The sequence below is a fragment of the Brachyistius frenatus genome, unplaced genomic scaffold (assembly GCF_029030835.1).
Source record: "Brachyistius frenatus isolate BFR_SWC_R1_liver_20210118 unplaced genomic scaffold, ASM2903083v1 Contig_8, whole genome shotgun sequence".
In the NCBI taxonomy this organism is placed as follows: Eukaryota; Metazoa; Chordata; class Actinopteri; family Embiotocidae; genus Brachyistius; species Brachyistius frenatus.
In genome coordinates, this window is record NW_027210607.1 from 4583486 (window position 1) to 4716569 (window position 133084).

General features: G+C 40.5%; 2 protein-coding genes across 4 annotated transcripts in view; one reads left to right on the top strand and one right to left on the bottom strand.

Moving 5' to 3' along the window:
- The window catches only part of cdh23 (cadherin-related 23), a 175983-nt gene extending 130757 nt beyond the window's left edge, over window positions 1–45226 (bottom strand). Inside the window, exons 1-6 of the mRNA XM_069690023.1 lie at window positions 45154–45226; window positions 33904–33997; window positions 30866–30940; window positions 1415–1557; window positions 1096–1143; window positions 628–720 (exon numbers count right to left, since the gene is read on the bottom strand). Of these exons, the coding sequence (XP_069546124.1) occupies window positions 628–720; window positions 1096–1143; window positions 1415–1557; window positions 30866–30940; window positions 33904–33988 (444 nt within the window). The 5' untranslated portion in view covers window positions 33989–33997; window positions 45154–45226. The remainder of the gene's footprint in view (window positions 1–627; window positions 721–1095; window positions 1144–1414; window positions 1558–30865; window positions 30941–33903; window positions 33998–45153) is intronic.
- An 18260-nt stretch (window positions 45227–63486) lies between these two features.
- On the top strand, window positions 63487–121105 carry plpp4 (phospholipid phosphatase 4). 3 transcript variants are annotated; one of them, XM_069690050.1, is made up of 8 exons: window positions 63487–63777; window positions 63853–63945; window positions 87347–87455; window positions 91992–92082; window positions 98630–98693; window positions 98863–98987; window positions 116051–116221; window positions 117767–121105. In XM_069690050.1, the coding sequence occupies exons 2-8, from the start codon at window positions 63857–63859 to the stop codon at window positions 117973–117975; spliced, it is 858 nt and encodes a 285-aa protein (XP_069546151.1). In that variant the 5' UTR covers window positions 63487–63777; window positions 63853–63856; the 3' UTR covers window positions 117976–121105. The 3 variants fall into 3 exon arrangements, with proteins under 3 accessions (XP_069546151.1, XP_069546152.1, XP_069546150.1); XM_069690051.1 differs by having other exon boundaries at window positions 63487–63764; XM_069690049.1 differs by having other exon boundaries at window positions 63487–63945.
- Window positions 121106–133084: the final 11979 nt, after the last annotated feature.

Consider the following 133084-nt stretch of genomic DNA (forward strand, 5'->3'; position numbering starts at 1 on the left):
CCAGTATTTTGCACCTTCAGGTAGAAATGCCCAATATTACATATGCATGCAAGGCAAACACGCAAAATGGACGTGTTAATTTGCACATTTGAAAGACGCAATCCTCACTGCACGTCGTTAGTAGATCTACTTGGACATTTTTTTTGCGGGTGGTGTTTGCACGTGATTTTAGGCATGCAAACCTTTAGTAAATCAGGCCCATAGTTGTAGTTGTTGCTGCTCAAAGGAGGGTCACACCAGACACTAAATGCAAAGTTTCACATACTTCTGCCACTCACTGATATGCAATATAAATCAGCAATATAAATCTTTTCCATCAATAAATAAACATACTATTTTTGTCTCCTTTGTTTAGTTGGGTTGTCTTTATCTACTTTAATGGATTGTGTGAAAATCTGATGATGCTTTAGGTCATATTTATGCAGAAAATTCTACCACTGTATTTCTGAAGAAAGTGTTATTTTTACAGGTCATAAGTTTTTCTGTTAGCATCATTAATATGATGCCCATAGAACAACAAATGATATTGAACTTTTCCTATATCTAATGATTTTTCATTTTATAAGAGTCTGATTCATATTGATTTGACTATGGATGCACTCAGTGAAGAAGTTCTGTCGTCCTTACCTCTGGAATGTGGACGGTGTACGGCTGCCCGTGGAAGTTTGGCGCATTATCATTCACGTCTCCAAACTGGATGTTTACTGTGTCTTGGACCATCTGAGGGAGGAAACACCTTGGTAAAACAGTTCCAAAGCCACCTCCTCACATTTCCTAGCAGAGAGCTGTAGTCACTGAAAATGTGCATTAGGCACAAGCCAAGATTCAGAGTGAAAGAAAACAGGACAAGTGTGTGATAGATTACCCGCGGGGGAGAGTAGGTTGAACGTCAGTATGTTTCAGCAACTAAATTGCATTGAGTGAGACAGGTGTCATGTGAGGATGAGAGGAATGAGGGTGAGGATGAAAGTGAGAGACTGAAAAAGAGATGGATTGTGAGGGCCTGTGTGTGCCATGTGGTCAGGCTAGATCCAGGATGTCAGCATGCGAAGAGATGTGTCATAACTATGATCACAGTATAAACCTGTCTCTTACCCCGTGAGGGTCTTTCACGTAGAATTCGACATTCATGTCTGACTTTGTCTGGTGGAGACAGAGACAAGCATCAACACAAACTTTGCATGGACATGTAACACAAAGAAGCAATAGCAGAAAATCACACAGAGCAATCTTTCCTTTGTGCTTCATCTTTCCTCATGTTGCACTTTTCACTGCGCTTTCATCATTTGATAATTTACACCCCTTCTCATATTTTCAAAATTGTCCTGTGTGTCTTTTCTTGTATCTTGTGCATATGCTTTGTTAATGTGTGAGCAGCAGTTCCTCAGTATGTGTGTTTATTTGGTGTTCGTACCTCGCGGTCGAGTTGCTGTCGAAGCCAGACCACACCAGTGTCTATGTCCACAGAGAAATACCTCATGGCCTCTTCTCCTAAAATCCCGTATTTCAGGGGTTCGAATTCGTGATCAGTGGCCCTCAGCTGGGCCACAGATGAACCTGTCAGAGAGAGTCAAAGGTCAGAGGGCCCACAGGGGCAAAGACCAGGGCGAGAGCTGGGATTGATGTGACCAATTTGAAGAGCAATGGATTGTGGGATCACAATTAGTGCATATTTAACTAAAAAAATTAAGGAACTTGAATCGTCTCAATCGTCAAGAGGAAAAGAACTCACAAACATATTCAAAGCCATTGTAACACTCGTATTATGAAAGGTATTATTAAATTAAAGTATAAATATATTTGTATGTTTGACCTCACAATGCATGCTGGGTCACACATTCAGCTGCCCTTTAATAAAAAGGGGCTACTGAGGTGAGTGCATGGACAGGAGAGTAAATACACAGATCATACACACATGCAGTGATTGCATGTATCGACATACATACCACTCACTCACCACTCACCACCACCCCACACCTTCCTCCTTGCAGGTACTTGGTCAGACAATAGAAGTGAAGCCAAACTAAATCACGCCTGTCACCCGTGCACCAAGCTCCCTAACACAGCGACCAATTAGGCTTCACAATCACACGCCCCTCTCGTTTTATTAATACACCCCATTTTCCTATGAAAGGGTGGCAAAAATGACTAATTAATATAACGATTTATGAACCCGTCTCATTGCAGTATAATGAGATTTATGCTAATTCAGCTGCTTTCAATATGAGTTATAATTTGGTTGAAGACTGTGCAAATTAAGCATTTTACCTCATAGTCATCAATAATAGCCGGGTTTTTTTCTCCCTCCTTTGGGCCCTCTCGGCTGTGAAGAAATTGTCTTCTCCATGTGGGTAGACATACACTTGAGTGAAGGATAACAAATAGTCATGTGAGACTAAGACTATGTATAAGAGCCACAGTCATGTGAAAGATTAACTCCTACTCTGGAAAATAACTAAGACCAACATTTATAAGCATATGGGTTGAACTTTTTATTCAGATTAAGAGCAATTATGCAAAATGGAGAGTTTATTTCAGAGCAGTCTGCACTAAAATATGTTGTTTTACAGAATCAGTGTGCAGTTGTATATTATGGTTTGTTCGTACATTAAATGGCTTCAAATTCTCTATTTTCTCAGGCTCCTTTGAGTCAGATTTATTTTAGTCATTGTTTTGTTTGTTTTTTATCTTTGCCCACAGTTACAAACATTAACAGAGCAAAATGGCTGTACTTAGGTGAAGACATATTTTGTACTCAAAAATGGAAATGTTTGAGGATTAGGGCAAGGAATGGAACTTATTGTTAATAAAGATAATATAGTTGTGTGTTTTGGTAAATGAAAGTGATGACTTTGTCAACTAAGGAACTAAGGGAGGAATAGATTTAGATTTTTCAATAAAATTATGATGTTTGAATGTCAGTGAAACTATGGCTCTCGCTCAGACTCTGCAGCAGTTTAGATTCTGGTTGAGTAGTAAAACAGAATCCATAATAGTTTACGGAGGATCACACTTGATTTTTGACTTGGATGCATTTTACATTATAACACCTTACTTCACGCTTCCTGGACTGGAGGCTCCTCTGCGTGCAACCGGTTGGCTCGCCTCTACCAATACTTTGCACGTGAGGCGTGTAGGAACATGTCAATTGTAGTGACTTCTGATGTGCGACATGTGACATGTTTAGGGAACATGGGTAAATTGTCTATCGACCGATAGACTGCACGTGAGGCATTTCAAGGACATCTAAATTGTTCCTGGGTTACAATTCCACCCTCTAAACTGCATGAAATCTTTATTAAGGCCTCGTTAACAGAAACAAATATTTTTGACTGGTACCATTAAATGTAAAATTAGGACCTACTTTTGGGATTAGAATTTGGGTTGAGTTCATGGTGGACTGAAGATCAGAATAAAGATAAGGACCAAAGTATTCGGGTTCGAGGTTTGGGTTCAAACACTGCTGTAATCACGAATGTGTGTGTGTGTGTGTGTGTGTGTGTGTGTGTGTGTGTGTGTGTGTGTGTGTGTGTGTGTGTGTGTGTGTGTGTGTGTGTGTGTGTGCATGTATGTGCGTGTGTGTGTGGTGTAGGTATATCCTTCTAATGCGTATCTGTAACACTGTGGCACCAAGCCCTTTCCCCTGACAAATGACGCTATTTAGCAGCAAGTGATGCCAGTATTACTGTTATGAATGATACAGTGCACATTAACATTGCCCCTCCCCTTCCCCTCTACTCTGCAACACTGCACTCATGAAAAGAGCAATGGGCTGGAGGAATCATCCCTCTACTTCACCTTTCTCCTATTGCCCTCTGAACCTCCTACTTTCTCAGCAAATCGTCTCTTATTCTTCTTTATTTTAGGCTTTTACAGTCTTAGTTTCTTTACTTTAGTCTTTCACACTGTTTCTTGTGTTTCCTGTTTTTTAAAATTACTCACGTCTTGTGGTTTCAGACACTTTACCCCCTTCCCTGTGTGTTTCCCGCCTCTGTGATTGTCTACTCCATCCCGATTAGTTTCCCCTGTTGCTCGACATGCTTCCCTCCCTGGTGTATTTAGTCTTTGTGTTCCCTGTTCCTGTTGTCGAGTAAGTTTCCGTGTTCCTTCCCAGTGAATCATTTCTGTTTGGATGTCAGCTTCTGGGTCTGTTAGTTACCATTTCTGTTTTTGGACCTTGTCTTTTGGATGCAGCACCTGCCGGCTCCCTGTGGTTTTGTTTGCCTGTTTGCTTTAATCAACTGCTTCCTGTGTGGTGTGTTGGGGTCCTATCCCTGAACGTTCCTGACACAGACAGTAAAGTGAAATCAGGAGAACTAAATCAGAGCCACTGTAAAAAAAAACAGGGTAAGCACAGAGACTGAAGCTAAACAGTCACCACACTGTCCTCCTGCTACATCTGGAGATAGATTCTGGATTTATTGAGCCTTAAGACCCCTAACCCATTTCATATTACTCTCTCAAACTGTGGAGGCTCCAAACACTACTGAAAGAATGCAGCAATAAATGCCCAACTGTGCACATTAGCAGCCCTAGTACATTTGAACTGAATGATGCAAATATATAATACATAAATGTCGAATCTTCTTCAGGGGAAACTTAAGGAAAGCGTTTAAATGGTAGAAAGTGGACAGCAGAGAATGGGTAAAACCTGCACAATAAAGAAGCAGAGTGTGAATAAATCTTAAAAGGAAAAGAGGAAAGTCTAGAGGAGGTGATATTTGTTAAAGGGTGTAACAAATACACTCCATTACGGTAAGCACTTCTCCAAAAGTGGGACCTCTGCATTAAGACAAAGTGTTGTTGCTTCACTGTGTCAGGGCTGAAAAACACACTGCCATAGAACACACACAATGACAAAACCCAGAGGGGCAACAGACTGGAAGTGAGGAAGAGGAGAAGAAAAGAAGGAAGACTTGCAATCTATACACAGCAACACCTGCATGTTTTACTCAGTTCAACCTTTTAGGGAAGGCGAGGGGGCCCGTGGGGGAGCTAAATCAGCCGCTGGAGGACATCAATCCCTGCTGGATCAATAGGAGTAGCGCATGGTAGACGGGAACTAGCCTCGGCCCTGTCCCGGGGCCTCAGGCTCAAGAAAGAAAAGGGGCTGTAGGCCAAAGCCCTGTTTATTATGTTGGTGACATCTCCAGACCTCTCGTTCATCTGAGTTCTGATTCACTGGGACAGGCACTGTCAGCACTGCAATTTCAGCCATGCTGTGAATTACGGCTTTGAATTTTATGGAGCACCCGGGCTTAATGGGTATATGGGCAGCGCTTAGCTGTCCACCACAGCAGGGCCAAAGAAGAAAAGATGAAGCCACCTCAGGACGGTGTTGAGACTGGCTGACTGTGGACCGCAGGGTCGATCGTCACCTGCTCTGTATAAATACTTGATGAATTGTTTTGAGGCAGGGCCAGCGAGACTCAGGGCTGAAGTCATGCAATCAGTAGGCTGATGAGTCAGTACGATGCCACTCATGTTACTATACTGCGTATCCGCTGACAAAGAAAGCCTTCAAACACATCAGCAAAGCCAAGCTGAAGCCACGCTGCTTCGCATCAATCATTCCCATCAAAGATTCACACATGTGAACATGTTTTTTAGCGAACTGGCAGCTTGAGCTCATTAACTTGTGTATTTTTTACTTTAAAGAGGAGCATTTGTCATTTTATGGATTGCCACATAAAGAAAACTAGAACACTGTGCACTCTGTGGAGGGAAGCTCTAATGGACAGCCTTCACATCTGTCACATAGATGAGCTGTGATTATTAGTGTGACTCTATGTTACAACGTTGTGTACGTTTCAGCATCTGATCCATCAGGTCTGGGCTGATGGGCACCAAGCTAAAGAGAAAACACACAAAATCAGGTCCTGCTGATTGACTGGATGCCATTATAACAAAAAGGGTCTGCTGCTTGCACGCCAGTATTAGAGTGAGTGTATGTTGCCGTCTGTTTCAATCACTGCATTAAAATTTCCATAAAGTCATAAACGGAGAGTGAGGCACACTCGTGCATGAATCCTCTTTACTTTTGTTAAAAATTAGAAACAGGAATGCACACAGCAGACGTCACTACAATGTGATCACCGCATTTAACTTGAGCTGAAACACCCAAGGTCGGTGTGAACTTTACTCGGTTATTCATGACTGAATAGTGAAAATATGTGCTGCATATTAGTATTGATCAGGCAGAATGTACTTCAGAGCCCAGAACCTCTGCAGTCATACTTGTGTACGACCCCAACTCTCTCAGTCAATCGGGCTCGTAGTGTATGAAGCTCTTTGGGAGTAATTTATGAGTCAGATTCCATCAGGGGATTTAAGTCATTGTTTCAGGCTCATCCTTTTAAGAGACCTCTTGGGGACACATGCATTAACGTACACCACCGCCTCCAGTCAAGCACAGTAAATTAATCTTTCTTCCCTTCCTTTAGAAATAAGGTGGAAATGAGCTGAAATCAACTCATCACTGCTTCCTGTGCCCACGGTGCTGTGTGCTGGTTTAATGTCCACAGATTCAGGTGGCTTCTGGGAAGCCAGTTGAATGTGGAAATAAACTAAGCAGATCTACCTGGAATGACAATAATGCAGCGGTCAGAAACGGAGTGTTTGGATGTCCATTTCCATACAAAGAGAGGTGTTTGTGTTCAGGGGGCATCTTTAATAGCTGAGGAGAGGATGCATGCAGATAGCTTATATTCCTGTAGGATGAAGACAGCCAGGGAGACTGACAGTAAAGCATTTCCCCCAGGGTGGTCAATTAGACAGCTAACAATAAAGAAGATGGAAAAAGAGAAGGGTCCCTGATTATGTTTGCAAGCCTTTATGTCTCAAGTAAACAAATGCAACACGTTAGCAAATTGACACAACTGCTATAGAGGAGTAGAATTTCCTTATTAAATATGAGACATTAAGTATAATTGGAGTTCTTTAAAATGTAATTTGGCTTTTGAAAATTAAAATTTATCACAGAAATCCTTATATTTTAATAGTTCCTTTGAAACAAGGCATTAACCATATTCTATCTAATTACCCATTTATTTTACCTGCTCTCTATTTTTCACTGGCCTTCCCTCTTTTTGTGTGTGTATTTATGCGTGCATGTGTGCGTGCACACATGTTTGTGACATCAATAACCGTGATGGGGAAGACAGCCGGAGACAAATAGTGCCCGGGGTCTGGCTGTAAGTGACTCCTGTGTTTCAACAACACACACCACGAGAGTCCTTGGGAGGCTGTGTATTAATCCAACAGATTTATGACTAAATCTGTCATGGATGAGAGGAGAACACCCTTTGCCGTTCCTTCAGCCATTCCTGAGAGAAATACACACCACCGAAACCACACACTCAAAATGTGTGTGTATAAGGCTTTTCAGTTAACAGACTGTACATACTCAGAAACATAACACACATGCTTTTATGGTATGAAAACAACTGATACATTAGGGAAAACAGATACAACACTTTGAAGTAATAACACAAATATACAGACATTTTCTGAAGGTTATCTGGTATAAAAGATAAGTAAAATGTGTCATTGACAATAACAAAGAAACAATGTTATTTTGCTGGTGAGTATGGGGTATTATATGTACTGTTCATTTATGTGGCTGTCAGAAACTCACTCAGAAAGACCAAACAGGAGGAGAAAAGTCTTGAAAACAAATGGTTTATGCACCTGTAGCTTAAAAGCAAAACGCTCTCTGTGCTTTAACCTTGTGAAAAAAGAACAAAGCGAAGACTGTGGTCTGTTTTTATTTTGGTTCTGGCAAATTTGCAAAAGGGGAGACATCAAGGGTTTTTTATGACACTGTTCAATGATGTATGTCATCAAAATCTACATTATGAATACTTCAAGTAAAAATAAAAGCAAAGTAAAACAATGCACATGAAGTGAGACCATTAGGAACTTCTATAAATACACTGCTCAATAAAATAAAGGGAACACTTAAACAACACATCCTAGATCTCAATGAATGAAATATTCCAGTTGAAAATCTTTATTCATTACATAGTGAAATGTGTTGAGAACAAAATAACATAAGAATGATCAATGGAAATCAAAATCATTATCCCATGGAGGTCTGGATTCAGAATCATACTCAATAAAAGTGGAAAAATCAGATCACAGGTTGATCCAATTTCTGTGGAAATTCCTCAAGACAGTCAAAATGAGGCTCAGTAGTGTGTGTGGCCTCCACGTGCCTGTATGCGCTCCCTACAACGCCTGGGCATGCTCCTGATGAGACCACGGATGTTCTCCTGAGGGATCTCCTCCCACACCTGGATCAAAGCATCAGTCCACTCCTGGACAGTCTGTGGTGGACGTGGCGTCGGTGGATGGAACGAGACACGATGTCCCAGATGTGCTGGATTGGATTCAGGTCTGGGGAACGGGCAGGCCGGTCCGTCATCATGCAGGAACTGCTGACACACTCCAGACACATGAGGCCGAGCATTGTCATGCATCAGAAGGAACCCAGGGCCCACTGCACCAGCATATGGTCTTCCAATGGGTCTGAGGATCTCATCCCAGTACCTAATGGCAGTCAGGGTACCTCTGGCTAGCACATGGAGGGCTGTGCGGCCCTCCAAAGAAATGCCTCCCCAGACCGTCGCTGACCCACCGCCAAACCGGTCACGCTGGAGGATGTTGCAGGCAGCAGAACGTTCTCCACGGCGTCTCCAGACTCTGTCACGTCTGTCACATGTGCTCAGTGTGAACCTGCTCTCATCCGTGAAGATCACAGGGCGCCGACGGAGAAGCTGCCAATCTTGGTGTTCTCTGGCAAATGCCGATCGCCCTGCACGGTGTCGGGCTGTAAGCACAGACCCCACTTGTGGACGTCGGGCCCTCGTACCACCCTCATGGAGTCTGTTTCTGACAGTTTGAGCAGAAACATGCACATTAGTGGCCTGCTGGAGGTCATTTTGTAGGGCTCTGGCAGCGCTCCTCCTGTTCCTCCTTGCACAAAGGAGCAGATAGCGGTCCTGCTGCTGGGTTGTTGTCCTCCTACGGCCCCCCCACGTCTCCTGGTGGACCGGCCTGTCTCCTGGTATCTCCTCCGTGCTCTTGACACTGTGCTGACAGACACAGCAAACCTTCTTGCCACAGCGTGCATTGATGTGCCATCCTGGATGAGCTGCACTACCTCAGCAACTTCTGTGGGTTGTAGACACCTCATGCTACCTCTAGTAGTGGTGAGGTGGTGAGGGCACTGGCAAAATGCAAAAGTGACCAAAAATCAGCCAGAAAGGATGAGGACAGAGAAATGGTCTGTGGTCACCACCTGCAGAACCATTCCTTTATAGGGTTGTCTTGATAATTGACTCATTTCCACCTGTTGTTTGTTCCATTTGCACAACAGCAGGTGAAATTGATTCACAATCAGTGTTGCTTCCTAACTGGACAGGTTGATTTCCCAGAAGTGTGATTGACTTGGAGTTACATTGTGTTGTTGTTAAGTGTTCCTTTTATTTTTTTGAGCAGTGTATATATGAAGCTGACGTTGCTGTGCAGATATGAATCATTCATCGCCTCGCATATGATGAGAGCGATTCAGCACCGTCTAAAGAGAACAGAGGAGAACGAGACGTATGATTGGATGTCCGGCCCTGGATTGGCTTTCTAATACAGCCAAATGGTGAAATGATGAAAACACTGAGTGACAAGGCTGTGACTAACCAATCACACTGCGAACGTCGGAGGACAGTGAAGGACATTAGTGGACAGTCATCCCACGCATTGGTGAGGAGAGGCAGACCTGTCACTGCAAATTCACACGCAGCTCCGTTCCCCCTCCGATCACATAGGAAAGCTCTTTGCTCTTGCTATTTTCTATTTCATCCGTAGTTCCCCCTCATACTCTCTCCCTCTCTCTCTTTGTTTTTTGTCATCCTCCCGTCACGCTTCCTCCTGCTTGTGGAGGCCAGACAGAGGGACGCAGGCAGCGCTGATAGGAGTGGACAGGTGGCTGTATGCTGCTGAGGCTTCTGGAGTGATGGCTGAGCCAGTCTGGCCTGTCGTTGCCACAAAAGCAAACGCCCGCCCCAAACGCACACACATCCACTGCGAACCGCACCACTCCTGCCAACATGTCCATCAACTTTGTGACACCTGCCCAGTTCGTTTCTTTCTGTCGTCACGTCTTGCTCTTTTCACCCAGTTCTGCTGCTCACCTCAGTTTTAAATCCCGTCCTTATTCTGTTATTTGGCTCTCTCTTCTCCCCTTGCACTCCCTCTCTCCCACACTGGCCCTCTGCTGACCTCACCACGGCTGACTATTACCTGAGAGCGAGCTAAATCATGGTCGGGTAATGGAACATGCCACCTTCATTGCAAAGCCACACACACACACACATGCACACTAAAACAAAAGCTTCTCCCTTTTGACCTTTTCCCTCCCGTTTACATGTTTATCATTTGGCCCCTGTGTTACTGAAATATAGGGTTGATGTTGTTTCTGTCAGTTCTACGGATGTGGATGGGGATGTTGGGGAAAAGTCAGGTGCCTTTGAGTTGACCTACAGCTACTGTTGTCTCAGGTATGGAGAGTATGGGAAGTATTGCCTCAGAAAAAAGGGCTCTTTTTTGGACAAATATAGCTGCAATAAAAACCTGCAACATCAGAGAAGCAGCAGAGGTTTCCCTGTTTCTAATGAGGGAATCGTAAAGAAGAAAAGGGCAGGGATGTATCCGAGAGCCAAAGGTGACTATGCCTTTATAAGTTTATTGGATAGGATTCATTTATTTTTTTCACCACATCTTCCTCAGAGCAAGGAACTGCATGAATTCTTAAAGGTACGTCTGTGATTTCAGACCTTCTCTTAGGCTACCGTCAGTTACATCAAAATAAATTCTTCTGCCTGCAAAGCTCAGAAAATACTTGCAGTGTGCTTTAAAATTTAGAAAAATGTTTGCGACATTACTACCTTAAGTAGATTATAAGTACAGTACAATTTTATGTTTAGTGCTAATACTACAGCTGCCAATCAAATCATAACCACCCCCTTTGAAATCCAGACAGAAAACGCAAGGTTTTAGTTTATTAGTTAAGGATCATAGCTGGAGGGGCCTTCATTTGTGTCTGCACTTTAAAATAGTTATTAACTGTGTGCTGAGATGTCTTTGAGGCACTAAGAGGAGAAAGAAATTAATATATTGTATTCTGTCCAACTGCCAAGTAAAATCTGTCATATTCCAAGGCCACTCTGATCTAACTACCGTGATACCAAATGGCAGCCTGTATTTAATGCTAAAGTTACTGTTGAAGTGCCTTAAAGGTGATGTAAATGTAACGAAGTGTGTCTCATGGTAGTTGGTGGACAGTTTGCGTGTGACAGGATAAAAAGCACAGGTGTGGCTACCTTATTATTAGTAATAACTGTTTATGTATGTTGTTAAATCAGTAGTGAGGGGTCTGTTACTGGCACATGTACATTAATTATTACTTCCAGCTGTGTTTAACAAGGCAAAATGTTAACTGTGAGGAAGATCTACATTTGATGTAACCTTTTCCACGCCCAACACTTTTACTGAAATCATATCACATTGTGAGAATAATTTACCGCCAGAGACTAAGCACTTTATGCCTAATGGTAGCAGTAATAGTTGTGGTGCTTGACACCCTATGAGGAGCTGAAAAACGCATACTAAAAAGTTTTGTGCAGTCCAACAATCAGCTTCACAATCATAGAAGTCTTTCAGAACAGTTACACCACTCAATGATTACCGAGTTGCTAAATGCTCAGGTCTCATTGGGTTATATTTTTCATAAAGCTTTTTTTCCTCCAGTCTGATAAAAAAAAAAAATACATATTGTATATATACAGAGGTGTGTGTGTGTGTGTGTGTGTGTGTGTGTGTGTGTGTGTGTGTGTGTGTGTGTGTGTGTGTGTGTGTGTGTAAGGATATGGTTAGAAGAAAAAGCCAAGCCAATCTGCTTGATAGAGACTTAAACATGTATGATAAGAAATGGTTGATTTCTCCAGTAATGCTGAAAGCAGTGCAAATATGATAAAGAATCCACTTCAGTCTCTATCAACTGGTGGAAGGATGGACTGAATTTAACAGTGCACCACTTTGTCTCGGCACTACTTGCAGAAAAACAGCTCTAACGGCAACAGCAAAGATCAGGCTACATTAATTACTGTTAACAGCAGCTACCGGCTGTGTTGAATTCACAATAAAAACACTTGTCAGATTAATTTTTTTTGAATTGGAAGGGTTGTTGTTCTCAGTAGGCAGATGTTCCAGCTTCATACCAGGACAAGAACACCACATATGATACCGAATAGCTGGTACAACATCATGTCTTTAGTAAAACAAAATTCCTAATGCTATTCAGAATTAGCATTTAAACTGACTTACCATGTTGCTGAGTGAGAGGCAACGTTCAGTCAGCCAATGGCAAAATTGTACTTGCAACTGAGAAGTAGATGTAGACTATAGCATCAAAACAATAGTACAGTTTAATTGGAGATTTGAGATTTAAAGGAGCAGTGTGGAGGATTTAGGTGTATCGACTGGTGAGAATGCAGATAGCAACCAACTGAATACCACTCGCCTCACCTTCACCTCTGAGGACACCAGTGAAGCTATAGTGGATGCAAAACTTGCAATGTATTCAGTTTATATCTTTCTGGAAGTTTTCCTTGACTCTTTGTTTACCATTCGCATGATTCTTCTACTCTATCTTGCAGCTGAATCCAGGCAGTTTGACAACAGTCCTATAGACTGTTCAGATATTCATTTAACTATACACAGGACCATCAAGCTGCTTGGAGACAGACTTATAGCCTTTACCTTTAACATACTTGTGTATAATTTTCTTGCTGATCTACTTACTCGGCTCTCTGCTTTGCTTTCTCTGGTCCATGTTCAGCATGGTGCACACAATGATACCAAACAACAAAGTGACCACTTTTCTCCATTTAAATGTGCTGAATGACTGATTACAAGATGAAAAACATGCGTGATAGTAATGAAAGAAAAACTGTAAATTTTAAAAATCATTATAATCCAATAATTCAATATATATTTCTGGGGGTACCAACAAATCTGTTGAGGCCATTTTAGAATATCTTTGTAGGGGAAACAAGTATTGATCTTTTTTCACACTATGACATACCAAAGGTATGGCAATGGCTTTAAATTTCATTAACTTTTCAGGAGTAACGATGCATTTTTGTCAATGAGCTGTTAAAGGTACCAACACATTCATACATGACTGTAGATATGAAGAAGACATTAAAGAGAAATACAACAATTCTACATTTCAGGTGACTTTACATTGATCAAAATATAATCCTGAATATTATATTTCATTGCTGGCAAACAATCTCCCTAAATCTTACACACTGGCCCTTTAAGAAGAAGACTTGTGGCATGCAAGCTTTGTTATCGCCACTGGATCTCCACTGTAATAGTGTTTCCTCACCAGTCCATATGGTGTAACAGTTGTAAAATTGCACTGTGCTCCAGATGCCACACTAGCTTGTCTGATTCAGGTCAGGTCCAGCTCAGCATAGCTGAGTGACTGGCCAAGCCAGGCCAAGGCCAGCTGGACTTGGTGCATCTCTATCTTCCTCATCTCTCTCATTCACTCTCTTATGTCCATCTGCTGTGAAGCCCCTCTCACCCTCTTCTCCCCCTCTGCCAGTATCTATTCCCATCTCTCCGTGTGTTTCACTTCCCCTTTCACATCCAGAATTTTTGCCAGCTCCCCATTCCTTCAGACTGCCTCTTTCCTTCCATCCATCCTTCTCCCCATGTCTCTTTTCCCTTCTCCCCCTCTATATTCCCTGGGCTCTACTCATTTTCTAATTTCTTTTCTTTTAATTTATCCCATGCTTTTTCCTCCTCTTCCTTATCTCATCTCTCACTGCTAATATTTAATATAAACCCAGAGGCTGGTAGTAACAAGTTACATTCACTTAGTTTTGTGTGCTGCAGTAATGTTTTAAGTAAGTGGTACTTGTTACTTTAATCATTCTTCTTTGTGCCGAGTATACTTTTTACTCTGACATGAACAAGAAACATTGTTACCTCCATTCCGTTACATTCATTGGGCTCCTTGTACTATTTATTATTCTGTGCATTGATGCACCTTCCAGTAAGAGGAGGGTCTGCCGATGTTTTGTTATCATAGCCACACACCCTCATGATAATAGCTGAAGTTACAGTGGAAGATTCAGATGGACCTTTTTTGGCCATTGTCAGAGATTAGCATTAAAACAGCGCTGGTAACTTGTATTAAAGCGCAAAACACAGAGATAACATGTGCTGGCGGGTCTGAGGTCAGTAGATCAGAGAACCATACAGACACTGAACTAGTCTGACTCACCAGGTGTGGTGATGGTATATGAACCTGTCAATGGCCGACCATTTCAGCTGATTTTCTCCTTAGTCTTTTCTAAATCCCCGTTGCAATGGAAAAGAACAACAACAATAACAACAACTTCCAAGGTAACAACCTACATGCTGACATTAACAGATTTTGATGATGTAATAAAGCAGACCTGCTTGGTTTTGTTCACTCTTGCATGAATTTAACCATTTTAATGCCAGGGTTCCCCTTCCCACGTGCACATGTTCCACCAAAACATTTTCCCCACAATGTTATTTTGCAAGGGCACCAGTTAGCAGCACCCAAGAAGGCTTAAAGAAGGTTTAAAGAAATACAAACAAGCCAGAGCATTGTTTTTCCTTATAAAAGAATGGGTGTAGCCAAACAATTCTCCAGTGCTAGCACAACATGGTAGGAATCCGTTGTGGTCATGCAAATTAGTTGATGACTATATACACACACTATATAATGCTTCAAAAACCCCACTTCTCCTGGAAAAAGCAAAAATGTGAAGATGTGAAAACATCTGTATTTAAAAGACAACATATGATGAAACATCCCCTCCTGACCTGATGGACCTAAATGAGTTAGCTGACATAAGACAATAGTGTCCATTATTATTGACCTAAGACTCTTTTATTTTGCTGAAGAAATAATAGAATATTCTATGAATTGTTAAAGTATATTTGGGTAAAGGGTGACCTGTAAACACACAAACGTCTTTACCTTCAACTGAGGAGGACCTCTGTGAGAGGGTGACAGACGGTTCAAATAAAAGATGTTGGTAGTTTTTCATTGAGGTATTTACTCGCTACTCAAGTCGTTTTTTCACTAGTTACTCTTGTACTCCAATTTCAGACGTTCTGTGATGACTACTTTTACCAGAGTACTTGTTTTTACAAGGTCACTGTACTTTTAATTAATACATTTGTTTTGGCTACTCTACCCGCCTCTGACTGAAAGGCGACAGCAGGAAGAGCAAGAGAGAGGCACAGAGGTAGAGAGAGAGAATAAGAGAGGAGAACTGGCATTGTAGAAAAGGCAGGACAGGATGGTCACCGTCTAAAAAGTTCAACTGAAAATGTGCTAAAGCTGACCAGCAGAGGACTGCAATGCAGACATGCCAGAGCCTAAAGTGTGTGTGTGTGTGTGTGTGTGTGTGTGTGTGTGTGTGTGTGTGTGTGTGTGTGTGTGTGTGTGTGTGTGTGTGTGTGTGTGTGTGTGTGTGTGTGTGTGTGTGTGTGTCTAAATGCGTGTGTCCAGACTGCTTGCTACTCTGCAGCCTAAATCTGATGTCCGGCTGCCACCATTACAGCTTTTTTCCCCATCCTATAACACGCCACACTTGTTTTATGGATTATAAATGAACTCATTATCTGTAGCGCTCATTAGCTTCAGGTCCTAATTAGCCAAAATTAATATTGTTTCCTGACAAAGACATTGGCGCTGGCAAATTGGCAATTGACCTCTGGTCAATCTGGAGAAAGGGACAGAGTGACGGCGGGATCCATAAAAAACAGGGGAAAGGTGGGTAATGACAGCTGCTCTGGTTGATCAGTTTTGGACTCATTTCTCCCTCCCTCTGTTGTCCTCTCTCACTCTGTCCTGCACAAACTCTCTCTCCTCTCACCATAAAGAGCTGGACTCTTCAAGGTACAGAACAAGCATTTTGTAGGTTAAAGATGCTGTAAAGCAAATTCCAAGATTTGCTTCTCAGTACATTATATACGTGTGAAATGAGTTGCTGAAAGCATGTGCAAAGCTAGAAAACTTTGTCGCACTGAAATGTGGAGTTAGACCGTTGAACAGTTTCTCATCCGTCTTCAGCTCAGGTTTTATAAGGCGGCGCGAAAACCCAACCTATCTACGTCACAACAACCTATCTACGTCAGATCACAGACGGTTTATATAACCTTCTGCATGGCTCCTCCTCTCACACAGTGAAAGGCTAGAAAAGCCTGGAGCTCATTTGCATAAGAAGTCATCCCACTCAACTTCAGTTCTACTCCTGCTGTAGTCAGATTGTTATTGTACATCAGCTAGCTGCTGCAGGACGTCTCCCTCCACCCGCAAGTGCATCTTTCCTGGAAGCAAGATCCTCCAAAGCAGCGCTGCATTGTTATTTAAATGTCCTACTGATGAAGGAAAAAGACGTGGGTTGATTTCGTGACGAGCCTCGCTAAAAGACACTTTAGGATTAACACCAACAGCTGCGTCTGCAAGGACCATTTCATGGCAGATTGTTTCACCAACTTCCACCGGAGATGGACTGAGTTCACGGACGCACCGCTTCTCCTGCAGTGCGCAGCCGAACCGAGCTTCACCCTCCCGGCCGTTCATCTCCCGGTCGCACGGATAAACGAGCCCAACTACATGTGCAGGAGGCTGCAGAGAGCAGGTGGAGGTGGAGGAGGAGGAGGTGGAGGTGGAGGAGATGGGACATCAGTGGAAGAGAAAGACTTTCGGCTCGATCTGAGCAGGTTCAAAGTTTGAATTGACATGTGATATAATGAATTGACATGTGATGTAATGAGTTGACATGTGATGTAATGAGTTGACATGTGATATACTGCAGCGTTGTTCATGTTGCAGTCGTTACAGAACTAAATCAACTCCTCCGCTCTTATTATCTCCACTATTGTAATGCAGGTGGTTAGAAGTAGTTGGAGACTGACTGTCTGCTGTCTCTGGTGTCCAGTTTTACTCCTGTGTTACAGCTCAGGGGGACAAGCTATACATCTGTATGTTTCACTCATTGGACAGATAAATTCTAATTCTATTGTGTTTTCATAAAGCAGGCTGCTCCGTCCACCAGAGAGACAGAGGGCCAGTGGGACATCATGCATAAAGTCACAGAGAGGTTGGATGTCAGACGGACCGCTTAGTGGGGAAAAGAACTGCAGCCACAAGACTGTCATACTGAACACTGAACACCTTCCAGCGAGTGCTGATTTTCTCACCATTTCAAACCCTAATTTAACAAACTTGTCTGTGTTTTTTTTCATTCAAATTTGGATGGGTAGTTAACAACCCATATGTCTGTGGTGTGATGAACTTAAAACTCATTTTAATTTCTACTTTACAGCATCTTTAAGTGTGTGTGAGTTTGCGTGCACGTGAATGAAGGAAAAGGAACAGCAAGAGTGTCTCCCATGCACACTGACTGACAGCCGAGAAACTCAGGATTTGTTTGCAACCTGGAGTTCTCATTGGAGACAAACCACCGCACAGGGAAACAAAGAGGGCAGAGAGAGACGAAGAACAAGAATGCATGCAAGAGAGAAAGGCACAGACAACCAGCTTGCCTTAAGCCTTAAAAAAAATGATCCGTACTTCTGAGGAGGCCCATTACATGTCAGACACCTTCTCGGCTGTGAGATGAAGGAGGAGCTTCATTATACCGCAGACTCTCCAGCTCAACATTACACATTATATATATACACACACACACACACACACACGCGCGCACACACGCACACACCTTCTTTGCTGATACCTGAGCTTCCAGCTAAGATGTACATATTTAACATTTAACTGACACAGACTTGAGTATCAAAAGATAGTCAGCACTACCTCCAAATTGACAGCAGATGTATCTGTGCCAAGAAAAGGCTGTAATTACATCACCATGCAGTGAATGACAATAAAAACAACAAACAAACATAAACACCAGTAAACAAAGGAGAGCAGATCTGAGGCAGAGATTGGTCTCTAAATGGAGGACAGAGTGCAGGCACCCCAATTGTCAATTAATCCTATCTGGCACCAGCACACTGGCCTTTATGAGAACAAATGTCAGCTTTCAAGACAAGGACGAGATAACCTTTCTTCATAGAATGCGCACCAGCTACTGACGACCAGTGCTGATATTACACTGCGGCCGTCTGATATGAGCTGATCCAGCACATCATCCAAACAATAATTCCAAGGGTTTGGCAATTTTTTTAAGTATGATGAACATACTGAACAAGTCTGGCCATCCATTTGACTAAATGAATAAATAAATAAATCGGAAAATTAATGAGACATTAAGCAGCAGTGGCTTGCAACAACGAGGCTGTGTGAAATATGTTGATTAAAGTGACCTAAACATATGTTCTTTAGCTGGGATCGGCTTGGTTTGGTTTGGCTCCAATCTACTTTGTTTTCTATTTTCCATGGGAAAAAGTTGTGGATAGTACCTGATACTAGTTTTGGTATCACCTCCTTCAAGGTTTCAAGTGACCTGAACTGAAACAAAGAGGTGACATGATGTTCTTCCATCCATCCATCATCTATACCTGCTTTATCCTCAACAGGGTCACGGGGGGCTGGAGCCTATCCCAGCTCACTTGGGGCAAAGTCAGGGTACACCCCGAACAGATCGTCAGTCTGTCACAGAGACAGATGGAAACAAAGACCATTCACGCTCCCATTCACACTTACGGGCAATTTATAGACTCACTGATTAACCTGACATGTACAGTATGTCTTTGGATGGTGGAAGGAAGCCGGAGTACCCGGAGAGAACTCATGCAGGCACAGAGAGAACATGCAAACTCCACACAGAAAGGTTCGAAGCCAGAACCTTCTTGCTGTGAGGCGACAGCGCTGACCACTACACCACTGCGCCGCCCGACACAATGTTCTTGTGTTTCAAAATACAGTGGTCAGACATGGCCATTAAACAGGCCATCGGGGGTCAGGCTCTGAGTTTTGTTTGTTTTTTCCATTCTTCATATGGGCTGGAAATAAAGTAATGCTGGCTTCACAATAAGGATGTGCATGTCCTTCTCCTTGTTATGGTAAGACTTTGGGACGACCTCAGTATGCAGGGTGTTATTAACACTGTGAGACCTCTCAAACTTCACCAGGTTAGAAGAGGCAAGAATTCCTGTGCAAAATATGGAGATTCAAGTGGCCTAATCACAGTTTTTTTTTGCTAAACCTCGACTCTACCTGTTTTGTGTTTTTTCCATTGGCAAATGTCCTGAATAGTACCTGCACTATCTTTAGTATCACTTCTGTCAAGGTTCCAAGTGAGCTCAGCCGATACTACCAGGTGACATGAAAACATTGCAGATCACTAATTGGTCAGAGAGAATAGTCACAATTACTGCGTCGCTGTGTACACAAAAGAGGACATCCTGCACAAAGAGGCTATTGTCAAACATCAAAGTAGCCTCAGTGGCAAAAAATTTTTTTTTATTAATTTTAAATTCTCTGGACTACTCGATTAAAGGCAACCCGCAAAATTATGTCGAGGTAAATTGAGGGGGTGCAGATTTCCTCTGTGTGTGTGTGTGTGTGTGTGTGTGTGTGTGTGTGTGTGTGTGTGTGTGTGTGTGTGTGTGTGTGTGTGTGTGTGTGTGTGTGTGTGTGTGTGTGTGTGTGCCAGCAATTAAATGTCTTTTATCTCAAGTAAAAATTCAGAATGATATATAAACTATTAAGAGATTGTTTTAAATTTAAAATCATCTCTAGTGTTCTTTGGAAACTGTAACATTCTAAATGTTCAGAAAGACCATTAGGAGTTTTCCATGACTTTTAATTTCTCTTCATTATTTCTATCTTCTCTATTTGGAAAAAAAAGGCCTTTTTCGTCTGCATAAAAAAGCAGCAGTATATTTGTACTTGAGTTACGACATAATTGCCACATGCATGCCCATCTTCAGAAGGGCAAAGAGAAACAGAAAAAAAATAAAAATAAAACAACAGATACATTCACACAATTACACACACAGGCAACACACACACACACACACACACACACACACACACACACACACACACACACACACACACACACACACACACACCCTCTCCTCATTCCAACAGCTTCCCTGCAATGGAGCAGAGAGAGGTGATCGCTGATGTGAAACATCAATTTCCAGGTTAGCTGCTCTGCGTGGCTCAGGCAGGTATCAGCCGTGACCCACCTGGGCCAGATAAGCAGCTGCAAGAAGCTGATCTGCCACCCAGCAATTCACCTCTCAGTACAGGAGAATGGAGGAACGTGTGCGTTACACACACACACACACACACACACACACACACACACACACACACACACACACACACACACACACACACACACACACACACACACACACACACACACACACACACACACACACACACACACACACACACACACACACACACACAGAGACAGACAAATAGTAAAACGTTAAACAATTAATTCAATTTGAGGGGAAAAATTTGGAAAAAGCAATTCAAAACAGTCATATTACTTTTTTAGTAAATGAATGAGGTGTTTCAAAAGCACTAATTTCTCTAAGTGAGGGAGAAACATGTACATCCTCACTAATACATGTACAATAAGAGAGCACTGCTCATCCTCTTCGTGGTTTGATCATTTCACCTCCTGGGGTTTAAACCGAAGACATTTCTGATTGGAGTCCTACACAACCTGTGCACGCACGCACGCACGCACACTCACGTGTAAACAAACTCAACCCTGGGACAACACTGATAATTTGGGGTTAAAAATCACATCAGTATGTGAGAGTTGGTCAGGTAATCTAGACACTGCTGCCATCACAGTGACGCCTGTCAGCCCAGTGCAGGGCTTTCTTGGCAGCGCTGCTCAACCTGGCGTCGCGCCACATACCCACAGACAATTTCAATTAACTTTTACAACCCAGAGAAATATCACACACACACCGGGCAATTTTTCACATTTCCCCCATCTTTTATCTTTGTTTCAACGGATTCTCACTCTCTGTCTGGTCAGAAGACAAAAAACCCCGAATAGAACAATATGATGAACAGAGACACTACAGTGTGAAGTGTCTCTGAGGAATGACAACAAGCCATTCATAAGATTCTGGCCTGTCCAGCTGAACCTGAAGACCATGATGAGCACTTACATATCCTCTTCCTCAGGATGCTGTTTTCAAGGTGGACCTGAAATGACTGCGAGTTGCTAAAATGACTGCTGTAAAAACTGAATCAGTCAGTCAGATAAGATAGAAGAGCCAGGTTGGGTGTGCACTGCGAGGTGTTGAAAGGACAGAAGCCAGCCAAACTGCCTTCAGTAGTGTATGACAAAAAACAAAACTATTGATCTGTTTAAGTACTAGAATAGTTTTCAGGGAGGCGACATGAAACGTATACAGAAGTAGAACATTTTCCTGAATGTTGGAAATTTTGTTTAAAGGGTTGAAAAGAGTTAAAACACTAAAAAAAAAGGATGAGGTCCCACAAAAAGGGAGCCTGGAGTGTCTTGCTAGATGGAAGCATTTACATTTGTGTACAACATTGGAATGATTTGATGGATGTATAAAAGATTCAAAAAACACTTCCAAGAATAATTTTTTTGATTCAAAAACAAAAACCTTTTCTTTAACAGCAGAAAGAGGGAGATGTGTAACAAAAGGATGAAAGCTTTCTTGTAAACACTAAGCTGACTGAAGTTATTGATTTTTCTGTGACATACTTGCAAAAATTATTTAAAAGTAAAATTTACTTTTCAGAAGGCAATGCTATAATTTCATCTACACAACATTTCTTTTTTGCAAGTGTAGTAACAAGTCACATTTCAAATTAAAATGTAATCCAACCATAAATTAATCTTTAGATATGATGCTACTGTATTTTTCCATTACAAAAGTCAGAAATTTGATCATGAGATTTGTCCAATAACTCTACTTCAAATGTTATTCAGGTTGTTTAATATTCAAATAGCTTGTCATCCTTGTTGAGCTGATGCGTTTTGCCTATTTTCTGAGAAAATTCTTGAAACATGTGAAATTGCTTTATAATATGGTTAAAACGCCACCGGTACCGACATTAATTTAAATGAGATAAAATGCAGTGCAGGCAGAAAACAAGGACAAAAGTCAGATAGCAGGAAAGATAACAAGATGAGAGATTAAAATGAATGTATGATTATGTAGAGGATGTTTTGCATTTGTGGAAACTCAGAGGCAATGTTGCAATGACAGGCCCGAGTGTTGAGTGTTTCCATATGCCAAAATAGCACTAACACATCACGTGCTGGCTAAGTGCAGACAATATAGCGCAGCACAGTGTCATGATGGATGGTGTGTGTTTGTAGACACTGCTGAACCGTGGACCCCATTATTTCCTGGGGGAGGAAGGCAGGGGATGTTGGGGGGGCAAGAAACCACCGAGGAAAGATAAGGGATGATTGACTAAACCAAAACAGAGGTCCCTCGTGGATGGCAGTCAGCTGGCATTATTGAGAAGCCACTGTGGGAGTCAATGCAACAGCTCTATGACACCATAGAGCTGTGACAGGAAGTAAAAAGATCAAATATGTACCCATTGTACAGTGGGGTAGGCGAGGACTCTTCATGTGGGGAGGAAAAACTTGCAGTCATGAAGAATTGCTCCCGGACATGTTGGGACTCATCTCCTGCTGAGATCAGGTGGTTCAAACCCCGACACCAACGAATACTTCACATCTGCAGCTGGTAGATAGGATTTAGAATACTAAAACACACACGCACAGCCAGAGATACCGTCACTCTCATACACACAGCGCATCCACCAACTCAAACTCACAAACAGTGACAGATACAACGGCACTTGCCAGAGATGCAGAAAGGACACACATTGAATTTCAATTTGGCTAAATGAGGACTGAAAGTGGGAGGAAAAGGAGCCCAATGTGCTGCCCCGCCAGCAGCCAGACAGCAACAAATACCAAAGCATGTACCCTGTGAGAAGAGACCATCCTGGATACAAGCCAACATCCCAGAACCTCTGAATCCACTCTCAGAGGAACTGTCCCCTTCTTTTTTTCTCCTGACAGTAGCCTAATTACCCTTTCATTTTATCACTGCTCATCTTTCTTCATTTCTCTTTTTATGCTCTGTTTCTGCTCGAGATGATTTGGTCTGTTGAGGCACAGGAAAGGCAAAATATTCTTGGACGTTTTCCAGTCCTCTACCAGTGTGGTGTGGTTGAATATTTAAAATGTCAAAAAAGAAACTAAGGGTTGACACTCATCCTGAATGTTTTAGGCGATGCTCCCTGATGAATAAAAAACCATTAACCATTTAGGGGAAGGATAGAGACATTTCAGTGTCAAGCCCTTAAGTTTAAACCTGAAATCAGAGCTCTGCTTCTTCTTATTCTTCTTCTTCTTAAAGTGGTGTACACCCCTTGGTTGATCAACGACTATCAAGCACGACCTCACCACCATCGTGAAGATTTTTGTCAAGATAAATTAAAGAAAAGTGATTAAAGAATTTTCACTAATTGTAAAACAGTTGTCACCAAATTTTGTATTCAGTATTAATTTACAATATTTTTTCACTTCTTGCGAAGAAACGCCAAACCGTATAACATGTTTTGGTTTTCTATTCGATTAAAATGAATGCTGATATAACTGGGGGTTTTTTGGACAGTCAGAATGTCAAGTTTTCTCATGATTATTCCAGATGAAATGTACAGTATGTGACAATATCTAAGAGGTGAAAGGAGCAGGCGTACATGTGCTTAAAATAATCTAGTTGCGACTGCAAATGCCTGAATGACTAAACTTCCTGTATCGGTTTCAAATTAAAAGCCTTCTAGCACCTAATGCATAGTCCAGCCATATACTGGGTTTTGGCCTGGTCTTGTTTTCTGTTACGGCAGCGTATGTTTTTAAGTGCCTCCCATCATTCGTGGTGTGTGGTCATGCACTCAAGACAGTGAGTGTGGATGTTGGGATAAATGCTTGCAGCACTGAGCAGTAACCTCAGTACACATTTGCACATCAAATGTTTTTAATTTGACAGCTTTTTTTCCCATAAGGGAGCTCCACATGGATAAAAAAGAATGAGCATTTTTTTACAATGGGGTAGAAATATGATTGATGTTACTTTAGAGAGAGAAAGGAAATTATATATATCTGAAATGTATTGTGGGGCCAATTGATGAAGAGGCTTAGAGTCAAAGACAGAGAGAGAGAAAGAGTACCTGCCTGGGTCTGTCAGTGGTTTACACCAGGAGTGGCAACCAGGTACAGAGGCTTTCCTCTCTAAGCAGGTAATAGTCTGGCCAATTATTTGATCAGCAGCAGAAAGAAAACAGAGCAGAGGGTCCTCGTCTCCAGCAGGGTGCCACAAAGAGGGGAAGTCAAATATGGATTTTGCAGTGCCCAAAACAAAATCCTCAAAGCTAAGGAGATCTCAACAAAGAGTATGTTTGTGTGGGACACATTACCGTTGCTCAGAGGTAGTCTCAAATTTTGATAGAATGTCAATCCAACTTACAAAATAACACAAACAATAGACGGTACAGGTTATAGGTTATAGGTCAGGCCTTTAGCATGTGAAGGACTAAACATATTTATATCTAAATTAAACTTTCCAATGCTAAGTAACAGTAAGCAGAAAATGCAGCTAAACAGTAAATGGTCTTATGCGGTGCTAGCTTACTACCACAGTCTGCTGACCTGTATGATTGAAAGTGCTGCAGTGTGGTAAACACTAGTTATTTCAGCTACTGTCTCCTTATCTGTCAGGTGAACTTCTTTGGGTTTTAGTGGGAATGAATCCACAGATCAGCACATCTGTTTTTAAGCCACACTGTGTTATATACTGTGTTGCTTCACGATGTTTTCTCCCCTGTGTAAATTTGAGACAAAACTCGGACAAACACGACGAAAAACTCAGAATCACCTTCCACTGGCTTTACTCAGTCAGAAGTAGCTCCCAGTCTTTTGTTTTAGCTGGTTGTTGTTGTTTTTTTATTATTTCTTGGCAGAAGTTTCCATCATATTTTGCTGAATTCTGTATTGCTTGTGACTTTGTTGACTCGCAATTTTCCCGGTTGGGTGTAGTGTTGGCAGCAAATGGTGACAGACTAACCTGTACTTGACCTACGCATGCACAGTTTGACACAGCCGCATGATAACAGCCTTTCTTGCTTTTTCCACAGCATTCAGATAAAAGCCAGACTTTAGAAAAGCATCTTTGCTGCAGTGTGGACTTTTTGAACACTCAAAGCAATCAAAATATGGGACGTCGTCTCAATGTGTGGGATGTGGGACAAGGCATACAAATGTCATGCAGTCCCACATTAAGTAGGACACCACATCACCTGACTCATGGCAGCTGTCACGTTCTTGCTGTCGTCATTTACACAACACAAAAATAATAGTGTCTGCTTCCAAAGTATTTGTCACCGGTGTCAAAACCGTTCCCGGCAAAATACACACATGTTCTTGCTTGGAAAGCAGTGAACCATGACATTTTTAAGTTCAGTCAAAACATCTAAAACCTGAGGACAAAGGCAACTCCAACAGACCTTGGACGTAGATATCCCCAAAAAACTTCAACAAAAGACAGCAATTTATCAACTTAAACATTGATATTTTACCCATAATGCAGCCACATCTTTAGTCAAAGGATGACTTCAGAATATGTTGGTTAATAGGATTGCATAAGAATGATAATAACAAAGATATCCATGCTGTATTAAAGGCTATTCTGCTTTCAGATGTTAGATAAAGGCTTCTAAATCAGTAAGCATTGGTTCAATCAAATTAAAGCAGCATTCCCAGCAGACCACCATCAATCTACAGCAGCCAGCAGTAGTTATGAATACTGCTTTGTTTGTGGGTGCAGGCAAGCCAAGACAGTCAATACAGTGAATCAGGAAGCTGAAAAAGAGACAGTGTCCAGGGAAGAGAGTGTCAACCAGCCATCATTAATGCAGACTGTGCTAGGCAGCTGACAGGGGGGAATTGGCTGGGGAGAGAGTACACAGACATTATCAACATGTTTAGGGGAAGACTTTAATAAGTTGTTCCTTGGGGCTATTTCTTGCTCTTTAATTATTATTGAATTGGGAATGCCACAGAGCTAATTAAAAGTGCAAGGTATTTACTGTGGCAGTAGAAGAATGTGAGGGAGCAGAGGAGAGCGAGAGGAAAAGGGAGAGGCGAGAAGTTCGGCAGAAGATTGGTACTTTAATGGTTTTGTGTCTTAGTAGGAGCACATGCAGCTCAGGATCTACTTTTTTATGCAGGAATAAAACCTAAGAAAAATGGCTCTAAAACCTTGGCTCTGGAGTCATTTTCCTTGTTACTATAGAGAAAACAAACTATATAGAAAATGTATTGTATAGAGGGAGGGCTCATACAAAAGTCTAATTTATCCTTTGTGTGATATATGGGAAATAAAGTGAGTTTTAGTGTTTAGCTGCATAGCGTGATGATCAATGATTCAAATGCAATACCTTCATTTATGTTCTAAGAAGCTTCTCTCCTGTTGTACACATTTCATTAGTAAAAATAATTAAAATTGGATAAATGTATACAGTAACTTAAATGAACACGATCGGTGATCATGTTAGCTGAAGCAAATCTAATCAGACAACAAAGTCTTAATGTTAAATTGGCATAAACTAAAATACATGCACAAACCTTCCCAGCAGAGTGTGGAAGTTTCTTATTTTCAACAAATGCTGTGTTTCCACCAGTTAATTACTCAGTAGAGAGCTTAATCTGCCGAATCAGTGCAAAGTGGATTAGAAGATGAGAGCGTTTAATCAAAGTGTTCTCTCAGTCTAATTACACATCCCATTTTCTGACACAACACACACTGTTATCTGCCACTGCATTTAAACATCAGCTCCTCTGTTTAGCTGCCCTCCCCCTTCAACAGTGAATGATCCCACTGCTTGAATGTTACAAAAATGTATGTATTTTATGTGTGTGTGTGTGTGTGTGTGTGTGTGTGTGTGTGTGTGTGTGTGTGTGTGTGTGTGTGTGTGTGTGTGTGTGTGTGTGTGTGTGTGTGTGTGTGTGTTGAATCCTGATCACAGTGTTTGTCTGAGACCTCTGTTACCACAGCACCTAACCCCTCCTTGCGCTGGTATTTAATACCCCCCCCTCCTCCCACACACACACACACACACACACACACACACACACACACACACACACACACACACACACACACACACACACACACACACACACACACACACACACACACACACACACACACACACACACACACACACACGCATGCATGTAGAGAACATACAGATATGCAGAGACTGAACATGGATAGAGGGAGGATTTTGGTCCAAACAAAATATTGAAATAAATCCTCTGAGGCATCGTTGTATCACTGCAGTGTACAGCAAGCCGCTAATGCAGCCTAATCACACATCAGAGGCATTATTCCCAACAGTGGGGGCTACAAATTCCTATCTTGGGTTCTATCTCACCCATTTATCAAACTGAGGGTGTTGTACTTTCCAACATGAAAAACAATGGCAACTGAATTAGATTCAGTGCAGTTTACATGCTGTAAGTCTGTGGTGTGAGTTCACACCGAGTCAGATGCTGTGTTCCAAATGGTGCACTAACATACAAACACTCACTATTTTGAGTGCATTAAGTGCGTTCACAATGACAACTATGGAAACTAGGGATGGGTCACGAATTTTGAGTATTCGAATAGTCGATTCCATAAGTGATTAGTACATGTGACTTTCATTCTTCCTAATTTCCCCTGTTTTTACCAGCGCCTGGTTGTAATGCGTTACTCCCATCAGAAGGTGGCGTTAATGCACCTAAAAGCTACCTGCCAGCCGCATTAAATAACTTGGGGAGAAGATCAGGCTGTTTTCAGGGGTCCAGAGGTTTACAGGTAAAACTCTCCCTGTACTAGATGTCCCGGTGCGAACATGAGGAAACATGCAAAGACAACTACAGGTGTCAGAAAGTTCTGTGTGGAACTCCTTCAAAACATAAATAAAGAGGATGTGTTGCGCAAACCATGCAGGTAAAGCTAGCAGAAAAGCCTTCCACCACTACGCACACTCAACACCGAGCAAACTGCAATCTCTTTATATTAATGTGTGTGCGTGCGGTCGGGTGGTGGAGGCGGGCGCAAATATTCGATGAAAAATCAAATAGCTCAGTGAATTTTCGAATAGTAGTTTTGCTTGAAATACCAATCCCTAATGGAAAGATGCACTGCGATGCATGTCCAGATGATGTACTCGAAACTCAAAATGCAGACTTTCCAATTTTTCCAAACTCAATGGTCGCCATTTTGGCTACGTAGAGGAAAAAGAGAAACACAATTCAAGGTGATGATTAAAGGCAGCAGATATGTTGGTGGGTGATGCATTCAAACACTACGGTCATTTCTGGTTTCAGACAACACAACGATGTCAAAGTTCAAACACTACACAAGTAAGAGCACTATCGGTTCGTGTACTAAGGGAAGTACGTCATTTGGAATATAGCCAGAGCCTTCCCTCATTGTGCTACACATGGCTCCACAGCACACATCTGTGCAGCATCGATCAAACACCTTGTGCCGGTTACTAGACCAAGCCTCTTGCTGCTGAGACCGTTATGTGCAGAATGTGCTGTACGGAGCGTAGGCTACCGGCCTCAGAGGCCTTGTGCTGAATTTCTGCTGCATAGACAAGGCCAAATAGTGTTGTGAGTGTGCACATGAATGAAGAGCAATTTTACTAGAGCACAGTCTGCTTCGCTCATCTCTATTATACAGTATCAATGGTCCTATTGTGCATATGTCAATCAGCTAGTTATTACACGAACTCGCTCATGGTGTCACTTCACACAACCTGCTCGCGTCAACCATATGCTGTTACATCATCACTGAGGCTTAGTCCAACAACCACCATGGTAACTGAAAGTGACCAATCAGAACGGCTGTGGAAACCTGATCATGTTGCTCGAGTCGTGCAGTGTGGCTACCAGTCAGCCAGACAGGTACTTATTTATGTCCATAAATTTGTGGTAAAATAAAGATCTAATGAAGTATAAAGAAATGTATGAAGTTTTGAATATGATTAAACTGCATTCATTGTGCCCTGAGAGCCAAATTTAACTTGTCTTTATTCTTTGCACAAATTTGCACTGAACCTTGAGATGAGAAAATATGTATTTTTTTATTCTGCCCTTTAATTCAAATTAAGAGTAAGAGCGATATCAGCATTGAAATTGCTGCTGGGCTGCTCTATTAAACCAGCGTGCTGGATGATAAGTAATCTTGAGTTTGTGGCTAAGGAAACATGTGGGTGTTTAGGGTAAAAAAAAATATGCTTGTGCTATTCTTCACTATGTCACATCCTCTACTGATATAACGCACAAATATTTGACTCAGTGGCTTGTGTTCATGTGATTATGAATTGGAGGCCTCCGAGGTGAGCACATCTGCTGAGCTAATAAACAATAATCTTGACAAATTGTCACTGTCTGATTACTCGGTCCGCCCTCACAATCACAATCACATCACTGAAGAAGCCATTACCGAGTGGGCCAAGGACATGACTGACAGCTCTCTGGACCAGTGGAAGGCATTGCTGGACCGCAGCCCAACTGCCTGAGGAGAGGACACCGATTCATGGTCAGAGGGCAACCTGAACAGACTGGTTAGGGAAATCAGTGATGCCACCCACCAACACATCCATGCCCTTCAATGATTAGACCACGAGCTGAGTTTAAGAAGAGATGGCCTTCTGCCAGAATTGGCTCAGTCCTGCTGGACAAAGATGCCAAACCAGCCAACTATGAGGGCAATAGTGTTTGTAATCAAAATGATGATGATTTACTGTAGGTTCAGTGGGATACTGTAACCTTTCATGGCAGCAGTATAAAACATTAATCTGAGATGATGATGATAAAAATGATGTTGGAGGATAATAGATGAAAGATAACTGGTATATGCAAGTTTGGTGGTGGTGTATTTGAACCTTCATGACCCTAAGAAAAAAAGCGAAAAAGGAAAACAAAAATGATAGGTTGTCGAAGCCTGTGACATGTAACCACTCACAGAAAACAACTTTTGAGGGTGTAGACATAAGCGAACACTCCAGGACTCAGACTAGGAGTGTTGACAGCCTGGCAGAGTGTAAAGGTCATGTGATAAAAAAAAAATAAAAAAAACTTCTAGACAATCTATCCAATATAAAGGATTTTAATTCCAAGGCAGTGACAACCTCAGAGATGATGAAAAGCCAGGTATCTTCAAATTGCCCTGTCAATCACGGCAACCAACATAAATGACAACAAATAAATACGAGAGAGAATAATCGGACTCAACCTGGCATCTGGTGTCCATACCACAACCACAACCTTCCCCCAAAAACATACAGGCTAATAACAACAACATGGAAATGCCAAATCTGGACAAACTCTTTTATCCACACATCTATACCAGAGTGTGAAATGTCCAAAACATCCCAGTTCTGCTTTGTGGCAGCTGTATATTAGAGAGAACCACTCAGACGACCATCACAAAGACAAATGCACCATACATGGAAGCACATTCAAACATCCTGATGGAGGAGATCCATTGCAATCACCGTCAGTGTTTGTTATGACATCTCTCTTTACTTGTTTTCCTCTTTTACAGTTTATATTCAGGGGATACAGAGGACTGAACATTTCTGTGCAGTAAATGAGTTGACAAAGCAAAGACACATTTGCTGTATTTTCTTTAGGCCATGTAGATAAACCAAACACACCACGTGGACACTTTAGAGACTCACCGATGGCCGTGTCTTCGTAGATGAGAAGGTAGCTCGTGAAGAAGTTGTTCTGGAACTGTGGCAGCTGGTTGGAGCCTGTGGATAAAAGGAAGCAATAAACACTTTATCCTGACATTACCTCATTCTTCTTTAGTTTTTATGTTGTAAAAGCCAAATATTCAGTGTTTGATATGTTCACATAAATGATGTGCCATTAAGTTTTTTTATTTAACACAATTTTAACGTCCACAACAAGGAGTCTGTAACCGGCTAAAACAAAAAGAAAAAAAAAAAGTAGAGTAATTTTCTTCACTGTGTGAGTGGATAGGCATCACATGACATCTGGGGACTTATACTGACATTTTGAGATGACCAACAACATGTCTGAAAGCCTTAAAATTGTAAAAAAATGTAAGTTATAACAGAGGCTCATTAATTCACACTATTGTGTATCTTTTTTTTTTTATCAGGCTTTCAAATCCATCAAAAAATGCAGAGCATAGATTCCTCTTCCTCTCAAATATATAATGGATGCAGATGTATACGTGGCCTCTAATCCAAACTGCTGTTAACTTAGGTCTGATCAGGTCACAACATTAGAAGACTTTTTCTTACAGTAGTTTAACTTTGATTTGATTGCAATACCTACCTTTCTACATCCTCCACATCAGTACCATCGGCCTTGGCCGTTTGGAAACACAGCCAACTCTTTAATTCCAGAACTGTTTGCTGTTGAAGCTGCTGCATACCTAGTGCAGCCTGTGTACCCTTGGATTTAATGCAGGTATTGTCATGTAAAATGGGTCAAAAGCTGCATCTTTGGAAACAGACTAAATCTTTGGTTAAGAAGCATGTCATTGCTCCGTTCTGTAAGTCCTTTAAAAAAAAAAAAATCCTCTAACTTTCTCTTTAATCTCTTCTCTTTAGTCTGTTAGGAAGCCTTAAAAGGAGCAGATGGAAAAACCATCTACAGAAAGCGGAGCAGTAAAAAATATGAAATGAATCAGAGCATCTTGTCCAATATACATCTACTCACAACAGGGAGAAGTTAAATTCCTGCCCTCTGTTAGGAGTGTCTGAAGTTGTCCACCATTCACTAAAAACATTTAAAAATTCACCAAGGATTATTTTCCCTGGACAGCTGCCATTTATATGTCTACCACTTTGTCGACTAGTGTCTTTTACTGTTCTTCCATTCTGTAAGTGCTTCTTTAATTCCTACTCTTTTACTCAGATTCAATTTGTATCTCTTAGCATCAGTTTACTGCTGTATGTGTGTATCAGACGTATCTATGTTGCAAATCAGACACTCAGCAGACAGACAAATATATAAACTTAACATGATGGGCTGAATTTTCAAGACAAAATTGCAAGCACGTCTGTATGGGACGTACCCTTCCATTACAGCACCAAACTGTTTAAAACGGCCTGTTAAAGGGTTAATAGTCTTCTGTGTTTGGGCAGGGTTCTGTGGTGTCAGAAGGGAGCGCGATACAAGCTGTTTTTGGGAGGAAGATCAGGGAACAAAGCTGATGTTCTTTGATCAGCTGAGCTGGGCAGTAAACCACAGAGATGCTGAAGTGTGTGTGTGTGTGTGTGTGTGTGTGTGTGTGTGTGTGTGTGTGTGTGTGTGTGTGTGTGTGTGTGTGTGTGTGTGTGTGTGTGTGTGTGTGTGTGTGTAGAGGGGTTGGGGGGGAAACATGTTTGAAGTGAGAGTGCTTGATGGAGTGAATTGGTGCTTTGAAAGTAGGAGCTTTTCGTTCAGTCATGGGTCCGTCTGTGTGGAAGATGCTAATCTCTGGCTTGCCATTGTGGCTCTTCAGTCCCAAGGACATGGAGCATGCATCACTGGGTGGATGGTGGTGAGAAGGAGGGTTAGAAAACTCCTGTCCAGACCTGTGGCTTTATTACAGCGAGGCACTACGTCGAGGTCGGGTGCTGGAATGCAGATAGATTACAGCTACAAAATAATCACGGCAATGATCATCAATCCAATTTGCTGGATCAGGGGGGTAATGCTCAGGAGGAGCACAGGGTTAGTGTGCTAATGGTTTGGTTAGAGAAAGCGAGGGAGAGAAAGGAAAGAGGAAGAAAGAGGCAGTAACACAGAAAGGAAACGCAGGGTGTGAGGTGACACAGAGAGGGTCTCCATAGAGAAAAAGCCTTGATAAACTCATTGTGCTTGATGAAAAGAGGTTGTGGCACTCACTTAATAACTTCCCCCGCTGCTTCAGCGCTGTGTGTGATTGGAGGTGTCTCCTGCCTGTCACAGAGACAGTTACCCTGACTTTCCACAATGTCTACGCTCTCTCTCTCTCTCACTATAGCTGTCTCTCTCAAGCCCTCACAGAGACATACTCAGCAAGTAGGCAAATCATTTTAAGTGTTTTTTAGGGCTGAACTACAACGCAAGACTTAATGCAATACAGACAAGGAGAGCGGGAGTGAAGGAATGATAACAAGATTTAATGTGAGAAAATAAACAGACCCAATACAGGACTGACAGAAAAGGTGTACAAGTCAGGACAAGGTAAATGTAAGCATTTTATGTGAGCAGAGACCTTCAAGCAGTTTATGAAGAACTGAGAAAGAAAGTGGGAGAAATATTGTAAAATTCTGAATTCAAATCTTAGCTTCTATAAAGGTAGCCTGGAGCATATGCATGTTTCAACGCGTCTTGGATAAAGACATGGGGGAACCGTATTTATTCATAATCCTTTATTTGACTAACAAAGGTAAATTTACGGTTAAAAAGTTTAAAGCTTTTTTTCCTTTGTTCGGGAGGTTTGACGGACTGAACATATTCCTTTTTAATTATTCAGCTTCAAATTCACACTGTTGTACAGATTCACAAAAATAGATGAAAAATCAAACCACTATTCTCCACTTTCTGCCACTGAGACGATACACTGGCGTAAATTAGATTAAAATGCATGCACTATAGCAGCAATATGGGTCACGGTATAAATTCCGCCGCATAAATATCTTTCACACACAAAATGAGAGTCTGGTTGTTGTGGATTTATACATATTCATTCTTTATAGTCAGGCGGACTTACCTGCACAGACAAACTGGAGAATGAAGACGGTAAGGAGGAGCTTGGTAACCGTCATCCTGTCGCCTAAACCCACACTCCACGCCATCGCCTGCACCTGATACAACACACACAAACACACAATACAGCAAACAATTATTTGGTGTGTTGAATACTCGCATTGCTGTTTCTGTCTGGCCACACGAACACATTACAGCTCCTTTGTGTTAGTAGATTTCCATGGAAGTGAGTAGGAGAGGTGACCAGTATAATTAAGGGACAGGAAAAAAAAGATTTGCTACCCACAACGCTTTAAGCAGGTGTTTCCTTGTGTGTGTGTGCTCAAAGGGCAGGGTGTTGATGATGGCAAATTCACAGCAACAGCTCATTTATACACGCTGTTTAATAGCCATCATCAAGACTGGTAATGATGAAAAATAAATAAATAAACAAAGCACGGTCTTGTGCAAAAATGAAAATTAAAGTGTAAATGAAATTTTTAATATGAGGAAGGTGCAGCTTCTCTGGATCAACTGTAAGACACTCCACATGTGGAGCATAATTAAGACTTTGATAGTGTGTTCCTGGTCAGGATGTTTGCTCAGCGGTGTTTACTGCTAATTTGCTTGTAGCAAAGCAGTAAAGACACACTAATGAAGTGTAAATTGCTGCGTAGCTTTATCTGCAACTGTCTGTCTTAAACTTACAAACATTGCGATGAAGATAAACACCTGGTATTTACTCGTGTTTGCTTTAATAAGCCTCTTCCATGCTGACATTATCAGTTTCATGAGGCTTCATGAAGGTGGTAGCTCAGTGAGGACAATGTAGACCCTACCCCTCCACTAGCTGCTTCTCTTTACAGTCATCACTTGTCCCAGCAAGGCCTCAGTGGTCAGCAAACACATTCAGTGACAATTTAATTTTGAAGGGTTATCTTTCTAAATGCTCCTTCTTCCCCCGAAGCCCAGTGTGCTGAAAGTCATGGTAACAAAAAAAACAAAAAAGAAAACCTGCAGCAACAGGGCAGCTAAAAAAAAAAGCAATGTAAACTACAGAAACCCGTGTGAGAGGCAATAAAATACAACACAAATGCTGCTTTGTGTTGCTGCGGTGCTGTTCAAGATATGCAGCGTGCTGTGGATTCAATTCAGACAAAGTAGCTCAAATTTATAGGTGAGTGGGGAAGAAATGCAAAGGTAAAGAATAGGCTGTCATTGCTTATTGTGTGTGTATATATATATATATGTATCCGTGTGTGTGTGTGTATGTGTGTTTATATCAGCTGCGCATGTGTGTCAGTTTGAATAGGCCCATTTGTTTTCATTTGGATTCTTGTTTCCTCAGCATTATTGCATTTCACTTTCTGTAACAATGCAACCAGCATGGCTATATCTACTACATTTATTTCCACTCAATTCCTTCCTCATTTTCTTTCCCCTTCCTTCTTTGCTTACCAACATTCATCTCTCTTGCTTAGACCTGGAGAGTTGGTTTCCACCTCCTCATTACCTGTCCTACCTCCTTGTCCTTTCTGATTAGGATGTGGTCCTCTAATAGAGACTGTTTTGTTAAAAGTTTAGAATAACAGCATAAACAGAATACACATTTCCACAACTTGTCTTTCACTTCCTTTGTAATATAATTTCCTACTGTCGGTACTATAATCATACCTCAGGTAGCATTAACTTGCACAACCTGGAGCACTTCACGTAGCTCAATGTACAGACATACACAGTCTGTCAAACCCAGTAGCTACAGCCCAGCTAGCAACAAGACCTGAGGGCAAAAACCACAGTGTTTTCTATGTTCCTCTTTGACGCTTGGTTAGGGTTGATTAGTCTGGATGAGGACAATCAATAAAGACCATTCCCAATTCTCCACACTGAAAAAATAAAATAATTGTACACAGAGCAGTGAACAAGCTCTTTAAGTGTCTTTTTTTTGTGTCGTTTTTTTTTAATTTTTCTAAACCCCATTGAAAATGTTGTTTTGAACCACTTCTACATGTTATCAACTTTTCTAAATAGAAACTGACCCAGCTCTATTGATTCTGTTAGTAGAAACAGAAATGCACACAAACAAAACAAAGCGAGACGTCATTATTTATGTCATCACTGTTCAAGATGTGTTGAAATCTCATGCCTTTAAAATTGTACTGGTACCAAAAATCTGTTGTACACAACACTATCATTTTTCAACTCCTCCTTCTGGTGTATAATGGAGGAAGGTTGTTGATTTTTACCTTTGTGTATACAACTTGTGCCTCTGTCATGCACACATAGGCAGCATTAAAAGTTAGGGGAGGCAGAGAGCAAAAATGCCCTAAGAAATCACAGAATGACCCTAAAATCTGTGATTGAGGGCCAAAAATGTATTCCAAAATTGTGGAAAATGTATTATATTTACAAGTTTAGCCCAGTATCCTAATCCTACATTAAGACAGAATTTTTGTTTAATTCATGTAATTTAATTACGATTTACAGCTTTAACAAGCACTCACACAAACAGCACAGTTGATCACACTACATACATGTGTAATTCTAATATCAGGCAGTGACCAGGAAATCCTGCAGCTGCAGTCATACAGTTTTTAATTTATATATTAATTTATGCATTATACATGTAAGAAGGCTAAATAAATAGAAATAAATAAACTTAGAATTGTCTTCCTGCTTTCTCTCACACATACAGATTGTATATGCAAACTCTTTGGTGACTTTTTTACTTGGACTTGCTGGCACAAACTAGTGGTTACTGATACATTTTAATCTGGGTTCATTTCACATTAGGAACAGCCCCACTATATACGACTCAAACTACTTTTTTCTTAAAAAGTGCCCCCAAAATTTTGGGGCAAACATTGCTCCCTACATTTTTTTGTTATTAACTACACTGCATACAGGTACGCACACACACCTTCTTCACAATCTTCACTAAGCCCAAGATGAACGGTTGAATGTGAGCGATGGATACTATTTACTAAATTTCCCCTCGGGGATTAATAAAGTGTATAAAATCTAAATCTAAAATCTATTTGAGATAGACATGTTGGGTTTGAGAGAGCTGGAGCAGCCATGGAAAATACAAGTGGTCCTGCTGCAGCAGCATACGGCTCTGTTCTCACCAGGATGCAGGACTAATCAATATTAAACACTCTCTCAAAAAGTGAACCCACAAAGTTACAGACGCACCGTAGTAGAGCTGGAGGACGAGGTGGGCTCACTGACCTACCTGCCTATTGTCTTGTCTCTATATGTAACCTGGATGGTGTGTATTACTATGGACTGCTGTCATCAACTGCCGGAGGCATAAGCAAAGTCAGCAGCTGCTAAGCACCGCTCTGCGCAAATTAGCAACTTGAAGGTTACTGATAATAACTTAAGTATGAGTGTGAGGAATCATTTATACATTTTGCATTGCTTTATCAATTGCACTTGGAAATAAGAGTACAATGAATACTGTGTAACGTTTCATATCTGATACCATTTTAGTTTACTGTGTTTCTTGTCTTCTTTTTGATCTTCCTTTGTCATTCTGCACACTTTTAATTTTTTTAAACAGCTGATGGATTATTTTTCAAGGGGGAACAATAAACTGTTTACCTAACTTTAAGGGGTCATTTTCCCCAAATGGAAAACAGAAATGTTCAGCTCTCCTCTGCACATTACTCTGCCAGCACCCCAATTCGAGTGAGTAAACTGAATTCAATTTGTGATGCTTAATGCATTAAAATAGCAGCGTATCCAGCCAACCTGATGGCTAACTGGTCAGGGCTCCTAACACATGGGCAAACAGTCCCTTAACAGCATGATCCCCAGTTCGACTGCCAGCCAGTCACACCTGTACTGTATGTCATTACCCTGCTCTCTTTCCCCTCATTTCCAGTCTATTTATGCTATCACTATCCAATAAAAGCCTTCCAGAGAGATAGCCAAGGTGTCACTGTCAAAAATGTTTACCAGGAATTATTTTGTAGACCCCACTGTCCACAGCAATTTGAGGAATCCCTGAAGAAGACCTTTAATAAAGACTTTAATTCTGGAAGAACACTTGGCTGCCGAGTTTCTTAAATGCCATGTCTTAATATTTTAAGCACCACAAACAGAAGTCCATTTAACTCCACTGGCCTGGGAAACGGTGCAGAAATTACTGCTGCAGACACTATATGTCAGTTTGTCAACAAATCAAACTAGAACGATCTGTATGGCAAGATAACATGAAGGCAAAAGGACAAATATGTTCCTTGAGACTGGGTTAAGCACGTATCTGCCATGTATATAGTAAGACAGGGAAATAAATTGATATCGTCTTAGGTCTGTTTTGATATCTCAATATTGTAATGTTGCAAAAGTTTTGCCTTTTCATGATTTTAAAGGCTACATTACAGTAAAGTTTTGGAAAGCTTTTGCAACTTATCAGACTGTTGTAGCTGTCCCATTATTTGCCTTTACCCACTTTGATAATCAACAGTAATGAGGATAATTAGACTATCACAAATGTCATAGTATAACTATTTTGAGAAAGCACAAAGTCTATAGAGGTTCCTGTTCAAAAATACTATGATGTTTGATTTTGTCCATACCGCCCAGCCCCACTGGTGCACCAGGTTGCTGTTATTCTTAACATATTCCTAATTCCATATTGTTATGTTAAAGCAACACTTGAAATACCATTACTGAGAATTGTATGGTAATTAGTTCCTTTTCAAGTTGTTATATGGGAGACTATTGGCTATTGTGTGACTTTGGTCCATACAGTATGTACCACTGCAATCACTTAACAAGCAATGTGATGTGAGCATAGTGGCTGAGAGTGGGAAGGTGGGAGATGGCAATCAAACTGTACTCAGCCCCCCTAGGAACACTGACCATCGCCCTGGCCTCCACACTCAAAAATTAAAACCAATTCTTTGAACAGCCTTTGTATGAACATATAAAATGCAAGATATTTCTTTGTAATTTTTGACCAAACTAATATTTAGGTTTTTCAAATCTTCAAATACGTAAACAGACCTATCAACCTTTTGGAGAGACCCCCTCCCCAACTCTGTCAGAGTCACTGCTCATCTTCTGCTCACTCCCATATTTCTTTAACCAGCCTCTCACGCTACCCAAACGTTTGCCAGTTTGTCTTGTTTTTCTTGATTTGGACTTTTTAGTCATCTCTCTCCTTTTTGTCTTCTCTGTTCTAGTTTTCATCTTAACTGGCTCATGTCTCTTGTTTTTGGATTCACCACACAGCTTGTTCAATGACATATGTATTCTGTAGTCATTTCAAACAGCTTTTCTTTGTGCTAAGCTTTGCCAGATAGTTATGTCTCCTGTGTTTTGATGTAAAATGTCAACAGAACAATTAGATTTTTTTTTTTTATGGGCAATAGATTTGTTGAGTAGTCATGTTATGGGTAATATAAATAATATTTTATCTAAACTCATTTTGTTTCAAATAGGACTACTCTTGAGACTTTTTTGCTGTGGCAACAAGAGTTATCATTCACCTGCCAATACAGTATGTTGAGTTTTTCACAGCTAAGCAGAAGGCATTTGAAAACCATAAAATCAAAGCCACCGTTTTTAAAGCTGTACTACTTGCCAACATGCCCAAGATTCTCCAGCCCTCAAATGACTGTTAGGACCACATACATCTCCAACTGAGCAAAGATTTAGAGTGGCTGAGATCCAGGTCTATGTAATGAGTTGAAGCCCTTTAGTTTACCCAACAGTAATATGTGATTACGACAGTGTAAAGAGAAGAGTAATATCTGGACCCAATGTGTTTTGTCCAAAGAGGCCTGCCTGCCCACATGGCTGTATCTCCTGGCTTACAGCACTCAATATTATTGATTACATGGCGATTGTGTCTGACTTGCTTTAACCTGAAAGGCACCGCTCTCAGAGGGCAATGGTGGGCCTCAGCCGACAGCCAAATCTGGATTATCCCAGCAAATCAATGCGAGATGTCTGCCCGCCCTCGGTCCTCATAAAAAAGCCATCACTCATTAGCACAGTGATCACAGACAGATTAGCATACATTTGGCTTTGTCAGGGAGGAAGGAGAGACAGCACTGCTCTGGTGAGCTGAGTAATGTCTTCCTTCCCGCCCTTCTGATCTCTTCATCTCCAACAAGACATGACTCTCTGAAAGCCTTACTCGGCAAACCTCACACCCACATGACAAGAATGCAGTGCAAACGGGACGCCATCTGAGTAGAAATGATAATCAAACTGGCACCGAACTCTTCCGATTGCGAATTGACTGTTGATCGGGTCAAAGAAATTCAAGACAACAGTCAAACAATGATTTCTCCTGAACAACAACACAGGGATCCAGTAATAACAGGAATTAGCACATTTAGTTGGATCAAACTATTTAAACAGAAGGCTCATAAATGGCACATATGGGCCAATTGTATCATTATGTTCCTTCATAAAGCACTGGTGGAGATTTACTTGCACACCAGTGACCAAACCTCAGTTTTAAAGTACAATATGAGCAGACCTTCATGTTTCACAATGTTTTGCAAATCCCAAAAATCACTTAATCACTTCTATGTTAATAAAGTGGAAAACATGACATCCAGCTTCCATCTCAGCAGAACTGAAGCAGGTCCCTGCTGATTGGCTTTGTCAGAAAGGAGCTGGACTGAAGCCTCCCTTCAATAAAAGATCACTAACTTCTCGCCAGGAAGGGGAAGAAAAAGAAGATATGGGGGACTACAGGACACATGCCAAGACAACTTCTTCCAGTGGAGATGTTGCATGCGTCTTCTTTGATCCTGTATGGACTGACAGTAGTGCTTTGCAAAACACTGTCAGAGGGAGGGAGCATCTTACACAGAACCTGAGGAGATGGTAATTATCCTGAACAGGAGGGGAGCACTGCGAGGCGCCGCATTACAGCACCATGTCACAAAATGCTTGAGCAGGCACAACTCACACACACACTGCCCTGCGCTGACCAATGCCTTTATGTGTGTTCTGTGTGCGCGAGTGACAGAGGAGGGAGTTAATCAACGTTAACTGGATCTAAAGAGGAGAATTAGAATTAGTTAAAATAAATTCCTATTCCAACTCTCACCAATACAGTACTGATATAAAAAAAAGAAGTAATTTGTGCTTAATGTGTTTAAGACAACAAATATCCCCAAAAGATAAAAATGATCAAATATTTATTATGAAATTTCATATTTAAAGTTGAGAATAAATCATAATAATGAATCATTGTTCAGGCTCATCTAGCTGAATTTCTAACGTGACAGGTAAGCTGCCTTTTATGGTTCTTGTGTGTCAGAATTTTTCATAATAGCAAACTGTGATGAGAATGTTTCTGAAATAATTAGTTTTATATTAATTTGCTAAGAGAAATAAGAACAGATTATAGATTATAAAACATATACTGCTAAACAAAATGTAAAATGATATACAGAATCAATTCAGAAATGGAATTGAGAAGAAAAAAAAACATTACAGCCAGTTGTCTCAGAAGACACAAGATTCAGAAACTACACAGACTTGCAGCAGAAAAAAAGTGTAGAACCATGTGATGTGCAGACTGACAAAACTCTTTTCAGGCTTTTGGGGGAGAAACTGTGGTGAGAGCATAATGATACACTCCTTGACTTTTTCCTGTCATCCATCGGCTGAAAAAAAGAAAGAACTGATCAATAGGCTGCCATGACCATCTCATTGTCTGCTCTACTTTTATTCTATTGAATCACAATGTTTTAATCTTCAGTCGTGTACACCGTGTATACAGCCTGTGACACTTTTAATGAGACGATGAGAAACACTACTGATACTGTAATCACAGCATTAGACGGCTATTCATCTCAATATTCAAGACATTTGCCTCAATTCTCCACCAACCTGCACTTTTTTATTTTTTTCTAACTCTAATGCAATGAAGCTAAATAAAATAAAAATCTTCCATAATGTGAACTGAGTGCCTCTTCCCCAGATTTGATGTCAAGTCTTAACATGCCTGTTTCTTCGCCAGGCTTTCCTTTCACTTGGCCATTATCCGCTGCTATGAGTTTGGTAAAGCTGTCCGAGCAGAGGCCTGTGTGTATATCAGACAACATAAACACAGACAGCTGTGTCAGAGGCCAGCCGATAGCCTGTAGAGACTCATTCATCTCCTTTTGTCTCTTTCTTTGTTAGGATGCAGTCATGCTACTCTGCCAACAGCTGACTGTTTCTTTTCTGGTTGAAAGATCCAAACACATCATTTAGTAGCTCCTCTCCAACACAGATGACCTTTGCTTCTCAACACTTCACCTCTCTCTTCATTCAGCTCTGGCTCCCATCTTACTTCGCTCTCACTGTCTCTCCTCCCGTTATGTCTCTCCATGCTGTTTCAGCCCCACTTCAGGGCAGCGTTCCAGGCGTAAATAGCAGCAACAAGGATTTGTCACACAACAAAGCTGCCATTAAATTGCTGTTTTGTTTGTTTTACATGGCATGGTTTATTTCCAGGGGAGAATGTATTTCGATATGGTAAACACCACTGGCTTATATATGAATCCCCCATGTTTTCACAGTGACAATTTAAAAGCTTCAAGCCATTCCTTCCAGAAATTTCATTTTCAAAATTCCTTCATAATGGTTTCACACTTGCACAATAATGAATCAATATAGGGATACAGGGATTAGTAGCAATAGACTACAATAGGATTATTGCGGATGGTTGGGTTTACTACCAACTATTTAAGCTGTCATCTTCCCTAAAAAGGTGCTGTCAATGATCAGATCTAATGTGAGCCTCGTGTATGCCAGTACAAATTCAGAGAAGCACGGCTTCACATCCATATAAGGACGGCAACATGCCGGAACTGACGGCTCACCTAAAAAAAACAAAAAACTGTCTGAGCCAAATCATCTTCTCAGCCCACCCCTCTTCTCCATCCTGTTGTCTTCAGTTCTGCCCAACTGCCTTTGCTGACTTAATGACCACACACAGCCGGACCAAGGGAGCAGCGGGCAGGAATGGGAAAAGTGGGAAGTGTACAATGATCATAATCGCAAGTACAAAGAATGATGCCGAAACGGAACAGAAAAAAAACATTTAAGGTCTCGTCTGTGACTTCTGTGCCAACAGCTGTCACACAGTAAACATTGTGCTCAAACTACAACAATATGTATTGAAATTTCAGTAAAAAACTATTGCTGTCAAGTTCAACCCTGTCCACTAGGAATCTATATTATAAATTCAACAACACATACAAATAACATGCATGAGCCATGCCCTAATAGTTACTCAAGAGCAGGTACACAGGCTGTTCAGATGCTTTCACACCTGGTAATTAACAGCAAACCTTTCCCAGTGGTTGCACTCACAATTTCCAGACTGGCTGAGCTACAACAATTATGCCAACACCACGGGACAAAATGAGATGCTTCATTTTAATATCCATCACTTTTCCACACTCTACAGTCCGTTGTCATCCTTTTCCTATTTATACAAGTTTACCATTCTTCAATTTTACAGTACTGCCATCCTTTCTTGTCCTCAAACATTGCTCTGCTTCCTGTCTGAGACCTCACAATAGTCCAGTAGAGTCACTGTATCTGCAATTTATTCCTCTATCCTTCATATTGGGTTTCATTTGAGCCTGTCAGTCAAGGTGTCTGTCAGATTTGGACTCTCCACTTCAGTATTTTTTTTTCTTCCTTCTTGTATTCTGAATGAATTTAGAGTGACAAGAGACTCAGAAAGGGCAACTGTCAGAGGCGTGCTTTCCCAACATAATGCATGAAAAACTGAAGCAGTTTCTCTCCAGCTTATCACATACATAATAAAGAACAGCAGAGTCTTTGAACATTGAGAGGGTATACTAGCAATCACTTTAAAAGACTTACACCATACACATTGCTATAGTACACTTTAAACACATAGTAGACAATAGACGAAACACTGGTCAACTACAGTGAGCATGAGAGCAACCCTGCAATATTGAAATACTAGGGCCAAAATTCCAATGCACTGCATCACAACAGGAGTTGTGACAGCATGTCCTCAGAGACAGAGGAAGCTTGGTCACCGCTTTAATGTCAAAGAATCAGATGCTGAAAAGCCCATCAGAAGTACATCAGTGTTTGCACTGTTTGATCTGATAGCATGGAGTCAATACAATATTTCTACATTAGCCTTGATCATGTGTCATGTTGTGCCATAATATGGAGCATACTCAAGGCCAAACAAAAGCAATGACTGAATTGCTGCTCCTATGTTTTATGTATAATTGCATTTTAAAAATGTTCTAATATATTTATCAAAAGTGTCATTTATTGCACCTGGCAACTACTGAACACTAAAATGATGTTTACTTACAGAATTATTACAATGGTTTAATGTTTATTTGCATATTAAAATATAAATGTATTAAATTTGCCTTCACTGCTTGTAAATATTGGACACATCAAAATCCATAATACCATCCAAACTTATATTGTATCTGAGTGAATAGGAGCAGTCAGACATGGGGATAAAAAAAACTCCTGAAAGATCACCATAACCTGCACTGCAAATGCAAAGGTGCATCAGATGTATATGAATCACATCCAGCATGAATACTACATCCCGCCATACATGAAACAGGCTAGTCAAAGCCAGTATATATACCGTTGAGGTACAAGAAGGTGCTATATTAAAATATTAACTGACATTAGTTAAATTCCCGGTGTTCCCCTTCAACCTGGCGTTGCGTCGCTGCCGTGTTCAGGTGACACATGAATAAATAAGTGGGCACCGAGGCGCTTCCCAGCAGGCACCTCCAGAGTCGTCAAGGCTACCGGAGATAACACTGTACACCTGACACCTCTGTGCAAGCATGCACACAGTCTCACATTAACTGACTCTTTAGTTAGTCTGACAAAATCACCTTTGATGAACTGACAGCAACAGTTGGAGGAAATCATTATAGAAAACGACATAACTTGAAAGAAGTGGTCGCAGATGCGATTGGACAGCAATCAAAGCGGTCCTCCTATTAGACTGGTAACACATCAAGATATTAAAATCATCAATCAACTACTTCCAAGACTCTTCCAATCCGCAAATTCAAAGGACAACACGAAACACTAGAACCAAATGACAAAGTGAAAGAACTATTAGTGTGCGTAAAAGTCATGAATTACGCACAGAGCTACATTGGGCATGAATGCTACACTACACAAGGAAAAACATGAGCTTTATATGAAAACCTCTTCTGTGCCGCAGTCATTCTTCAAACTGTGCTTAGTGTCTGATCAGGTCATTATCATATTGTCCTACCTTCCTCGTCCGTGTCCGTCGCTGGCTGAGCGCCTTTAGTTTCGATAGCCTGTCCTGCTGTGATGCGTTACCAAGTATCTGCTCCCACTCTCCGCTCTGCTCTCTCTCTCCCGTTAGCTTCACTCTATCACCACCAACGCCCTGGTGATTGCAAATTTCACTTCCCAGTGTTCAGAATTACCACTGCAAACACACCAGCGCGGTCTGGAGCTCCTACATCATGTCCCGTACACTCCGACTAATCCCGGGTCACACTCCAGCAATTCCAGCGCATACAGGCACACACGCATAAGTTTTAAATGTTGTTCTTAAGCGATTCGATTTTATTATTCTCAATTAAAACAACACAAATTCTGTCCGTATAAATGAGTTCAATATTTTGCATCTGATCTGGCTTTGATTAATTATAGCCTCTTTTGCAGCTAGTCAATGAGAAAAATGCAAAATAATTACGCTTTGATGTGTTGACAAATCATCTGCAAGCTTCACGAAAGAGGGCTGAATGGAGTGAGATTAAAGAGATCTATTTATGAGCCTTCTAAATAAAATCGAGAGCTAATATGTTACACAGATTAAATTTGAAACCATTATTTAATCAGAGGTCATGGACTTGAGGTGAAAAGCCAGTGTGATAGCCCCACCTAGTGTAGAAAATAAGAATAAGCAACGGCCACAATACCCACGAGACAATTTCTTGGCTATAAACGATGGGAAATGACTGCACTCAGATAGATTTGGTCTAATTTACACTCATTTAGCTTTAAACTTTTGTTTATAATATAAACAGGCTGGATTAACAATTAGTGACGCATACATGATTTTAGATTTTATACTTGAAGATGACATTCTCCCTGCCATAATGAAAATTGTCATTGGTTATGGTCAAATTGTAGACACTCAGTGTTCATTGGCAGTTCTTAGAACCCACAATATTCACCAGGGAAGTTGTGTCCGTTTCCACAAAAGCTGCTTCACTGAACATTTTTCATCCGAGTGGAGGTAATTTACTATACATCTCTGCCCCTAAAAAGAAACTGTTTAACATGGTAGTACAAACGGATTCAGACTCACAGCAGAAAGCGAAATCTGCATGTCGACCTGTATCTGTATGGAATCTCTTTTTTTTTTAGGATGCAGAAGTTGATCAAAGTGGGTTAGACTGTCTTTTTTTTTTTTTTACACCACTTAGATCTGCAAAACTTTATTTCTGACTGTTAAATGGGTTTTTGCAACGTGGCAGCGCTGACATGCAGCTAAAAAGGTCTTTCTAATCAAATCAGAGCTTGATGGTTTTATATCCACATGCATTCTGAAGCTTTGATAAAACCTCTGATATGATCTCTAATCTGCTTTTATTCACACACGTGAAACATACTTCCTTCAATCACAAGTTTCCTCCTGAATTTTGTACTTTCTTGGCCAAGTTAGTAACTCAAACTGTGACAGATAAGCTATATATTTTGGTTTAATCAAATTCAGTAATGCCTGAAAGACAGGTTACCGCCAAACAAAGTGAAAGTGGATTCTAATTTACTGCTGCCAACTTTTTATCCTTACTGCATTAAAACAATTGCTGCACCAGTCACTGCTACACAAAGCTGTATGGCTAAAAGGAAACAGTATATGTGCAAGTAGACAACTGAGGATAAGCAGTAGTTTGTGAATCTACAGCTTTGATTTCCTGTTCCTTTATAACATTGTACTGTCCACAGGTTCTTGTAAACAGAAAATAATGGAGAGACTGTCATGACGGCACTACCTTTTCTTGCTTGTGCAGATTATTCAGTTTTAACTTCAGTTATTAAAGAGATATTTGCTCATGTTCAACCAAATGCACTCCTACAGGACAATGAATGAGAAGATATGTCATCACATGAAAACCAGTCTGAACTATGACTGTTGCATTTGGTTTTGTTTGTAGGTAAACAAAAAATATTTACTCACAACACCGTATTCCTAAAAACACAACCAAAACAGTGCCATGCTAAAAAAAAAAAAAACCAACAACCTGTCAGCAGAGAACCGTCTAACACCACTTCGTAGTGTGATGATGAAACGTTGTATTTTGCTGCTCTCTGGTGGATATTCCACATGACTACAGTCTAACTGTTTTTAAAGCCGGTTTTAGGCCTCAAGAAAGATTTTTTTATTTTTTTATTTTATACACTTTATTAATCCCCGAGGGGAAATTTCTTCACAAGATGTCGAGAATAATCTAAACAAAATATAAACAAAACAATCATCTTTTGGGACTTTTCCCTGAACACATTAAACAATATATAGGCTATCTATAATGTGCGTATTTTTGAGTTACATTATTTTCAGCTTTGTGTTAACAGCAGAATGGTTCTGAAACTATAAATCCATATGTATTAGACCTATGACATTTAAAGCCTAACTGTATGAGGCCTATATCACTTCTGGACGAGCAGACCTTGTATTACTTGGCAATTCAATATGATTTTTTTCCCCCCTTTCTGTACAAATCTCAGACCCAAGCACTCTTTGAGACGGAGCCGTGTCTGTGGCTATGCAGGGCCAAGTGAACACTTAACTAGAGACGGGCACTGATGAAGACGCAATATCAATGTGGGATGTGGAGCAGTTGCCAATATGACAAACTTACTGGCCCTTCATTACATAGATAGCCTAATAGGTGGATATTGTCGAGTTCAGTGTGAACTGTATGAACAATGGACCCAACTGCCGTTTAACATTGAATGAACAATACGGCGTCATATGGTTAGTATCAGCAAATAAACATAACTTTCACCTGTGAACTTTCTAGGCATTACTTTGCACAACTTACTGTGGTCTTTCCTGTTTCGCTTCGTAGGTCAGTATTTTCGTTACACCCTTACAATTAAAAAAAAAAAAAGCAACTTACCAATATCGTTACTTTGCCAAGTCCGCAGGAAGATGTAGCGGTGTACTGTGACAGCTGTAACTTTTATACTTGCTGTGGAATAGCAACACGTCCTCTCCATAGCAGCCATGTTCACTAGTCACAGCAGGTAGTGTCAAGAGGTATCAATTAACCTCAAAGAGTGTGTTTACTTGTACTTTTATTCCGGTCATGTTTTTTTTTTGGTTTTTTTTCAGCTTTGTGTTTGCATATGCATAAAATCACGATTTCATAAATCAGAATAAACGCTTATCGCGGTTTTCATACACTTGGTTATTCTAGCTGGAGTAAATGCGGCAGACCCCTAAACATTGCTGCTGACTTCCATTTATTACGTTTTCTGACCTGCCGACAACCCGCGCATGCGCGTCATGTGCCAGTGACGTGCCAGAAACACAAATAATGGCGGCAACAAGTGTCGAACAGCTGACAGACGTCAAGAAAGAGAGACCTGACAGCCAACAACGAAAAAGTGGCGAACAAAGTTGGACGCGGGATAGGAGTGTGTAGACCTCGGTGCCGAGTAGTAAATTAAGACCGGTGAGTCATAGCTATTCCATGAATGGATAAGAAAACGTTTACAAATGTAATGGATGGAAGTTTGGAAGTGGGAGGGCAAATGGACAATCTCAGGGCAAGGTTGGAAAGAAGCAAGAAATAATGGAGGGAAATGAGAAGTTTGGAAGAATCTGAATGGTAGAGTCTAGAAAATATTAAATCCATTATGAGGTTTGGTGATCAGTTCAGGAAGAGAATGGTTAATCCACTAAAGCAGACACAACTACTGAGTAGATCAACTGGAGAGAGGCCTTTGAATATTTCAAAGCTGTCTGATTGCAAACAAGTAGTGTGTTGTTTTTTTTCAGTCCCAGACATGAAAGTTCTTGGAATAAAGTCAAGTCCCAATTATCTTGGAGTCTACTCAGTGGAGAGGCTGGCAGGACTTGTGGCTCTGCAACGGATAGAGGAGAACAACCAGGGAATATTTAATCTATGATTTCCATCCAGTTTTTAAGAGCCTCAGATCCTTCAACTCATATTGGCGAGGAATTCTGTTCAGACTCATCCAACAAGGTATGAGGTTCATGTGGGTTCCTGCACATGTAGGTCTGAGGGAGAAGGAGTAGGTGGACAGATCAGCAAAACAAGCTTTACATACAGACACCATAGGTTTACATGTCCCATTGAGCAAATCAGAGGTCAAGGTGATAGCAAGGGAGGTGGAGTGCTGAATCAAAGGGTCAGTTTCTGCACAGATTAAATAGCAAAGTGAATTCAGCAGTAAGAAATAAAGGCAGGTTTGGAAAGAAGGAGGCATTTGTAACAGAATAAGGCTCAGTCTTTTCATTTGAAACAGCACACACTTGGTGTGGACATCATGTCCATGTGGTCAGGTTGAGGAGGCTGTAACTCATGCAATCAGTGCACTTTATATGATCAAGAAAAAACACAGGAAGAACTGAGGAAATATGGAGTTCAGGAGCTCGGTATTAAAATTTAAATGAAAGTGGGTTGAGCTGTAGGATTTATTTTTACTGGACAGACTGGATTAATGGGTAGGATTTAATCTCTTGTCCACACTGTGGAGCAGAAGGTGGCAGTAAAGCACCTAATATACTCGTTACCAACCGCTGATGAAAAAAGAAAAAGAAAAGGAGAGCTCTCACTTATCACACTGAGTGATGAGGAAAGGAAGTTTTGGCTTTCCGTGATGAAAGAATTAAACATTAATGTCAGTTTGGATATGAGAAAGCATCAAAATGCTGACAAGTCTGTAGTATACAGGTTAGAGGATGCCAGTCACTGTGACAGCTGTGGATCTTCACCAACTATGGTGTCCTGTGGACACCAGTCAAGGTAGAGGGCACGTTTAAAATGATCTGTCACTCTCTTCGCACCTTGCTGACAATAAGATGGATAAGTCAAATCCACAAGTCAATGTTTGTTTTGATGGCTGTGAGTTCAATTTACGTGTCCAAGGATATCTAGTGAGCAGGTTTACACTACGTGCCTGTGGAACTAGTATTCATGGAATGAGGGCATTAAAACTGTTAATAATGACCTGCACCTGTGGTTCTCCTGTCCTGACATGTCAACATGTATGAGGGGTGTATTGATCTCCAAATGGACCTGTAAAATGTGTGACATATATTCCTGCAGCTGACTTTGAAATTGTAAAAAATCAATCATGTGAAAACATGACAGTAATATCGGTGTGAAAGCACTGAATGGGTTTTGTCCATTTAACAGCACTAGGTCTAACTTAGGTTAGATTAGGGACCAGTTGATTGACAGTGAAACAACCAATCACAGCAGCACAGGGTTTAGTGCGTGCCTTCCTCCGGCTGATCCAACCTCTCACCGACCATCAGTCAGTAACTGACATTCGTGTCCCTCTTTTGGTCCAGTCAAAAATAAAAGGCAACATTTTTCTTTTTCCTTGAAATATGTGTAATGCTCGTTTATGTCCACGTGTGAATTATTCTTACTGGCTTTAAGATTCCTAGTTCTCATGTCTGCAATAGCCTACCTTTGTATGAATTCAAAGGCAGTGCCAGAAATGTTACATAATGCTACTTGGCAGTAGAAACAACAACAATAATGAAGATTTGCTCTAAATACTCAGGTATATAATGTATATCCGGGGGATTGTGATTTTATGTTTTCACTGAGGAAGTTTTTGCATCATCATGACAAACACAAGATCTATTTGAGAGAAACTGCTGCATCAGACTTGCAATTGATAAGACTGGATGTGCAGAAGTAGCTGATCATTTTCATATTGTTTAGAGGCAAGCAGCTGTCCCCAGAAACCCTTTCCGACATTGAGCAGCTGTATCTTTGCACACAGAGTGAAAGAGGTCCGTCTGTGTTTTGAAGAATGTGGTAGTTTGCTAATGACTTCCCAGCTGTCATCTGGAAGAAGCTGGTGCCAAAATGGGCGGGAGGTGTGAAGAAAGCTCAGTCTATTACACTTGCCCTTCCACGGCAGCTTCCCTTGGCAGTCGAAAATACCTAGACAATTGCTGGCCGAGGTTAACGTGCACCCCTGTTCACCCCTGTTAGTGGCGGTTACCTAACACCTTTGTCTTGCCACAAGACCATGCCAAGAAGCATGAGGTTCCAGTATTGTTCCCAGTGTCCCATCATTCTTCTTCACCGAAGGCGTGTCTTCTGTCTGCTCCACAGAGTGGCTCATGTACATCAGAGCCACTGCTGCGCTCTTTTCAGGCCCCTGCTGTTGACGGGGTGAAGTCTTACCACCACAAGACCATGGGACTATTTGTGCTGGTAAATATGGTCAAATATGATGCAGAGGAAAATACCTTTAGAAAGATTGGAGGCTGGGCTTTGGTGTTAAAAACATATTTGTAGTGAGAGAAAGAGCTGAAGGGGGCATAACTAGGTGATGGAGTAGCTGACTGTGAGAACAAGAGAGTGGAGAAGCTGCCTCTGGGTTTCAGATCGGACTGCACAGTCAGATGGAGCTGAAAAAACCTGATGTCAGAACAAGCAGTGAACCGTGAGAAGGACCCTTGTAAAAAAAAAAAACCTGATACACAATAATACAATGGAAGTGTGTCATATAGCATGACTGAGGCTGGGGAGAGAAAGAAATACAAAACTTTGTGATGATATCACTGTCTCAAAAAGCTTGATCACTGGTCACATTCTCATCTTTTCACTGACTAATTTTCTCCAGTCAGTGACAGTAAACCCATCTACTCCAGTAGACTTTAAAAGAACATTTCTTTTGTACCAATAAATAGATATAATATTGAGCACCATCTCTTTTTTTTTTTTTTTTTTTTACCTCTGTGTGTTTTACTGTATATCTCTAGTTATGGTCAAACATGAGTACCATTTTTATTTAGTGGGATATTGAACAATGATGTAACCAAAGGCAAATAAACCCAGAGCACTCTTTAATGTGCAAAAATCAAAAGCCAACCTCAAGTGTGAGCATAGCTGCATTAATGATGAAACATACCTCAAACACTCCTACCCAAACTCTCATGAGCCACTTTTTGGTGAGAAATTGTATAAACTTGCAGTATGGTATGGATGTATAAATGTATCCTCTACACTAGTGATTCCCAAACTATGCATGTACCACTGGTGGTACGTTAGAGTCTAATGAATGTACTCCAACTGGCCCAATTCTAAAATAAAGTCAATTTTGTTAGGTTTTATTACAACAGCTATTACATTACAAATGAAAATTAAAAAAAGTTGTATCATTTAAATATTGTACAATTTGATTGTGTTTTGGCATCATGTCTGATATAGCATCATGCTAATGGTAGCTTGATGCAGTCACGGTCAGATCATAGACTGTAAATGTGGACGTAGCTTCGGGGTGAAAAATGAGGCCAATGCGGAAGTGCCTTAAACTGAAGTACCACTGAGGGCCAATAGGGGATGGCTCTAAAAAGTCTCTGGCTTCATAGACTCCCATTTAACTTCTCTGATTAAATACAAAGTCAATTATTTTTTTTCTACAATTCATTATGGTGTCACTCACTAAAGTCACTCCTTCTTATTTGATTTTAGACCTCAAAAAGAGGTATGTTTGGGGGCGTGTCTATTTGATTGACAGACCTATGGTGCAGTCAGGTTTCCGCTATAGGTGGGGAAGCATTGTGTCCTCGGGTTTCCAATCAGATCGAGTCAGATTCACCGCTCTCTCCTCTCCAGCTCGTCCAAATATGGTCACTTTTGGCTCCAAAATAACAAGATGGCGACGGCCAAAATCCAAACTCGAGGCTTCAGAACGGCAGTTCACAAACCAATGGGTGACGTCACTGTCGGTTTATGCTTTATTCAGACTCCTCACTCGTGATTGGGTGATGGGTGGAAATTTTAAATGGCTACAAGGTCCTAAAAACAGCAGAGAGAAGTGACAACACTGGACGTGACAGGTTAGACGAATCTTTTAGTGCTGGAAAGAAGTCAGCAATTGCGCCGTGTGGTGCCTCTTCTGGAAAGAGATGTATTATTAGACTTTGAAACAGGAGTCTCGTGTTGTTGTTGTTGTTGTTACTTAGCCTTTCTGAGGTTATTGCATGGTTAAATAAGTGAATTTTATTTTTCTAATTAAATTGTCAGTATCTGCAGTGGTACTTAGGAAATTATGTTTGGTAAATAGTGGTACATGGTCCGAGTGGTTTGGAAACTCTGCTCTAAGTATTTAAGATTAGAAGGAGGACTCTGTATTGGAGTACGGACAACTAATTTCTGACATTTCGGGGAAGAAGGAGAAATTAAATGATCAATATAATTGTTGCATTTTAGGATTGATTGCACTTGTACTGTCTGATGCCAGGTGTCCTGTAAAGCAAGTCAGATTTGTAAGTGTTCTGCACAGTATATTCAATTGACGAGGTTTGTATGAGCATGTCGGGCATAAACCACTTTAAAAAGCATTAAGGCTAGTAACATGATTCTGTTTGCAATAGGGCATCTATGAAGAAGTGCCTGACATCATGCAGCAGAGAGGGTAATACATCTGGGTTGGTTTTTGACAGACTTAGTTGCGATAACAGATGGCAGGTTGAGTTCTCATGAATAACAAGGAGCACGGTAGACCTTGGCTTGTTTCTCTTAGAATCATGTTAAAATGAAATTACTGCGAGCAGTATGGCATGAAAGGAGAGAGCGTGATTGCTCAGAGGAGAGAAGAGACACACGGGCAGGATCGCTGTTTGTGGTTGATACTCATCCTGCCTCTCTTTTATTTCATTACATGTGCTCAGGCATCCTGTTCTTAATGGAGTTTCACTGTCACCAGGGAGTTGAAATTAGAAACACTTTAATTGGACATTTCTGCAATCAGTGCTGTTTTTACTTTCTTGTTTTGCATTGTTTCTCAGTATTCATTTGTTTTGTTTATCATTTTGAAAGGTGTTTATTGGATTTTTGGCTTCACTACACAGTCAAAACCAGCTTATCAGAGGAAATCTGGGGAAAGAGAGGGGATGTGATGCAGAGAAGGTCTCTTATTAGGTTTATGCATCTACTATTGCTCATAGCTTCAGTTTTCTTCACTTTAATTATAGTCTAGAAACCATGTTCGCATTAGCGTTTGCAGAGTTACCCTGAAGGCCAGACCAATCAGCAGCCAGTGTTGGTGGCTAAGTGATATGATGTTAAAGTCAAGCGTTTTGCTTTTTTGTTTTGTTTTTCAAATATAGTTGCAGCGATGGTGGAGTTTTGTTGCATATGGTGATCAATCCCAATTTGTTAAAGGCTGCTTCAGTAGTTTCAAAACTAACCCAAAGTTTATCCCCTGTTGGATGCAACAACTGTGAAACTAAGCTTAACATTATTAGCCCCCTCTCGTGGAAATGTGTAACCAGATCGCTCTGATAAATTTAGTCATATAATCTGATAAAATGTATTTATATAGCACATGTAAACACAACAGAGGTTGGTCAAAGTGCTGCACGTAATCAAACAATTAAAACAATCAGAGAAACTTGAACATAGCAGGAAATAAGCAAAAAAGATAATTAAATAAAATAATAAAAACAAGATTAAACTGAAGCAAACACACGAGAATGTGGGAGCAGGAATAATAACTGAAGAGGCTTAAATGGAAAAGCCAGTTAATGGGATTTGAACACTGATGGGGAGGTTGAAGACCAGGTCTAGGAGGAGGTTGTTCCAAAGTTTCGGAGCTGCAACAGAGAAAACCCGGTTGGCCCTGGTGGTCAGTTTAGACCTGCAAACAACTAAGAGCTGCTGATGCAATGACCTGGGCGAGCAACCTGGGATATACGGCTGCAACAGGTCGGACAGATAGGCCGGGGCTGCTCCTTTTAATCACTTGCACACAAACGGTAAAATCCTACTGGCAAGGTAGGCAATGTAACGATTCAAAGATTGGTGGAATGTGCTGATACTAATGTGTACCAGTCAGGACTCAGGCTGCAGTGTTCTACACCAACTGCAGCCTGGCTATTCATGTCTGAGCCATCCCAACATACAAAGAGTTGCAATCCAAAAACATGCACCTTAGGTCAGGTTACCTGGTGCCGCGCTAGTGGCAGCCTGTTGCAGCACCTCCCCCCTGAGAGCCCCCCCTGCTGCAGCGAAGAAATTTCCCCTCGGGGATTAATAAAGTGAAATTTAAAAAAATAGTCCAATATCGAAGTAAGAAATGAGTGATGAGTGAAGGAGAGGAAGGGCCTTGACCTTAACTAAAACTGCACTGAAAGAAGCTGATTTTGACAACCAATTTTAATCTGCAGGTCTAATTTAAAAGAGGAATCAAAAACAACACCCAGGTCCCTTCCATGGGGTTTGTAGTTGGGTGCCAAAGAACCAAGACGAGATGAAATATGTATATCAGGTGACACTGCCGGAAAGCGAGAGGCATGAAGCAACACAGTCTGTTTTACTTTCATTGAGTGTAAGAAAATTTTGAGAAAGCCAAATTTTAACATCAGCCAAGCAGTTCATGAAAGGATTTCCAGAGGAGACAGTTTCAGGTTTCAGAGGTTGGAATATCTGACTGTCATCAGCATAAATACATTTCACACTTGCTTCATTGGTTAGCCCACAGCATTTGCTGCATGTACAATAATACATGGATCCATGCAGATGGCTGTTGTTGTGCAGAAAATGTCAGGCATTACTGCACGTAGGTCTACTCTCAATACTTAAAAGGAGAAATTACAGTGGTGACAGGCTGAGGGTAATAACGGTGTCATCGCTGACCTTTTACCAAAGAGTTGTACAACATAACTGAGCAGAGATAGGATTTAGGTCTCATATTATTCAGTTGATCACATAATCAAATCTTTTTTTCTCTCCACGACAGCTGTCCTCTTCCAGTGCATTTTGCAAAGAATAACAAAAGTGAGAACAGGAGACAATGGCCCGGCTGTACTGATTATAATTACTCATTTCTTGAAGCTCTTCACTTTAGTGTTAAATCATGCTATCTCTTTCTCCTTTCCCAAATCTATTCTTAGTTGTTTTTCTTTGTATCTCCCCCGGTTCTTGGAAAGACCACAATCTCTTCACAATTTATTGTTTTTGATTTAGAAAAAAAAGTTTGAAACAAAGACAGGTTTAGTTGACAGAACTTCTGCCCAGTTTGGATGTGTGAAGTCCCCTTTACTGCCATCAAAGTTGGAGTTATTTCTGTGCTCACAAAGTAGAACGTTATGAGCACATAATTTCTTATAGCTGCTGGGTTGAACATGGAAAGTACACCTCAAGAACACACTTCTGAAATCAATACTCAAAGACAGACTGCATTGACTTACTAAGAGAACAAAGACAGGTCCAGATATGACGCCATGATTTAAGCATCATTTAAATGCTGCCTCTGAACATTAGCCAGTGATTACCTTCGTCACCAGAATGTAATTGGGAAAACACTTTTGTAGCATAGATTTCATTTCTAGGAGCTGGTGTTGCTAAGAGACAGGACTGGTCACTCACACCCAAAGGCTCAAGAGAGAAACTCTGCTAATCAGGTAGATAAAGTAACAACACCTGTGTTCCTGCTTTGGGGGCTTTAGAGGGATAAAATAATCCTACTTCAGTCAGAAACACTTCTAGGAATGGATCATTTAAATACAAACAGTTTTATAGTAGGATTAGGCAGGAAAAGAGCTGCACTTTGAGCAAGCTCGCAAAAAAAAAAAAAAAAATCCATGAGGAAATCAAAGCATAAACCTGAAATTAGAAACACTGCACATGAGTTGGAGGCTGCGGTGATGGAGAGGGCAGTCATGAGTGAAACGTGAGAGTCTCCATGCACACCTGTATTCATGTGATTGGGTATTATCAGTTAGCTGGTAGCGGAGCTGTTGGGTGAATTAGCCAGTGTTGGTGAAGCATGATTGAAGCAGCTGAAAGTAGTTGGCTAATAATATAATAGTTGTTTTTTTTTAGATTGGTTTGAGTTTGTAATTTGGTGCATTTCACATCTGTCATATTTAAAAAAAAAAAAAAAAACATGTGATGAAGTATTTCCTAAATGTAAAAATGTAGTTGTGATGTTTACAAGACCATCAATGTGTTAATAAGACATAAAACTCTTCTCAGCCACAACATTAAAACCCCCTGTATAATATTGAGTGGTTCACCCTCGTGCTGCCAAAACATCTCTGACTCTTCCAAACATGGACTCTTTTCAAAGGTGTCCTTTGGTATCAGACATTAAGACCTTTGCAGCAGATCCTTTAATGCCTGTAAGATGCAATGTGGGGATTCCATGGATCTGACTTGTTTTTCCAATATATTCCACAGATGCTCGAGCAGGATGAGTTCTGGGGATTTCGGAGGTCGAGTCAACACCTTGAACTCTTTGTCATGTTCCTCAAACCTTTCCTGAACAGTATTTTTAGTCTGTCAGGGCGCCTTATCCTGCTGATAGAGACCACTGAAGCGTCGTACATGGTCTGCAACAATGTTTATGTAGGTGGTATGTGTGAAAGTAACATCCACATGAATGCCAGGACCCAAGCTTTCGTAGCTGAACATTGCCCAGAGCATCACACTGCTTCCGATGTCTTGCCCTATCCCTACACTGCATTCTGTTTCCATCTCGTCCCCGAGAGGACGGACACACAGTAGGCAATGATTCCTCAGATCGGGCGATCTTCCACTACTGTTTCATGGTCCTAGTATGACACTCACATGCTCATTGTAGGCATTTTCGATGGCGGACAGGAATCGCCGTGAGCACTCTGGCCGGTCTGCAGCTACACAGTCCCACGGCAAGATGTGATGCACTGTGTCCGGACACCTTTCTTTTCATTGCCAGCATTGAGGTTTTCAGCAATCTTTGCTACAGTACTTTTCACACAGGCCAGAACATTGCTCCCCCCACACATCAATCTCTTAGGCACCTATAACCCTCCCGCCCGTTCACTGCTCATCCTTTCTTGGGCCACTTTTAGTGTAGGTACTACGCACTGCATACCTGGAACATCCCACAGGACCTGCTGTTGTGGAGATGCTTGGATCCAGTCATCTACCCATCAGTGCTTGTCAAAGTCGTTCAGAATTTTAACGTGAGTCCACTTTTTCTGCTTCCAACACATCGACTTCAAGAACTGACTGTCCACTTGCTGCCTCGTATATCTCACCCATGACAGTTACCATAGTAACGAGATGATCAATGGTATTTACTTCACCTGTCAGTGGTGGTAATGTTGGGGCTGATTGGTGTTTGGCTCTGATGAGTCCCATAGAGTCTCTTAGGTGGGTGAAATGGCCATGCAGGTGTGGAGAGCATGGGATCACCAGCAAATAGGAGGTGGTGTATTCACCAAAGTACAGCAAAGTATTTCAACAAAGTATTTCAACAAAGTACAGCCCATAGTAAATCCATTCCTTTTTTTTTTTTTACCCATCAAGTACAAAGAAAGTACATCTCAGGGGTAAGTCGATGAATTTTCTCTTGCCCTTATTTAAAGATAGAATCGTGGAGCCATTCTTAAACCCTAATAGTTTTTTTTTGCTTTAGGTGTTTAAGAGACTAATCAATGACACGATTCTTATCCCAAGTAACTCTTGGTTTATCTGTAGTAGTTCACGGTCACACTCTGTATGTTTGCACAACTGCATGAATGCTCTGTAAATGTAACTGTAGGGATGGAATAATATAAAAAATACATACATTAGAGGCATTTTTCATTAACGTTTTGCACATGCTGTGAGAGCACGCATTTACCGACACTGTCAAATTGTTCTGCGATTTTAATCTCTGATGTACTTTTTCCCCTCATAAACCCACCTTTTATCCACCCAAAAGTAAATCCCTCTCCGCTTCAGCTGTCCAAGAACTTGCATTTCAATAAGATAAATGGATGACACTGATGGCGTTACAGATCAAATAAAAACACAGCAGGGCCCGACCAGACAAAAAGAGACCCATTAATATTCCTATTCTTGTCGCAATTTAATATTTCATTGCTCTATGCCATTTTCAAAGGCAGAACTGACATTAATTACTAATTTCACTGATGGCATTAGCGCAGATAAGAAGATGCTGATCAGATTAGTCAAGCTGTATTATGCTTAAAGAACCACAGGGAGCATACTAAAAGGAGGGACACTGATAGGAAAGAGACTTTTCAAGTCCTCATGACTTCATCTGCAGCATTTAAGTGACAGATTTTACAGGTGCAGTACAAACTGACAATGCCTTTGTGTGACTGTATGAACCGACCTTTTGGATTCATCCAAATGTTTTTGGCACCACTATCAAAAAAACCTCCATGATGTGTTCATATATTCTCTGAAAATAATGTTCAGCAAAAACCAATCACATGTCAAGACCTTCTACAGATTTTCTTTTTCTTTTTTACTGCTGTTAATCAATAAACTTGGACTCAAAGACATTTCAGCAAGGCATCACAATTTAGGAAATGTTTGTTTGAATTCCAATTTTGAATTTGGAGAGCTGACATTTTTAATCCCAACATGGTCTGGTCGTCTCTAGCTGCCTTTCATCTTTAATGAAACCACATTGTCTTATTACAGGTCACTGCTTTTTTAGAATTGTCACATGGCTTCCTGCCACACTACACTGTGTTTTACAAATAAAAACACTCAGTTATTGATCCAATGTCTCTGCAATAAATTGCACCATATGCAGCCTATTAACATTGTGTCAACCAGAATGTAAAGCTATAACTTGCCTCATGATAATTTTTCTCTAACCAAGCCATTAACGTCACATCACTATAAGTAAAGTTGGACTCAAGTGGCACTGAAGCAGTACATTTCCACTAAATAGTCTATTGATTTCTGCCTACTGTTTGCCTTGGCTGGTTAAAACAATTCCACTTGTGGTCAGTGATTAAAACAGACCCTGGTGGCAAAATAAATAGAATGGTGCAGTTTTCTGCAATACAACATCAAAACAACTTCAGCAGTTCAGTTGCTGTGATTGCTAGCCTTTTGGTTATTGAGATCCTTTAATTTTTAAAGCAACGTCTCTTTTAACTCTCGCTAAGTGCATGTTAGTGAGTTGTGAGCAGTGCATCTGAGGAGAGAGCTGCCCTCAGTTACCGTTTCTTTTTAGTTTTTAGGTGTCTGAAGATGTAAAAATGTTCAGTAATTCACAAGCAACAGCAAGATAAAAGAGAGGTGAGAGAAAAATTAGTTTGTAGTACAAATTTGAGTTTTTTCTTTCCTCAATAATCATTTTGAGACCGCTCAGATTAATCTGTGATCTGGTTGTGAAACACAACAAAAAGAGCAAAGTGGACCCTAAAATCTCTGAAGTTGTAGTACAATTCAATCTACATTTTTAAAGCCATACTTGTGCCCCTCATTCCAGTTTTCAGTTGTACTTTCATCTAAAAACTCACATGTAGTGCTTTACACATTAGTACACTTACTAAATAACTTACTTGTGTTGTACTTGAATTTTGACAAGATCATGTCATATCAAATTGCACACTGCCATTCTGCTCTTACCGAAAATAATTGTAACATTTCAATGCATCCCCTGCCAGCATATCTGCAGCTTTAATTATTTTACCCAGAAATCAATATGTTTTGTGACCCCTGTTTAAAGTACACAATAAACATGCTGATGGATTTTATCCAAGAGCAGTATGGTGATACTTAGTGAAAAATAAACACTTTTGTGTGTTGTTTTGCAACAGCTGCAGCTGCTTTGGACACTGCAGTTGAAAAATACTGTATGTTAGTGGTCCCTTCCTTTCCGCTACGTATACAGACAAAATGGCGACTTGAGTGTGAAAGGTGTCCAGCATTTTTGGATCGTTTTAAGCGAAACACCTGGTTACTTGTCATGCACTGCACGTTTCCATTCTTGTCGGTGTAAACGCACATATGTACTCCAAATAGTGATTGTTAATGCATACGTACACCAGTTGGATCACAGCCTATGTAACCTTTGACATAAGAAATAACAGTTCTAATCTTGCATACAAAAAGGATATATCTAAATTCAGTACACTCTAACGGTGTTAAAGACATCATGATTCTTTGCCACTTTTGTGCTTCCATTGCAATAGCACATTACTTTACCTAAATGCTAAAAAGTATTTCGGCAGTTAAATGTGTCCTACTGTTATCTGCGGCTGCAGGGGCTGCTTTACAGGAAAAGTTACAACCTCACTGTGAAAAAATAATGTTAGAGGTGCAGATTGTTGGCCAAACCTAGATGAAAACTCATAATAAATGTAATTAGCATGTGGAAACATGTCCATATTATTAATATAATGAACATATGAGTGCAAATATAACTCTTGAACTAAATAGCCTGGAGTAATTCCACTTTTGGTCTAATTTCATGTTTCCAAAACATTGAATTCATGAGGGTTAGTTGACAACAACATGAACCAAAATTGCTGTATGAATAATTCCTTTATTTGACAGTACCTATTTGTAATTGATATAGAATGACAACCATTCGAAGCCATGATACATGTCTGAATCGCCTGACACAGTTGGCTGCTCTGGCTCCAGAACTTAGATTTTTAGGATCTAATTATAGAACTCTAAGAATAAACCATAAAACCGGGTGGCTTTTCCCTAATGTTACCCTTCACTGGGTTCAAAATGTACTTCAGCTTAATTTCATCATCTAACATATCACAGATGCACACCTTATTTAGCCACGGATGCAGTGTTCAGTGAAGGAATTTGCTGTCACGAAGTTGGTTTACACAACAGCATCAAACTTTACACCTCCAGGTGGATGAGCATGTTAAAGTACTGCCCACACAGTGGCACAACTCTGGCTATGAATGAGGGATGTTTTCAAATAAAACCTAGCCCAAAGTGTAATGAGAAGTGATGTCCAATGAAACTAAGAACTCTTGGAGAGATGAACCGATCCCCACGTAGTACGATGAGTCACTCCTCAACACTGATATAGAATGCACCTGTACCCACAGAAGTGATTAGGATCCCCATGTAATGATGCATTCAACTTTGATTTATTGAATTATTATTCTATTTCAGAGTTTGTCTAACCTTGCAGGGTAACAAGGACCTCAGGGAATGTGACTCACGGTGTGCAGAGAAGGAAAAACAGAACTCAGAGATGGGTCAAGGAAACAATTTAATGTTGATCGCAAAAAGGAAGATGAAAAGGAAATTTCTGTTTCATTGCGTGTTTGCTTTTTCGACAACAAATAACAAGTCGGCATGCAATTAACCAGAAAGAGCAAAGTACAAAAAATTGTCTTCCTGTCCTATAATTAAGTCTTTATATCATCCTGTACCGATGCTCGGAAAGTCTGAACAGCCTCTGTGACCCGAGTGATTCAGCGAAATACTGAGTACTGTGATGCAGCGAGATAAAACCATGTTGATTGCCTGTAACAAACATGCCACGCTCCCTAAAAGCTGAAAAGTCTGATGGCTGCCAGGAAGCTTTGAAGTTGGCTCTCACCTACCAGCCTTGCACTATTATACGTCTCCTCTTGTTTTGTTTTGTTCTTATTAGGGAGCTGGCAAAGACTTCAGGCACATCAACTAGAACTCTACAGTTATAAAACAAGGGAATAGATCAAAATCTCAAGTGTGTGTCTTGGTGTGTGTGTCTGTGTGCGTGTGGATGCATGTATACACTCATTTATCCTAGTCACATGTAGCGAACAGGACGCCTTGTTAACCAGCGAGAATGCACCGTTTCTAAATTGCGCCTCAGTTTTCAGCTTGCTGAGCTCGTGACCTAGAAAGGAGGCGGAAAAGTTTTTGGGTCAGGGGCTTTTTTTTCCACAATGGTCTCTCCCTCACTCCCATACGTGCCTTCATATATCCACTCAGAGGCCCGTATTGGACTGGCAGGTCGTGCAGAGAGGCCAGTTTTAGAGGAAATCAAATATTCATGTGTGTCTATGAAGTGCTGCCCAGGCTTCCTGGCCCGCAGGTATATGCTGGTGCCTTTCCCCCTTCATCACTGTCCACCTGCTTGAGAACCCCGAGGTGCTAGATTCTTCATAGTGGTATGATTGGACACATAGGAGAGCACGAGGGCTCCCCTGAACTGGCCTTCTTTTGGCACTGTAACGTAATAGCATGTGTCAGGCTGACTGTTGAGCTCATGGAGTTGATGGATTGGTTCCACCTCAGACTCTTATGATGGTGTTCTGGTCATGAACACATACCCAAACTGCTTCACTCCTGTATGTACATTTACAGTGAGTGTTTCTTTATTCATGAGGGGATGTTTCCTTATAAAAGCAATGGCTTCAGAAGAGGTCATAGTGTTGCATTACTGGACATGAGCGCTGAAGTTATTCATCCAGCCTCCTCCTGTGAGGTCCTGAGTGCTGCCCGGATACTTCCAGTTATCTGATTCTCCAAAGTGAAGCCAAGAGAGAGAGAGAGAGAGAGAGAGAGAGCGTCACACTTGGTGACGTTTAGAGTCTCTGTCTTTACTTTGCCGTCTCCCAGCACTTTCCCTCTCAGTGCTCACCCACACCTGTACGTGTTCCCATATTTGCCGATGTCTCCTGCTCGTAAAACTGTAGTCTAATTGATGGAGTAGAAGAAGGGGACTTTGACTCGACGGAAGAGTAGCTGTCAGCGACAGAGTTGCACTAAAGAAAACCGCCCGCGGTGGTTGAAACAGACGGAGACGGGCGGAGCAGAGGAGAAGGGAAGACTGCTTCAGGTGACCGAGTTGCGATGGAGGCGCGCGGCGTGCGTGATTAAGAAAGCACCGCTTCTGGGAGATCGGGTCTTTGTTCAGGTGGATTACAAAAGTGAGCAACCTTCAGAACTGACCGGGACATCCTTTGTCCATTTCTACTTGACGATCTTTTTTCCTTCTTCTCAAGAATCATGAATGTGTCGCCGCCAGACCGCAGGAAAAACATGCGAGAATTGGCTTTGGAGATTGGCATCCGAGTTCTGCTGTTCGGAGTTTTCGTGTAAGTAAAGCCTCTTCCAGCTGAGTTTTCTCTGTGTGCCCTGGTGATGACAACCAGTTTCGTGACTGACGTATAGCTTACATATGTATTGCCATGATTTAGACCCAGAACTGCTCTGTTCGGGCTCGTTTTGCCGCGGTGTGCTCCTGGACGAAGAGGTCCCTCTGTCGATCCGCAGTTCAGCACCATAGACAGATCTCTGCTGAACCAGCAGCAGGCAGACGCTGTGGTAACAGGTTGCAAAATACAAGTGGAATTATTCCACTTTATATCATGAACCAGTGCCACCAATCTGTGGTGATATTTAGGAACTCTGGCATTTTATTTCTGCTGATCACACATGGTTGGAGATGTGGCAGAGGCATCTTCTTTAACCACTTCACTCCACCAGAAACAGACAGTAATATAATGGAAGCCCACAATGATGCAATGTGAATACTTTTTTGCAGCATGACATTTTGTAAGAAGCCTCACAGGTCCAACCTTCAAAACTTACAAAATAATCTGTTTATTGTTTGTCTTGCCTCGAGGTATTAAGCCCCCTTTGCATCAAGATTGTGTCATTTATTGATTTTCTGCTTGATATAATCTGGGGGGAGAAAAGCCCCAAGTGCTTTTATGTAAAATGACTCACCTTACTGCGGCTTTCATTCCATCTCTGGGAAAATAAAGTAAAAAATTAAGCTCCTCTGATTTGGACGGTGTAGCTATACTGCCCGCACTGCCCATGCACATTATCATTAATATCTGTCCTTGGGCTAAGTGGTCAAACTGTGTGTGTGCTGTCAAAGTAAATGGATTATGCAGCTGAGAAGAGTCCAATGCTGCACATTCTCAGCATTTGACATGGGCAAAAAACTCAAGTGGGGGGATGTAAGAGAAGAATGAGACATGTCGGAGCGGAGACGAGGAGCATCTAGTGGTTTCAGCCCTTTGAGTCTGTGAGAGTCACATTTCTGGCTGATTTATTGTTGTGAATCAGAGCTCGAGGCCACATAAAAATCTATTTCACACAATATCGTCATCATCATCAACAAACTGCCATATTCTGCCACAGAAGCTCTAGTCACAAAGTCCTTGATCACTGTAATGAAGTGAGTTTTACTCCCCGTGTTGCCTCAACACAGAAAAGCAAACCGAGGCTAATAAACTGTGTTTGTTATGAGGGTCCATCTGTAAACTGGATCTGCTTTGTGCATGAAGCAAGCAGTAAACTGGCGTTAAATTAGATTTGATCACACAGCATCAAGTTTATTCTTCTGTGTGACCAAACACAAACAGACCCAATTAAGTGCAATTGTCTTTATGCTTAAAGCGACATCTTCATATTTGCAGCTTTGGGACAGTTGTGACCCTTTGGCTGGAGTTCATATCTCTATCTATGAGTAGATTGTGACAAATTGGTGTAACAAGTCGACATGCAAGCCTAATTCTATATGAATTTATTGTAAGTTAAAAGGATAATACGACATTATTGGGCTCCACACTTTTGACTGAGAGCTTTTAGCAAGTAGAGTCCATATCTTTGGTACTGGCAGTAATTGTTGTAATGAAAGAGCTCTCTTCCCCGCGGATCAGAGGGAGAAACCCTCTGATCCTCCAAGTGCAGCAGTTCCCTGTTTTTGTCTCACCTCAAGGGCTGAGGTGAAGGCAGGCTAATTGGAGTCAACTAGAATCTGTTTTCTTTTTTCCTTTTTTCTTCACTGCAGTTGTAAAAGACACTTTTTTGTGCAGGTTCATGTAGGTGTGATGCACGGTAGTTTTATCCTGGGAAGAAAATGGAAGCCTCATCCGTATATGTTTAGTAGTGAGATGTATCTCCTTGCTTCATTGCTTACTTCAAATCTGGTTTCTCCCGTTAGAATTTAATTTCTCTGTTTTCTGTCTCTGCAGCTCAGTATTAGATTTGGGAAGAGAATAAGAACAGATATTCTCATTTGCGTTTCATATTCCTTCATAATTTTGAACATGTACCGAGGGATGTTGCGAATGAATTAACTAATGCTTGAATTTGGGCTCATAAGCAGATAGGAATGCATCAGAGAGACATCACACATGCAAGTTTGATAATTCTGTTTGTTTGATTCTGATTTAATAGAGCCGACTAATATAGTGCTTCACTGGTTAAACAGGGGGATTTAAAGAGCCATGAAATTGCCCGCTTTATTCTCTTAAAGATTTAGAGAGGATGACTTGCCTGTAAGGCGATGTTACTTTTTATTTGCCCTTGCATGCCAAGCTGCTTGTCTGCTCCATGCCTCAGGAGGTCCACTGACCTTAGCGACAGGCAGAGTGTCTGACGTGCGGTTGACCCTGTGCTATGAAACCGCTGATGCCACGCAGTCATCATAGCTCTGAACCCCGGGAGTCACACGTCTCTCGAGTGCAAAGCAAAAGGTTCAATCTGAATGGAAAAGAATCTTTGACATTTAACAAAGTGAAAAGCTGAAAACAGAATCAGACAAAGATAAAGTACTTTTTTTCCCCCCCTGTTCAACTGTTCAGCTGTTCAACATGGAAGGAGAGGATAATGAGATTTGTGCTATTTCACTTGCCTTGTAATCCGGAGCACAACAAGTAAGAGCTTAGACAAGTAGCAAGAAGTAATTTCTTCCTTGAGTGGTTGTGTGACTGAGCTCATGTCCTCAATCAATCAATACAAGCTCCCAAGTTCCACAGTTCTAGTTGGACACATGAATAAGCAGATAGTTCCCATAAACACATCTGAATACCGGTTGCATTCAGGCAACAAAGCAAGAAGGACACAGACAAAAAGAAAGAGACAGCGGACAAAGATAAAACAGAAGACATGCTGTTAGGGAGATCTAGATTGTTTTGAGATTTTATAGATTAAGACCCGAGGCACCAAAACAACTCTGAGAACTCTTATCAGAGCAATCTAAAAGCTTCTTGATGGAACGATTGGCCGGAGAAGAGGCCGGCTGTTTTACGGGCTGACGTACACAACAAAATAAAATTGATTTGTTTGTGCCAAGAGTCACAATTTGGGCCAGAGGAAAATGGACTCTTTTATTGGAGAGAATTATGGAGATAAATCAGGACTTTTGTTAATTTCATGCCGGCATTTATGCATGCCAGGATGTCAAATGTGTGAAAAATTCAAATATCATCTGACACTGGCATCATTGAAAAGATCGTTTTTCAAATTGGTGTCATGGGGTTATTAGCACATGCCCTGAAACAGCCCAATTCCTCCCCTGAAACAGTGTTTGGCCTACTACATATGAACCTCTCCTCTCTGAGGGAGGCTCAGGAGCAGCTCTGGGATTCAGCCCAGAGTCTTGGCAAATCTCAGAACGCCTGGTGAGATGTTGGGGAAGAGTAAAATGTCGGGCCTCAGACCATTTAAAAATAAGAGGATTGCTTAGCTTATATTTTAAGGATGGGAGCTCGTTTTAGAGGATTGTTTACAAAGTCATCAGGAGACATTGTCTGTGGAGTTGAGGAGAACAAAAAGTACCTCTAATCTAGGAGAGTTAGGTTAGGTTAGGTAGTTACTTTATTAATCCCCGAGGGGAAATTTTTTCGCTACAGCAGCATACAGAAGCAATAAGATAATAATAGAATAATAGAAAAGCAATAAAATAGCAGTAAAATAGCAGTAAAACATATTAAATATAAATATAAAATGCACAGTATATACAGTATATACAGTACCGTATATATCTATATATATTATATACAAACAACCAAGAAACACAGTCAACAGTGTTATTGTTGTGTGATGGATTTTGCCAGAGGTGAGTTATTGTACAGAGAGTGTTGTGGGTGTTTCTGGATTAATGATGAAAAACAGTTTAAACTAAATATAAATCCTGATATATTGCATCCTGCTTGATTTGGCAACACCTATGATTACCATGGTTACAGGAAGTCTAGTTTAAAGGTGTAATTTGTAAGAATGGAATCCCATTTTTTAACACCACTTTGTACTTTAGGGGGCGGTAGTGAGTCAGCGTAGGGTCCAGGTAGTCTGCCCACAGTGAAATCTGCGACCCATCAGATTCTATCAAACAGTGTTGATTAAGTTTGGTCAGTTTAGGCGTGAGGGTGAGAATATGAGGGCAGGTCACAGAATCTGATTGGACAGAATTCAATGTTTCTGCGGTTTGTTATAATTTACATATTTTTGCTCTGCTGCTAGTTGGTTTTTCTATAATTAATGATTGTAAAGTGTGATTGTATGCACCCTCTGGTGCACAGACAATAAACACTGATCAGTTAAGTCTGTCGTTTACAGCCTGTCGCTTGTTTACGTCCCTTTTTATGAAGACCATTGTAGCAAGAAAACAGCTATTGAAAAAAGATATCGACTGCATTCAGAATGTTTTTCAGTAAAATGTCTTTAACTGTACTAAAGATCCATTTTTAATTGTCCAAACAAGGTCACTACGCCTCGTTTGTCTACTCCATGAAGTTACCTCAGTTTGGTGGATGGATCAATGACAAATAAATGAAACGAGTTACATACAGACTAACTGCTCTGAACCGCGTATCAACAAACAGCAAACTAAACATATGAACACTGTCAGTAATGTTATACAGAGGTTTACTGTGTAAAGAAATTTAGCTCTAAACAGGACCGCCTGTAGCACGCTCTCACTTTGAATCACAGACATACACAGAGGACCAGAGACAGACAGCGTCAGATATTTCAACAGTTCACCACTCCGCAGATACAACACCACACCGGGTTCACAGCAAGCTCTCATTGTTGTAATAAAGAAGTTACCAAAAAGAATCCCAACCACCATCTAATTTCATGCTGGACATGTAGTTATCCACACAACAGGTCACAGTGGAGACGGTCCCCATTTTTAGGATGAGCTGTGCAATCGGTCGCCTGCAGCTCTTCATCCAACCGCTCACATGGCCGCTGCCCCTTGTTGAATTTAAAATTAAACAGACAAAAAAATGCAGACATTCTATCATTTTTGTTTGTTTGTTTGATTGCAGTCAGATCACTTTAAAGCAGTTTCTGTCACTTCTTTAAAATCAAAGCCCCCAGTATTTTGCCAGTTGAATGTTTTTAATGTGAAGGAGCATCCTCTATTTATATTTCAACTCTGACAGGTTGTAAAGAGAACAAACGGGAGACAGTGAGGCTGCTATCAATGGTTTGAAATAGATTTCCTGTACATGTAAATCTTGTGCTGACTAGCCAGGAAATCGGAATCATAAATAGGGTTTGATGTCATGCAAATATGAAGGATTATAACTTTAAGAGGACATGTTTGGTGCTCTCAACTAACACTAAACTCTTACCCAAAACTCCTTACAGAAGTTTTAAAACCAGTCCAATGATTTTAATATAAAGTCTAAGTACATAGATTTTCACTCAGAGGCCGCAGGTGTGAGTGCCAAAACTCCATTAAATGGTGTTTATTGTTAATCCCTGTAGTCTGCAAGGGTTGCTAATACTGCTGATACCCAAAATAGACCTGTAGCTCTGCAGCCTTCAGGTGTCTTTCTGGCTTAGTCCAAACACCTTTTCCCACAGGCAAAAATCTCCAAGCAAACAAACCTGCACAGTTTGACAAAGAAGTAAATGCTGCCATCCAGAAAAGTCCAAAACTTAGCATTTAGACCCCGAAATATTGGAATAGTAGTTATTGATTGGTTGGAAAGAGTAATCCAAACAGATGCCCATGTTGTTCTATTTATCTATTTACCACTTCTCAATTTGTTGTGGTGCCTTTCTGTTCTTTTGTGTTCAGAATTTAGTTTTCAACAATGTGACAGATCTGTTCTTTAAATCCTCTGCCCTCTGTTTACGTTTCACTGCTCGCATTATATATGATTATTAAAGTGCACTGCATTCTCTCAGTAACCCTCATCATCTTGGAGGTGAAGAGAAAAATGTATATTGCGTCCTTGACAAGTTACTCTGGCTGCACAGGCGCGGAAACACATCTGGACCGGATGCTGTTTGAACCAACCTGACCTGAAACACAGGGAAAACAATGACTGAAAAAGTGGCCGTGAGGAACGCTCGCTTATCAATCTTCCGTCGGAAAACTGCACATGGGAGAATAACAATTGTTGTACGTGATTTTATAGCCTAAAATCAAACCTGATTAATTAGTTCTGAAAGGAGTAGCTTTTCTAAAATGGAGGTTTCCAATTAAACCAAACAAAAGACGGATAATTCAACAAGAACATCTGAAAATACAAAGGAAACAATGCCTGAGTATGAGGTATTTAACCAGATTTGTGTGTTTCATACAAACGTTGTTTAGTAAAATCAGAACGTGGAAGGTCTGTGAAATAAAAAAGATTACATTCATGGAAGATGGAAACAAACAGAAAAGCAAAGTTCATGTTAAGAACAGATTAGCAGAAGGGGAGACAGGAAAGGGAGACTGAGGCAGGTGCTGTGGCAGAAATAACCACGATCCCAGAGAGAGCAGAGGCAGCAGACTGTCACACCAAGACCAGGGATTCCCTCACAGCTTAGTTTATCGCTGCTCTAAATTACTTTGGCATTTTCATTCTCCACGATCTTTGATCAGCTCATTATGTCTCGCTGTCCCTACTGTCATCTATCCAACCCCATCTATGTATCCCTCCACAGGCGTCGGGCCACCCAGTTGTGTCGTTTTCACCATTTCTTCTTAAATAGACATAGTTTGTCCTGTGGGTGAACTGATCCATGAGATCCATAAAAATTATAGAAAAACAAATTAAGACAGCTGAGGGGTGTTCTACAAAGCGAGATAAATGGGTTAGCGAGGTGTGTTGAGAATAAAGTCAGGGTTATTCAGTGTTATTCGTGTCACGAAGCTGACTCTGTTAAACTGGCTAGATCACCATGGTGATTTATGCTGCAAACTTAACCTGGTCCGGAGCAGGTTATGCTGGAGATATCGGCTCAAAATGTAAGAAAGTACCGCCTACTGACCAATCAACTGTCAATTGGAGGGGGGAACGACTGATTGATGCGCTAAAGCATTGCACTTGTACTTATAAGATATAGTAAACGTACCTACCGCTTTGAATTGTGATTTTATATGTATTTCTTATTTGCTCCTCGGTCCGTTTGACACTTCCGGGGCTGCATGCATCGTGAATTGATAAGACTATTACGCTTCGTCATACACGTCATGAGAATGCTTGTAATAATACATTAATTTAATAAAATATGTACATGTAAATAGTCCGATCTTCCTGTGCACTTTATGGTAAGGTGATATTATAAGTCTCTCAACTTCGGCTACACTTTCACACAGTCGGCGATTTTTTTTTTTTTTAATTTTTTTTGCATCCTTCCATCATTTAGCAGCTGCAGATGTGCTGCTTTCAGTGTGGATTATGTGTAACTTCATTATAGTTTTTTAAATTATAGTTTGCTCCTCGTTTTTAAAATATGTTGCCCTGCTGTCAGTACACTTGTCCATGTTTGTGATTGGTCAGATACTACAAACACCTCCTCATGTATGTGAACTCGCTCAGAGCTGAAAGCAGAAACCGAGTTACCAGAGAAAGCTGATCACCAGCGTCGTAGTACTGATTCTCTCTGACTGAGAGTTTCCGCTTTGTTGAGCCAGCTCAGGCAAAGAAAGCCTGGGTATGTTGAACTTGCTTCGTAGTACACCCCTCTGCTCTCTTGTGTTTGTTTGAATGATTTTTGTTTTGAATTCACTGCATTATAAATGAAAAAGATTGGTGTTTTTTGTGTTGCATATATTCTGTGCTTGTATCACTGAGTTTTGAGAGAAATCATCACCCGTGTTTTAATTTTAAGGGTGCAGTTGTTAGTGCATGTGAATTAATAATTGATCAGATTTTGTCAAGTTGCAGTTTTTCTACCTAAACTGACTTGCTTTCCAGTCTCACCACTCCCCCATCCCCCAATAGTACTCATTACAAAGTGTAGATAATAAACTCAATCAGTTGCCACCATGTTTACAGGGGGGCAGTTGAAAAAAGAAAAGAAAGAAGAGCCACTCATTGTGCTTCATGTGCTTGAATTTACCTACCACTCTCATCCAGTTTACATTTCACATTGATCTGCAACATGATGCTGAAATAACGATCCAGTTCCTTCAAATGATAATCAAATAATCAAAATCATCCAACAATCTCACTTCTTTAATTCTTAATGATTAAAATGAAACTTATGTCAAATATTGCTGGCTGAGCTTGTGCTACTCTATTTTTAGCACTACATGAACTGACTGATATGTTCATCTTGGATGTCGGTTTTAGATGTTTAAGACATGATTAAAATGATGCAGAAAGATAACAACTTCTCTGTTGTGATTAAATTTGTATTTAACTGGAAAAAAATTTAAACAAATATAATTACATAGCTCTTAATTTGAAAGAAACAAGCATACAAAAGTAGGAAATTAAATCTCAGCAGTTAAGAATATAAATGTGCACATCTGTAACACCCAAACAACTCCAAGAATAGATGTTAATATAAAGGATAAGTGCCATTTTTATTACAGGAAACTTTCTATACTAATGGAAGTGTCCCCATCATTCTAGTAAGTCGATGAAGAAGTACCTGATCCATGACTGGTGCTCAGTGGGTGTCGGCTGAGACGAGGGGGGGACCTCTGCGATGTGGACACAATGTGGAAGTGACAGCTTTTATCGGAGCCGAGAGAATTTCTATTCTTATACCTCCCTCTGTCACTTCCTCTCCTTATTACCCCGCTCTCAGGTATTTGCTCCATTGCTGTCATTTCCAGCTTCATAGTCTTTATCCATACAAAGGCAGATGAGGAGCTGAGGACATGAAAGAGCCTCCGTCCAACACACACACCGGCACATTTGGCAGTGTCCTGGCGCAAATCTCAAAACATATAACAAGCAAGCCCTTCTCCTTCTGGAGCAGCCTTCATCAAGAGTGTGAGTGTGTGTGTGCGTGTGCGTGCGTGTGCGTGTGTGCGTGTGTGTGTGTGTGTGTGTGTGTGTGTCCTTGTCCCTCAGGCCCACGGGTTCTGCTGTCTTTCCTTGATGACTCTGTTGTGGCATCTTTTAGACCACGTGGAGCACCGTGATAGCTCACTTTTTTTTTTTGCCACAGTAAGATGAATTGTATTGAGGATGGATAATGTCATGGGAGGAAATGGGTACAGACACTTCGCGACAACTTTTATAACTCTGAGGTACACAGCGACTTTGTTACCAATTCAAAATATAAAGTTGTCAAATAAAAAAAAAAAACTTGTTGGGACCAACATTGAATTTTTATTAGCTTTACAAGAAAGCTGAAGCTGGAAACATGGTTATCATTGAAACATTAAAAAATAGCACCCTTCAACTGATGATTATATTTCCAGAGCTTTAGTCCTGACAGCAGGAGGAAGAATAAATTGAACAGTGGAAACCGCCCTGAATGACAAGTAGACTCACATGAGGAGTTGTGTCAAAAAGCAAACCTCAAATTCTCATGCATCCGCTCACCAAATCAAAAACAAAATAAAAAAAAAACATTTAGAAAAAATAGTTGTCTCATAAATGCTGTAAGAGTAGTGGAGACCCCATTGGAAAAAAAAAACAACTCATTTTGACGGTGTCTTTGATGGAGAGACACAAACTGTAAAAGTCAGAGAACGTTGTAAGAGGGTTTACACTGAAATCTGATGAGCTGGATTATTAAATGATACTCTCACTCAGGACACACTCTGCTATTTCTCTAATTGGCTCACTGTTTTTAGACCCCTCTAATTATTACTGCACACATACAGAGTCACCGATCCAAATTTGAGCTGCAAAGGTCAAACAGTCGTAATGGGACTGCCTGACAGCGATTGGAAACGACTCAGTGCATTTACTCAAGTATTGTACTTAAGGAAATTCTGAGGTACTTGTACTTTACTTGATTATTTGCATTTGATGCTACTTAATACTTTAACTCCACTACAATAGGAAATATCACACTTTACTCAACTACATTTATCTTTTCAGATTTGGAACAATGGATAACAAACAATAAAAATGAGCATTGTTAAAAATTAAAGTTTTGGATGTCTTGACCGTCTACATTTTCAATCAATTTTCAGATGTCTAAGAGTTGTTAACAGCTCCACCGAATAGGATTCTTCAACTGATCCGATATCTCATCAAAAATTTAAAATGACAGAAAAAGTAAAAAAAAAACTGAGAACAGATTCGTGGGTCAGAGCTTGTTTTTTCTCGGTGATCATCTGAGGACCCCTCAGATTTATCTGCTGTCCCTGGAAATAAAATGTATTATAAAGTAGTTCAAACAAGCTCCACCTGCGGCAGCTACAACAGTAACATGCTGCTGAAACACTGATGCTTCAGTATTAATCATCTAATGATGACATGTATAATAATAATACTGTATATTAGTCAGACGGACCAAATCAGAACTTTTACTTTTCTTTTACTTTAATGCGAGACTTTTACTTGTAATGGAGTACTTGCTGCACACTTAAATGCCACACACACACACACACATGCACACAGGTGTTTTTTTGAATTGTTCTTGACACCAGTTAGTTATTCTGCATGGAGACTGTTGAGCCTCGGTGTGTTTCCAGGATTTTTGGTGGCTAAAGTAAAGCCACACCATCACTGATGGGTTTCTAAAAAGCTTTACCATACTGTTGCCACGCAGAAGATCTTCTCTTTACTCTTTTGAATTTCTGACTTTTCATAGCAGGAAACACACACGGCTAACTAATCACATTAAGGATGGCTCCGTTTCATTTTAATAATCCATGTCAGTGAACCAGCTCTGTAAATTAAACACCTACATGAAGCATACACACAATATCATGGTCGTGAAACACAACATAATTTAGCATGAATGTATACCATATATTATCTGATAATAATCCATGTGCTTAAAACAATTTTCAAACAAATGTTATAATATTCGAGGTGCCACCAATGGTGCAGAGGATGTTCTGGCACAAGCCGTTTTCAAGAATAATCATTTATAAAATACATGATTTTTCGTCACATCGAGCCATTATGACCAAAGGAGACAACAGTTAAAGGTACAGCCGAGTAAACCCACACAGGGGGTTTCAATTATTTTGTCTGATTAGAGCTCCTCTCAAGACCGTGTGGGTGTTTACAGACAGGGGCTTGACTGACATCTCCCTCGCTCCCCTGTTAGCTTTCTTGCCTTTATCATCCTCATTAGTGCTTGGGGTTGGTTGACCTCAGGTAATTCCACCCACAGTCAGCCTGTGCCGAGGTCTCATCACACAGAATATCTGAAAACCTGTGGGGGTGTGTTTGGGCATTTACAGATGTAAGCTGTGCTCCACATAAAGCCCATTAAAAGCATTCCTTAAAGCGATTGGTTTATTCTGATTCCACTGGATTATTGGAAGCCAAGATAGCCATAATTTATTTCCAGCTACTATCTGCCAATGGCGTGTTTGTTTGGGAGTTGCATCATCTATGACTGACATTGAGGGCAATGAATATAGACGTCACCTGAGCTGACTGAGCCGGAAGGTGGCTGGGTCTCACGCTATGACACCTTGTCAACCTCAACTTTTCCCGAAAAGCAGATCATCACCCAGAAAACAAACAAACAAAAAAAAGGCTTTGATTTATCTCAATGTATGTAAGCAACAGCAGGGTATTGTTTATTCCCACTAGCAGATTGTGAAAAAAAAAAAAATGAAAAAAAAAGTAATTTTATTTTCTTGGATGTAACACATTACTCAAAGCTTCTAAAAACAACTTCACCCTCGTCAAGAAAAAAAAAAAAAAAAAAATCAAAATGACAATTTTGACATTTTTATGGAATATCCAAATGATTAAAAAAAAAAAAAAAAAAAAAAATCATGGTGTGGAGTGGTAGTCAGACGACAACAACAACAAATCAAGGAAGGAAAATAAAATGAATTCAAGCCTTGGCCATGAAACTTAAATAGCCTGAGGCAAGAAAAGTGAGAGCAACACTTTGAAAACATTCTGTATAAACTTTCAGCACATGTATCGTAAGTGATTATATATCACTGTGTTTGTGCATTTGTATTTGTTTGTTGGCTTGTTAATGACCAGCTTTAACACTCTGTGGGTCTTGCATGGAGTGTGTTTGTTCAGCCCTCACTTTGAAAGCTGGAATCTATTTCTCCTGTTGCTGTTGACTTTGACATTTGCCAGGATGAACAATGAGCATGACAACAGTGATAAAGGTCAGTCTTGTGTCCCAGTCCCATATCTGTATCCAATCTGTGAGAGCGATCAGGGTGTCTCTGTTTCATTCTTTCAGCGTCCCTCCTCCCCACCCAAGAGTCTTCATATACCATCGGCTTGTACTGAACATAGATTTCTTTACCTCAGGGGTGACCACAGGTGTCAGTTCCTCTGCCTGCTGAATTAATTATCTGATCTCGGGAAGCTCTGTTTTTATTTTTTGATAATCATCAGTTTCAAATGCAGTGAAACGTTTTAGATTAAAACATTTCAAGGTTAATGTATAAATACATAATTCCCATGTGTGTTCAACCTTCAGCGCTCGTGGTTTGACTAAAGGTCGCAGGATAATTACAGCGCTGGGGGGAGTGTAGTTGAAATAAATGCGTCCTAAACGTACAATAGGTATGAATCTTATTAGGTTTAAAACTTATTTTTAATCCAACAGTGACAGCAGTGACTTTCTGAAACATTAATGATAGACATCAGGTGTTTCTGATCCTCTCCAGAGGGTTAGCGTCCTTTTGAAATCACAGCATGTCTGCTGTGGAAATAACGTTTTCCTACCCACATACTGTTGGCAGCCTGTATCAATAGTTCAGCATATTGTGAAGAAGTCTTCATAAAGGGAAATGATAAGACTGATCGCACCGTCACATAGGTGTGCAGAATAAGCAGTAAGAAGTGGAAGTTATGTTGTGTTTTAAATGGTGCTCGTGAGCTTCTGTTTACGACATGGGAAGTCGTGTGCGCGGTTTGCTTGGCGTTAAGTGGTGGAAACACCATTGCTTGGCAATGGCAACACGGAGGTCAAAAGTCTTCTCATTTCCCCCCCCCGACATTCTCTCTAAGAAATGTTGTATTTGAATGCCACAAACAACAAGACGACAAATGTGACAAATGTATTTACAGTATTTATATTTGTATATGTGTATATATTACTGAAAACGTCAGCAAATATGTCACAACTCGTAAAGTCTGAGCTTTCAGAAAATTCAGAGGTCTCGAGATCTGAGGTCATCAGATCAGAGGGTATCCTGTCATAAAAGCAATAAACACGACCCCATTTGAAGGCAGCTTTATTTGAACAAAGGCCACCAACTACTCATTGTTTTGTACTCATTAAAAAATAATCACTACTTACTCAGCCATAAATGTATTTTGTTATGTTTCTCAGCAAACACTGCTTTCTTCACACACCAGAAACATCAAAGGGGCGTTAAAACTTTTAAGCTTCCACATCAACTCGTCATATCTTCTGTATTTATAGAAACAGAAATGCAAACATTATAGTTTCTCAAGCAACCAGCCTATAGTGATTATTTCCTTTCCTGAAAGTAGGATTATCAGGGCTCCTCGCAAGCCAGCCGAGGACATGTACATAGGTATTTTCAGAGAAATTGTGTACAGAAAAACCTGTGACTTCTTGCTGTTGTTCTCAGCTGTCCTTTAGTTGCAGTGCTGACACCTCAAAATAGGATTTCAAATGGAGGTCCCGAGATGCCGATACCTCCATCGCACTCCTGGTCAGACAGGTAAATTGACCGCTTCTTGTGGAAGCTGAGCACTCACATGACTTGTAATAGTAAAGTCCTTTGTAAATGTTTATTCTGTAAGCGTAAGTGAAAAAGTAACCGTAATGAAGTAAAGCCTTGCCCGACACTGGATACGATTAGCCTGGCTTAGCTAACACTTAGCTTAGATTATACTAACTTTCTTGGATAGCCTTGTCAAAAATAAGCATTTAACAAATAATTAAAATCCTAAATACAAATTTTTGGAGGAAAACTGTAGCTTTTTTTTTTTTTTTTTACTCTGCATAGTCAGAAATGTAAAAACAACCATTGGTAGTTTTAGGTGTCAGCAATTGAAAACAACAGCTGAGCGCAGTAACTCTTCTCACTTCTGTTTTCGTTGTAGGTTGTTTGGCAAGAAATAGTTACAGCACAAAAATCCTCTAAACCACATGTTTTTACATCTTTGTTTGTGTGAATTAAACACATTTACCGTGTTGATTAGAAGTGTTATATCTTTGAACTTTGGGGAGAACCAGCCGAGCTGTTTCCCCATGTCTTCAGACCTGAAGTTCCAAACTTTTGCCTCCCCTTCTGTCAGTGAGAGTAATTACATAAACTCTATTAATACCTGCTTACATCAGACGACCCCCCTCCCCTCCCCTCCCCTCTCCTCCCCCCGCTTGACCTACTCGCTCACTACTGTTGTGTTTTTAACACAGTGGATGAATTGTTTTCAGCATCACAACCCCTGCGAAATGACTCAAAGTCTAAAAGCTGCACGACTGAATTTGTTTCTCCAATTATAGTAGTAGTAGTAGTGCTACTTATATAGGGCATATACAGGGAGTGTTCAGTTTGTACTAACGCATAGGGCAGTAACTTTCAGAGAGAAAACAGCAGTGGCTCAAAACGAGGCTTCGAGTAGATTTTGTGAATCAAGCAATAACACCTTTAATACCAATAGGACAACTTTGACCATTCCATTTGTTTTTATTAGTTCTCTTGGATGACCCTTGAGAAATAATTGGATCTTCAAGCACTTTAAAAATGTAAGTGAATTTCAACCAGATCAAAAAAAACTGTGAACATTGTATTTCCTGGAGAATGAAGCGTCATTCTCGTGTGCTTCGGCAGCACTGCACCGATGGGTTGTTAGGTAAGGGGCTTCTGGCGATGCTGCAGCTCTGTGCTTCACCGTCTCTGTACTATTACAGACATCACAATGTTATCAATCCCCTAATTTAACTCTCCGATGAAATAAACATTATTTCTTGAAATGCAGTACGTTCATTCCTGTTCATTGTGGGAAAAACAGCAAGTGGATGCAGATGGGTACTTTATAAAAGCAAATGACAGCATTTCATTACAGAATAACTGCTCTGGACTACAGTGTTATATATTAGCATTAAGGCTGGTAGCAGTTGTCTCCATACAATTTGATAGAGAGCGAGGAAGCTCAACAAATCTGATGAGCCAACACCAATGTGGTTAGTAGAGTTGATGCATTTACCCAGCGGGCTCAATGAATATACGCTTTGAACCTGGGGAGCATTTGCAAAGCCTCTTGGCAAATCTTCAGTGCATAGCAGCCTGCCTCCATTCTTTCCTGCTGCGGGTTAGGAAGTTTAATTCGCCATTTCCCCCCACCATGCTTCCTTGATTCCCCAATCCCTCCATGTCCCTTTGGCCACATCCTGCCAGCTTCAGACTGCTGCATTTCCTAATACCTGTCTCAAACGAAGGCCTCTGACCTTTCTGAAAGTGTCTTTCTGGGGCTTTTATTGTTAACGGACACCTGTAGTTGGACTAAGCCAGCCCACGCTTGGCTTCTCATTATTAAGTGGCTTTTTAATACACCTTATCGAATTAGCCAAGATGGGTATTTGAAAGATAAAAAGACCCTGTATTTTCAACTGTATCCTTTACCAGGGTTTTGCATGACAAGTGAAGGATGGTATTTTCTTTTCTCTGCTCTTTAGTCAACTTGAGAGGGGATATCTCCAGGGAAGTCAGAGCTAGCTGAGTGTCACTCAGCATCTGTCCCGCTCCCCTACTCTCTCCCTCTGCCTGTGACAGGACCGACGCTGTGCATTCCTGACACATTTGGCCAAGGCCCTGACATCTACCCACTAACACAAACAGAAACAGAGATCGGGCATGTGACATTTAATGCACACGCTGAATTCTAAGTTGCACAGCGGAGTACAGTAGAAGAAGCCTCTCGGAAAATACCTAGTGTCTTTTTTGAACACATCCTAGTAATTCATTTGATAAAATATGATTGTATTGGGTGTGCAGTTTGCTGGATGGGTAATTCAGATGAGAATATTAAAATTATGAAGGCAATTCTCCCCAAAAAGGTGTTTGACTTCATTTGTTATATAATTTAATGATCTGTTTTCAGGCTGTGACTATTATGTTGGAAAAGGTTAAAGAAGTGATCTGCTTCTCCTCAGAATAAAGCCTCAATTCTGTCTCCAAACTGCAGCTTTTCAACCCATTGCCATAACCAGACGCACAACCTCACCGCTGAACTTAATACCTCCTGTTTCCGTGCTGTCTGGTCTTTGCTCAGCCAAGAAATGTAGCCCCAAACGTCATTATTTTCAGTGCCTAGAATCTAATAGGAATACATCGCTGCCAGCCTGACATAAACTTCTGTTCCTAAACAGTGCAGTTACCCTCAAGTCCATGTTCATTCAAAATCACACAATAGTGTGGCTCCAATGATGAATAGAATAAAGCAGCATGATTAAATCAGGAGTGTATCTTCAGTTTGTCAGTGAACTTCCTTCTTTCTCCACTGTGACTCACCTCGAATTAAGTTGCAGCAGCAGCACTTTATTAAATCATAGATACCCGCGTGTCTTTATTTCAATACAGCTGTGCCACATGAGTTAGATTTGATTTTGCTCGAATAGCAGATGCAGGATTTTTTTTTTCTTCTTGTGTCGATTAAGGAACTGTAAACAATAGCTGTGCTGTACTTTCCTCCTTCCAGCAGTGTTGAGTGTGTGAGTTGTGGATTTTTTGTGATAAATGGAGGCTCACCTGCTGTGACTCTCATCTTTCAATCATTACAAATTTCTCTCTTGTAGAATAAAACATTGTCGCAGCACATTTCACAGATGCGCATCTCTAGAAAAGCTGATGTCATCTTAGCTGATGTGCACCGTGAAGGCATATGGTGTTCATGCAATGTGATTCAAATGGAAAAAAAATGTTTTTGACCCACTTTACCAAGTTGTGCACACTTTTACATTGTAATAGAGTCCAACACACTCACCTGCATTTAGTATTACCTTTGGAAGGGTCAGTTTTGCTGACATTAGGAGGTTTACAAAATACAACACACAGTGTATGCTGCATCATTATACCTGTCCTTTCAATAGGAAGCTACAGCCAGCAGCTTGGTAGCTTAGCTTAAAGACTGGAAGCAGCTACCCTAAAATCCACCTATAATTAAAGGACATTTGAATCCCTAACTCTTAGTTACAACCTTGTTTTGTTACAGAATAAACAATTTAGTTATAAATTGTTCATTAGGGAGCTTAAGAATTGCTGGTAGACACATTTAGTTTTCGTCAGACAGAGCTTCTTATATAACTCTCAGCATTAAGCAGCAATAATAGCTAATTTGTACTCTTTAGTAATATTCCAAAACAGTGCTGTCCCACTTTTAATGTTACGCTGATGCTTTCATTTATTTTGGAGCATACCTGTCTGGTTCAATGGACAGTTTAAAACACACTTTGAGGTGAAGTCAAATCAGCTTTATGATGCAACATCTTCAATAAACATGTGTTTTAGAGTTCTTCAAAGAATGCAACACATTGAATTACTGAAATGTAAAAGTGCATTTTTACACAGTCTTAAAATGTCCAGATTTTCTTTTTACCGTCAGTGCATTATCACCCTTGTAATCTGAAACTACTCTTTGCAGCAGCCATATTTTGGTGGGACAATCTCGAGAGCCATTCAAGCAGTATGTTACTGATTTGGCAATTCCAGAGCAGCCTGTCTGTGTGCCATCCACCACTGGGACAAAACTCAGCAGCCAACAAAGTCTGCTCTCCTCTTCTCTCCCTTCGCAACACTCACTATTTCTTGTATTTTCTACTTCCTACTGGTACATATTTTCAGACATAAAACAGGCCCAAGCTCTCAACATTTACCACTGACCGTTTAAGTTTTTAAAACAGTCCAATTCAATTGCTTTGGATGGCGTGTAAGAGTAATAGTGGGAATTTACCACTGGCAAATAAAGCAGAAGACGCAGAAGGATGGGAATTTCCCACCGGACTAAGCACAACCTCTGATCCTAATAGCTTGTAAATTTCATAAGTCACTTTTCAATAGCTCCCTGCTTTCTGATTAAATGACTCAAGTAATACGAAGGTGACCTGTGGGTGCTATCAGACTAATAGGAGGGCATAAGGATGAGGTGATGTCGGGAAAAGTAATTTCGAATTGTGTGATAAATCTGGAGTCAAACAACCGCCCTACAACCTCCCCCCTTCACTACACACAAACACACAACTCTCCTCTTTACTACACACATAAGTAGCTCCTAGTAGCTCATCTGACTGCCAAATGTGCAGCTCTTGGGAGTGCAAATGCAATCAAATGGACAAAATGGCCTGCATCCCTCTGAATGACTCCCTGGATTACAGCAGGTGCTGCATTGTGAACAGCTTCAATGAAAAGTGCACCAAAGTGAGGAAAAAACCATTGAGGAAGGGGCGAGACTTCTTTCAGAGTTGAATCTAAGATATTGAAACAGACTGCTTTGTACTGTGCAGAGCATTGAGGCCGTGTGTCGTGGACATTGTAAAGCTCCCTGATATTTGCCATTGCCCCTGAGAGGTGAAGGTCACATGATCTGTCTACCAAGTGAGCTCTGCAGTGTGAGCCCTGCTCTGTGGGCCCCTGCACCTGTAGATAACTGCTGTGAATGTAGTTTAATAAGGGCTGCCGGCATTTGGCTGCAGCTCAGCCAATCCATGCTGGCAGATAAAGTCCAATCAATGTTGATAAAAACGCTTCGCTTCCGTTTGGATATATCTGTGATCGGCTGATGCACGCACAAGCACACACATGCACACACACACTCACATTCAGCCAAAAGATCACTTTCAGACTTTCTTTCTTTGTGAAAGTGGGAGTTTGCCTGAAGTTAATCCAACTAAGCTATTCTACTCCTCTGTGTGCCTAATTGCTTTGCAGCATAACTAACAAATTAAGGAGGAATTTCATGACTTTTTTTTTTCTTTTCCGTCACGGTGGCGCAGCAGAAGATGTATTCCCGAAGCCATAGCCACAGATTCTGCCCACAGTGCATTGGGAATCAGGAGCTTTGAAATTAGCAGCTCATATTGTTCCTGGTGCTGCTGTGTGCTAAATCTCCCAAGTGTTTGAGCTCGGTAGGGAGAGAGGAGGTCTTGAGAAATAATTCAGTTTCATTTCTTTGGCTGTGGCAGAGCTCGTCAGATTTAGGCTATGCGTCTTGCAGAGATGGATGGGAATTGGTGATGATAAATCGGCCCAATTGCATAGCTTTATGGGAGAAGAATAGGGAAGAGAGGAAATTCTAAAATATTCAGTCAGATGTGAAGATTTGAAGCCAAAACTCAAGGGTTGTCGTCATCTACTCTTTGTAAAAATCATTGTGTATATACTATATATGGCATACCCTCTGTCCATTGAGCACAAATGCCCTTTACAATTTCACAATTTGCAGAAACATTTAGCTTCCCACCATAAATCTCTCCAGATTTTCAAAAGTTTGATGCCAACAGTGGTTATCTTCACGTATTCCCCTTCAGGCCTGTTGTGTTGACAATCTGTAATGGTTTGGCCCCTATAGAAGCATCCAGTAATGTTTCTACACAGAGCAGAGCAGAAACTGATTCAACAGAATGAGGTGCTCCCTAGGCAGCCAGCAGGCGGTCCTGGATTCAGGGCACTTTTTTTTGTGCCTGGTGTTTCTGGGCACTTAGAGAGCCGTCTATTCTGGCCAAAAATCGTGTCAGGGGGCCTCATTACAGCCCTGATGAATCCGCCTTTGAAAACGTTTTTTGCACTTTTTTTTGGTACATTTCCACATTGCGGTCCTCTTTCATTGTTTTTTTTTTTCTCAATGTTTCTATCAGGTCTTGTGGTCATTTGCAGTGGCTGTAGCTGAAATTGTCTCTCAGTCAGCAGAATAAAGAGGAGAATATTTAGCAGGTAAACAAAAGCAATAAAACTGGCTGTTAATCAGACATTTATGTTTGTCTGGATGTGCTTTTTGTTCCTGCCATAATGCAGCCCACCACCATTTTCTGCTTTTGTTGTCTCGCTTTTTGATTTAATGTGATTACAATTTCCCAGCAGGATAAATTAGAGTGCATGCTGTGTATGTCATTACCTCTCGAACTCGGAGAGCTCCAATAATATGGCTATAATCCACATTGTCCTTCCTTCCTCACACAGACCAAAGCTTCCTCTTGTCACCGGCCTGTAAATCACTACTGTCCTGCTGCGTTCACCTCAGCCTGTAAATTACAATAAAGATGAAATTCATTTCCACATTAGGCCAGGCACTTCTATCTGTGGAAACAAGGATGAAGCCTTGATTAATACCAGCTGTGTTTGGAGCCTGGAGCTTTCAAAGTGTGCCTAAACCATATTGTAGTTTGTCTTTTAATAAAATAAAAAAAAACAAGATAAGGCAAAAAAATTCAATCTGAATCTCGAGCCAAGAGAGATCCTTTGAGGGTGGCATTGATTTGTTGGAGATTTGATACAAAATCTCCAAAAGATGGAGGAATATTACATGTCCAAAAGGCATTTTATTTTGAGCTTATGAGAGAGATCCCTCCCAACAAACAAACTCCTGAAGATGTAATGACATGGTGAAAATTGAGGCATCCATTGCCAGTCATAGCAAAATATAGCTGCATGTCAATCCAAATTAATTTTTTTATGATGAACAATTATGAATGATGATGATGATGATTATTATTGTGGGAATGGCAACTCAGCCATGACCAATAAAAACTGTTACACAAAGAGGTAATAACCCTTACAGTAAAAACATAAATTTCACACGTGCAAAAACCATAGACGTATATAAAAGTGGCCGTAGCTTCCGGGTCTAAAAAGTGAGGCCGATGCGGAAGTGCCTTAAACTGCAATACCATCGAGTGCCACTAGGGGTTGGCTCCAAAAAGTCTTCTGATTCATAGACTCCTATTCAACTTCTCTCATGAAATACAATTTCAATACAATTTATCCACAAGTTATTTTGGTGTCATTAGCTAAAGTCAGTCCTTGTAACCACATACACATATGATTGTGCACATTGGAAATGTTGTTTTGTGACATTTTCATGGTGTAATGTGTGAAGCGCACGTAGACTCCCATGTGAAAACCTCTTCACATATTTTCCCCGTTATCATATGTTTCAACATGTGGTAAACATGTGTCATACATGTGGAAGCATGGGAAACTTGTGTGTTTTTTCTGTAAGGTAACACTCTGCAGCAGGTTTGTGGAGGCCGTGTATTGTAAGATGACCAGTTAAGGAAAATAATGTGAGGAGGACTTTTATCAGTGTAGTTACCTTCAGGGAGTGTCTGCCTCAAACTCATTAAGACGTCAAGGGTTGGATGCAAGATAAGCCTTGCAGAGTGACGGGTAGATCATTGCAGTATTTAATGGTCCGAGAGCTCTGTGTGTTTTCATAATGGAGGTTTAGTTTGTTCGTTTGTGTGTGTGTGTGTGTGTGTGTGTGTGTGTGTGTGTGTGTGTGTGTGTGTGTGTGTGTGTGTGTGTGTGTGTGTGTGTGTGTGTGTGTGTGTGTGTGTGTGTGTGTGTGTGTGTGTGATTGTGTGTGCGTGCGTGCGTGCGTGCGTGTATATATCAGAGTTGAAGTTGAGGTCTGCCTCGACTGACTATCTGTTTTTGCTCTGCTTTGAATCCCCCTGGGACTAAAATAACATTCCCAGTCACTGACGCCTGAACGAGAGAGCTGAGGAGAGGACAAGCTGGGAAAATGGGAGCAATTCATGAAGCATATTGTGTATCATTAGCAGCGTATAATTCATTGTGCGCCACATACCGTGAATGTTATGCGGCTGAAGTGAATCATGCATGCGGGCTCAGCAAGGTGTAAAATGAGCCAGTACTGATTAGGCTGTTCTTTTGCGAAAATATTATGACACATTGTTATCAGTGAACCAACAAATATACTCTCCACAGTGTCGAATATGCTGCATGTCTTCTGCAGAGATTAAAAATGTATAATTTAGTTCCCTGAAAAGAAAAAAACAAGAAAATTGGCAGCACATCCATCTTATGTAGGAAAGGTTTACAGAAGATACATGTGGTGCTCAGTCAGTGGACTTCCTCACGTTTCCACTGCTGGACTCGCACTGAGAAGCTGCTCAGGATCCAGAATGTCCTCACTTTTCTTCTGCTGCCACTGCGCATCTCTACTGGAGCAGATAAATGCTCCTTGCTGAAGGGCATGTAGTTGTTGTGGAGAGCATAACTCAATTACTGTCTCCTCGTAGATCGAAGTAATTCGTGTGGAGCACACTGGACCCGAGAAAATACTTAACAAAGTTTTTTTTTAACTTTTTACTGCTGTAGGATAAGGCATGTTTTAAGCAAACGTTTTGGGGTGCATTTTGCTTTTATTAAATAGCATCAGTGGACGTGTGGGAGTCAAACTGAAGACGTATTCGACTGAGCCATGTATACAAATTTAGACTATATTTACATCTTAGATGAAGCAGCACTTCAGTGTATGTACTGTACTTATGATAGATTTAACAGTTTAACAAGCTCCTGACCATAATGAACACATGGAGGTTAGCCTATATAATCAGTCATTCCCCTATATTAATACCTAATTTCTGTAATATTTTTTTCAGTGTTGGTGGAGAACAATGTCACAGCAACACTGTAAACAATATAAATCATTGTCTTGTTTATTTGATTTTAATTTGTCAATTTCTTGAACTCATCAGATATATATATATTTTTTAACTTACACCATCCATTTGAAGATACTTCATGTGGTCTGTTGTGTAAAGTTTGATTCAGTGGATTAGGTCAGTTTGAGGAAGTACGTTTTTAATTTAACATGCTCATGTCAGAGTTAACAGAAACTTTCCTCCAAAGTTAACAGAAGGACAATAGGCAAGGCTGCTCCCAAGGGAGTGCAGGGGCATTCAGCCTGGTTTGAACTGTATTTATGATGATTAAAATAAAAATATATTTTTAATAATAATAATAAAATATTTAAAACACTTTCATTTCTGTGGCCTGGAGCTCAGTTGCAGAACCAAGCAGAGTATTGAATTGTTGTTGAGCGCGGTGACAGAAAGACCTTGTTGAAATGACAACGAAGAGAACAAGGTCAGGTATGACAGATCACTGGGTGGCCGGGCAGGGCTGGGGGAAGCAGGAGCATGCTAATTTGTTCCCAGTCAGTGAGTGAGACAGCGGCGGAGGTGATCTCGGGTGAAACCTCAGTTGTGTTGGTACTAACAGAAGAACCAACAAGTCCTCTTTGAGCTGCACAACAGAAATAAAAGGGAAACCTGATGTTCTGCACACACATTAAAAAGTCATGTAATCTCTCAAACTACCACTTTGTGTGTCAGTCATGTATAAATGTGTTCATTACGTGTCTAAATGTCAGTAACTGATGTTTTTGTTCTCTGCCACAGATTCACAGAGTTTCTGGAGCCGTTTGAGAGAGTAATTCAACCGGAGGAGCTTTGGCTCTACAGGAATCCTCTCGTTGAGTCAGACCACATTCCCAAGAGGGTCATGTTCGTAAGTACCTGCTGTCTAAATGTGCATCCTCTTATTACAGACTTAATTGCCACTAAAAACGTATTCATTACCGCAGTCTACATACCATGCATAATTTTTTTGTAATCTGTGTGGTGCAAAAATCCTTCATCACTATAAAGAGTTTTATTTCTGCTGCTGCAGTTGAGTTCTGAATCATGTTGACAGATATGAGACGGGTTTTATGGAACCGTGGTGCTTTCAATGTAAATATTATCCACTGCTTTTGGACGGCAGTGGGTTGTGCAGCGTTAGCATGGATTTCTAACTGATGCCCTACGGACTGAAAATAATCTTTCTCTGCCTCATGCTGTAAACAATGAACAAATAACCTAAAGAATCTGTCTTTCTCAGTCAAAACCTTTGCCCAGCACGTATTGGCGGGTGTATAACGATTTTGTTCTCAGTACTTCTCAGCATTACAGTGTGGGCATTACAGACAAAGTTTAAATACCGTTGTGAGTCAAATGTTGTTGTCCAACTCGGATAACAGAAAGTACATGGTCCCACTTTCTAAGAGTTAATACAGTGAAATACAACATCACCAGGGATGGCAAAACAGTTATAAGTTCTAGACTTTCTAATGAAGTGAAATGTCTGGGAAGCAACTTTAATGCCATATTTTTTTTATTTAAAAAAAAAAATATGCTGATTTGCATTACGTGCTGTAAGGAAGTGTTCGGATTGTGACACCAGAGCCTCGGGCTTACATCCTGACTATCTGTGGTTTAAGAAAAGCACTTTGGTTAAAGTTAGGGAAAGACTGTGGTTCTAAATAAATGTTCCACAGACCAAGATCTTTAACATCAACCAAAAGGTTCCAGTGCAGTTTTTTCAGATAACAGCATTTCAAAATCAAATATTTTGGTGGAAAGTAAATAAAATCTAATCATGGTGACCATAATACTGATGTTTTCGGAAGCAATATTTATAATAATAATAATAATAATAATGATGATAATAATAACGTCAATACCGGTAAACATTTAAGAAAACAGGAGGCAAAAAAGACCATGCCATTAAGGTAATGAATACAACAAAACCAAACAAATAACCAAAATGAGCAAATGGAATAGAAAACAAACAAATAAAGAAATGAATACAATTTATTGTTTACAAAAACAGGGGAACAAAGGAACTGCATAAAAGGACGACATCACTTAAAAGCAATTCTATAAAAATGGGTTTTAAGAAGTGATTTAAAAGAAGTTAATGATTCTGCAAGCCTTATCTCCTCAGGTAGGTTGTTCCAAAGTCGAGGGGCCCTTATGTGACTTATCTGATTTTTAACAACATATGCTCAATATTGGCATTGAAAATGTAATCTTTTATGTTTGCATAATGCTTTTCAAACCAAATGTACTATACGAATCGACTCTATGTATTTTCCATATTTCCAAGGCCAGAGATTCAGTCCTGATGGTGACTGTGTTATGTACCATATATCTCATAGAATAAACTCTTTTCCCACCACATTGAATAGTAATCACAGCTTTAATACTGAGTTATGTGCCATGGGACGAGGTAGCATGATCTGTATTCTGTTGTGCTGTTTTGTGGCAGGACATTTTTTTTTTTGTGACAAACATAACTTCATAATATGAATATAAAAACCTAAAGACGATCACAGACCAGCTTCTTGACAGCCCACACTTTCATTCATTTCCCAGATAGGTTAATATGTGTATGTCGTTGTGACATCTTTGTCTGCATGCTTCCTTGTTAGAAGAACTTCTAGTAGGTACTGACTGTTTAATCAAAATATCAAAGTGGTGTAACAAGGAAAGACTTGCCTGGCCGTTGCTTATTTAGCTCACCTCTTTGTGAGCTGTCAGCATTTGATTGAGGTGCGCTCCACTCCATCCTGTGCTCCTCCACACACGTCAATCATCTAATTTTGTGCAGAAACAACTGTAGAGTAGGTGGTGAATTCTGACTGTCAGACATTTTCAAGCAAGAAATAATGACAGATACTGTAAACTTTGGTATATGTAATATTTTTCCTCCTTAATAAAAAACATCTCTAGCAGTTACTGCATGTTAAGACTTAGCTTGGCACCTATTGATAACATTTTAAAACCCTTCATGAGCACATCAAATGGTTAAAACATTAATACAAGTGGATTTAGTCATGCATAAAAAAAAGCCGAGTTTTAAATTGCTCATCAACAAATTATTTCATGGGTATTTTGTGATAAGCACTTGAAAGTGCATTAGTCATACAAAGCACCACCAATCAAGCAGAAATCACACGCACGCACGCACGCACGCACGCACGCACGCACGCACGCACGCACGCACGCACGCACGCACGCACGCACACACACACACACACACACACACACACACACACACACACACACACATACTGACAATCCACCATTCATCTGTGGAGCTGAATGTCCGGCCAAAAGCGGAGCCTGAGCTTATCTGCACTTTATTATTTCTATTTCATATTTTATAAAAATGTTGACAGATGATATTACCTTCAGTGTCCATAAATCATTACTGATAACATGCCTCTAAATTATGAGTCGGAAAAGAAAGCCCGACCCACATGCCTCTGAGGGGAATACTCCCCCTGCTGACACCCATCAGTCAGAAGTCCTCAGTGTCATCGCTGTGACAGTGGCCCTGAAGGAGAGGAGAATTTATCTGGCTATTAAAAGAAGACCACGGAAGGGATTTGCATGAAGCTACATTATGACTCACTGTGACCTTCATTAAGATATACAGTATACAACATTAGCCTGCGTGCAGCCTCGAGAGCTACTGTTGGACTTTCTTATTATGGGTAGTGGCAGGAAACTAAGTGCTTGGTATTTATTGTTGGGCCCAATAATCTTATACAGCACATACCTGTGGATGAGTAGGTCACAATTCAGACCATAGAAAGTGTAAACAGGGTAATACTACAGTTTATAGCCCTCAAATCAGTGTCCGGAAATGGAAATTGTAGCTGTCCCCATTTCTGCAGGGTTAGAGACAATCAGAATTTCCTGAATAAACCTGAAGAAAATCAACTAATTCTTCTGAAGCTGGTGGAGAATTGTTGCTTAACTATATAAACAGTGATGATGTCCCAGACAGCTTCAAATATGAATCTGGTCCACCCTCAAAAGGCACAGATGAATTGTTCTATGGTTAAACAAATAAAACTGGCTTTTTCAACAGACTATAGCTCACTTATTAATGTATAATCTTTGAAAAAATTTACTGTAAACAGACTGTAAAGTAAACTGATACACTCACAGTTTGTAGCCTTCATGGAGTTGTGATAGACAATCATAGAGCATGATCTAAATGTGAAAAAGACATCCCAAAATGTCTTGAGATATGAATGATCCTTTACTGTAAACTGCCTTACATAAATATTATGACATAATCATCCATTGTCAAACCTTTCAGGTGATTTTGGATGCTTTAACGTGTTTCCATGGCAACATAAATCCTCACAAGTACAGTACTGTTGTTCTCATTTACACACCGTTCCTCTTATCTTTGGCAACTGTTTTTAAGAAAAAAAAAATACTGTCAGTTGTCAAATCAGCCATCAAAGTGAGACCAACTGGGATGTCACCCTGCATGAGTCCTGACATGTGGAAACCTCAACTCAGCAGGGAGAGATGTGTTTTGTTTTTTTACACTGGATTCCCCCTCAAAGTCACAAAGTGATGGCAGTTGCTGTGATTGAAAGGGCATTGCTACACGGGGTGCATTAGTTTTGGGGAATGTGGTGGAGATGATCTGCTGTTGCCTCAACATTGCTACTTCAGTCCATTTTTGCATTAAAGTAAGACGCTGTTAAATTTTCCATCTGCAGGTGCAACGATAATCCATCGATCTCTTACATTAAAATGTGATACTGTCATTAATACCGTATGTCTTGCAATGCCAATTTGCAATGTTTTACACTACATTTCATAGCTATAGTAGGATGTACCGTACTCTGTGCCCGTGTTACAAAGATATAAACAAAATTTGGTTGATTTAATCTTAAATTCAGAGAGCAACTGTAAGTGCACTCATTTGTTTTGTTTTGTGTGAAACTGAGCTACTTCAAAGGAATATTGCGGTGGAAAATTAGTTTATAATTGGCAAACATACACACAAATTCTCACAGCTCAACTAATGAAGAAGGGGAATCCAACATGTGTGTTATAATAATGGAAGTGAAGCTCTGCCTTTGTTTTTACTACCTCTGTTCCTTAAGGCAAAGACAATATATTAAATTTGGACAAAGTAATTAATACATGAGAAGGCATGAATAATTACCTTAGGTGCTGGGGAAGGCCCAAATCTCATATCAAGTTGGGGGCCAGATTCTTTCTGAAAAGGCAGAATGGTTGTTTGGCCCCTCAGTTTACCTTATTAAAATTAACTCTGAATAATGGATCAAGTTCAGGTCATTCCCAGAGGCTGAAGTAATTTTACGATTAACCTGCAAAACAGACTGTGCTCTGCATCTCTAATGTCACTGCAGGAACTCATTTGTTATTTGCCTTTATTTCCTCGCAGGCTATCTCATTCCTCACCCCACTGGCGGTGATATTTGTGGTGAAGATAATTCAGAGGACGGACAAGACGGAGATCAAAGAGGCCTGTTTAGGTGCGTGAGGACACTTACCTGAAATGTCACACTGTCAGACTAAATAAGACTGAGAGGTCCTAAAACACACGTCTCCAACCGGTAACTTGTGAGCCACCAGTAGCTCGCTGAAGGTTCAAAGAACATGCAGTGCTTCCCACAAATAGATTTACTTGGGCAGGCTGCCCAGGTATATTTGGCTATCAATTTCACCATTTTTAATTAATTATTTTTTTAAGTTAGCTGATAAAACTACGCTGTCCACTTAATAGCAAAATGTGTCAGAGACCCTCACACTGAGCTGGAAATAAAAAGCTAATATATACAATATTTTTGGATGGGCTGGAACAGCGGGGCGGAGCTATAAAGTGAGTGTCTGTCACTGAGTGACAGATCAAAATTACACCACAGGTTGGCGACTTTTCAAATTAATAGTCTTCCAGTTTCACACAGAGTGCAGCCATATAATAGGTTTTGACTTATACATGTGTTTCTTTCAGGACGGGAAGAGGTCCCAATCAAAGGGGAAACACTGTTTCCTGTTAAATCTTATATTAGAACTCTTTATTTCAAACTTTTCAAACCAATTTGGCCACACCCAACTTACATGCACTGCATCAGGCATTTAGGGAACATCTGATACCTAAGATATCCCCCACGCTCCCCTTTGATTGTAAATGTAAGCGATGCATACAGAAGAAAACATGCACACGTTGTTGAATTTAAGCTGTTGTCAGACAAAATGTGTGAGTATTAGTTTGTTATTGATCACATAAAAGAAGCTTTTTCAGCTGGTTTGGGTTGAGCTCAGCTATGTGAATAAATGTTACTAAACATGAGGAGCTCTCGGACACCTTCATGTTGTCAAAGTAGCTCTCAGAAGAAAATGAGTTGGAGACGCATGTCCTTAAATGACAGCGTGGACTGTATGTTATAGTCGCTGCTGTTGGAGTTTTTTAACATCTCAGAATTAGCCCTTTCTCTTGATAATTTTCTTACACTTAAATATCTTTCATCTTCCCCCAGTTCTGCCTGGAAGCTGGGGCTAATTGGTGACTTAGAAGCACCTTATTTTTTTTTTTTATTTAATAGCAATCAGTGTGGTACTGCACAAGTTAATCTTAATCACAGCAGCCATGAGTATTTACCTATTTAAAATGTTTATGCTATTTGTTCCATTCCCAACTGCTTCTGGCGTTTCTCTCCCACTGACTGTTTCCTGTTTGCCGTTTTCCCCGCGGGTTCAAGAGGCCTGCAGAGGCTTTGGGACATCGGAAAGCATTAAGAGAGTTCAACACAAATCCAATTAAAGAGACACACAGAGATGAATCAGGTGGAGAGAGGGTGGCTTAGTGCATCAGTGCAGAGATTACAGTGCTGTGTAGAACTTAACAGGCCCATTACCGCCTGCAGAGAAGCACTTCTACAAGTCGTGCAGAAAAACAACATCACTCAGACCAACAAAGAATAAAAGATCATAGTTTTGAGGGTGGCTTTGAACCAAAGCTACATCTAGACCTAATGAGAGAGAAATATCAGGAAGCAGTTTGTTATTAATGTGAAGGTGTGCAGACCTGTTTATTTTTATTTTTTTAATCTCTGGCTCAAAGCGCAGAAAAGTAGCTGTCTCTATATTCTCACAAAATTACAGAGTTTCAAGCTTTCCCCGAGGATCCTCAAAATCTGAATCACATTTTCAAACATATTAACGAGCTTGCATAAATTGTGTTTTTTTTAGTTGGGTACTCTCTTCTATAACACCAGTGGGACTTTATTTTGCTAAAATCTTGCATTCATTGTTTGATACACTGTTCTGTTATCTCACTGCCGCTTTAATTTAGTTTTTTCTTCTTTCAGAGTAAAAAAAGGAACAAAGTGTTCACTTTTCAGAATTGTCTAATAACCCTTCATCGTTCCCAAACTCCTGGCGCTTAATTTTGTAATTATCCATCAGTCAGGATATAATGAAGTCATTTTGAAAGTTTGATTATGTTTTCCAAATGGGCTCACTGAGAATGGCACAGTGATGACTCTGTTGTGATTATTTTTAATTTTGGTTACAATGCGTGAACAATATTATTCATCATGGGAATATGACAGCGCAGAGTACGCACAGACCCTGCGGTTTCTGCTGTGTATTGGGAAGAACCTTCAAGTGAAACACTGATAGTTTTCATCAGGAGTTTGTGTTGCCTCTGCATATTTATACACAAACGTGTCAAAGCTTCAACCCTCCAGATTTGATAATCCCTTACAGAAAAAAACACATTAGTTTCCCATGTTTTCATTGCATTACATTACATTACTTTTCACTTAGCTGACGCTTTTATCCAAAGCGACTTACAATAAGTGCATTTCAACCATGAGGGTACAAATTCAGAACAACAACAATTAAGAAAGTAAAATTTTCTTCAAGAAAGCCAAACTTCAAAGTGCTATAAGTAAGTGCCATTTTAAGCACCACTAAAGTGCTACCTATTCAAGGTCAAATCAGAAGAGGAGTGTTTTTAGTTTGCGGTGGAAGATGTATAGACTTTCTGCTGTCCTGATGTCGGTGGGGAGCTCATTCCACCATTTAGGAGCCAGGACAGCAAACAGTTGTGATGCTGTAGTGTTTAGCTCAGTGAGGGAGCAACAAGCCGATTGGTAGATGCAGAGCGGAGTGAACGGGCTGGGGTGTAAGGTTGGACCATGTCCTGGATGTAGACTGGACCCGATCTGTTCGCAGCACGGTACGCAAGTACCAATGTTTTGAAACGGATGGGGGCAGCTACTGGTAACCAGTGAAGGGAGCGGAGGAGGAGCGGAGTAGTGGGAGTGAATTTAGGAGGTAAAAGACCAATCGAGCTGCTGCATTCTGGATGAGCTGCAGAGGACGAATGGTACATGGGACATCACATGTATCACACATGTTTACCGGTTGCAACATATGATAACATGAGGAAAACGTGGAAAGGTTTTCACATGGGAATTTACATAGAATTCACACATTGCACTGTGAAAATATTCCAAAACCACGTTTCACATGCAAAATACATGTTTCAGATGTGGTTACATTAGTTTTTGCATGTATGAAATTCATGTGTTTTTTTTCTGTAAGGGATACTAAACTGCTGGGGCATGTCATTGCACACCTGCTTTGTTAAGGAATGTCAGATATCAGAAAAGCTGAGAGAGAGGGACTTTGGCAATACAATAGCAGCAGCCCTGTCTTTATTTAATAGGCCTCTAATTTCCTGAAACTACCTTTGTGCAATCACTCGAACAAACTCTAAGCTACAGTGGTGTGAAAAAGTGTTAGCACCCTTCTTGATTTCTTATTTTTTTGCATTTGTCACACTTAGATGTTTCATATCATCAAACAAATTTAAATATTAGTTAAAGATAACACAAGTAAACACAAAATGCAGTTTTTAAATGAAGGTTTTTATTATTAAGGAAAAAAAAAAATCCAAACCCACATGGCCCTGTGTGAAAAAGTGTTTGCCCCCTAAACCTAATAACTGGTTGGGCCACCCTTAGCAGCAACAACTGCAATCAAGCGTTTGCGATAACTTGCAATGAGTCTTTTACAGCTGTGGAGGAATTTTGGCCGACTCATCTTTCCACAGTTGTTGTAATTCAGCCACATTGGAGGGTTTTCCAGCACCAACCACCTTTTTAAGGTCATGCCACAGCATCTCAACAGGATTCAGGTCAGGACTTTGACTAGGCCACTCCAAAGTCTTCATTTGTTTTTTCTTCATCCATTCAGAGGTGGACTTGCTGGTGTGTTTTGGATCATTGTCCTGCTGCAGAACCCAAGTTGGCTTCAGCTTGAGGTCACGAACAGATGGCCGGACGTTCTCCTTCAGGATTTTTTTGGTAGACAGTAGAATTCATAGTTCCATTTATCACAGCAAGTCTTCCAGGTCCTGAAGCAGCAAAACAGCCCCAGACCATCACACTACCACCACCATATTTTACTGTTGGTATGATGTTCTTTTTCTGAAATGCGGTGTTACTTTTACGCCAGATGTAACGGGACACACACCTTCCAAAAAGTTCAACTTTTGTCTCGTCAGTCCACAGAGTATTTTCCCAAAAGTCTTGGGGATCATCAAGATGTTTTCTGGCAAAAATGAGACGAGCCTTAATGTTCTTTTTGCTCAGCGGTGGTTTTGGTCTTGGAACTCTGCCATGCAGTCATTTCTGCCCAGTCTCTTTCTTATGGTGGAGTCATGAACACTGACCTTAACTGAGGCAAGTGAGGCCTGCGGTTCTTTGGATGTTGTTGTGGGGTCTTTTGTGACCTCTCGGATGAGTCGTTGCTGCTCTCTCGGGGTAATTTTGGTCAGCCGGCCACTCCTGGGAAGGTTCACCACTGTTCCATGTTTTCTCCATTTGTGGATAATGGCTCTCACTGTGGTTCGCTGGAGTCTCAAAGCTTTAGAAATGGCTTTATGACCTTTTCCAGACTGATAGATTTAAATTACTTTCTTTCTCATTTGTTCCTGAATTTCTTTGGATCTCGGCATGATGTCTATCTTTTGAGGATCTTTTGGTCGACTTCACTTTGTCAGGCAGGTCCTATTTAAGTGATTTCTTGATTGAGAACAGGTGTGACAGTAATCAGGCCTGGGTGTGGCTAGAGAAATTGAACTCAGGTGTGATAAACCACAGTTAAGTTATGTTTTAACAGGAGGGGGCAAACACTTTTCCACACAGGGCCATGTGGGTTTGGATTTTTTTGTCTCCCTTAATAATAAAAACTGCATTTTGTGTTTACTTGTGTTATCTTTGACTAATATTTAAATTTGTTTGATGATCTGAAACATTTAAGTGTGACAGACATGCAAAAAAATAAGAAATCAGGAAGGGGGCAAACACTTTTTCACACCACTGTATATGTGACCATTTTTGGGTGACCAAAGACATAAACACAATCCAAATATGGCACAGACCTGTTTGGGGGAAGAGATAGGTGCAGGATGAATATACTGTTAGGAGGATGAATTCAGCAGGTGCCCTGGTGGTGGGCTTCATGAACAGCCAATCACACTGGCTTCTCTCAGAGCATTTAAAAGTATAATTAGGAGATAAGAGGTGAGTTCTGGCTAAACTGGAGGCAGAGTCACAAGTTGGTAATATACAGTCTGCCATATGACTACGCAGCACCCTAAAGAGACTTTAGGAACAGATAATGCCTCTTTTATGAGTGTGATCAGTCACTTATGCTGACTCACCAGAAACTGGCACATTTGGTGCCAGGAGTTTAAAAAACAGGCTTAAGTGCAAAAACATGGACTGTCAAAGTGTGTCAAATCTACAAAAAAGTAATAATCAGTCCATTCATCACCATCAGGAACCATTCCAAAGAGAGACCGTGACGGAGGAACAATATTTTTAAACCTACAAGGACTCGGCCTCCTCATACTGAGAGAGAGAAGGAAACACACTGCAATTTAATGCCCCATTTTTGAAATGGTCAAACAGAACGTGTCTCATTTTGTGCTTTCATTGGATCTGCGCTAAATTTGCCCAAATTAACAAGCTATTAAATAACATTGACACTGAGCTCCTCTGCAGCTCAGGAAGAAAATACATTTGAGCGCTTGCAACGTGGAGTGAATTCAATTCAGCTTCAGACCACTGGGATTAACCTCTGAGGGCAGGCACGCTGGTTAATGATGAGCCCCTGAGGCTCTCTTTATAGCTAATTAAATGAACGTACAGCTAAGTTTTTTTTATATGTAGAAAAAGATTTGAGTGAGCATTTTAATGTGACCAGTACTGTAAGCAACTGTAAAAGGATAAATACCTTTTCAGCTATAATAACATGCAAAGAACATTACATTATCTATTGATCACTGTTCAATCGCGTTTCATTGTACCTTCTATTCTCCATACGGGGGATTTCGAGTGCATCGATTTTGCATCGATTTTGTCTGCAACAAAGAATCCAAACACAGCGAGAGCCATCGTTGATGCAAGTTCACGCCAAGCGAAGTAAAACATGTAACACTTGACGGCAGCCTTTTTATACTCCTCCCCTGCAGTCATGGACAGTTTTCACCGACCATCAAGTGGGACGAAGTCAGCCAACTGCACCAAATGCCTTTTACTGGTCAAAATTTCAGTTTGTTGCAAAATCTCATCACCAGTCTCATCAACCTTTTTGTATGCACTGCCAATAAGCTATTAAGCCAACACAATAACAACAAGTAAGCATTCATCTCAGTGCACCACTGTGCATAAGAACAGCCCCACAGGTCTGCTAGTGAGGCTTTCCCTATGTTTCAAAACCTGCTTGTTGCTGCTTATGGCACATAAATCCTGACAACCATCTGTCTAGCTGCAAGGAAAACTCCCATGACTCTAATTGGCTAATTTATTTCCATATTATATTAAAGAGTAGGAAATCTGCCAGAACCTGTGTTGCACTAATAGTAAAAAATTACTCCTTTACTACAGCAGCACTGTTTCAATTAATCTTTTGTATGCTGGAAATGTCAACTTCATCTGTTTGACCAATTTCAATGATAAACCACTGTAAGATGCCTATTTATATGTATCTCTCCTTCTCCAGCTGTGTCCCTGGCTCTCGCCCTAAATGGAGTCTTCACAAATACTATCAAGTTGATTGTTGGCAGGTATGCTGAGCAAACAGAAGCATTTTACATGATGCTGCATTTTTAGCTGTAAGCTCTGATAACATAAGAGCACATTTCTCATATGGCCAATGAATTGTTTAACAAGTAAAATGGAATCCTTTCCATCGATAATACTGACACTATCTTTTGGGTTGCGTTTGATTTCCAGACCCAGGCCTGATTACTTCCAGCGTTGTTTCCCAGATGGACAAGTGAATGCGAAGATGCTGTGCACCGGGGAGCCGGAGATAGTCTCCGAGGGACGCAAAAGCTTCCCCAGCAGCCATTCCTCCTGTGAGTATCACGAGGCAGAAGCTGCAGATCTCTGCCAGCTCCTGCAACACAATGCCAAAACATATCAGAACTCACACACTGACTCATTAAAATGGCTTACAGCATTTGCTGTTCACTCTATTTGATCTTGATGCTCTTAGCAACTTTTAACCAAGTAGAAAATATCCCTGCGAGCTGACTGGCTGTGTACGAGGTGTTTCTTGCTGCTGCCTCTCTTTAAAGGTAATTCCAGCATGTAGCAATGATATATCATTCAATTTATGCCCTGAGGCATCTTGTTAAGATTGAGTCAAGCACATTAATTCATGCTGACTTAACAGTCAAACACACACCCACTGTTTCAGCTTCATCCGACTTCCTGTATTGAGCTGTGCAGCCCGGTGCGGGACACTGGACATCTTTTTTCACTGTATTGCTCTCCAAGCTGTTTTCACTTCAGCAGCGCGTTAAATAATTCACATGTTTTTCTGTTGTCCAACAGATGAATGTTAAATTGTGTGCGTGGAGCGCTTGCTGTGGTGCCACACAGATGTTGAATAAACCCTCAGTATTATATGGTGCATCGGGCATGTAAAGACAGCATTTCAGAAGATACATCTTTGAAAACGCCACTTAATGGCCTTACCGCCATTGAAGATAAAACATGTGCCTGCAAACTTTTGAATTTCTTTTCCTCTCTTGCTTATAGCAACTATAAAGTCCACAACAGTAAAATGCGTGCATTGACATTACACTCACAAAAGAAAGAGCTTTATTTCCTCTAGTCAGCTGTTCACCGACTGTGACATGGTTGATATTTATATACAGTGTATATCTTATTACATTTCCACTCTAGATGCACATTCACAGTTAACAAGATAATTATGTAGATGTCATAAGTACTGCAGGAATGTGTAAACAAGTGAAGGGTTGCATTGCACTGAAGCATTTAATTGTCACAGATTGAAAAGAAGTGAAAGTGTGTGATGATATAACCATCTTGAAAATTATACATATGCGTTCAGGTTGAAGTATTCTTGAGTGCGTGCTGGAATTTCATGCTTCTTGTGAAATGGTTTGAGAGTGTGTTTAAATGTCATCCTGCTGTGAGTGAGGCTGCGTTGACCTACTCTACAACAGTCCAACAAATCAAACATGATTACTGGACTTTGCGTGTGAACAGAAGCATGCCAAGACGCCATCCTGGATGAGATGGCATTGGCGGTGAAAGTTTCTCATTGATTTTAAAGATGGCTGTAATTTCACGGTCTGGTTTAATTTCAAATGGCTGTTTTAGCATAATATTAAAGATTAATGCTTACGGCTGCTCAGACACCTGCTTTAGGAAAGAATTGCTTTGAAGTGCTTCACTGTCCCATTAGAAATGGCAGAGAGGGACAACGCTCTGTAATTCACTGCAGCGCTGTGTATGGATTACATTCATCTATACAGCAGCTCTAACAGCCTTATGTTCTTGCACTGTGAGCGAGAAAGTGATTGAGAGAACAGCGCGACGGGGACACAGAGTACCCGTGTGCCTGCGCGTCTTGAGAGCAGAAGAAATCCAATTTCCTGTCTTTTGACCAGACAATGCTTGTTGGACCACGCATAAGTTACAGAGCTTTTACCCAGGCAAATGTGGCAAGGGACAGAGGAACAGGGCCAGACAGATGATGAGAGAGAATGAAACCTCATGTAAAGTGGCGTCTGGGTGTCACACAACATCACTTCTGGCTGGTGTGAAGCCTGAAGCTCAGACTGGAGGAAAAATTTAAAAAAAATTACATTATCAGACTCAGAAAATGCATTTACAGACGTACGGATTGTAGCACGATGTGATGCTCTAATCTGCATGGTGAAATAGAATCCAAACTAATCCATCAAATCAGCCAAGACAAAGATATAAATACATACCAGACTTCAGTTTTTGATGGCAGCTATTTTCTAAAGCACACAAACTATTATTCATTTATTTCAAAGTCTTTATAGCTGCTCGTGTTCTCTGTGATTCGATTTATTTTTCGCGCCTCACAGAAAAGTAACTGAAGAAGAGAAATTGGAGGAGACAGGTCCCAGAAGGAGTAAAGCAAATGGATAAACACAAACTCCCCTGAACCCACTGCACCAATACACGCTGTACTAAAGCAAACAGACCGAAGGCATTACCTGTAATTGTCTACTTCTTATTCATATTCATCCCGGCATCTCCCCTCGTGAATATTAAGCCATTAGATATGATCAATTAATATACACTTTTAAAACCATCTGCCGTCTTCACCATCTATGTCCTCTCCAGCGCCTAAATGAATCCTGTGAGACGGACCTCATCGCAGCTTTGGATTTCCACATTGCTTCCATCACTTATGAACAGATTAACCACAGCTTGCAGTGTCCATCATATTAGTTCAGAATTGCACTTCTGCAAAGTGAGCTCCTGGTTTTACTACAACACAGTCAGGCACACTTCAGTGCAGAGCGAAGTAGCAATTATACAGCGCTAATAAGGAGCTTTTCTATGTTAATGGATGAAACCAGCCTCCGTGCTTAAGTAGCTGGTTAATATGCAGTACTTGTGGTGAGAGTCGGAGCGCTGTCCCACTGGTCCCTGCAGGGGTCAAAGGCCAGAACGGGAGGGAGAGAGTTGGGAAGGTTGGAAGATGGAAAGCATATTAATTAGCATTCAGTAATTTCTCTATTCTTGAGTGTGGTATTGACAGAGTGTTGTATCACAAAGGGGCACATACAGTGAGTAGTGATGAAGCTACTGCAGACTGGAGGTTAAAGAAAGTTTGTGTGGTTACAAAGGTGAGAGTGCACAGCTGCAAAAGTAGCTCTTTGAAGATGTACCAAAGCAGTGCTCTGAGTTAAATACTAACATTAGCAGGTTAATACATCATGGTGATAATGATAAAATGCTAGCAGGTGTGATGTTTACAACCTGGTATCACATGAAAGTGTGTACTACACCCGTCTGTTCACTGCAGGGTACCGTGTCGGAGTCACGTTTTGCCTTGCAAAGACGTAAAAAGTTTGATGTTTCAGGTTTCCGCACCAAAATCCATATGATGAGGTTTAGGCTTAAAGATCCTGTAAAGTAGAAATGAAAATGAGTTTTAAGTTCATCACAACACAGAAGCATGGGTTGTTAACTACCCATCCAAATTTGAATGAAAAAAAAACAGACAAGTATGTTAAATTAGGGTTTGAAATCATGAGAAAATCAGCAGTCCCTTCTGCTCTGAGACTGTGGGGGCGTGTCACCTGAAGCCCCGCCCACTCGCTGGAAGGCGCCGCCTCTCTCAAGTACCTACAACCAGGACAATGCACGCTACGGCAAGCCGGACAATGGACTCTGCGTCGAGCAATGAAATAGGACTCGTTCAGCCTTATATGTTTGAGCTACCAGAATCAAGTTCTGAGCAGGACACCGACCAACCTGACAATCAACTACGTTCTTCGTTCTTCTCAGTCTGCAACAGAATGGTAATTTTTTTCCTCTCATTTATTCAAATTAGCAACAACAGCAACAACTAGCTAAATCAAGTTCTGATATCGTAACAGACTGTATTTTAACAGTATTCCATATAGTTTTCTTTGCAGTCACAGATCAAGTTAGCAGTCATCTTCCACACTTCAATATATATGTTATACAACCTTGTTGTAGATTTTTAACTAAGTGAACCCTGTACTCTCTTTTTACTTCTGTTTCCCATTATGTTTATAGGTGAAAGAATCCCGTTATTATAATTATTATTTAGACTACTATCAAATTTAACACATGGTGTATTGTTAGTTTCATTCAACTCCACCTACCTGCAGTCTTCTGAGTGTTTTATGTGTTAATTGCTTTGTCGTTGAATCGTACCAGCTGAGTACCAGAATGCTGTAAACCAACTACATACCTTTATTGACTAGTTGTTCATGATAAATAATTGATCAATTAAATAGTTAAAAGGATCTTTAGTCAATCCATTAATTGAACTGAACATGTACAGGTGCACATGTGGGGAATGCAGGACGATGTCCACAGAGGAAGAGAATATCTGCTGCAGAGAGATTAATGCTGTAAGTAAAATTTAAAAAAAAAAAACATCTTCCACAATGATCATTTACAACCAGTAGGGTACGAGATCCCTCCACTGAAACAACTTATTTTGTAACAGGTTGTGAATAGATGTGCACAGCTTCCAGGAGTCCCACGATGCATCACTCTCCATCCAGGACCAGAACCAGTCTGCCTGAACCCGACTCCCTGCAGGATGCCCTAAACATCTACCAGACAGGGCCACTTGAGATGAAGGAAAGGCCTGTGTAAGTTTCATAAAGACATTTTGTTATTGATTTTTTTTGATGAAACACTATGAATGTCTTTTAAAAATTGGGATGGTTTATGACTCAAAACCAAGTCGAACTGTTTACACAATCATATTTGTGTCGCTGACTAATCACCACACATACAATAATCTGTGAAAAAAAATAACGTATTAGAGGACTCACTTTATTGCACTAGTTTATTGATTAATACACACCAAAACACTATAACTTGCTTTTGATATATAGGCAAACAAAGTCATGATATTCAACTAATGACAAACAAGCTCTGAGCTATTAATAAACAGCTTGCATTCATGTGTTGCTTTTATATTACACAATTAACACGATGTTTGATAAAGCCTAAACAGTACATGCATAAGGTGTTGTAAAAAAAACACTGGTAAATATAATACAACAGGTAGAAGAGCTGATAAGTAGAGGCCAATAACTGAGGGTTAACATAGGTTTTTATTCAATAGTCAATAGACATCTGCCTTGAATTAGTGTGAGGGAAGATGAAGACAGAAAAGAACTGCTTGGCAATCCAAGACAACCTGTTGGTGGGTGCAGTAATCTCAGAGCAGAGACATGCAGCTCCAGGATACCTGAAAAAAACAAGCACACAACTACACGAGTGAGGAGAACTGCAGAGTCACTGGGACATCCTGATAGCAAGGAATTACAATAATCTCACCGAGGCAGGGGAATAACTCAACATCTGACACACAATTACCAAAATAAAGAGCAAAATCAAGACTGAGGCTTTTTTTTAGGGCGATGTCTTCAACAAATATATTGGTTAACAATATATATTAATGTAAGACATCTCCCCCTTCCAAAGGCAAACCTTGAGAAAACTAAAACCGGTACAGAGGGTCGGTGATTCTAACGTTACACTGGAGTACAAAAAAAACAACCCGGGAAGACAATATATCCTCTGGGCCATGTTTACCATCACCCTGAAACGTAAAATAGAGAGTTAAGTGCATTATAGTTCCTTATTGTAGCTATATTGACACGCATAAAACAATCTGCGGTTATCGGAGCATTTTCCAAAATACCGTTATTCTACACCGAGTAAAATCATGTTAGATATTTGCACCGCGGACTAAATATAGCAGAGATACCTCTGGAAAAGTTATCGAGTATAATTAGAACAAGCACACAGAACTTGCGCTGAGTGGTGAACTGCTGGCGGCGGCGGACGGTGCCGGTGTGTCCGGAGATGAACTACCGGGAGGACGATGCTCGGTTCGGCTCCACGCTGCAGGAGAAGCGGTGCGTCCGTCAACTCCATCTGTCTCCGGTGGAAGTTGAAACTATCCTTCGTGAAATGGTCCCTGCAGAGGCGGCTGTTGGTGTTAATCTTAAACTCTCCATCAGCAAGGCTCTTCACAAAACCAATCCACCTCTTTTTCCTTTCTTCATCAGTAGGAAATTTAAATAACAATGCAGCGCTGCTTTGGAGGTTCTTGCTTCCAGGAAAGATGAACTTGCGGGTGGAGGGAGACGTCCTGCAGCAGCTAGCTGATGTATAATAACTATCTGACTACTGCAGGAGTAGAACTGAAGTCGAGTGGGATGACTTCTTATGCAAATGAGCTCCAGGCTTGTATACCATTTCACCGTGTGAGAGGAGGAGCCATGCAGAAGGTTATATAAACCGTCTGTGCGGTAGCTCGGTGACGTACTGAAGCTAGATTTTAGCCCCGCCTAAAATAAACCTGAGCTGAAGACAGATGAGAAACTGTTTAACGGTCTAACTCCATATTTCAGTGTGACAACGTTTTCAAACTTTGCACATGCTTTCAGCAACTCATTTCACACATATATAATGTACTGAGAAGCAAATCTTGGAATTTGCTTTACATGGTCTTTAAAAGATCCTGGTAATTTTACATAAGCAAGATTATGTTCATTCGCGTATGCACTTTTCACATTTAGGTGAGGCAAAACGTGACACTGACACAGTATCCTCTCGTGGACTGACAAAGTAGCTGAGAATACTGGGAACGTCATTTGTCGTGTTGTTAGTATTACAGTTCATTATAGAGTTTTATATTAACCACATGAACCAAAGTACTCAACAAATTAAAATTTTGACTTGATAATGGCTCTTGATGAAAATTCAGAGGCTCACCAAAAGGTTTTGTGATTCAACCTGTAAAATATATTTGACTCAAAACCCAAATCCAATACATGAATGTTGTTTTTGTATTAAGAATGATTGTGCAAAACTTTTGAGAATGTAACTAATTTGTTTTAAATTGATCATGCTGCTCTACTGTCACCTTTAGCTACTGCATCACAAATATCCCGGAGGCGGGCAACCACTGATTGGAAATTATAATGGAAAATCTAAAAACAAATTGAACACAAAAAAACCCAGATGTTCCATGATCTTTCAAAATCTGTATGGTACATACAGATATTCAAAAATCATGGATTGCAAAGATTTAGGAAGACAGTTATTGTCTTCCTAAAATGCAAATACAGACTCAAAGGAAGTGTAACTGTCAGAGAGACATGTTGAAGTAAGAATGGTGTAGTTATAAATTCATAAATATTATTTGTTCGCACAGTCATTAAAAGGGCAATAAATGACATTTTAGATAGATAGGCAAGCTTGATTAAAATGCAATTAAAATCTGTTAAGTTTAAATTGTTGATCTTAGAATACCGTAATTCTTTATGTAAGGTCGTAATGTCACGTAAAGTAACAGGCCACACCCAAAGTTAACGTAAACACATGACCGTGGCATTGTGGGTAATTTTTGCTGACACAGAGGCAGAGAAGAGTGAACGACCCTGAGCTAAGCAAATTCTGCACTTGGCCCAAATAGTTTTTCATTTGTTAATATATTTGTGTATAGTGTTGTTGACATACATTTACATTGACATGTGTTGTATTTTGAGTGATTTTATCGTGCAGTTTTACGACATTGCTGATATGCTAACATATGTGAGTCTATTTAGCAACGGACGTTTGCCTGAGAGACTCCAGAAAGAGTTCACAATGTATGTCTGAACGTTTGTTTTATTTATAGTTTTCACGGCGTCCGAGGTGATGAGGTCTATGGTGTACAAGGTGTCTGCGGCGACAAAGAGAGAGAGAGCGCGCAAATAAAAATCATCAAAAGACATCAGCATGAAGCGTGGTCATTATTTGTTGGACCAGTGTAGCTACACTGAAAACGTACCGCCAACGTGGCCGACAGTTCAGAGTGAGGAGCAGCACGTGTCCTGGGAGCAGAGAGGTGGGAAGCATGACACAACGGTTCTTACCAGACTTCCTGCACCTGGGCCTTCAGTCTTCTCAGGGGACCCACTTAAGTTCTTAGAGTGGAGCACAAGTTTTAAGACATTAATAGAACAGCGATTCACAAATCCAGCAAACAGTTTTTTGTACCTGCAAGAGTACATCAGTGGTGAGGCACGATCTGTATTGGAAGGAAGCTTCGAAAGGATGATGAGGCCTACGACCAAGCATGGGATGCACTAAATGCCCGTTATGCCCACCCTTTTGTCATCCTGTATGCATTTAAAGAGAAACTGAACAACTGGCCAAAGATTGGCTCAAGAGAGTCAGTTAAACTGAGACAATTCAGTGATTTTTTTTTTTTTTTTTTTTTTGGACAGCCTGCAACAATGCCATCCCACACATCAGAGGGATTCAGGTGTTAAATTATTGTGAAGAGAATCTGAAAATGCTGCAAAAACTCCCTGACTGGGTGACCTCTTGCTGGACTCGTCATGTCACAAAGCAGTTGAAGCAAACAGAGGAACATCCTCATTTCAATGAGTTTGCTGGTTTAGTTGCTAAAGAAGCAGAAATTGCATGCAATCCTGTAGCTTCCTTTCAAGCCTTGAAGACTACTGAAGAAAAGCCAGATACAAAGCACCCATAGGCTAATGCGTTCATCACAAGTGTGAAAGCATCTGATAAGACAGTGATGAAAACAAACAAAGCTGTGAAGAACAGCTCAAACGAGTCAAGCAGACTAAAGAAAGTAAACTCTTCATCTTCAAAACTTAACACAAGCCTGTGCTGTGGAGAGAGCTATTCCATCCACAAATGCTGGACATTCGCTAATAAGCTTGTCGAAGAAAAGAGAAGGTTTATATTTGACAATGACCTGTGCTTTGGCTGGCTTAGCAGAGGACACAATACAAGAGACTTCAAAAACAGAGCAATTTGTTCTGTAAGAAATATCATCCGACACCACTTCATGAGAACCGTCCATCTGCTGAAAACAATGCTCTGAAGCAGATGAGAGCATATCTTCTCTCTCTTGCTGTGTAGACGAAGGCGATGGTGGGAGGACATCCATGATATTGCCTGTTTGAATTTCTTCAACAACCACACCTGAAACAGAGACCTTAGTGTATGCCTTGCTGGATATACAGAGTAGCAACACCTTTGTAGACCAAGAAATAGGTAGAGGGATGGGAGGAAGTTTAGAGCTAGTCAAGTTAAGGCTCACCACTATGATGGGAAGAGATTACATTGTACAGAGTGAAAGAGTTAGGGGGTTTTCCTCACAAAGCTTTATCAACTTACCACCTGTCTACACCAGCGATGTCATTCCACTTGAACATTCCTAATCCTGAAACTACAAAAAGGTGGAAACATCTGAACAGATTAGCACAGGAAATAGCAGAGCTAATGGATTGTGAGGTTGGTCTCCTAATGGGCTATGACTGCCGCAGAGTGTTGGTGACTCAACAAGTCATCACAGGACCTGATGAATAGCCATATGCAGTCAAAACTGAGCTGGGCTGGAGCATTGTTGGCAGCTCCTCACTGGTGGTAACATCAACAGAAGTAACAGGTCTGTGTCATCATGTATTGTATCATCCGACAGACATCTTGCCGTCACCATGGGTTCTTTCAGCCAGAACACACAACAACCAGCGAAAGTACAGTTTTGTCAATGTGTTTATTCAACACAAACAATATCTTAGATCCCTTGTGCTCTCCTACCGGGCATTCGAGCACATACCACACGTCCTGTCCACAGCCAGCCTGCTGCTCAGTGTCCCCAGGAGTGAGATGTCTGGTGACCTGCTCTGTGCTTTTATGTGGAGAGAGAGACCGTCAGTGATTCATTGCAGGAGTGCTAATTAAGCCTCTTCCAGGCACCGTTCCCTGAACCACTCCCCCAATCAGTCCCTCCTGCAGCCGAGCCAAACCATGCCCAACTACCACATGTATCAGTCAAGAAACTTCCACTATTGATACCAGCCAGTGTCATCGTAGCCCTAGAAGCAGATTTCAAGGATAATACTCCTGGGGAAAAGAGCATATCACAGGATGATATACAGTTTCTGCAACTACTGAATAAATGAACGCAACAGAATACAGATGGACACCTTGAAATGCTACTCCTCTTTAAGACACGCCCACAACTACCAGAAAATAAGCGACTGGCTCTGGTGTGGTTGAAGCACCTCAAAGAGAAATTTGACAAAAAAAATCAAGTTCAAGGATGACTACGTTAAGGAGGGCGTCTTCAAGGATGGCAATGCAGAGATTAATACCAACCAAAAGGAGGAAATGTTTGGTACATTCCTCACCAAGGGGCTTATCACCCTAGAAAACCAGAGAAGATTATGGTTGTGTTCGACTGCTCTGCCAAATATGATGGTACATCTCTGAATGATCACTTACTGACTGGACCTGACCTCCCAAATGGGCTGACAGGAGTGCTGTGTAGAATTCACAAACACCCAATTGCTGTCATCTGTGATGTAGAGAACATGTTTCATAGGTTTCATGTGAGCCAAGAGGACAGAGATTACTTACGCTTCCTGTGGTGGGAAGATGGTGACACAAAGTCAGAGCCAAAAGAATATTGCATGAAAGTCCATGTCTTTGGAGCAGCATCCTCCCCTGGCTGTGCAAGTTATGGGATGAAGTATCTTGCAAGTGAAAATGAAACGGAGTGTCTTGCTGCAGCCAACTCCATCAGGGAATAATTTCTATGTTGATGATGGCCTCATCAGCGGACACAGACATCAAACTAGTAAAAGAAGCACAAAAGGTGTGTGCAAAAGGGAGATTACACCTCCACAAGGTAATCTCAAACAGTAGAGAAGTCTTGGAGTCGATTCCTGACAGCGAGCAAGCTAGCGGAATTCAGGATGTAGATCTCAGTCATGATGAACTCCCAGTTCAGACTGTGTTGGGAGTAACATGGCGTGTCAACACTGACACACTCTCCTTTAAAGTTTCCCTGGGGGAGAAACCAGCAACACGGCGGAGACTTCTCTCAACTGTGGCCTGTGTTTGATCCACTCGGTGTATTGGCTCCCTTCCTCTTACAGGGAAAGAGAGTATTGCAGAAAATGTGGCAAAAGGGTGGGACGAACCACTGCCCAAGAATGTTTTTTGACAGATTCTTAGGTAGTCTTAGGTTACATCAACAACAAAGCCCGAAGGTTTCATGTTATTATTCTGAATAGAGTTCAAAGAATCCTGCACAGTGGCACTATAGCGACACTGATCAAAATCCAGTGGATCATGCTTCCAGAGGCCTAAAATTTGAAGAGTTGATGAGTTCAAATTGGCTTACTGGACCAGAATTCCTTGGAAAAGAGACTTGATCAAATCTAACTCAACTCCAGAGCTTCTGGTAGGTGATCCTGAAGTCAAGATGACACAAGTACTACAGACAGAGGTAGTAAAAAAAATGACGTTTTTTTTGGAGAGATTTAAGAGGATCTCAAAATGGCATACAGCACTGAATGTTGTAGCTTGGCTCCAGCGACTCGTAAAGACAGTCAAAACAACAGAACCCATAAACGTTGAAGACAGGAGAAAGGCCAGCCTGGTGATTGTGAAACTGGCACAAGAGGATGCTTTTAAAGAGGACATACAAATACTGAGTCATGGCAAATTGGCACATAGTCATTCATTGTTCTAGCTTGACCCAATATTGGAAGATGGTGTCCTCAGGGTGGGAGGCCAATTAAAGAATGCTTCCCTACATCTTGACTTGAAACATCCAGTAATCTTAGCGAGAGATGGTGTAATCACACAGCTGATCCTAGATCACTGCCACAGGAAAAGTCAACATCAAGGCAGAGGACAAACACTCAATGAATTGAGAGCAAATGGGTATTGAGTTGTTGGTGGCAGCAAAGCCGTGGCAAACCACATCAAGCAATGTGTGATACAGAGCTTGCAGGCCAACAGAGACGCAAAATATGGCAGGTCTATCTGCGGACCGTGTTGATCCCACGCCACCATTCTCCTACTGTGGGATCGATTGCATCGGACCATTTTACACTAAGCAAGGTTGTAAAGAGTGCATGAGATATGATATCATATTCACTTGCCTGTCCTCAAGGGCAATCCACATCGAAATGTTGGACGATCTATCAACTGACACTTTTATAAACACATTGAGATGTTTATAGCAATCCGGGGAGCTGTAACACAAATGAGATTGGCTCAAGGGACAAATTATGTTGGAGCGTAAACTGAGCTGACAAAGGCCTTGAAGGAAATGGACAAAGACAGACTGACAGTTTACTTAGCCGAAAAACAATGTGACTTCACCTATGAACGTGCCCGATGCCAGTCACATGGGAGGTGTTTGGGAACGACAGATCAGGACAGTTCAGAGCGTCCTAAACTGTGTTCTGTCGCAAAACTCTGGATGATTAGATGATGCTTCTTTGAGAACATTCCTTTATGAGGCAATGTTAATTGTAAATAGCTGCACACTCACTCTTAACAACCTAAATGATCCCAAAGCTCTAGAGTCACTTACCCCAAATCATATACTTCCCATGAAAGCTTCTGTTCCGCTGCCTCCACCGGGGACGTTTGTGGCTGAAGATTTGTATGCCAAGAAAAGATGGCACAGAGTATAATATCTGACAGAGCAATTCTGGAGGAGGTGGCGGAAGGAATACCTGACAAACATCACTTTCAGACAATGCTGCCACTCTTCAAAATGAAATGTGAAGATTGGAGATATTGTCATTGTCAAAGAGGAAGGGATTCCGTGCAATGAGTGGAGACTTGGAAGAGTACTTGATGGTTGCGACTTGAGAAAAGTCACACTTACAGATAGGAAATAGAAAGCTAGGGAAAGAAGGATCACGACTCATTCTTGAACATCCTATTCATAAATTTGTTGCACTTGTGGAAAACAACTGAAATGTATTTCAACGGGACTAATGTTTATTTGCCTACCTGTGAGGAAAGGTTAAAGTATCAGTTTGACATGAAAGTATTTTGCAGTTATCAAACATTGGGTTCTGGAAATTATTGGATTTATTTGAATATTTACATATAAGGGTCATCACAAATCACAGTAACTGGGTGGGAGTGTAACTGTCAAAGAGACATGTTGAAGTAAGAATGGTGTTCAGTTATAAATTCATAAATATTATTTGTTCGTGCAGTCATTAGAAGGGCAATAAATAACATATTAGATAGATAGGCAAGATTGAATAAAATGCAATTAAAATCTGTTAAGTTTAAATAGTTGATCTCAGAAATACCGTAATTCTTTATGTAAGGTCGTAATGTCACATAAAGTAACAGGCCACAGCCACAGTTGATGTAAACACATGACCGTGTCATTTTTGCTGACACAGAGGCAGAGAAGAGTGGCCCATATGAAGCGTGGCCATTATTTGTTGCACCAGTGTAGCTACAGTATCGCTCCCTCAGAACTGGCTATGCTATGAAATATATTACACCCAGTATGACGGACTAAATGAACTCCATACTGTCCCATGTGCCTCCACTGCCTGAAAGAGGATTTTCATTCTCACCTAGTAAGATATTTTCATAATATATAAATTAAACCAACACCATTCCTTGTCAAAATTCGGCCATGTTTACAGAAATCCCTTCTTTCCATTTCTTTGAAAAACTGCAATTGAATTGGTTCTTCGTCATGTAACTTCTAGACAAAATTTATGCTCGTTTGAAGATGAATTAAAAAGCAATCGCCCAGCACTCATCACTCTCATTAGGCATCTTTGTTTTGTCTCGGAGGAGTTACTTTTAAAGGCTTTTGAAATGCATGAAGCGGATTAATTACCATGATGTTTTTGCTTTTCTTGGCCTCCTCGCTGTCCTCTGGCCTTCTGGGTGGCTGCTGCTGCCTCTTGAGGAGCATCCTTCAGCGGTTATTAGATACACCCCGTATTCATTGTCTTGACTTAGTTAATTACAGTAATTGTAGAAATATGTTTGTGCATATCTGTGTGGGATACATACTGCACTTGCTGTCCGCACTCATGTATTATGCATATCACCAAACCGAGCATGATCCTCAAGATGTTTACTCACTGTTGTCTGCAAACAGATTGACTGTGTGGAGTAAATAATGCAGGTTTCCTTGCTCTAATGTAATGAACCAGTTTCCTATGCTTGAATACAGTTGTATTTGCTTTAATTGGAAGGGTATATTTAATCTTAATCTATGTTTAATCTGCACTTTCTATCGGTACGTTGTAAAACAGGTCGGCGAATATTGACTCCATTTACTTTATATATTTTCCGTCTTGAGCTTCACCTACATTGTACACTGAAACTGTGACCCTCTGAGAGTTTGGTGACCTGTCCAGGGTGTTTCCCTGCCTCCCTCTCAAAACATGCTTGGCTATGCTCCTGCTCCTGTCACTTTGAATGAGTAATGATGAAGGGTCATAGATGTTAACTGCTGCTGAAATAAAAACATGAGTGATGATGTCTATAACAACAATGCAGTAGAAGAGAAGAATTAAAGCAGACAAAACACACAGAATAATCTCTGTTATGGTCAAATAATGTAGATGAAACTGCACATTGTGTTGAATGTTTTCCATTTTTGTGCAGTTAATGCTATAGTAATGAGACATCAGCTCTGCAGAAACTGATGACGTCTTGAAAATCTTGTGTGATTTTCTCATGTTTAACTTCTATGAGTTAAAAGTGAAATTGTTTAGTCAGCAGACCGAGTCTTTGGTTTATGGCTAATTTAGTTCCGTCTTTCCAAATGAGTGCTGTAATTGTCTTGGCTAGAGCTATTAAAATGAATGGTGTGAGCTGCGGCGTGATTGGGATTGTGGAGAAGTCACCCAGAAGTGAAATGGATGGACATGGAGGGCTGCTGAGGCCAAAGATCTGGGATGGCTTGTTCATAGGCTCCGAACAGAAGGATGGACTGATGAAGAGAGCCTCACAATAATGTGTTGTTGTCTGTAACACTCATGTGGTACACTGTGGGTGGTGATGGTGACTATGTGCGGTGTTTTATATACCACAAGGTGCCAATTAGCATTTAACATGATTCATACTTTCACTGTGCTCCACAATGATTTATTCAACAGACTGAATTTATTAACTGTATTAATCTAGCCTTTTTTAATTCAGTCTGTTGGTTATTAGTCCACTTTAAAGCGCAATTTGGATAGTTGTCAATCCGTTTCTGTTCAGCTTTTCGCTTTTGGTGTTTCTCTTTTGGGATTTTGGGCCAATTAATGTCACTATGTCCAGTTCATGTTTCATTTTGAGTCCAACACTGAGCCTGTTGGAGGTGCAGAGCTGTACTGTGTGTGTTTAAGACTTGGCTGGTGTGCAGTTCCTCTCAGAGCCTCTACAATTTACTGCAGATAAGCAAAAATGTTTGCATCTATCCAGCCCACATCAGATTCAGTTCTGCTGAAGAGTTCAATATAGGTGCTCATTTTTAAGTAAGAATGCAATCAAGCGGACCACAATATTTCCATAACTCCCGAGGTGGCTGACAGCGTATAACCATTTTTTAAATAATAGTCAATATCAGGTTAAACCAGCCATCCAATATATTGATGTAAATTGCCAAATGGAAAATGCTGAGTTCTTCATGGATCCACCTCCGACTCCCTGACAGCAGGACAGTAACGGAGAGAGCTGGACTTTCTGCCTTCACCGTCCTCTCCTCTCTCTCTCTTTCTGTCTGTCTCTCTCTCTACAGGCTGCACACGTGTCCCAGCGTCTTTAGTATTCTCAGCCAGTTTGTGGGTTGAGTGACAAATGGGCAGCTGATGGGTGCTGATAGGTGCTGTTTGGCTTGCTGTAGCAGTAAACTAATGACCTTGTCTCTAAACCACCTTTTATGGCTCCATCACACAACCTTTAATTCATACAGTTAGACCGCTGCTGTTTCTCTAACCGACATTAGCTGAGTGGGAGACAGGGGAGGAGAATGGGGGGCTCTTCAAGGCCAGCAGCTCAGTCACATTTATTTCTCTCACAGGGCTTTATTTTTCAGAGATTTCTTCAGAAAAATGAATATTGAGCACCAGCTATTTATTTTTATAATCACCTCTAGACTAATCCTGCTTCTCTTATTTATATTAGTGTTTGCTTTACAGCCAGTCTTTAGGAACTTCATTTTGTGATGTGGGATGCACACTGTTGCCACTTACACACTCCACTTTGCGAGAGCGTGCACATTGTTAACCTTCAGTGTGTGGGTTGTGATTGGTGTAGCTTGATAAAAGTAGTTGTCTGTTTGCTTTGCTTGCTCGGGACACCTGCAACCTAACAGACTGCAGTTTCATCCCTCAGTGGGAGATAGGAAGATGGTGGACGAGCTGAAAAACTCCAATCAGCTTTCTTCATTACATTTTTTGTAAAATACACACAAACACAATGTATTTATATATTTACAAGATTGTGACGGCCCTCCTTAGCCAGGCCTGCTGTGTTTTTCCCTGTCTGTGTTTCTTTGCAGGTACCTGGTGGGCGGGGTTAATCCAATGCAGCTGAAACACCTGGCCAGTCTCCCTGGAGTATAAAACGACATGTGCTGTGTTCCAAATGTCGCACTTCCCTTAGTACACTAACAAATAGTGCTCTTACATATTAGGACTCATACTTGTGTAGTGCAAGTAGTGTTGTTTCAAACCGCATACTTCCATTCTGCACTGACTGTGAATACAATATAAAAAATGTCCCCTCGGGGATTAATAAAGTATATACCTACCTACCTACCTACATCACCCGACAAAATATTTGCAGCTTTAATTATTTTACGCAGAAATGAAAGTGTTTTTGTTCCCTCTGTGTAACACACTAAATAAACACACTGATTCTGCTGTCCAGTAGCAGCAGCAGTAGTGAAAAAGAAACCCTTTTGTGCTGTGTTTAGGAACAGCTGCAGCCTCCTCAGACACCTTAATTTGAAAATTCTTTACGTAGTTAGTCCCGCCCCTTCCTCCACGTAGCCAAGATGGCCATCGTTGAGTATAGAAAATGTCCTGCGTTTTACACTTATTTTTTGGACCATTGAGTGCATCATCCTGATACTTGTAGTGCACTGTATGTTTCTGTACTTGACAGTGTAAATGCACTTATGCACTTAAAATAGTGAGTGTTGGTACACAAGTACACCATTTGGAACACAGCTGTCACACTCCTCACTCTATCTCTCTCTCTCTCTCTCTCGCTTAAATCCACTTCATCTGTCTTTATGCTCTCCACACAGCTTACACTTATAGCACCATGATAGTTTTTTGGGTCAGATTTGGTCATTTTGTGAGCATACAACACCCTCCACTCAGCAAACAAACACCCATCTAACAACTGACACGCTGGCTACACTATAAATTTGATTATTTCTTTAGTCCAACGATCAACGACTTTTTATCATTGCTTGCGAGCCAGTTAATGACAAGACATTCCCTTGAGACTTGGTCAAAGTTTATGTCTTTCATGATATACAATAATGCACACAATGTTCATTCTTGATTCCCTCTCTTCTTTCTGTTTGTGTTAGTTGCGTTCTCCGGTCTTGGTTTCACTTCCTTCTACCTGGCGGGAAAGCTGCAGTGTTTTACGGACCAGGGTCGAGGGCGTAGCTGGCGTCTCTGTGCCATGGTGCTGCCTCTGTACAGTGCCATGATGATCGCGCTGTCCCGGACCTGTGACTACAAACACCACTGGCAAGGTCCGCCCCACATCTCAGACACAGAAACGGGAATTTTCCCGCATTAATCAAAATTATTGTCAAATAAATGCTGAATTTCCATGTAGTGTTAAATCTTGCTTGTGTCAGCTGGAGGAGGATCATTGTTCAGTAGTCTGTTTCAATCAAACGTGGCTCAAGGCAATTTATGAGTATGATACTGATGATTTATGAGACCTACATTTGAAACAGCTGTACTGCTGTGATCACACAAAAATGTTCACTTAATCAGCATGGCTGACAGATCTCATAATAACGTACTGTAAATCAGGCTGGGCCGCTTGCTTGTTTGCCCATCAGGCTTTCTTTCAGTTATTACATAATGATGGTCTTCGATTTCCTGGAAACTGTGTCAGATAACAATGAGTTAACATTTTATTCAGCAGCATGAAGAACATTATGATAACAAGCTTTAGTTTTTTTTTTTTATATATATCTTTAGTTTTTTTGGGATGAAGATTTTGGGGAGACAGAGGGACAGGAACGAATAAGTGGGTAGGCTGTAGGAAAGAATATGTGATAATTTGACGAAAGCACTGTCACATGGTGTTAATTAGTTTTAGAGAACCATATGTTCCTGTGCAGTCAACAGCTACACAACAGACCATGCTCTTTTTTTACAACCAGGATTTATTTACAGACTTGTTACAGGCGAGCCGATCCCTCAGAGTCCTCTTTCCATTTCTTTTTCTCCTCCTGTCTCTCCTCAGCAGACTGTAAGTAAGCAGTAATAGTGCAGCCCATTAAACTTGAGGGGCCTCAATCTGCTCCCAGTGTAAACACAAGCTGGGAGCCCCCATTAGCCTGGCTGTTACACCAGCCTGATGGATACTTATATTCTCACCCTCTCTTCTGCACTTTGTAGGTGAGCTCTGTCCTCCGAGAGGAAAAAAATGCAGAGCTTCCAATCACCGTCTCAATGAGACCACTGAGTTAATGTATGGCATCAAGTCACGCTCTATTAAATCCAGATGACAGGAGTTAATGCAAAATTCACAGAACAAGCCCGAGCATTGTTGCAGGTCTTCAGTGGTGGAAATCGATGTTAGATTATTTTTCTTTATGCTCAGAAAGAGAAACTGAAGGCAGATCTATGGAAAAAATATTATGGAAGCCTTTACTTTCAGCTGCTTCAGCCACCAGCTGTGTCATTTTGATCTATACCCGGCAATGTAGGCTTAATATTCACCATGACAGTGTGATATTATATGATGTATTACAGTTTAAAAGGGGGCCAGGTATAATACGAAACTGCTCCGCATATGACAAAGTGACAGAGACAGCCTGTCCAGAGGCAAGTGAGCCCAAAGCTCAGTGGAACAAATTCAGCACTTTGCCTTTCACGTTACGTTCATCAACCTCTAAACTAGCCAGCCACGATAAATTGATGACACACATGACTGTAGCATATACTGTCTAATTAATCGTGCCTATACAAAGAGCAGGTGTTATCCATCTTCCTCCACACGGGCTAAAATTAGCCGTACATGCATACCTTGCAATATATGTGTTTTTGTGACTTTGTAGACGCCTTCATCGGAGGAGTGATCGGGTTGCTGTTTGCGTACATCTGCTACCGCCAGCACTACCCACCCTTTCTGCACACGGACTGCCACCTGCCTTACGCCAGCCTGGCCGCGGCCGCCCAATCGCCCTCGCACCCACAGGACGACCCGCAGGCCACTGACAATGCCACCACCCTTCCCCTGGAGGGCTTGACTGAAGGGCCGGTATGACTAGTGGCCACCACCGAGACGACCCCAAACACCCTCTCCAAGCCGCCGAGCCCGCCGCCCATTCCCCAGTGACGGACGGGCTCTCGTATACATTCCAGTGGACAGGAAAACACTTCGCCCATCTCCTTACCACTCCACCCTCGTCCCAGTCTCGGTGGCACCTACATACTTGAGTGTTCATTTTTTTTATTTTTTTTTTTTTTATCTGTTTCTCGCTCAGCAGCCATTTAAGTCTATATTTAGATGAGATGTATGAGAGGAACCAATGAATATGGGACAACACAGGTGAGGTAGAAGAGAGAAAAACATGCTGAAAACCTGAGGAAACATCTTACTAATGGCTGCTAAGGAGGAGGAAAATATATATATTTTTTGCTTAGTAAAAGACGTGGTTGGCAGGTTGCTTCATGCTGGAGTACACTGTATTTGTTGTTCGGCTGTTGAAGGATCGGGACAGAAAGTTAGGAAAAAAGAAATCCCATCAAATGTCACAGCAATTCAACTGTGAAATCAAAACAGTTAAACTATTCGAATATTATATATGTCACACACAAATTGTGGGATGTGATTGCAACTAGAGCCAGAAATTAAATGAATGTTTCAATTAAACTTTTAAATGTACGCTGCATTTTCAGAGGGAACTTATGTGTTGGTGTAAACCTTGAGGTTTTGCAGCACCAGTCTAGATTCATAACTCCTCTGTTTTTAATCATTTTTGGTTGTCCATAGCAGCAGAATGATAAATGTAGAACCTATAGAGTCCTGGAGAAGCACTGATTCATGTCAAAAAACAATATTCAATATCCCTTCACCTGAATCTCCTCCGTTACCTCATTTGTTTTTATTATTCCATTTTTGTCTTTGGCTTGAAATTCTGCTTCCTCTCATTCCTCTTCCTAACCCCCCTCCCCCCCTTTCCCCCGTCACCATCCAATTGTTTTTCCCAGGCCCTGCATTTAACACATGTTCACAGAGGACCCCTCAGTGAGTGCAATCAATAACAGGCAGGTGGGCGGGGTATGGCGGAAGTGTGTCTGGACAGGCGGGAACTCTCCGATCCTGCATTAATCCTCATTAAGCGAGGTCGTCCGCCGCTGCTTATGAGGACATTAGGACTACGAGGTGCTCAGCGAACAGCCCATGCATCGCAAATGGCTCTCAGCCCACTTATAACCCCCAAAATAGACAATCTACCATTCAAGCGGGAGAAAGCTCAGAACCCGGGACTATGATTTTGATTCATTATTCATCCATTAAAGTTGCATTATTTATTAATATCGGGACAGCGCGTTGAAACGAAGAAGACACCAAAGATTTGTAGCTCTTTTTTTTTCTGCCTGTTCTGCTTTATTAATGGAGATGAGACATAGCCAGATAACCTGGCTCCCTATGATCAACAAAGCAATTTGTAGCTTTTTACAAGTTTTGTCAGAAATTATGTTAATAATTTTGTTGCCTTGGTTACTGTGTCCTTTTAGCCATTGCTGTGACATTAATGGGAAGGCAATAGCTCAGTTTACCTGTAACCCAAACAAGCTACAAAGGAAGGCAGAGGTTATATGTTTGTGTGTGAGGGGGGGATGAAATGAGCAGCAGGCCAAAGCTACAAGGTTATTTCATAATTGTATTATCTTGTCAGGATGTTGGTGAAGCCTGTTTTTACATTTGTCTGTGTCCACTGTCAAAAGCCCTCATGTTTCAGCAGAAAGCATTGGTTGAAACAGCTGCACCATCAGCTGCTGTTGAACTTTATTCTGGGCACACTTTGCCTCGTGGCACAGAAAGCTTCTCTCTGTTAAAAATTATTTTCCACATCATTTATTCAAATCAGCCACAGTGAAGCCTCCATCCATAACGCAACCCATTGGCAGCTTCTTAAAAGTGCGTGTGTGAGGGGGGTTTCACTAGGCCTATCCCACACTGATGCAATACAAAATGAAACAGGTGCTCGACTCTGCACATCAGACTCTGTGACGGGACTTGACGAGACTCTGAGAGTTTACTGTAACAGCGGAGACTTCTCGCCGACTACGTGCAGAGTCTTTCTGGGAGATTTTGGCATCTTGACGCAGATTTTTGGGGATCAAATGATTGTGACACAGTTATGGTCTATAACACCTTCATTTGCCTGCCTTGGCAGTCTCTTTGTACTCTTTTAATTTTCACCTGTTAGATGGTGCAGTGTATATTGGGGGAAAAAAAGAAAGAAAACCATTCACAAGTCATATATGTTAGTATTTTCTTCATCAAAGGATCGAACTTCTCCACTTTCCTTGAAATCCTTCCACAATTAGTTTTGATTAGGTGCTATAGATACCATTGTGGCAGTGAGTGTCCCTTGTTTCAAATGGTGGATGTGACAGTTTAGAATTTTCTACAGAGAAAGAAAGAAAAATTTCACATTAGATGCTCAAGGGCAACTAGTGCTTGTTATTTTTTTTTCAGTCATTTCACAAGAATTGAAGGGAGAAAATCAACAAAAAAATATCAAAGAGGAATTAGTTTATTATCAGTTATCATGGATAGATGTCTGAAGAAAAAATTAAAAGTGTGTAAGACTTACGAATCTTTGTTCATGGCATGCCAGTTTCCATTTGTGAGAAAAGATAGTTTTCTATGAAAAAAGCATGTCAGGCCTTGAGAACTCTTTGAGCTGTGTTTTGCTGTTTGTATACTTTTCTGTACAATAAAGGACAGTTGCTGTGTGAAATATGACCATGAAGAAAACAAAGGATGCTAATGTTACGTGTTTTAATGCGACCGCTGGAGCCTGTGTTTGTTCTGGCGCCGGCAGCCACTTCACTCGTATTGAACACATCCCTGCAAACACTTCAGGTTCTGAGGATATTTGTACTCAAAAACATTTCCACCATGTAAACAGCCAATAGCTATTACTACATTGTTCCTTATAATATGCAAATGAACCATCGTAGATTATGCAGTAGCAGACATTTGAATGAGCCCGAGTTTAGTTTTCTTCAACGGACTTGCCGTAAGATTGCACAGTGCTACTAAGGAAGCTGAATGTGTGTGTGTGAATGTAACTCTGTTCTCAGTGTGTTGTGCTTTTCTGCATCAGTTGTGTTGCATTATTGTTTACGGAGTTTCCAATAAACGTGAGTATGCTTAAGACTGCCTGTTGCTTTTCGTGTCAATAAGATTAGGCTGTATGCAACGCGCAGCTCATGTGTGTCTTTTTTTTTTTTTAGACATATTAATGATGATAGTGCTGCTGTGTGGGTCAGTCAGTTCAACATTTTGCTCCAGACTGATATATTGTTATTGTTTTTACAAACTTTCATAGTTCCCAGATGATGAATCTTAATGACTTGAGTTGAAGAATTCCCTCAAAGTCCTGTTCCAAAGTTTGCTGTAGTTGGTGTTCATTAGCATTCTTGTCTATATTGATCTTAACAGACACAGACTGTAGCTCTGGGAAGATTTACTAAAGCCCTAAGCCGACCCAGAACATCGTCAGAGTTGAACATTTATACAGACAACACGTTCAGGAGGAGTCAGTATGTAAATGCTCTTCAAAAGATGGGGTGTGGTTTACTGATGTTAATGACAAATGAGATTAAGAGGTCTGGCAGACAGCTGATAAAAAGAAAATACCAAAACCACATGTCAATTCGAACTGCATAATTCAGAATGTGTATTTCACGTCAAAGGGTCGTGAGTTCTTCATCACTTGAGCCACTGACATTTTTTATTAATTTGAAATGTATTGACAACTGGATGGATTGCATTGAAATTTGCGATGGCGATTCAGATATTTGTCTATCGAGGATGATTTCAAATTACTTTATTAAAGCCCTGAGTTTTAATCTACCATCTTCTGATCAAAGACTTCGGTTTATTAACAAATACACACAGACATAATGTCCTCATTCAGCATCTTCAGTGAGACTTTAACATTTCAAGTGAACAGATACTGATTTTGGTTTGGACTGTATACCACCTATGCAAAGCCTAATGACTTGAATTATGAACAAATGCAAGCAGAATTAAGAGATAACAGAACATTTTAAGGAACGATTGCTGAGATTTCAGTTGAAAAAGTATTCAGGGATGGAAATCATAATTCAGTACTATTGCTCTGGCTTTACGTCAGTCTCAGTTACACAACGCATCTTAAAACTGTGCATAGATTTTTTTTTCTGGTCTGTTAACATGTTTTCTGCCACTTTAGCTAATAATAAACTGGTAAAATAAACCTGCTACCATTAGATACTGGAGAACACGAAATGACCACCCCCAACGCACCACTTTCAAAACTCCAAATAATATAGTTTGAAAAAGCTTAAAATTATTTGAAGATTGAATCCCTGAGGGTTTTCATGCAGCCTTTTAACCCTCATGGCCTTGTGCCTTATAAAAAGAGATTCCTACTTAATATTGAAATTAAAAAACCCATCAGAGATCAATAAAGTAGCAGCTCCCAGACATTTGCCCTCTTCAGTGCACTGATGAGCTGCTGCGATGTGTCTTTTTCAGAGTTTTTAAAAATGTGTTGACATTTGTGAAGAGCACAAGGCCTTTAGGGTGGTGAGTGCAAAAGACAGAACAAAAGTGGAAAAAAAACTTTTTTAAATTAAACTTTAAAGTGCAATGTGGTAATGACTCATCTAATCAGACTTTGGAGTGCTGCGGAGAAAGTTGCCCTGCTGAGAAAGCCTCTAAAATCTAGACACTTTAGACCACGAGACTCCTAATTTATGATCCGATCAAATTTATAAAGTGGATGTCAATAATCCGATTTTGACTTTTGTTTGTTTGGAGGTTGACGGCAAAGTGTTGAAGTAGCACAACATTTCCTGGGAGTTCCTACAGTCGATATTGTAGTTTCAAGGCGCATTGAGCAGCAGTCACACAACACAGCAATAAAAAACCCCACACAGTAGCAATTACACACAAAGCCACTGTTGCTCCTCAGGAGCTCGCAGTAAAACTTTGTGAGACTGTGAGTTACTGAAGTCACACAGCTGTTGTTCTGCATTGCGGAAGACAAAACATTTTTAAGGCAGCAGAGAGCTGCCTGTCAGTTACGCATTTGTTTCCCTTGGACATCGAAGAGATGCTTTCCATCTGTGTTTGAGAATTATTAGAGTGCTCAATCAAAGGCAAACGTGCCATCCCTCAAAACACCTATATTGTTTTCCTGTCAAGAGCAGCTTCCCACTTCTGGATGAGCACTGCAATTATGGCAGTCAAATCAAGCGCGGATCTAATGCATCAACAGTCAGCTGGCATCTAATATCACTTAACATTGCAGTACCCTTCAAGATGCTGCACACAACACTCCATCCCACTCATTGTTTTCAAGGGAGTGTTTAAATGGAGGTTTCATGAACCTGGTGTGGTTTCATTAGTTCACATCATGAGGAAACAGAAGTTGTTAACATGCTGATTCGATATTGTAGATGCTGATAAAGTAACGAACAGTGGTGGACTTCAGAGCAGTTTCTCTATTGGGAATTTTGATGAGACCATATCAGAATAAAACACTCACCTTCTGTTTTTGGTAGGGTACACAAATAACACTACAATCTTAATCAATAAAATCAAACTTCTGATAATGTACGTCAGAATCTCATTAACACACACATTTGTCAGATCTCTGCTTCCACATGAAATTCCTGCTATGAAAGCCAGTCGATTGTACAAGTCTGGAGCAGGTGAGGCCAGCTCATCAGGCTGAATTCAATCTAATCTATATAATCTGGACCTGCAGAACAGGATAAATGTGTTCCAAAAGAAGATGTAGTATGAAACAAACTGAATATTAGGACTGGGACAAACATGAGCAACACAAAAATATTGTAGGCAAACATCGGAAAAAGATTAAGGTTAATCTTTTTAATCACTTTTTGCTTCAGTGCTTTGGTTTGTTCACACAAGACTACAAGCTTGTTGGATTTATGAAATGACCTGCCACATCTCATCATCATGAAAATCCACTTTAGGGTGTCGTATCTGAGTGAAAGCACAAGGCACACACACACACACAGCACTCACAGAGTCATCAGGAACAAAAAGGAACTCTGCCAAGTGTCGTAGTGCTTAGATTGGGGGGGACCTCATTAAATCCCTCTTCTCCTCTGTGGTACCTTCTAACAGGTCTGCAGAGGCCAGATAAGTCATTATGTCAGTGATTAAACTTTTACCCTCAGCACAGGTCTAAAGATCGGAGAGAGTTCACATCTGTAGAAATGATCTATTCTAAAAATATGTTCGCTGAGATACTGAATCTGTCACTCAGTATCTCAAAAATACACACAGAGAGATCCATCCTGTAAAGGTGCCATCCATGTGTTTACTGCAGATAGAAATTACCTGCTATCATTTCCCCCGTACAATCACAAATTTGTGCTGTCGGCTGAGTAGGTATCACATTGACAGATATGTCTTTTTTGAAAAGCAGCTCCTAAAATAAATCACCCGTATTGGCAAAATGAACAGTTATAAAAATGCACATCACTCTCTATGGAAAATGTTTGACTGTGAGAAAAACAGACACACACACACACACACACACACACACACACACACACACACACACACACACACACACACACACACACACACACACACACACACACACACACACACACACACACACAATTTTCTACCATTGAGAAATATACAGCATCAGCTCTTCACTTCAAAGTACAGCATCCCATGTTTATTTAATATGCTTCTGGGAAATCTGGTGGCATGTGTGTGGAGTTAGAAAAGTGAACATGATGTTATGTTCTGTGTGAAAACTTAAGTTTTTAACTTTGAGTATGCAATGAAGTGGAGAGAAATGTGACTTTTAGTACAAGTCCATCAATATTAAAGACAGCTTTTCCTGAGTAAAACATTATTTTCAACTGTTCTGCCTTCAGGTAGTCGCTAATCCATATACATTGTATAAATGTAAAGTATGCAGAAGAACATTACAGCTGCCTTTCTAAAATCATAAAAGAAAATAGTATTGACTTTTAATGGGCAAAAAACTGTTTGTAAGAAAAGTATATAATAAATTGTATAGTAATATATGTGATGCAATGGAATATATGTACAAATTTTGCATATTGTAAAGAATATGTTAACCAGTCAATAGCTTAACAGGATGAATGTTCATTTTTCAATACAAAATAGAAAATCCAACTACAATTTTGTTTTCCAAAACATGAAAATATCTTAAATGAGTAGTTAGAAGATCCTTCATCTAAACATTTGCTTTTAAGCTAAGGATGGGTATTTCAAGAAAAAACACGATTCTAAATTTGCTCGGAACTATTTGATGATTAACTGGCTATCTGGAATCTGGCAGCAACATGTTCCTCTTCTCCGATATAGTTTAATGCCAGTTCGCAGACAGCTTTTTGGTGCGTTACTGCCATCTACTGACAGGAGTAACATTATAACAAGTCGCCGGGAAAAACGGGGAAAAAAGAAGAATGATAGCGCATATACTAATATAAGTTTTTATGTTTTAAATTTTCAAATATTCGAATAACAGAAATTCATATTTTTCCCCATGAAGTTCTAATGAACGCTACAAAAAAGGGCTTTAAATCTCATTCCCTATTCAACCTTCTCCAATCTGAAAGTTATAGATCCCTCTCCAAGGTGGCCAAAAATGTTCAAGGACTGAGGTTTAATATGGAAGTTTTATGTTGAAGTTGTTCTACTACAAGTTTAATTTTGATGAAACTGCATGAAAACAAAGCCTTTGTGTACATGATAGACTGTATGTGAGTAACCAGCCGGGGCAGAGCTTTAGCTGCTACTCCTCTGGTCTGCCTCTTCTTGAAAGTGCTCAAAACTAGGTCAGTGGCTGTTTGCATAATGCAGATCACCTGTGGCTGCTGTACCTGGTGCAGAGCAGATAATTTGGGTAATCCTTTTGCTCTCTGCCAGGACATTTCCCAGTGGCCCCCGCTGTGAGAGAGCGCTGTCCGTGGTGCTGATGCTGATGCAGCATTGGATCAGTGTTTCCACAAAGGGTTTATTTATTGTTTGTTGCTATTTTTTAATGATTTATTCCTCTTGAAGAACAGTCCCCCCTGCACACCGACATTATTGTAGAGGAACATGTCTATTGTTTGAGCCGTCTTACAGACATTTGACTTATTTAACACTGGTTCACCAACTGCATTAATGCATTTACTACACAATGAAAAAGTCCTAAATGACACACAATTTGCAAGACCTTGTTGAAGCTCTCGGGAATTATATATTTTACAGTTTGGGAAGTTTTCTGAAAGATTAGCTGTGCCAACACTTAAAGTTGGGCTGTACTGATGATGCATAGTGGGTTTGCTCTTTCTGGATGTCACTTTGCTCTGCCCATACTTCAGTGTAGCGAAGAAGATAGAACAAGTTCCTCCACAGTGAGCCTCACCCTGCAGATACAGCTTCGTGCAAACCCTCTGGTGCTGAGGTTTGAACTTCATTTTTGATTTTGTGATCATTTCATCAGAACAGATTACAAATTAACTCATGTAACCCGCCTTGTATTACAGGGTAAGGAAAACATAACGTGGTCCTCTTAGAGAAGGTATGAAGTTGTTTCAACTTTGATAGTTTTTTTCACACTAACACTCAGACATAGGCCTGTGTTCACTCTGATACACAAATGTAGGAGTAAAGTCAACAACAGAATGCAGTGGGAGTAAAAGGCAAAGGGAGGAAGCAATGTGAAAGTATTTGATTTAAAATAATAGCATAAAGTGTGTTTCTTTTGATAGTAGTTTTAGCAGATTAGGCAACAAACAAAAATGTCAAAGGGGAAAGTAGAGATTGTAATTATTGTAATTTTAAGTGGAAGTTATGCATCTTTTAATTCACATTTTATAAGCTTTTGCTGCGAAGCATATAACAAACACCCTCATACCAGTCAAGACTGTTAATGTAATCATGTAAAAAAACCCAGCTTTTAACAATGTTTTAATTCTAAACTCACTATGAAGCAAATGAGCAGCAACCGTGACCTTCTTGGCACAAAAACTCAACTTGACTGAGTGAATCAATATTTTTCACATGACATCAAATCATACAGGAGATGTTGTCTGTATATAGTGCAATCGAGTGAGTTCCTTTTTAGTGTTGCAGAGTCAGTGAAGTGTAAAGATGAGCACCAGAAAAGAGTAAAGTTTCTCAAAGCCCTTCTCATGAGTTGACACTGTTCTCTTGTGAAAAAACATATATTCTTCTATTCAAGCCTGTTTGTCCTTTGCGAACTTTTGTCGATGCCACATTCCTGATCTGGTTCAGATCAATTCCTCCTGCTAAGTAAGCCAAACAAGAGAGCAATCAGCAATCAGCATTTATGAAATGAGAGAGCGAGCCTGCCACTCACTTTGCCAACAATTCCCCAAACCTTTCCTTTGGGGGGTTTCTACTGAATGTTGCACTTTGACAGAAATGTGGTTTGTGTATTAATGAGGCAGACAAGACTGAAATCACCGAGCAGCACGATATAGCACAGTGCCCTGAGGAATTTACAGGAGCATGAAAGGTACGTCTACAGCTGTCTGCTCAGTGCTATTGATCTATTATGAATGTCAGTTTCTGCTTCAGTTGTGTTCCAGGCAGAGTTGGAGGGTTATTGAACATGCTACTTTACCTATGTACAGTTTTTTTTTTTTTTTATATAAATTAGAATATTCTCCCATATTACTGAATAAAATCTGTAATGAAATCAGACAAAGCCATTGACCCGTGAACACAAAAGCCCAAAGCTACACATGTGAATAATGTATTGACTTCACAATATATTTCTATTGTAGTTAGGACTTTTTACTTCTGGGAAGTTTCTGGAAGGTGAGCAACTTTGTTTTTCAAGATCAATGACAACTCCACAAATGATACATCCAAAAGATAAGGCTCACGTTCCTCAGCTGAACTATTAAATATAAGCTAATCTGATGACTCCAGATCCATTCATTAGTGAGACATGTTGCATTTCTTCCAAAAACAAACAAATATTAAACCAAAATAAAAGAGAGGAGATAAAAATAATTCATTATTTAAAGCTTTTGTTGTAATAAAATCAAGTTGAAAGAGTTACCTGCAATGACTACATTATCACTTACTGCAGTTGGGAACCGTGGGGGCAAGAAAACTAAACAAACCTGTCCTCTCTCCTGTAATAAATTCTTAATGAGGCTGAGGTTGGTTGACAAACTTAATGAATCCAAATCATTAAATTCAAAAGCAATACTTAGTTAACTCCATCTCACTGTAACAAAGTAAATTTGCAGAAAAATGAATCAGTATTGCTCAGCTGTTACAGAAAAAAATAGAGTGAACAAGATTTCCCCTGTTAGACTTGTTCCACCACCACAGTGACAGCCTTGTGAACATACTGGAAAACCCAAAGGCTTCAAGGACAGTTAACTCATCCTGGTGAGCACCACTCAACCTGTGGAAACAGGGATAGTCTTCTGGGAATGTTTGAATTACATCTGAGTCCCTGACATAAATTACACATTGGCATCTATGAAATGTAATTTATTGCATTGTAGAAATTTTTTGGGAACACTGTACATTAGCTTGGAAATAAAATGATAGTGTAAGTCACTGTATAGTAAATAGGGAGAGAAAATAACCCCCATGATGTCAACCTGTCCATCTGGAATAAGATGGCAAACAACAAAATTCTAAAACCAAAACATTGACCTGCAAAGATGTAGGCTTTCTCAAAGCAGGAGGATCTAAGGGTGCTTTGGTGTGATTGGTCAATGTACGATCCAATGCTTTTATAGCCTGGTATTACCAGATCCAAATTTATTTGGGGAATATTTAGGTCTAGTCATACTCTATTGAGTTTCCAGTCATTACATCCTTGGTTCTAGACATTAGGTTTATTGTGAAACTATTGGAGAAGCCTTTAACCAATCGGCCTTGTCCACAATATGACTTATGTATGTTATACTTCAGGTGCCAAAATTCACCAAGGTGTACCCAATAGAGCAGAGTACAACACCTGTGTCAGTAAATGACTACTGCAGACTGTTAAAAAAAATATGTTAGGCATTGTTCTTGCTCTGGTTTCAATTCCTCAATATTTGCCAATGTTGCTACGTGTTCGTGTTGCTTTTGAAACAAACTTTTGACTCTGACGTGATCGCACTCAACCTTTCAGAGTGGCTGAGCAAAACGTCATGCGAACAGGGTTTCCAGAAGATAATCACAGCAAAGACTGAAGCTGTGAGCAACACGTGGGTGGAGCCAGGCTAATGGTTGTTATCATGATCCATAAATGGGCAAAAGACCAAGTTTTTCTATCTCTTTTTATTGCCTTGACTTTTTGGCCATGCAATAATGACATTTTTCTACACCCCTTAATCTCTGCAAGAATTCAACTCAAACATTTATCAACAAGTCATTTAAAATTACATGTGGCCGGTCATTTCATAAATCCAACAAGCTTGTAGTCTTGTGTGAACAAAAAAGGGCTGACGTGAGCGAGACAAAAGCCCAGTGTGGAATAAATCAATATTTCATGATAACCAAGCATGATGGACCAACATGAGGCATGAGGACTGGTAATGCAGGAGTGGAATCCAGCAGTCCATACAAACCTCTACAGGAAAATTTAATATCAAACACTCAGAGATTGAAGAGATATTGTTTGTTAAATTGAAATTCAAATGATTGTATAAGTAAAGAATGGATGGTGAGCTTTATCTCTTTAACATTCAGCACACCAGCACCAGACAAAGTCTGCAGTCATCCATGTACACTGCATGCTCTGTGGGGAAATTGGAGCAAAAATTAGCTCTCCAATATCAGTTTAAAATGAAAGAATTTGATTTTTGTACGTGCCACGATTCTTTGTACGTATGTGGGTTGATACTAAAGGGTAAATTCACATTTTTAATTTAGACAATACACTAAAACACATTGGTACACAGAAAGATGTATTGGTTTCTGTAATATTTCAGTTTTTGTTCCTCTTAGTGGAAGAAAAAAAACATTACAGAAACCATAAACTGAAAAAAATATAGAAGTAAAAAAATGTAATCTACCCTTTAAAGTTGGTGCGACCAGTTTGTCATCGACTGAAAATCCCAGTTTATCAGACAACTGTTGTAAACTGTTACAGAACATTTGCAACTCATGTGCGGTCATATCTTAATATTTGACCACTACAATGCAAAGAAAAATCACAAATTCCATGAACAGTGGAGGTGGCACTGTGAGAAGCTGTTTAGCCAAAGAACTCAAATTCAATCTGTTCCACCTGAATGATTGGAGGAACATTAGAAACCACAGGAATACCTGTCAGCCTATTTTCTAATGCTCTGGCGGTACAGCTCGCACATCAAGCTGCATGCTCATGCCCATGCATATATCTGAGCCAGAGAGCATTCATGCATATATATATGTCCCTGGGTGTACATGCCTGAGGAGGGGACACCTAAAAGGAGTGAGAAAATTACCACATAACGAGTAAGAACTACGGGTTGCACTACCTTGCTCTTAAAAGCAGTGACAGATCAATAATTCAAAAGGTACAATTGCTCATCGTTTGCTACAAACCTGCGCGTCTGGTTCTATCTGTGATTTACAACAGCCTGCCTCTGTCTTCCTCTGTCGCACTCACACTCACAGCATCCACAGATTTTTGTTTCCATTTACCTTCTCCTGTATCACAACCTTAATCACACCTTATGTGATGGATGCCGTCGCCTCCTTTTGCTTGTAGGAGGTGACTGCAGAGGATAATGCGTAACATAATGACTGCATGTTGGATTTGCAATAATATTTACTGAAAACTACCACTCATGTACCGGGATCATAGGAATTTTAGACTGCATGGAATTTCAACTGTAGAAATATGGTCAAGCTTTTTGTTTGCTGTTGTTAAAAACATGTTGATTTACATTTCTTGTACACATCTTACATCAGTGTTTTAACTCTCTTGTTTTAGCCTTTCTGCATGCTCAGATTATTGCTGGTTTACTAAATCTACTGAGTTTATGATAAAGACCGCCATCTGCTTCATCTTCAAAGAACAGTATTTTTGGAAATATGCTAAATTGCCTTTTCTTGCCAGAGGTTAGACATGATTCTTATCTCTGTGTTAAATATGAAGGTACAGCCAGCAGCAGGTTGCCTTAGCTCAGCATATAGACAGTAGATGGGAACAGAACTAACTTGGCTCAAAATCCAGCAGCTCTTAAACCCACCAATTAGCACGTGACATCTTATATTGTTTCATTCAAACAAAGTAAGTAACAAATGCATTTGTAAGTAAAAATGCATGCAAATATTCAAACCGTGTATGCGACTGGGAAAGTAAAATTTTTCTTAAAGCTCTGATATATAGCACTTTGCATTGAAAGTATGGAAGCAAAAATACTGTAGGTGTCTCCAAAGTTCTTTGTTTAGTGCAATATTCTGAAATTGAATATAGTTCTATATTATACGTGAGTGCTATTTATAAGTCCCTCATAAGTCAAATTATCATCATTCAACTCTTTTACACTTTTTTCAAATTACATTTCTAAATAGTTGACATTAAACGTGTTTTAAAAAGCCTGGCAGCTAATTAGTATGTTATTTTAAGAAATGTAACATTTGTTTCCAAGAATATCCTTTAATTAGTGAGCAGTACCAGCCCGAAACTTCCAGCTACCATCTTGAGGTAACATAAAGTCATAATCATGTGAAGCCTCCCCATTATTGTCTTCCCTTCCACATGATGTTAATGTGGTATTAACCAGGATGTGGTTAGATTCATTTATCATGAAAGCTGGGAGCAGGGCGAAAAAATCGTATCTAGTAGTTTGTCTGCACATTGAGGTTGTGAGGAATGATGACACTGCCTCCTCCCTGCTTCCAGTTGTTATACTATGCTAAGCTAAGCTAAGCTAAGCTAACTATTATCTAACTGTAGCTCTATTTTTACCACACAGAGTGGTGTCGATCTTCTCATTATATTCTTGGAAAGAATATGAATACGCATCTTTTCCAAAGTATCCAACAAATATGTCTTTCTTTTTTTTTAATTCTCTTTTTTGGGGGGTTTAACAGATGTGCTTCATGTGTAGTGAAATGCATGGTGTCATAGTCTTGAGCACCTGCTTTCTACACCTTTCATATCTGGTTAAGACAGTATAAGTAATGGTAGTATGATGGTGAAATAACCACCATGTCAGACTTCATCAGTGAACTGATAACCATGAAGTGGTCATGTTCTCCAAAACTCGAGGTTCTTCAAGTGAGTGGATACAACTCTGTAGAATACATGCACTTTTTCTCACTTTATTGCTTTGATAGGTAAAATGTATGTGTCTAAAGCTTCTGGACTCCCAGACATAGTGAGGCAGCAGAAATAAATATTTGTTCCTGAGAAACTGATGTGTGCAACCTCGAAGCGAGTTTCATCACATTCTTGAAATTATGATGATTGCTGCAGCTTCTTCCACCAAAGTCATTGAGATTTATGCTTAATAACACACATTCAGCATTCACATACTCTCAATCAACAGTCACTATTTCTTCCTCAGTTTCTTCAAGGATAAGAAGCAGCAGTCAGAAATTCAGTGGATCTGGGAAACAGCAAAGTCGGGAGGTAAAAAAAACCAACATATTGGAGAATCCATTGTGTGTTAATGGTCCTCACTCACAAAACATGATAATGAGCCTGAAAAGAGATTTCATTTGATTTGTGTGGTATTTTAGTAAACTGACTACAAAACCTCGTCTTGCCCGAGGCGCAAAAGTTGTCTCAAAAGTATCTGCCCCTGAAAAAAAAGTAGCTTGTTTCAGGCTGGCAGCTCCACTGCCCCGAGGCTCCCCCGAAGCTCTCGCTCTCTCTCAGGAAACATATATAAGACTTCACAAGTTAAGTTAAACTGAGAACTACAGACATGCATTGTAAGAATTTTAATGATGAATTATAGATAAATGGTGTTTGTTTAGTTCTCACTGTTGACTGAAAACCTTTCAAAACAAAGCTGAGCGAAAAGTGGCAACCAAGAAACAATGAGAGCTAAACTTTAGTTTTAAACAGAGATGTGTTCAGGAGAGGCGACAAGATAAATAGTTAAACAGTCTCACTTTGTTCTTATTTATTTATTTTGTCTATTTAATTATCTTTCAG

Bases quoted from the DNA above. Each gene is read 5' to 3' on its own strand.
- plpp4 (XM_069690049.1), top strand. From the start codon at position 63,857: ATGAATGTGTCGCCGCCAGACCGCAGGAAAAACATGCGAGAATTGGCT. The intron at 63,946-87,346 runs GTAAGTAAAGCC...TCTCTGCCACAG, and splicing joins CTGCTGTTCGGAGTTTTCGT to ATTCACAGAGTTTCTGGAGC. The intron at 87,456-91,991 runs GTAAGTACCTGC...ATTTCCTCGCAG, and splicing joins TTCCCAAGAGGGTCATGTTC to GCTATCTCATTCCTCACCCC.